The sequence below is a fragment of the Dermacentor albipictus genome, chromosome 5 (genome assembly GCF_038994185.2).
Source record: "Dermacentor albipictus isolate Rhodes 1998 colony chromosome 5, USDA_Dalb.pri_finalv2, whole genome shotgun sequence".
NCBI lineage: Eukaryota > Metazoa > Arthropoda > Arachnida > Ixodida > Ixodidae > Dermacentor > Dermacentor albipictus.
In genome coordinates, this window is record NC_091825.1 from 82,163,205 (window position 1) to 82,300,000 (window position 136,796).

Sequence of the window (136,796 nt, forward strand, 5' to 3'; positions counted from 1 at the left end):
CATATACGCGTGATATGGATTAGATAAGGTGGGAAATAAAATAATGTGAAAGAGCGTCCATCATGAAACCCTGCAATAACCCTTAAACCCATAAGCATGATGACTGTCGCCCGTTACCTCGTCTATTTTTCCCTAACTGTATAGCACTTTTCGTGCAAAATTGGCAACTGGAAACAAAAATCGCAAGGAGTTGAGAAATTAAGCGATCTACTAAGGGAGAGAGCCAAGGCAACAACCAAACTGCAAGCAAAAGCGAATAATAAAAAAAGGTAACCGTTGTTTCTGAGAATATTTATGGATCAACATCTTTTTATTTAAAAAGGAAGTAGAGAAAACGCCGCCGGAAGTGGAGAGCAATTACTTGTTTTGAATGACGCTTCTACAGTTATCGGTCGAACCGCCTCACGTAGCCACTTCTCTGCTCTGCTTATGTGGGTGTTTTTCTAACCTTCCGCGGTGAGCGCAGTACGTCTAGAATCGTAGAGTCCTGCGCTCTACGCGGTGTATGGGACTGGCGGCCGCACAGCGTTACGCAATTCGCGGAACTGTCAAAACTGATCAACAAGGACAAAATAACTGATATTCGAAACTATAACATGAGAAAGACTGAAGAAGCCGAAAAAATGAACGCAGCCTGAAATCAGTAAAAAAGAAACCTGGCATAGGACAAACCATGATGTATGCACTAAAAGATAAGAAGGATAATATCATCAGCAATCTCGAAGATATAGTAAAAGCAGTGGAAAAATTCTAAGCTGACCTGTATACGGTACCAAGAGGAGTCACGATACCTCACTAGAAACAGTAATGAACAGGATACAGAAACTCTCCTATAACTAGCGATGAGGTCAGAAGGGCGCTGCAAGACATGAAACGATGAAGAGCGGGAGAAGAAGGTGGAGTAACAGTCGATTTAATGAAAGATGGAGGAGACAAAATGCTTGGAAAACTGGCGGCTATTTATACGAAGTGTCTATCGACTGCAAGGGTCCCAGAAAACTGGAAGAATGCAGACATTATACTAATCCACAAGAAAGGAGACGTTAAAGAATTGAAAAATTATGGGACCATTAGCTTGCTCCCAGTATTATATAAAATATTTACCAAAATAATCTCCAATAGAATAAGGGCAACACTGGATTTTGTCAACCAAGGGAACAGGCTGGCTTCAGGAAGAGATACCTTACAATGGATCACATCCATGTCATCAATCAGGTGATCGCGAAATCTGGAGAGTACAATAAGCCTCTCTATGTGGCTTATATAGATCACGAAAAGGCATTTGATTCAGTAGAGATACCAGCAATCCTAGAGGCACCACGTAATCAAGGAGTACAGAACGCTCACGTAAAAAGCTTGGAAAATATTGCTACATGCGTGTGGTATTTGTTTGTTTGAACGAGGCACGTAGGCACCATCACTCCAGAAAAGAGAAGGAAGAACGAACTGGGCTCGCGCTGTGAATCTAACCGGTCAGCGCTGCAACCGTTGTTGTAAATATAATCTGTAAATAGTTTCTCGTCTTACTGACTCGTCCTTCGCGTAAGAATATCTACAGAGGTTCTACAGCTACCTTAATTCTACACAAGAAAAGGAGGGAGATACCTATAGAGAAAGGGGTCAGACAGGGAGACACAATTTCTCCAAAGCTATTCACTGCGTGCTTAGAAGAATTCAAGCTATTAAAATGTGAAGGCTTAGGAGTAAAGATCGACGGCAAATATCTCAGCAACCTTCGGTTTGCCAATGACATTGTTCTATTCAACAACAATGCCGACGAGTTACAACAAAGGATTGGAGACCTTAACAGAGAGAGTGTGAGAGTGGGGTTGAATATTAATATGCAGAAGATGAAGATAATGATAAATAGCCGGGCAACGGAACAAGAGATCAGGATCGCCAGACGGCCACTAGAGACTGTGAAGGAGTACGTTTACCTAGGTCAATTATTCACAGGGAACCCTGATCATGAGAAGGAAATTCACAGAATAATAAAAATAGGTTGGGTCGCATACAGTAGACCTTGCCAGCTCCTGACTGGAAGCTTACCATTATTATTGAAAAGTAAGGTGTTCAATCAGTGCATTTTTCCAGTGCAAAATTCCCAGTGCCAGTACATTTGCCAGTGCATTTCTCAGTCCATTTCGCCAGTGCATATGGGGCAGAGACTTGAGAGCAAGTTAAGGACCGCGCTAAGAGCGATCGAACGAAGATTGCTAGGCATAACGTTAAGAGAGAAAGAGAGCGGTTTGGATCTGAGAGCGAACGGGTATAGACGATATTCTAATTGACATCAAGAGGAAGAATTGCAGCTGGGCAGGTCATGTAATGGGCTGGTTAGATAACCGTTGGACCATTAGGGTTACTGAATGGGTACCAAGAGAAGGGAAACGCAATCGAGGACGACAAAACACTAGGTGGAGCGATGAAATTAGTAAATTCGCGGGCGCTAGTTGGAATCGATTGGCGCAGGACAGGGGTAATTGGAGATCGCAGGGAGGCCTTCGTCCTGCAGTGGACATAAAACAAGCTGATGATGATGATGATGATGATGATGATGGAGGTGGTGGGCCCCCCCGAAAAAAAATCCTGGGTACGTGCCTGAATAGTATACAAGCTTATACCACAGGGTTTAACGAAGTCAGGATCAAGGGCCCTAAGCAAGGACATTCAAATGACGCGCACAGCCACAAAACATAATTACTATGCTGTAGTAATGATCTACGATTTTCGTCACTTGCAAAAACTCTTCTAAGGTGCTGTCTGCGCACTTTTTCAGTTCAATTGTTGAGTATGATCCCGAGATTTTCCCCGATGAGAGTGGTCATTTGTTCAAAGTACATAATTTATCTCGTATTTTTTTTCCTATGTTGAGCATGAATGCCGCAATGTAACAAGAGTTGTTCGGTAGCTTGTTCTGATTCCGAGCAAGATCACACCGCATTTTCAACACGTTCTGTTCTCTATAATAAACACTGTGTGCGCGCAGTGCTTAGAAGTAATCTTTGTATTAGTGTTTAGAGAGAACGTGTAAACGTTACTGGAATAGCGAACTGCATTTTCGGGTCAATCTGAAATAAAACGGAGTTTCAACCATTGTTTTTGAAAACAGCTGCCTCTCGATAATCGGGCTGAAAGTTGACGTTGCGTTTTCAGTATGCGCCGCACATGCTAGATTGTTTGCTACTGTGCTTCCTGGAATGCCACAGTGACTAGAAATCCACTGATATAAAATTTCATATTGCAAGTGCATCGCATTTTCACATACATTTTCTAGTATATGTTAAAGCAGAGTCATTTTTGTTCGTGTTAGTGGAATTAATGCTCGGTAAAGATGCTTGAGAGTGGCTCAGCATGACCCATTTGAGTTGGTGAGGTCGTGACCAGATGAAGGGGAAGGCAGACATTCTGGCATAAAGATATTCTGTGGCAGAGGTAGGGACGCTTGATAATTTGAACGTTCTCTGTTCTGTCGTAAAAAGCAAGCAGAATGCAAACGTTGAGCTTTCAATGTGACACGAGCCATCTGTGTATACCTGAATGTAATCCCTGTAAAAATAGTAGATATGCCATGGTGTTAACTGATTCACTGCTATTTCCGGTGGGTCACATTTAAGAGATATCACAAATTAATCACATTTTGCTCATGAACCTTTCAACTAATTTAGAACACATATTGCAATTTAAAAACGGAATCCAGTGATTTCACAAGGCACATCCTCTTGGGTAGCATTTTGAAACCGGTGGCGTAGTAAAGGGGGAGAGGGGGGAGGCGAGGGCCCCGGGTGCCAGTTCGGGGAAGGGGGGTGTCATGTACGTCTGAAGACTCCCCCCCCCCCCCCTCTTTCTGCTGGCTTGACTGGACGTAAATGGTAAAGAATGCCCCGGCAGCCAGCAGCCCGATCTCATGTACCCGATGTATCAGGCGTGTAGTGCCGCACAATTGTCAACTGCACTTTTATCAACATCCTACGTAACAATTGCACGAATGTGGAGGCTAAAAAATTTAATTCGCTAAATGGTTTCTGCGTTTTCAGTATGTATGGAATGTTTCATTTATCAGTTTTTTATCCTTTGTATTATTTGTTTTATGAGTTTCGCGGTGTTCAATAAAAACACTGTGTCCTAGTCCTAGCTAACTATCTCTTTATCATTTTATTGTTGTGTGACTTCATGTCACAAATATGGCGTGTTGTTTCAACTGCACAGAATTTCATAAAGAAGTGAATTTTATGAGGTTATTTGCGATATTCGATATTGCCGCTAGAAGGAACTCGGTATAGTGCAAAATATGACATATAATTAAGAACGATATCTTAAACAACTGCTTAATTAGCAGTTATAGAGGAAACATGGCAATTCGTAGAATTGAGGACCCAAATTGATATTATTAGCTCAACAAAAACTTCTCCAAACAAAATTGTCTTGGGTGCTGCAACCTGCAGTACTTTGGCACTGTGGGCGGCCCAGTACGGCAATACCAAAAGAAATATGAAATAATGCATCAGTGATATCGATATCTCTGTACTCTATATTGCGAGTGCATACCAAGAGTAGGGCATGCTTCCGCTGGCACGGGCTTCATCGCGGTCTTCTCTTCTTTTGCGTGGTGACGCCAGTATAATAGACGCGTAGCGTTCTCTATTGCGTTCTCAATTTCGTGGCGGTACCGCAGCTGGGATAATCACGTTTGCCAATAGCAGAAAAAAAATAAAAAAAGGCTTTATGGTTCAGAATGAAGAGAGCTTGTAATTGTCATAGCATTGGCGCCCGCGCAGTAAGGAAGCGGTGGCGTTTTCTAATAGGTTGGGGAGATCAGCGTCACTGACATGCTATTTAATTTTAGTTCGGGTACAGGGCTGCTCACAGCCGAACTATTGCACGCCGTAGTATCTACGACAATTTTCGGGTAGTTGTTGTTGGGCAACACATGACTGTCGGGCTCCAATTTCGCAAATACAATATTGCCTCTAAAATTTCTAATTAAAACTTTATTAACACATTTTTGTTACATGTGAACTATATTTTCCACGATGCTGCATCTGTACTGGCTGCCAGACCTTACAGTCTGACAGCAGATGTGCAAATACGCTTATCACAAGTCATCAGTGCAGCACCCTGTGTTATTTGGGGCATAAAATAAAACAGCGTGTATACGTGCTACGTTCACGATCTCTGGGAACGAAAGCGAAAGAGGGGTCCCGGGGGACATGAGCGGTATCCAAGGCGGCTGTACTGGTGCTGAAACACCCTGCCCCCCCCCCCCCCCTCTCCAAAAATTTTCGATATGCTCGCCTTCCTGACTACACCCGAGCCGGGGGAGCGACAGAAAACCTATGGGCCCTTGGTGCCAAACGACCTAGGTACGCCACCGCTTGAAAGTACACCAGTTTAGAGATTAACACTCTCAAACTTGCTGAAAAAAGGGAGTGTTGTCCCCCTCACCTTTCTAACAAACAGTATTTTTATGCGTTGCAGTAATAAACAACTGTAACACCAATGCATCTCATAGCACACTTTGGGAACGGATATCTAAACACTAGCGCTATCCTCAGAATATGTTCCAAGTGGATATGACTTGCCAACTCACTAGTTATAATTTGTGAACTGAAACATGTGACAAAGTAATTACATCATGCGTTAACTAGCAAAATTGTCGTACTTGGTGGATTATGTTCAAGAACTAGAACTGAGCTACATGCCACCGACAATTTTAAAAGACTGAATTGTCTCGAAAGTTAGTGCAGTACGTTCGAAAAATTCATTTCAGAAGCTTTCAAAAGCATCATTGCAATCCACTCCAAAATACTCTCCCATAGCCAAATCACACTGGTTCCACCTCTTCTTCTATTGCTGGACGCAGCCTTGGAAGTCCTCTTCTGTTACGCGCTTCAGTAGCGGTGCTGTTTCCTTTTGAATTGTCGTCACATCCCCTAAATGTGGCCCCCGGAGCACCGGTTTGTCTTTGAATAATAATTTTTTAAAGAATAACTCGTCCAATGTGCTAAATCCACCGACTGAACTGCGTGTCAAAAACTCATGTACCATCAACGCAGAATGAGCAGGGTCATCATCGTGGTGCAGAATCCAACGCACCTCTTTCGATAAATTTTGTTCGTACGCGGCGCACGCGATCTCTCAGATGCTTCGCGACCTACACGTACAAAGCCGCATTGACAGTTGCACCTTCAGGCACAAATTAATGGTGCACATTTCCATGGAAGTCTTTAGAATAGTGAGCTGTTGAGCTATAGTTGGTATGACATGACTTTTGCAAAGGGGAGCGCTGAAGTACTGGAGAAGAAAGGGGACCTGGAAAGGAAAGCGTCTTTCCTGTCCAAGTCTCCTTTCTTCAGCAACCCTACTGCGCTCGCCTTTGTGAAAATCCATGGCAGTCAAAAACGCGATGAACATGGCTTTAATTTTTGTATTGTTCTCACGCGCTTTTTTTTTCTGGTCTTAGTTCATCTTCTTTTCCAACTCCTTGCTCTGCGACTTCAGCCCGATGTCGTATTGGTAAATTTAAGTTTCTTCGCCTGTGATGACCCCCTACAATATTTCATTGCTGTCGTCTGAAGTTTTCCATTCAATGCAACCTTCTTTTCGTCGCAACTTTGGCCTCAGCAGTTTAGGCACCATCTTCGTGCAAACCTTTTCCGCTTGCAAATTTTCAGTCAAAGTCCGGTGAACGGACGACTTCCCTAAACCAGTTGTGCTTCCCGAAACCAACGTCGCCGGCATCGCGCTTTTGAAGAGAATCCTGCCAGGAAATACTCGCTGTTGACGGTCGCCACTGAACGGTGACGGGACGGGGCGAACGTCCGATGTAGGGATTAGATAGAGTTACTGTATATGCTACCACAAGTACGCGAACGCCAAGGTCACCAAGGTCACGAACGCCACGAACGTCAAGGTCGGCCGGATTCACTTTGAATTTGACTGGCGATAACTTGTGTCAATCCAGTTCGCTGCAGCGGCGACGTCGGGAAATACAAAAATACGCCCGAGCATCTGCTTCTCCGCAATGCACGGTTGCTTGACTACCACGTGATGACGCTCTGTCAATAGAGGCGCTAGCGGCGTGATAAAACAGACGCGCAACTCTGCTACCTGTGGTAGCATATACAGTAACTCTAGGATTAGACCCCCTGCAGCGCCGCTTAAGTCACCACAATACGTTCGCACATAATACATGTCATTTTTTAACGCACTACGCTCCAATGACAAAGGCTAGCCGGCGGCGAGAACAAAACACGCAGACCAGCGTTGGATTATTCCCAATTCAGCTACACAAAACTGAAGCTGGAATGCTTTGTGAACACTTGCTCGAGAAAGTACAACTCTAAACACCGTTACTGCACTAATAATGTCGAGGCTTGACCGATGAAAGTAACTTACCGATGCCAGATGCCAGATGGGAGAGCTGCAGCATTCGAGAATGTTCTACGGTTCTTCCACGCCACCATGTTTCACTGGCACAGGGCCGTTTAATGGTCGCAGTCGAATTACGGCTCCTTTCAGTTAACCCGAAGAGCACCATACATGCCTTTGTTTCTTGCGTGCGTTTGTGCAAAACAAATCCATAAAACACGAGAATATAGACGACGTAACGCGTGAAATGACACCGCCTTCCAAACTGCGACTTGCTGAGACCTGCAAGCCTTCCCGGCATGCACTTCGACCATGTCTCGACCTCGTTCGAGGTTTATTCGCGATTCCAACTGAACCAACTATAAAGCCCCTGGATATTCTTAAAAAGTAGCAATAGGCTTTGATCTCGTGCCACGCGATTGGGCGATAACTTCTGCGCGCCTCCTGGTTCGGACCAGCAAGCTAGTCTGCGCTCGCCTGGCGCGCATCGTTCGATGCTCTCAAACGGAGCGCAAGCATGGATTTCACTTGATTCACCCTCGTCCCGCACCACGCCCACGTCATTGCGGTGTGCCGTTGCTGGCAGCTCGGCCAACACGTTGTCGACGCGGCGAGTGATAAGATCGGAACGGAATCAAAGAAGGGAACCAGACTCTATTCTGCTCGTTCACCCATATATAGTCACCTGTCTCGACATAGGGGAAGCTACAGAAGCTAAAGGCTGTGATGCGACGTTAACTATATAATGGATTGACCTGCTTAAAGCTCGCACGGCCGCATAGTGCAATGCGGCGAGATGAACGCGCGCATTTTGAACATGTTTCCCTTGGACCAAACCAGGAGGCGCTGCAGGCAGTTTGCGCAACCTTTAAAAGATCCAGGGGTTTTAGAGCCAGTATAAGGTGACCAGCCTCGGTGAAACGCCTTTATTCGACGCCAAAATCGTGAAACTTGAGCACAGCACAAGGCGAAATGTCTGCCGTGACTATGTATATCGTAGCCATATTTTTGTTCATTTTGACAGTATTGTCCGCACAAGTAACGCATTCTGGAGTTTCCAATAAGTTATACTGATGTTTCCACTTCGTCGTGTAAACGTAACACGATGCCGAATTAGAAGTCACTGCGTAAATGTAGCATTCGACCAAGCACCGATGTTACTCATATATTTCCTGTAACGTTGATTTCCCTCGCGTTACCCCTAAACATAACAAAAAAGAAACAATACAGTCAAACCATAACAATGTTGCCTCTACTCAAACCGATCAGTATCCCTGCGTCATTTAAGCTTGAAAAGTGCACTTCTACAGACGTTACCGTGTTTAACGTGAACGATTTATGAGGAAGACGTACAACCGTCTATTGTGCAACGTGCATATATAATTAACGTATTACTTAATATAAAGTTTCTTGATCGTGAGGGTATAAAACCGACCAAAGTTCCGCGGAGATTGACATCACAGTTCATCAAAGACTGTCAAGGGGACGTGAGCTTGCTTGGCACAACAAATTCATGAAAGCACGTCAGGAAGTTGAAACCTATAACCACATTCGTCGCCGACGATCAAGCATTGCGTAGCATAACATTCAAGTCATTTGTGGTCTTCTCGAGGGCGACCGACGTCTGAATGTTTCCGAAATTATTTCTAGCATAGGCATAAGTTATGGAACCAGTCATTTCAAAATCACAAAAGACGTAGGAGACCATGCAATATCGGCCCTATTGGTTCCACGTCTTCTGACTGCGCATAACACAACTTGGCATGTTTGCATGTGTTTGAGTTGTGTCATACGTTGTGTCGCTTTATTTATTCAGTGGTAAACGCATTACCGCCGACAATCATCGTGAGATGGGTTCTGCCGCAATTTATTTGATCGCATCGTTACCTGCGAGAAAACGTTGATACACCACTACACGTATGAGTCGAAACGAACAAGCATATAGAGTATCGAAAGAAAGGTGAGGCGGCCCCTGTCAAAGCCAAGACTCGGCTGTCAAGTCAACTGGCGAAGTGCCTGCAAATGTTTTTTGTTTGGAGGGGCCGGGGGAGGGGGGAGGGTAGCAACACGACGTATTGATTTTGCGCACATATTTTGCACACTTATTTCTTGCGCGATTATCTTCCCATCAACGCCGCATGTTAACGTGAGCTTTCGAGTGAGGTTAAAATTGCATACTTTCACAAATGGCGTAGCTGGCCAGTACGTAATGTGATTCTTGTCCATGACAACGCCAGAGTGCCCACTTCAGCTGTCAAACGTGCAAAATTGAGTGGTGGGCTGGAAACTACTGGAATACCCTACATATAGCTTTGGCTTGTCCTCCTGTGTCTTGTATCTTTTCGGGCTACTCAAGTAATCTCTGGGAGGGCGACAATTCGATGGCGACAACACACTGGAGGAGCATTTGTGAAACTGGCATGATGACGGGATGAAAACGTTACCAATCGGGCGAGGAAAATGAGCGTTTACGTCTGGAGATTATGTAGGAAAAGAATGTATATCCTTGGTTTATTTCCAATTAAACATTACAAAAGAAACATCTCGTTTATGATGTATATACTCTCCGATGACTCGAGTTGGCTTATGTCAAACCAGCTTATTTTCAATTGATGTCTGCATCGAACAGTAGAAATATTTCCTTGCAAATGCTATGCTAAAGGGCGCGAACGTTAATTGTGCACGTATTTGAGCTGCATCAGCCGTCCGGTCTGTGACTTGCGAGACATTAAAAAAATATTGAGTAAAGAAAAAAAGCTGCCTAGCGCCCCACCTGAATTCAAACTCCAGTCCTACAAATTGGCAGCCGGAATATTTTACCACCCGGGCAATTTTATTTTTATTTTATTTTTCTTCATTGCGCTCAGCCACTCCGCAGATGCCACAGCAGAGAGTCCACCACATATGGTGAGCTCGGTCGCGTTGCTAGCTGCTGTGTAGCGACGCATATTATCTATAAGCCAACACCAATGCCCCCTTCCCCCTTTCCTCAAGCAATTAATATCTAGTGAGGAGCAGTGGGAGGCTGCCTTGCGCAGCTCCAGGCCCGATCTTCAGGAGGCCATCCTGGAGTGGGCTGAGAGGTTAAAGGAGGCCTACTTCAAGTAGTTCCTCCCCCCACCCTCTATTCCATTGCCCCCTTCCCTTTAAAGAGGGATAAATAAAGTTTTTCATCATCATCAACACCAATGTAAAGTATAGCTGGGCAGGCGGCATCCTGGTACACAGAAATTTTGGGGCGGAGGGAGGGGGGAACGGCACGTGAAAATTGGGATGCATGCCACGCTCACCTATGGCTGCGATGGGGTTTTGCGCGAAATTAAAAAACAAACAGAAACGGGGCACTTTCGCCTAGCCTCTTACCGTAAAATTAACGAAAGCAGTGTTTTGATAGAGTGCTTTATCAGTAGAAACGGATTTTGTGTTTCAATTTAGCGAGCATTTAAGGTGAAGCAAACCGGCAGGTGACGATACACCGACGAGTATGTCCAAACTGCCACGCGCTGTTTGAGCAGCGGGGCAGGCTACGGAAAATTGCTTGCCAACTGCGCTTAGTTGTGTCGTGTGCACTTCGTGTCTCGCGTCACCGCAATCATCCTCGCGACACACACAATAAATATGTACACAAGAAAGAATGTCGCGCAATTGCGGCCTTTTGTTGCCCAGCTGCATAAGGAAGAGAAAATTGAGACAGGCACAGCAAGTCACGAAATTGCGTCCCGCTTAGAATATGTGTTATATATTGAGGAAGAGAGGTTCCTTTCGCGCAGACGCAGATTCGCGAAGGCGCAGATTCAGAAAAAAGAGGCGGCGAGCGTGATGAAAACATTTTAGGAGTAAAAAAGTAAGATGTTTTCACAACATTCGTCGATAAACACACACACACACACACACACACACACACACACACACACACACACATATACATATATATATATATATATATATATATATATATATATATATATATATATATATATATATATATAAATTATGATAATAATAATATATAATAAATATAAATATTATATTAAATGAACAAGAAGAAAAGGGCTTAACCGAGGGGCTCGACTTTCTAAAAATAGCCTAATAAGCCAACAAACAAAGACATCATGCACAACACAGAGGAAATTACTTGTATTTAATAATTGAAATAAAGAAATGATAAATTATTAGAAATGAAGGTGAATGAAAAACAACTTGCCGCAGGTGGGGCATATCCCACGTGTTCGCATTACGCGTGCGATGTTCTACCGATTGAGCTACCGCGGCGCCGTTTTCACATCCACTTTCTGGTGTATTTATGTGTTACTACGAGAACTAACCCTATGAGTGTTAGCCAGCGCCACCACTCACAAAACCTTGGCGGCGGATGACATCCTTTCTGTCGCCGGCGTCACGAGTACAGGTTCACCGTCGCACGAATCTGACTATTACCGAACATAGCTAAATGTAATTACTTGCATTCATTCATGGAAAGTACCATTTAGAAGTTCATGTATACTCGTGATGCCTGCGGCAGAAAGGATGTTCCACATCTGCCGCCAAAGTGTGCGCAGACGCGGGCCTCGTCTTCAAAGCGATCTGCGATGTTTGCAGAGTGCACGTAGTGCCGGTAGCTTCGTATGCGCTGTGCTTTCGACGTTTCGTACACCTTGAACCGACAAATGCACGGAAGTCAATTGGCTCGGGGCTGCTGCCGCGATTCCTAACTCCAGCGTTTTCACAGACAGTTTCCGCTGTTATCGCGCGAGATGTGTTCATGTTTAGCTGTGCGCGCGTGACACCGTGCTGGGTAATTTAGTTAAAACTCGTTGACGGGCTGGTTGATTTCAATTCATGATAGAATGTGTAAGCGCGACTGGATAAGGACATAGAAAGAAGCAGCCCCACAAAGACAGCGCTGTCTCTGTGTGTTTCTTTCTTTGTATACGTCCTCGTTGGGTTAAGCTTACACATTCTGTCATTGTTAATTTAGTTAGTAAGCGAATGTTTACGAGTGTATACGACCGATAAACCTATAATATTCTTACTTCGTACAGCTATCCACTAATTTGCTATCGCAATCGCTGCTTAGCCTTTCGGGCGGAACTACGAATTTTTTTGTTAGATTGTGAGCTGCAGCAGTTTATTGGTTTATTCCTTGATACGTTTTAATTGCATGTGTGAGCAGACTGCCCAAAATTCTAATCAGCCAACTGCACACGAATTCCACCTAACAGCCTGAGTGAGCTGATTCTTTAGTGAGTTCACCGACCTATGTGCACTTTACATGACATTAAAATTGTGACCTGTGAAGTGCATGAGCAAACAATGCGTAGGAGCCCGTGTTGCGCCAGATGAAAATAAGGACAAGTGTGCACCTTACGGTTAGTTTTGTATAGTTTAATTGACTGGTGCATGAAAACTTCACCTCATGTTAATTCCAACAAGCGCATTGGATCTGCATCATATTTTTCGCCGGTGGCTCGCTATCTTGGTCAATAAAGGGCGGCCACTTTTTGTACATTTCAGCACATAGCTAAATAAATTACTGTGCTGCAATATATTAAAGAAACGCTTACATCACTGCAAGTGCAGCAACCAGAACACACTACAAACACATAGGCACAATAAGATGCACACGAATGCTAAATACATGTACAGACGGAATCGCACTGCGGCCGAGTTAGCCGCCATCTTCAGCAAAACAAAGAAACAGCGCAGGCCGACTCTGCAATGAGACCACTATGGTCACGCCGCATGCCATGCCCATGGTCTATAGGAGGAACATATGTAGAACATAGCAGTTACCGCGAAGTAGCAGCTACAGACGCTGGCTCAGTTCGCAGCCAGGCACGATCGACCACTCTTGACAAATTTGTTCAGCCTGTGCTTGTCTTTAGGCACACCTTTACAGCCTATATCTGGAAGTCCTAAGGTGTTCTCAAAATTTTTACCATGTTTGGATTGAGAAACTTGCAGAGATAAGCAGTATTATTCCATTCTTCTTCGTGTAGTAAGCTTCATATATCAATACTTCGTATGCTTCATATGCGGTGCGCGCAGCGCCATCTTACCGCACTTGGACTTTATATGGAACCTCATGGCAATGCAGACACCAACTGCGGCGATGACGGCGAGAATTCGCCTATAGTGTCCACGTAATTTTCATCGCCACAAAAGATGCCAAATAACGTAAAATATTTTGAATGGAGGAGTCTATGGGGGCGCACTGCCCACTAGACAAAGGCTGGCTGATTGGGGCATAGTGCCTATAACGGAAAATGTCCGAAGAGCAATATCTTTGAAGCAATACCACATGCTATTTCACAATGCCCAGCCTCCAAAATTGAATGACGTCATGCCTGGAAGAACTTGTGCATAAACAGTGCATAAAAATAGAATGAAGAAACTAATCACAACAATAATAAAGATGTTCATATGAAAAAGGCAACACCTCGAAGAAGACAAGTTGAAAATGAGTTGGGATCTATATACAGTCTATATACAATCTATATCTATATAAGCTATATATATATATATATATATATATATATATATATATATATATATATATGTATATATGTGTGTGTGTGTGTGTGTGTGTGTGTGTGTGTGTGTGTTTGTGTGTGTGAAGGGCATAAAGAGTCTAAACACGAGCGCACGCGCGAACACGCCCACACAAATGCGGTCGCACACAATTATCTGAAGCCTTTTGTTAAACGGAGTTGCTGACTACTAGCGAGTACGACGGACGCCTTGAACGCATCGTGGTTTAAAAGGCAGCAGGCCCATACGTACGTAGGGCAATTCGAATTAATTCTACCCGCAAGAAGCGTTTACTTCCTCGTTACCGTGCTGCCGCGGATGCACGATGGCGAGCTTTCTGGTTCTTTCCGTTCGTTGCCCCGCACGGCCGGCGCCGCCGCTGCCGCGGATGCGCGGAGGCGAACGCCATCTGGTGATGGTGCGAAGGACCAAGCGGCGCGCGCGGTGCGCATACTCCGCTGTGATTGGTTGGCCAATTCGGCAAGAGGACATCCAGGTCGCGTAACCCACGGTCACGAAACCCGGCGAGTTTGCAAAGCTCGAAAAGCTTCTCTTTTAAAAACACTTGCGGCGGCTCACAACCAGCCATCGGAAGTCGGAGGCACATCACTCATCTTGACGCCTGGCCAGTACGCGAGTGCCTTCCAGCGGCGAACTTTGCTGGGTGAAGTTTTCCTGATTGATCTGCGTCGCCGGCGAGCGTGAAATATTTGGACGCCGAGGGTCGAGCGTTCGCCGCCGGGCGAAGTTCGTCGCTTTGAAGCTGGTTTTCCGATCCATGATGCCCGGCCTACACAAGGACAATCTGGAGCCCAAGTACACAAGAAAAGAAACAAAGCAAGGGATTAGAAACTACATTATAATGTAACGAGGTTGATCTGACGTGCAGGGAATGATGGGATAAGATAATACCATTTCATAATGAGGTGAATGTCAGGATTGGTATGTTATCAGGTGAATTACCTGTAAACAAGCTATGGGTTTCAATAAAGCTCTCCTCGTATAAGTGTTTCTTAATTTCCCATATTTCCCCTGTTGCAATATTATGATCAAGCATAGGTTCTGCGCAGGACTGCGAATCGATGTTTAAAAGTGAATATTTCCTTGCCCGCCCTTGTGACGTTTATATATCTTCTGCTTATTCCCTCCCCCGTTTCCATGTGGACAAAAGTATCTCTTACCACTCTAAGAGCACAAAATCTCCTGCCTTTCCTGCCTTCGGAGGGAAAACTCATGGACAATATTACAAGCGCGCAAGTTTACTTCCGATGCTTGAGCATGATTTTTGTCCTAGGTAACGGAGTATCCTGAAATATATTCTCACTTTCCAGTGGCACTTTTACTTTTGTGCCATTACGCCTTTCGCCGAATGTCACTTCTCATTCAACTCATTTCATTTTCGGCTTGTTTGACGTCATAAATGAGAAAGTGAGCTTTGTCTTAAAATTACTTTGTCTATCTTAAGCCCAGAAGTGTGCTTAGCACTTTGTCGGCTCGCTCAGCTTCAGCTGGCGGAATAAGTTCGTCCTTGCATGGCCGGTTACTTCTATCGCCAACCGTGCACTTCCCTGGCCGCTCAGTTCTTTCTCAGGTCCTTGAAGACGAAGACGTACCTAATGTCGTCGCGGAAAGGGCCCTCGCTTAAAGCGACAATGATTAGCGAGCTCAGAGTCATTAAGCAATTTTCACCCAGGGGAAGTTCCTCCGTCCAACACTCTCGGCCTCTTGACAGAAAGCGAAAGCCCACAAGCAACTATGTGAGCAAACAGCGATGCCTATCTTGAGCCACTTAGGAAAACGTTAGTGTTTCTTGCGCCAGGAGCTATTCTATCTCCGCAAAGATCGTTTTTTATTGTATGTTACTGAAAAAAATAACTAAGACAACGATATGCCCATATCTTGAGCCACTTAGAAAAAAGGTTATATTGTTGCTTACACCAGGAGTCATTTTCATTGTCTCCGGAAAGATCAGTTTCCTTTTTCCCTTGTTATGGGGCTGAAAATAACAAAGCAATGTTAATCACCATTAGGTAGTCGATGGCCGCGTCGAAAGTCTCATTCGACTGTAATCACCTATGTGAGCAGAAACGATTAGAGAGGTTCTTGGCTTTCGTCGAACACTCTTTCAGGATAAGCCCGTGAGGTAATAATGCTCGGCGGTCAATCCGGGACGCCTCCATTTTGGAGCGAACGTGCTTGATTTTCGCCCAAGGAAGTGTTCTCGCTTAACCCTCGAAATATGAACTCTTAACTGCTTGTCCAGCTGACCACTATTACCGAAGATGAGCTCTCATGGAACATATTTGTGAGCACACAAATAACGACACTATGTAAATGAACGCACATGTGTAATCTATGTGAATAGAATAATCTCTGTAGCGGCTAATTAATTGCTGTGCTATATGCGATGCTTGCAATTATCTCATTGTGATCCTTCGAAATGAGTAATCTCATGCAATGTTTACATTTATATGCAGCGCACAGGGTGCAACTTTAATGTTTTGCAATGTTTATGCACTGTACCGCTTACGAGCTATGTCGAAATGCAAGCAGCAGTTTATAGACGAGGCAACCTAAAGTTTGCCCGCGCGGCACCAGCGCCGAATGCTCCCCTAGCGGACCAATGGAAGTTTGGAGGGTCGTCGCTGCGCTGGCGCGCGCCCGTGTTCTGTACGGCGGGAGCGCTCGTGCGCGTGGTTTTTGCGATGCCGAGTGCGACCTCATCAGCCAGGAAAGGTGGCACGCAATACTGATGTGTTGTTGATTGCCACAGCAGCCTCGAAAACACGAAAGGTCCTACGCCGCCCGTGAAGTTCTACAGATTTCCTGGGAAGTGGGACGATAAGGACAGACGACAAGCATGGATAACTGCAGTGCGCGGCCGAGTCGAGTAAGTCTCATACTTTCGCATTCGCGTGTAATATCTTGAAAGCGGAATAGTCATATGCCTGTTTTTTAGTGCACGGCCGTTTGTTTAGTCGTGTCGCGTTGTTGAATTGTGGTGGCATCCGCCGTTTGTTAGCGGTAAATGCAGGCGTGTTGCGCCGCTAAGCTCTACGACGCGTGCTCGATTCCCAGCCACGGCGGCCGCATTTCGATAGGGGCAAAATGCAAGAACACCCTTGTTACCGTGTGCTTTGATTTTTGTGCACGTTAAAGAACCCCCAGAGCTTAAAATTATTCCTGAGACTCCCCATTACAGCGGGCTTCATATTGATTTCGTGGTTTTGGCACGGTTTTGGCACTTGGAACCTCCGAATTTATTTGATTGCACTGTGCCTTCCCTCGCGATTGGCATGGACGAGCTCAAGAGAGTTATTTCCTTTTTCCAAACGCTGCAACTTAAATTACTAGTTGTGCAGGTAACGAAAGGGGCCGCGCGCTACTTGTGTGTGGTATCAGACCGTATTTAATGCAAGCCGCGGTCGTCGCGTGCGTCGGGAAGCGGCAGATCGGATAGCAACCGCTCGAGACGTGCGCGTTATGTTTGTTGTTTCCCCATGCTTTCTAAGTATCTAAGTGTGCAAGTATCGTAACTTGTAGTGGTAGCACTCTTGTAGAATAATATATGCACACAATCACAGGAACGTTACCTTTGCAAACATATTATTGGGAGTAATTTAATCCCCACAACAAATAGGCACACATACTGTTTCACTCATATGCGATGCAGATGGAAGCGGCGCCAAACAGACCAATGGCAATCACAACAGTCTTCTCAGCAGTCAGCACCACTGGGACATGTGCTTTCCTACTGCAGCGACGCAGCTCTTGAGCAGCGGCAAGACACGTGTGAAACAGACTCCAGAACAAGCCTTTGTGAAGTGACGGAACCATCAAGAAGCAGCCCAATGGATCTGCAGTCACCGAGTAGTATGACAACAGAAGTTTCTGCTGCCAGTGTGACTTATGTTGTAATTGAAATAAAAGTGGCTAAATTTCTGAACATGGTGCGTACCTCTAACTCGACGTCGTCTACGATCTTGTCGGACACCTGTGACACGCACTTGGCTTTCACTATCACATCACCGTCCACAATTAGTTCAACGCCGTACACGTTCGGAAGCAGACGCTCCCCTATCGTGAGGTTGCCGCCACGAAAAAAAAGCTGTCGGCGTCGGCAGCCTTCTTGCAACCGCACGGCAATCTTTGCATGGCTGTTGCGCAAGCAGGCGATCTGCCGCCGTCGAAAACGGAGCGCCGTGAGCACGAGCAGCGAAGAAAAGCGCGGACAACACAATGTTAACAAAGCGGAGACTGCGCCACGGCGCGACCGCCCGACTTGACGCTTCCACATTGGGGGCGCTGTCAAGAGGCGCAGTAGCGCCGCCTGGCCATGGTTTTCTTGTCTATGCGCATGGACACTGAGACGTCAACGCACTGATGACACGTGGACGAGGGCGATGTTCGATGTTTGCCGAGAAAAGAATAGTGAAAGGTTGTGTACGCCGAGAGAAGTGCGACTCGAAAGACAAATGTGAGGTTGACTATCACACGTGCGTTTCATTCTTTCGTTCGTGACCTAATGGAAACTATCGCGCGCACTTCCTCTCGTGTGCACGTGGCGCACGCGTGCACGTGATGCACGCGTCTATTTGCCAAGGCAGCAGCAGCAGAAGCAGCCATAGTCAGCAAAGTCTGGGAGGGCTCCCAAAGAGAGCTTCGCTTTAAAAATTAAAAGCCCAGAGGGTATTAGGGCGACATCCAGGGCATTTTTGTTCAAAACGCAGCCGCCCCAGGCCAGATGCAACCCAAGACAGTAGCATAATGAAATTATTTATGAATTAATGAAATAATTAATTAATGAACATATTTACTGATAGGGCTAGCCCTTAGGCCTGGTATGGGAATGAGTAGCATATAGGGACGGTACTCTACACCTCCTGGTTTAGGCCAGTTTCCAAGTCGAAGGACCATTGCAACCCGAACGGGCCAGGAGCCGTCCAAGCAGGCGAGGCGATCCACTATTCCAGAGAGCGCACCGTACCAGCGTGACGCCGGCGTTCGTCTTTCAACCCGGGGCTGGACCAGAGCAAGTGTCAGACGTTGGGTATCGTTTCCGTGTTGCAGTGGTGGCATTCGGCGGCGCTTGAAGTAATATCCTCGCTGTTTCTGAGCCGGCGGCTCTGTGTCTGCCTCGCCATCAGCATATTACTCTCACTTACTTGCTTCTTTACCTATGTTAGCTATGTTAGATGGATGGATGGATGGCATGCGGGCTTTCGAAAATATTCGCTCGCTATCCGGTCGCAGTGAGTCGTACTTGCTCGATTTGTCGCGCGCGCCCATCGGCATGTTCTATAGGTGATAATTCGGCTGGCTGTAGATTGGCGTATAAAGGACGCAATAAGTGCCATTGTGATTGTCTGCACTACTGTGCTGTCGTTCCTTTGTCCCAAAGGCACGTGCGAGACCCCCACAAGATAGATGCCCCCAATAAGTAAGTGTAATACTACAATATATCTCTTGGTTCTTTCATTAAGACGTCCCCTGAAAAATTTTGCAGGTCTATTAATCCGAGTTCATGAGCTTACACTTCGTTTTCATTTGATGGCCACTTTCCGGGTGATGACTTAATAAATTAAATGAAAGACAATAATTGCCTCCCAATGTTCAATATGTCTTTACCCCTTAATATGCCGAATGGCAAAATTTCTGAGCACGGCATTTTCAACCTTCTGCTGAAACTAGATGTTAAAAAATATCCCCGCCCGGATGATATCCCAGACGCTTTTTTAACGAGATATGCATAATGGTTTGCGAACTACTTGTTTGTATTTTTTTTAATTAGTCTCTGAAAGATGGTGTATTGCCTGATGACTAGAGGACAGCCAGAATGAATTAAGCACTGCGCAAATCCGGTCACTAAAATAATCTAAAAAATTATCGACCCATTTCATTAAAAGGCATTGCCTTTTAATATATATGTACCATCTGTTTTTTAAGTAATTAACGCCTTTCTCTCTCTCTCTCATTAACGTCTACTTCTTGCAAATTTTTTGTGTGCGTAATTTATAAACATCTATAGAGTTGATTTTATTTTGTTGAACAGCACAAAGTACTAAGAAACGCTCAACACGACTTTAGGCGCGGCTATATACTCGACTAACACACAATTAATTAGAATTACGCGCGCTTTCGGAGCCGCAATAAACAAAGTAAAGAACAGACGTTATTTACATGGATTTTGGTAAGGCATTTGACAAATTCTCTCACAGTAAACTACTACATAAATTAGGTTTAGGCATAACAAATCAGAAACTGCTACCATGGGTTAAAGCTTACCTTTCGAATCGCAATCGGTATTTTTCCCTAAACGGCTCTCCCTTAAATCGCGTTGGCGTTGATTTTGATGTTCCTCAGGGGTCCGTGCTTGAGCCTCTGTTGTTTCTGAATTTTATACATAACATCATCATTGATATTAACGTTAATATTAAACTATATGCAGACGACCGCGTGATTTATGAAACAGCTAGTTCAATTGAAGATCAAGTCAGGTTAAACGACAATTCCCCCAAAATCATAACATGGTGTGAGAAGTGGCAGATGGCTATTAATTTTGAAAAAAAAATCAACATCTTTACGCACATAACTCATAGAAGAAACAGTTCCTTATTTTATTACGGAGCAAACATTATTATTTTCCTAGCGGTAACAGAATATAAATGTCTGGGCTTATGGATCACAAATAATCTGTCTTGGACAAAGCACATAGACGTGGTTACAAGTAGAGCGCTATGCAAATTGTTTTTATTGAGAACCTCTTTAAGATTATCCACTCCTGCTGTACGTCTCCTTGCGTATCAGTATATTATATGTCCTACGACTGAGTATGCAGTACCCATTTGGGACCCGTACACAAATACATGGATGGATGGATGGAAAAACTTTATTTTCGTCAGAACGCATGTGCGGACGATTCCGTGCTAGATGGCCATCAGCTCATGGCTGACGGCGACCTGGGTGGCCCACTCCACGGCCCTGGTATGGACGACCGGGTCTGAGCTGGCCAACACGGCCTCCCACTGCTCGAGAGAAGGATCACGCATAATATCCGCCGGTGGCGGCGCTATGCTACAGCTCCATAATATCTGATCATAGGTGGCCAGTTCCTGGCACCATTTGCATTCCGGCTGAACGTCCGGGTAGATTTTGTTTAACACGTATAGGTTATAGAAAGATCTCGTCTGCAATCTTTGCCAGACGCTTTATTGCGCCTTCACCAATTGCTTGTCCGGTGGAGGGTAAATTCTCCACTCAAGTTTGTAATGGTTAGTAATGTCGTGAAAGGACACCAGCCCATCTCTCGTGGACCTCCCTGGAACGTCCGGCTCACCTGCTCGGCTGACGAAACCTCAAGCATTCATGTGAGCCGCCTCGTTCCCAGGTTTCCCAGAGTGGGCCGGTACCCAGACAATTTCCACCTCCGTAGTCCCTCGCCCCGTGGCCCGATTTAGTAATCCTGCCGCTGTGACAGAGATTCTGCCCCTCGCCAAATTTCGGATGGCTGTTTTAGAGTCGCTGAAAATCAGGTCAGCTTCAGTATTACATATAGCTAGCGCTATCGCCGCCTCCTCTGCAGTTTCTGAGGAGCGGGTTTTGACTGATCCAGAGGTGACTAAGCGTCCCCGCCCATCCACCACCGCAACTGCAAATGCGTCCTTGTTCTTATACTCGGCGACATCTACGTAGACCGCCCCGTTGTACTTCCCGTACTTAGCATGTAAAGCTCTGGCCCGTGCCTTCCTACGGTTCTCGTGATGTATCGGATGCATATTTTTAGGTAAAGGTTTTATGTACAAGCCCTTGTGCATTTCTCGCTTCACCTGAATTTTCATGTCCCCAGCTGGAGGATCAACTCCAATGCCGATCCCTTCCAATATATCCCTCCCTACTATTGTTTTGGAAAGTCTACTGAGTTGCATCGCCAAGTGTGCCTCCCGCAGTTATTCCAATGTGTTGTGCACCCCTAATCCCAGCAGCCTTTCGGTGGAAGTATTGTTAGGCAACCCAAGGGCCGCCTTATACGCCTGTCTAATCATAGCCTCCACCTTGCCTTTCTCCGTCGCGTCCATCTTCATATAAGGCGTCGCATACACTATTCTACTGAGCACAAACGCCTGTACCAGCTTACACAAGTCCTTTTCCTTGACGCCTTGTTTACGATTGGCGATTCTCCTGATGAGTCTCACGGTAGCATTGACAGTATTTTTGAGCCTTTCCAAGGCCTCCCTATTCTTCCTGTTAGTCTGCAGATACAGCCCCAGGATCCTGATCGTTTGGACCTCAGCGACCGGTGCACCCCCCACTTTCACCTTCAGCGGCGGTGGCGGCACATAGTGCCTCGCAAGTATCCCTCTTGGTTTATCCCTAAGCACAAAAAGCTCGGACTTGGGCTGAGAGCACGAGAGTCCTGCCTCCCCCGCTAGCTCCTCCACAATATCCACTGCCTGTTGTAAAGTTTCCTCCAATTGTGCGTCGCTTCCCTTTGTTACCCATAGAGTAATGTCATCCGCATAAAATGTATGTTTAAGTCCCGATATCATTGCCAGCCTGGGCGGTATCTTGATCAAGGCGAGATTAAACAAGGACGGCGATAAAACCGACCCTTGTGGTGTCCCCCTGCCCCCCAACGGGAAAGGATCCGATTTAAATTCTCCGACTACAATCTCCGCAGTCCTATCCTCCAGAAATGATCTGATGTATCGGAAGGTTCTACCCCCCGGTCCTATGTCCGATAGGTTCCTTAATATTGCCTCATGGGAGTCATTGTCAAAGGCCTTTGTGAGGTCGAGCCCCAAGATAGCCTTCGTGCCCGTGCCGTACCCAGGATCAACCACGTCCTTTTTGAGCTGTATCATGACGTCCTGCGTTGATAAATTAGCCCTGAAGCCAATCATCATTTTAGGTATCAACTCCTTGTCCTCCACATAACCCTGAAGCCTGTTGAGGACCACATGCTCCATCAATTTGGCCAAGCAGGACGTCAGCGAGATGGGTCGAAGATTCTCAAGAAGTCCCAGTGCCACGAGAAGAAAGGTGAGCTGGCCCTAGGTGGCCTCCCAGAGTGAGACTGCTCGAGAGAAGGAGCTACAAAGGCAGGTGCAGCAGCAGGCTGAGACGATTAAAAAGATGGAAGTCAGGATGGCAGAGATGGAACGCGCGCTTAAAAGCGACAAAGGACAAAGGGTACAGACGCCGGTGGTCCAGGCCCCACTGAAAGCGGCACAGGCGACTGCTTCTCGCGAGAGCGAGAGCACAGCTATGGAGGTGGAGAATCGGGGGAAGCTTAAGAGGCCGCCATCGGCGGATGAGGGAGCTAATGCAAAAAGAGTGGCAGAAACTTCAACGGCGGACACGCCGCAGCCAGTCGTTAAAGTCACTAGTCTTAGGGGGGAAATGTCTGCCCTTGCTGACAGAATAGGAAAACTGGAGGAAAGACAGGATAGGTTGGAAGCTCGGGTCGACAGGATCGAAGCCAGACTAGACAAGATTGAGGAGCGTCTTGACGCCTTCACCAATGACATGCGGGCTTTCCAAACACAGGTTATGGGCATGTTTCAACAGCTCAATGCTACGCTACAGGCTAGATTGCCTCCCGTAGTCGGCCAAGCGCCGATGTTAGTAAACCTAGTGCCTAATCATGGCCCCTCGCCAGCAAATTGAGCTTTGGCAGCGGAACTGCAGGGGCTTCCGTCGCAAGCGGCGGAACCTGCAATTGCACATACAAAATCTGGACAGTAAGCCCGACATTATAGCTTTGCAAGAGGCTAGTGGCTGGGTGAAATTATCGGGATTTAAGGCATTTACACCGCCAGAGATTGATCGGGGGGGTGTATCGAGCGTCTTCACGGCCGTGCTAGTCCATCGCAACGCCACGGCGATTCAGCATACCATAGATAGCAGCAGAGAGGACTACGTCCTGCTAGAGCTTCTGCCCAAAAGAAAGGACGATAAGAGTCTCTTTGTACTTAATGTATATTCTTCTCCTAAAGATAAAGGGCTGGGCTTGCCAGACCTCTTGATAAAGACGCAACGGCTAGCGGCTAGGGCTCAACTCATCGTGGTTGGAGATTTCAACGCGCCTCATCCGGAGTGGGGCTACATCCGAGCCACTCCAAAGGTAAATAGGCTTTGGCGGGTAGCTCAGGACGTACAATGGACAACCTTGAACAACCCGCTAGATCATACGAGGATAGGCAACAGCGTTAGCACAGACACCTCTCCGGACCTCACATTTGTTAAAGGTATTAGGGATGCAAAGTGGGTAAACACGGGACAGCCACTGGGCAGTGATCACTATATCCTTTCCACGGTGTTTAGTGCTGCTAAGCACAAAGACAGGGTAAAAGGAACTAGAGTGACGGATTGGGACAGATTTCGGAAAGTCAGGAAAGACACAGTGAGGGGGGAAATCGAGGACTTGGGAGCCTGGGTTGAGGCGCTCAAGCAGGACGTGAAGGGTACCACAGCAGAGGTTCCGACGGTGGAGGAAGGTTTTACGGCGGACTCTAGACTGTTACACATGTGGGAAGCGCATGCGAGTCTCCTTCGGAGATGGAAGAAACAAAAGCATAATGGGGTCCTCCGTAGGAAGGTGGCCAAGCTAGAACGAGAAATCGAAACCTACACGTTGGACTTGCAGTGCAAACAATGGGGTCAGATTTGTGACAGGATGAATGGGCAATTCGGATGCAAAAAAACATGGCAGTTGTTGAGGCACCTTTTAGATCCGGCGGCAACCAAATCGGCGCAGAAGGGTCAAATGGCTAGGTTAATTCATCAGTATCAAGGCACGACTGGGGAGTTCATTCAAGAACTCCGAAGTCGTTACATAAACGGCGAGGCGGGCGGTTTCTTGCCGAATTACTCGGGAGAGGAAAACCTCGAATTAGATGCGGACTTTACGGTGGCGGAGGTGGAGTTTGCAATGGGGCAGCTTCGTACTACGTCGGCAGCGGGTCCAGATGGGGTTACTAATAAAATGCTGAGGAACCTGGATTTCAAGTCAGTGGGGGCGCTCACGGACTTGATGAACAAATATTGGGCGGCCGGGGAGATCCCGGCAGAGTGGAAGCATGCTAGGATTACATTTATTCCTACACAAATACAAATATCAACGAACTGGAAAGAACACAAAAGAAGGTAGTGCAGTATATTTGTATTTGTAACGGGCCCACTTCAGTTACTGAACTCATCAGACGAAGTGGATTACCTTCAGTTTTCAATAGAAATCGAATTTTTCGACTAAAGTTCTACCAGCTATAGTAAAAGGATATTATAACATATATACATCACATATTGCCACTTAATCCGAAGGGTATGCTATCAGACAACGACATTCTTTTACAATAACACATTTAGTTCCCCGAAATAACTGCTTAAGCACTGCTTTCTTCCCAGAAGAATTGATGAGTGGAGTACGCTTGCCGATGATGATGTGTCCCAAGATTCGCTGTCTTCATTTGAGAAATACAATCATTATTTTTAGCAGTCTTACTTATGTTAGCGTGCGCCTTTTTTTTCTGTTTGCTGATTAGGATTCGTTGCGCGTCCAGTGTTATCTGTCCTTGTTGCGGGTCTTCGGTCTTATTTGGGGTTTGCCGCCGTTTTGCCTCTAAACCTTTGTGTTATTCATCAATTTTCTGCTTTTAACATTTTCTTATATTCATTCACTATATATATTGTTTTTATTTTCGCGTGCTTGTGCCTTTTCATGTAAACAATTCTTGTATGTATTATCACACTTGCTGTAATCTATCTTCGAGATCGCAGTATAAATAAATAAATAAATGAATAAGAGGGTGAACCCGTACAAAAAAAATTCTTGAGAAGGCATTGAAATATTGTTGGTCAATGTTGAGTTTTTTATTGAGGAATTATTGAGAGTATGTTGGAGAATTGTTGGATTGAGTGTTGAGCACTCTTGAATATTGGCCACTGAAATCGAATTGAAACACCATTGGGTACCTCAATGTTGAATAATTGTTAAGTTACCATGGAAAGTCCATTGTGCTTAAACGGCCCGTTTTGTTCGTTTTGTTGAATGGTTGTTGAGTTACCATTGATACTGCATTGAACTAACGTTGTGGTAGTTCTGTTGACCTGTGGTTGAGTTATTATTGCCACAGCATTGAAAAGCATATCGTGCCACAGTTGAGATGCCATTGAGATTTCAGAAGTCGCCATTGAAATATGATTGAAGTTTCGTTGGGCTAGTGTATTTTTATTCATATATTGAAATTGCTTCGCTGTTCACACTTGCATGCCCCGGTGCCTGCTCATAACTTTCCCAAACACAAACAAAATCAAAGGAGAGACTGATCAACTTGAAGTACCTTTATTTACACTAAAGATGTGTGCACGTGAAACATTATTACAGTACATAAGGCACCACTACATCGAACCTGGAGACACAGGCTAGTACCTACAGCGCTCTAGCAGTGTAAATACATCTGAAAAAACCTATACATATGAATCCAATCTAAACGATCATTGTGCTCTTCACTTTCGACTTAAGTTTATGACTAGAAGGCAAAGCGACTCAAAAGGCAGGGCTTAAGCATACCCTTGCAACAACCAACTTTGAACACATGAACACTTGGAGCTGCTTGCATGTGAATACACAAAAGACATCTGAATATGTTACATTAAAATGTTGCGCACACTAACACATCACAGGAAGAGCTACGGCTGACTGTGAGAAGGCAAAATAACCAACTTGAAACGCATGACTTCGCGTAAATATATACAACCTTTAGCACACGTCTTTCACCGTGATTAAAATTTAATGAAGTACCAAAGTAGACTTGCCTGAGCTTTGTCTTCGAGATATATATATTTTCATGTTGCCCAATTATTTTATAAAATAACATCACTCAACTTAGCTATTATTTGACGAGACATCATTTAGAAAGTTGTCGGGCATGATGAACACCTGAATCGTGTTTCTGACAAGCCAGGATTGCTTTCTTCAGAAATAAACTTGTAAAGCTTTTGTGTAATGAAAGCAGCTTATCTCCCTGGTACAAGTCAAGAACAAACAGTACGCCATTTGATTGTTAATTTGGGGTACAGAGGAGTTCGTTTGTGGCATTTCCTCAATTTAGTGAGCTCATTTTCAGGTAATATTTCTGGACTTGCACAAAGCTAATTAAAGCACTTTTTGGGGCCTTTTTTCCTATACCCAGCAACTAAGTGCTACCTCAGTCAATAAAGAGATAAGGAAAGGCTAATACCTTGAACGATAAGAGAAAAAATAATTATTTAGCACAGAAAATTGGTAGTAACACATGGCTAACACAATTCCCAACAGCCAAATAAATGGTCACCTGCACTTTCAGTATCAAGCACCCCAGAAATAGTCTTACAGTATGAGAAAAGGTTCCAATGACTCGACAGCCCGATTGCTGAGACAGTGAAAAACGCAAATAAACCATATACGAAACACCAATTACCTCAATTTCACAGATAAAATGTTATTAAAATAGCACCAGAATTTTGCTGCATAAAATATATAAAGGTTGCATAAAAATTGGGACAAAGCAGTAACTGAAAGACAAAGGGAGCTACAGCGCACCCATGTTGAAAAAGATTACAAGGAAAATGATATATATGTATATTTAAGTTTACAATTTTCGCTCCAACAAATAGAAAAAGAACGCATGCACTTAGAGCATAAAAAGGTTCATGTGCCTGGAGAATGCAGCGCAGTAAAAAGAAGCGTCATGAGAACCGAAAAACAGATCTTACTACGAATGCTTGCAACCTACAATCAGGCATGTGCCATGTCATGCCTTGAATGGATGAAATTCATAAATCTTACACACAAAGGAAGTTACCATCACTCTTATTGGCTTCCTGAGGGGACTCCTTGAAATTGAACTAGAAAAATGTACTCAGTGTCAAAAACAAAGAAGATAAGACCCTATAGCGTTCTTCCTGAAATGAACAGCGCAAATAACTTCATGTATCAATTCTATGGACACTTTGCCAATTCGGTGTACATTTATATTTCACAACCACCCAAACAGAGACGAGAAGGATGAATTAAGGTAGGAACACACATGAACGCTGACTCAAGTAGAAGTTTATTCGTGAAGACGAAGATTTTAAACACACTGGCGAACTTCACTAAAAAAAAAGCCATGGATGCGCAGCATACACAGCCTGGCACAACAAAAAAGGACCGAAATACGTCCTGTAGAATAAACATGTGCGCTAAAAACTAACAAAAACATGAAAACTGAAAGGTTTCTCCTGTAAGCGATAGTAACGAGAAGTACTGTAGCAACTCTTTCCCACTAAGGGTCACAGAAATCTTGTTTATGAATATTTCTTCGTGATAAATAAATAATGCTTCCGTAGGTCCTTTTGTGTTCTGGTCTCTGTGATGAAAGAATCGTTCTTTCTGCTCTGTACCGCAACACCAGAGGAGTTCCAGAAGCAATATTTATTGATCACAAACGAAACAATTGCGTAACCAAGTTATCTGTTGCCCTTAGTGGGAAAAAGTTGTTCTCAAATGAGTATTTCCCGTTGGGTAGTATCACTTATCGGACAAATCTTTCGCTTTTTCAATAGATTTGACCGATAGTTCTCGTTTTTCACGCACGTTTATTCTACATGACATGGCTTTTTCATATTTTTTTCTTGTCGCACGTGGCTGTTTCTGCCACGCACGCACGGATTTTTACCTTTGCCAAGTTGACCAGTGTGTTTAATACCTTTGTCATCAAAAGCAAACATTTAGTAGAGCTTGCGCTCGTGTGTGCTCCTACCTATTTCGTCGTCCGCCTCTGTTCATGCTGCTGTTTACAGTACCCACGTATCACTTGGTTAGGATGGTGAACATTCTCACAAACAAAAGTAAATGCCTCCCCTCAAAAGGTAGCCCATCCTTTACTACTAAACGCCAGAGCAAATCGAAAGTAAGCCTTCACAGCGTCCATGCAGCAGCTGGTACACCACAGAGTAACACAAAAAATAGTTGAAAATCCCACTTGATGCGAGCTTGCTAGTGAATCAGCCACATATCAACGGGTGTCTCTTGCACGACGCCAAGGTGCTTTTGGCGTAGAACACTTTAGCATCTGGGAATTTACTGCATACGTAACCTGTGAGAAGGGAATGTGGACAAAAAATGAGATTGCGCGGATTAAGAATCTGCCACGCACTGCACATAACTACGCACAAAATAGAAGTACACACTATACTGACAAGTAAAAATTTGGGACTCTTTACGAGTGCCATCGAGAAAAGGAAGGAATGGGTTGCTACGGTAAATGTTAGCTAAAACACGCACAGCGATGTTTCACAGTGGGAAAAATATTCCCGGCTCTCTTGCAGAACCAAAGACCACGCGACAGTGCATAACCCATACCAAACAGATATCGAATCTTTTGGTAGAAGTCCAGTAGAAGGAATGACCTAAACATACGCCGAGAGCGATGCGAGCGTGAGCGTGCCTGTACGAGTGAGAACATGTACCGCTTCTTTGAAGCTAGCCGCGCTCCGGCGTGGCTCCGATCATCCCGCGCGATTTGTGTGCAGAACGTCGCGTACACGCCCTTGCGTTGCGCGGTAGCGTCCGCGCAGTGAGCTAGCTTCATGCACGCGTCATTCTTCACCGCGCAAACGGTGCTCGAGTGCGACGCTTAGCTCGAGGCGACAACGCGCCGATTGGCGCTCCTTTCGCTTCTGGAAACAACCCCTATTCGGATCGGTCCAACTCAAAGAGGCAGCAGAGAACGGTGGCATGTTTCGGTTATCGCTTATTAAAATTGTACAGTACGTCTTCAACAGCAAACCGCCGCGCTAGATAAAGATGCTTACTGCGGTAGTTTTGGCGGTGATAGACGATAAGGTGAGCCCGTCGGCGGCTGTGTTCTTTGACCACGTCACCACACCTCTGTTCATTTGCGCTGTGTATCCATGTACAGTCACCGCGCGGAAGCTGTGACTAATCGGTTGGCCGTTCTCCGAAAATCCCAGAGAGGCGAAATATATTTCGCGGTGCGCCGCATCATTAGACGCAACCTAAATCGAGGCGCGCTTAACCGCTACGGCACAAAAGGTGATCACACTAACCGTATGGTATACGATGAGCCACTACGGAAAAAAAATTCTGATGTTCCACGTGCCAAACCAACGATCTGATTATGAGGCACGTCGTAGTTGGGGGCTCCGTATGAATTTTGACTTCCTGGAAATTTTTACGTGCATACAATGCACAATGCACGAGCGTTTTTGCATTCCGCTCCTTTGGAATGCGGCCGCTGCAGGGATCGTATCCACGACCTCGATCCCCAAATTGCCACGGAGGCCGCCATAGTTACGAAATGCGTAAGCGTGAAGTGCAACACTGCCATCCGGTACGAGTGTGGTACAAGCGTAGCACAGCTGCACACCTGCTGCACGATTATTTGTCGCGGTTCTCCTAAACTCGTAGTGCCTGCCTAAATATCTTGAAAGGCAGCGCGCCTCTCACATATCGGAACGCGATAACAAGCGCTTAGGCGGCATACGTGAGCCCCCATGAAAAATGACGTGGCCACTGTACAAAACTATCACTGCGCAGAGAAGCCTATCCTTATGTTCCAATTGTGTTCTCTCATACAAATGAAGGAAACGTTATTAGACAGGAACAAATGAAGCAATGCAATTTTACGCACATGGGGCGCCGCTGCCTCTTCGCCTACCATTGTTTCTGTTTCAAACGAAGTGACGGCGGCAGCGAGAGTTAGTATCGCGCGCATTTGCTCCGGGGCATGCGGTTTGCTTCAAGAAAGTGAACGGTGTGCTTAACATGTCACGCTCGTCAATGTCAAAATAGAAAACAAGGCTACGTGACCAAGAAAACGAGATTACTTACCTATCTTCAGAAGTGCGGCTGCGACTGTTTCGGGGTGCCTTCTCTCCAACAGGCATCATGGCCTCTGCCGCGCAACTCATCAAAACCGTCAGGCTCGCACATCAGTAAAAGACTAGTTGTTGGGTGAGCCAACCACTTCACCGGATAAACGTCCCACTTATCGTCGTTAAAACATTCCACTAAAATGTGCGTCATGATGTCCGAAAAGAAAATACTTTCACCAAGAAGCACGAGGCGTGAACCACCGCACAACTGCAACCGAATAACTGAGTCCGAAAGCCGTTCGCAGCTTCACATGGTTTCACTATCGTACTCAGTTATAAAATCCTTTCAAACACAAAATAACGGCACTTAAGAACCACTAATTAACTAGCAATAATTCGTTATCAACTAACCTTCATAAATTATTAAGAACTACCTAATTTATAGCGTAAACAATAAATACTACGACCAAAAAATGCGACTACGAAACTAGCGGTAACCATGTGTACTGTTGCAAAAGTGTGCGAAAAACGAAGCTCAGTTGCGCCCGTTTGCGCGCACACATACACACCCAAACGCAACCTTAACGTTTGTCGCGCCACCTAGAAATAAATATTACTACTAGTTTTGCTAATTTTACCAAAATAAAGCTTTTAAAATAGTTTGTAGCGTTTTTGCAGATGACGAGGTGACAAGTAAGGTACAGTAAAAGTCTGTTACTTGTATTTCTTTCATTTCCCTTTGTTTTTTTTAACTGAACATACGAGACCTGCAGGCTTGGGAGAGGACGACCGTTCGGCGAGGCTCAAATAAATCGCGTGCTGCTTGCAAGGCGAGAAACGGGAGCAGCCGCAGATACAGCGATTAGCTGTGATACTGTTGCGGCCGTTGCTGAATCTGAAGCTCTTTGAAGTCAATGGTTATAGCGGCTGCGCGCTGCGATCTCAAAGCGCGTTCATTCTTTGACCTCTAGTACCACGGACATTGGACAAAAACTATATTTGCTTTACGGACAGAGGGTACGTCGCAGGCAATTCGAAGACCTCACCCGTGTATGTTTGTAGCGTGTACGCGCTTGCATCCTACGGTTCCCACAGTGCGTCCGATGCTCGAAGGTAGCGTCGTCGACTGTCGGCACCTGTCTTATCGCCGGCCGCGCTGCCGCCGTGTCTACTTTTGGGGAACTCCACATGCGCGTAGTCACCGTGTTGGCAAGTGAATTTCGCATTCTTCTGCTCCCCGAAACGTGCTCATTTCGGATCGTACCAATGGTTATGTCATCTAGTGTATGTTAAAACGACGATGGCATTTGTACACCGGCGAAGAAATAAATCGTTATGAACTTGGGCGGTCATGAATCTAGTCTAACGTTGCAGTTTTTACGTAGCGAAAATGGCTACGAAAGTGGGGCGGTCCCGGAGATAGGCGCTTCAAAGCGCCAGCTGTAGCGACAGCACCAGGAAGTGGCACGCGGCGCACACGCCAAGCATTTCAGAGCTCACTGGCTTTCGAATGAGAGGAGTATGCGCGCGCTCGTGGCCTATTGGTTAGAGTACCGGGCTCGACGGCCGACGTTCGATTCCACCCCATCGGTCACACATAGAGAGAGAGAGAGAGAATGAAGAGGAAAGGCAGGGAGGTTAACCAGATATGAGTCTCCGGTTTGCTACCCTACACTGGGGATGGGGGATAGGGGTTAGAAAGATGACAGAGAGAGAGAGAGAAAAAAAAAACGAACGCGCACACATGGAGACATACACACAAAAGGCGTTCCAGTTAAAGTCGTTCACACAGGCCGGTAGATCGCAAGAAGCGCAAAAGCGCTTGCACGGCCTTCTTCTGTGACGGTAGGTCCTTTCGATGTTGCAGAATTCTTTTTTCAGATAGCGGTTGGTCGTCCAGTTGGTCTAGTTCCTGGCTGAGGCATGCCCTCTGTGGACTGTACTCCGGGCAAGTGCACAAAATATGGCCAATTGATTCTTCATGGCCGCAGTGGTCACAGGTTGGGGTGTCGGTCATCCCTATGCGGAAGGCATAGGCTTTAGTAAAGGCAACGCCCAACCAAAGTCGATATAAAAGCGTGGCGTCTCTACGGCGAAGCTGTGATGGCGCTCGAAGACTTAATGTTGGATCAAGTGAGTGCAGTCGCGGATTTCTTAAATGTGGCTCATTCCATTGCGAGGCGGTGCACTGCCGAGCAAGTAGGCGGACCTTCCGTGCAGCGTCAGTTCTAGAAAGAGGAATGGGGACGTGGCGCTCCTCAGTATGGGCTGAGCGGGCAGCGTGATCCGCCCGTTCATTGCCCACAATCCCGCAGTGACTTGGAAGCCACTGAAAGGTTATGTCGTGGCCTGCATCACTGATATGGTGTAATGTCTCTGTAATATGGAATATTAGTTGTTCATGTGGTCCGCGTCGTAGAGGTGACAGTAGAGACTGCAGTGCCGCCTTCGAGTCACAGAATATAGTCCATTTGTGTGGCGGTTCATCACCAATGTGATGAAGAGCAGTAAAGAGCGCTGCGAGCTCTGCTGCTGTCGATGTTGTCGCGTGGGTCGTCTTAAATTTGATTGTTGTAGCTTGCGCTGGTATGACGATTGCCGCAGCGGAGCTGCTTGGAAGGACAGATCCATCAGTGTAAATATGCGTAGAGTCACGGTAGTTCTCGTACAAATATAGTAGCGTGAGCTGTCTAAGGGCTGGTGATGACAGATCAGCTTTTTTCGAGATACCAGGTATTGCGAGGTTGATTTTCGGCTGAGCGAGGCACCATGGAGGGATCGAAGGTCTCGCAGCCGGAGTGAAACAAGCTGGCAATGATTCATGATATGCAGTTATCGTTTGGCTGAAAGATGTGTGTGGCCTGTCCGCTGGTAGAGAGGCTAAATGGTGACCAGGAGTCCTGGCTAGATGCCTTATATGGGTCCTGAGTACTTCAATGTCAATGTGGGTCTTGACAAGGTGGTCTCTAGCGATTGCTATCGTAGCCACTGTTGAAGCACTCTGAGGCAGGCCTAGACAGATCCGGAGCACTTGACCCTGAAGACTTTGTATAGTGCGTAGATTCGTTTTGCCTGTGTTGATTATTGCTGGCAAGCTGTATCGCAGAAATCCCAGAAAAAGCACCCTGTACAGTTGTAACATGGCACTAGGCGACATTCCCCAGGTCTTGCCAGCGAAAAATTTGAACAGGTGGCATATGCCTGTCAACCGTTTTTTCACGTAAGATATGTGTGGGCTCCATGACAAGTCCCTGTCGATTATGACACCTAGAAACTTGTACGATCGGACCCGTCGTATTACTTGGCCATTTATCGTAACACTGTAGTTTGCCATGGGTTTGCGCGTAAATGGCACTAGTGCGCATTTCTCGGAGGAAATTTCCAGGCCTCGATTACGGAGGTAGACAGCAGTTTGTGTAGCGGCTTTCTGAATTCTCGCTCGCAGCTGTAGGCGTGTTACTGCAGATGTCCATATGCAGATGTCATCTGCGTACATTGATAGCCTGACTGTGGTTGGCACGTGCTCAAGGAGAGCAATTAGTGTTAGATTAAACAACACGGGGCTAAGTACACCGCCCTGGGGGACGCCGCGGTAGCTATAATGTAGAGAAGTATGGCCTTCCTCGGTGCTTACAAAGAAGGATCGCATGGATAGATAGCTCCGTATCCATTGAAACATCCGACCACCCACTCCTACCTCTGCGAGAGCAGAGAGGATGGCTTCATGCGTAACGTTGTCATACGCCCCTTTAACGTCGAGGAATAAGGATGCGCAGAGACGCTTACGGCGTTTCTCATGTTGAATGTAGGTGACCAGGTCGACGACGTTATCGATCGATGATCGACCGCGTCGGAAGCCCGCCATGGCATCTGGGTAGGTGTTGTGGTACTCCAAGTACCACTCCAGGCGTCCTAGGATCATCCTCTCCATTACTTTGCCCACACAGCTCGCCAAAGCGATCGGGCGATATGAGGAGAGCTCCAACGGCGACTTGCCAGGCTTCAGCAGTGGAACAAGGCGACTTGTCTTCCAGGTTGTTGGTAGCGTGCCATTTCTCCAAGATTCATTGTACACCTCAAGAAGAACCCCTCTCGCTCGCTCCCCCAGGTGACACAAAGCTCGGTAGGAAATTCCGTCAGGTCCTGGCGCTGATGTGCGGCTACACAAAGCTAATGCTGCCTTAAGTTCGTGGATCGAGAATGGTAGATCCAACCGGTGATCACGTGGTGGCGGACAGCTGCTCGAAGGTGATGGAATGTTGGTAGCTGTGAGTTGGCCGGATAATCTGGCGCAGAAATCCTCTGCCACGTCAATCTCCGATCTCTTTTGAGAGAGGGCAAGTGCCTTGAATGGGAATCGCTGTACGGGAAGTGTCCGCAGTCCGCGCACCGTTCTCCATAGTTGCGATAAAGGCTTGCGTGGATCTAGCGACTCACAGAAGGCAGCCCAACGTTGCGATTCGAGCTTGTCTAACCGGCGCTGTATCTTCTTTTGCGTGCGCCTGGCGGTCCGTAGATCGTCCATTGTTTTCGTACGTCGGTATCTTCGTTCAGCACGTCGTCGGATCGCTCGAAGTCGTTCTAGTTCCACATCATAATCATTAAGTTTCGAGGAGCATGTTAGAGTACGCATAGTGTCTTGCACCACGCTCTTGATTGCCTCTTCCAAGTCGAAAGATGGATTGGCGTCGCAGTGTTCTTCCATAATAGACTGAAATTTAGGCCAGTCCACTCTTTGGATCGTATCCCGTATTTTGGAAGCGGTCAATCCTCTGATCTTGATGTAGGTGGGGATATGGTCGCTTCCGTGCGTCTCTATGTCCGCAAACCACCCTGCACGCCTGACTAGGCTTCGTGAGACGAAAGCCAAGTCAAGACAGCTGCTGTACGTGGAGCCACGTAAGAACGTAGGACTTCCATCATTCAGCAGCCAAAGTTCATTACTGGAGGCGAAAGATACCAGAGCTCTGCCTCTTGCGTTGATGATCGGACTTCCCCAGAGTGTATGATGGGCGTTGAAATCTCCAGTGATGACCCAGGGATTGGAAGTTGAGGAAAGGATGTCTCGTAGTCTTATGTAATCAAATCGACTTGACGGAGATAGGTAGGCGCCTACAAAAGTGAAGGCCAGATTCTTTTTCCTTACGTTGAGGCATACATATTGATTACTGTCATTAGGTGGTACAGGCTGATGAGTGTAGGTGAGGTCACGGCGAATGAACACCAAAACCTTACTGTTTTCATAAACAGCTGACGACATAAATGATTCATATCCAGAAAGCCTGATTTTGTTCGATAAGTTCGGCTCGCAAATGACGATAATGAGAAACATATTGGCGAACACGAAGCGACGGAAATCCGAAAGGCGCGCTCTGAGTCCGCGGGCATTCCACTGAAAAATAGCTGCTTGTCGGACGTCTTCCCTAAAAGACCAAGGTCCGATCAAGGATCAAGGTCCGATCCATCGTTCCAACGAATGGTGCCACAATAACTGGAGTCATCTATGACATTGACAATGAAATATCTAATGCGGACCTCCCAATTCTCATAAAACCAGCAAGCGAACACAACGTGATTGTGCATGTTGGTCGCCTCGGCAACACACGTTGTGTGAAGATAACCTTCAAAGGCGACTGCCTTCCACCCTACGTGAAGGTCGGCCACTTTCGCCACCAGGTTCGACCATTTATTCCAAGACCAATGCAATGCTTCAATTGTCAGAAGATTGGACATGTGAAGGGTGTTTGCAGAAATTCGGCCGTGTGCCCTCGATGTGCCGAACCCCACTCAGAAGACAACTGCAGCGCAACCACGTTCAAGTGTCCGAACTGTCAAGGTGATCACTGCGCCTCTTCCAAAGACTGTCCCCAGATCAAGAAAGAGTTCACCATTCTTAAGCAAATGGTGAGAGACAACTCTACCCACAAAGAGGCCGCTGTGAAAGTACGGCGAAGACGACGTCACCGACAACGGTCTTCACGGCGGAAAACATCAAGCTTTCAGGAAAAGTCCCCTCGTCAAGCATCATCATCAGCGGACGTTTCCAGCACTCCGATCACCAATGTTGGAAGGGAGCAAACTGCCAGATCTCTCTCCACAAAGGAATGGCCGCCACTTCCACGTACACGACCGCCAGAAGAGCCGCAGAAGAAGCCGCCCCCAGTACAGCAAGGTGCTGTATCCGAGGAGTCGCGGAAAACAGATGAGCAAGTGATAGCACTTATTAGGCCTTTAATGAATGCCATTCGCGTGCTGCTAAGCAACATGCACACACCGTCTGCCAGAAGTGCGCTTCAAGTACTGGACGCTCTGAGTCCGGTGCTTGCAACCCTTGAGTAGATCATGGCTGCACAGCATCGGTCACACATAATTTTCTATTAATGAAAGCGAGGCGAAAGAAGAACCTACCTGCCGCAAAGTGACAGGAATGAGGTTGGAACGCATCGCAAAACATGTTTGGAATGTCTTCATATGCGAGTCCTAATTATTGTATACTGGACTCAACTGCTACACAACAAAAGAACAACTAGAAAAATCAACACAAATTACTCAATAAATTGTTTATTGAGAACACTCAACGGTAATATTGTTGTGCAAGGTTTGAGTGAACTCAATTGCTCTTGAAAATTTGTTGAAGTCAGTTGTTTCAACAATTCCCCAACAATATATCAATGGTTAATCAACACTCATTTTTGTACGGGAAGAACCCTAAAAATGCTCATATCCCATTACAGTTTTTTAGTGTTGTGCCTTACATTAACGGGCACAGTCAAAAATGGTTACGGCAGCCCAAACCGGGTCCGTGCGACCTGCTCCACAAATTTATTCGGCGCGTAGAGAGCGAATAGCGTCCTACCAGCGGCGATAAGATATATAAACACCTCGCCTAAGATTTAACTGTATCCGCGCAATCATTCGCGTGGCGAAGAAGGTACGAGACTTAGATAACGAAGCTGCACAACTCGTATCCACCCGCCCACTAGTTCGTGTGGCCGTAGTGGTCACGAGACAGCTAGTAGGTTACGAAACGAGGCCCGTTAAATAACAATAAAGCATCGAGACAATTCAGCCGCACCCACCGAATGATTGCTTGTGCGCCCGTACGGCTACAGCGAAATGGCCACTGTCCGTGACCGGTATACGATAGAATCGGCTCTCCCCACGTTCTGTTTAACGACCATTCTACGGTTAGCGTAAGTGACATCGTAAGCAGTGTCCCGATTCACGCGCTCTTTCTGCCCGATATGTGCGACTAATATGCGTCCCTCGATCGCCTCCTAACCAACCGAGGTAGCCTGCTCGGCGCCGTTTCGATGACGATGTGGGGCGAGGAGTTCGCTGCAGAATGGCCTCCTCACGGCGCCTGGCAACCGCAAAGCGAGGGAGCCGGCGTTTCTTCTTTTTTCCGAGCCGCGAACGTCTCTGGGTCTGGCTCGGCAGCCTTCCCGTACCAGGCATGGCGGAGTCCAAAGAGGCCGAGGTGCGGCCAGCCTCGCCTGCATGCAGAGGCAGTGGCGTAGCTTGGTCGTCTGGCACCCGGGGCCCATAGGTCTTCTGTCACCCCCCTCCCCGGGTGTAGCCGGCGGAAAGAGGGGTGTCTTCAGACGTATATGACACCCCCCCCCCCTCACTGGCCCCTTGCACCCGGGGCCCACGGCCCCCCGGCCCCCCCTGTTGCTACGCCACTGTGCAGAGGGCTGGTAGAGTGGCGATGTTGGGGGAGGCAGTGTTAAGCCGAATCGAAGGCAAAACTGTGCAGCGGCACTGCGGTGATCACGGCTACTAGTCTAACTAGTGTGCGCAGAACAGAGGTTCTGCAATGTTTAGATAACGCATGCGAAGTTGTCATTCGAAGCACATGCTCTTAGAATCACGACGTGTGTACATGAAGCGTCGTCGACTCGCCGTCCTCGAGCAGCGACGCCATGGCTGCCAATCTGATCGCCGCGGTTGGCAGCTCAGTGCACGAGAGAAAGACACAGCGCTGGCCCTTCTGTCGCGGGCGTCAGCTTAGGATACACGCTGCACCGTATTAGTGAAGCCGAAGAAGAGGTGGCGGCAAGGAGGGGGCTGTTCCGCGGTGTGGGGGAACCGGTTCCTCCGTCGGCACCGCCGTTGCCGAAGACTCGCCCAGCGCTCCGAAGACGGGCGCATCATCGGCCACGGTCCCAGACGGGGTGTCGTCTCCTCCGCCTCCTTTCTTCCTCGCTGCTTGTCTGCGTCCTAATCACTCCTTGACCGCCTCGGCTTCGAGGGCCGCGAAGGGCTGTAGCTGAAGCCTTGTTTCCTCCCGTCGCACGTTTCCTCATATTTTTTGCCGGCTGGTTACCACGTGTCGAGTGAGACGTGGAGGGGAGGGCGAGACAGCCTGGAGCCACCGACATGTGCTCCTCCGAAGATGCATTTGTTTGTTCATCTTTTTTGAAGTAAGCTCCGAAAGACCACTCGGCACGAAATCTAGAAGCGACGAGTTTACGGTATACTGAAAGACAGGCGTGCAGACGCTGACACAAGTCGAACGAAAAGACGAGAAGGACAACAAAAACAGTGACGCACATTTTCGTTCTGCTTCTGTTCGTGTTGGTATGCCTGTATTTCAGTATCACGAACCCTTAGCAACGTACTCGACGTTCAGAGCCTATATGCCACAGAATGTCATAGGCCATTGTAGCCGTTGAACATATATGCAACTCGCCTGTCTCGCAGTTTTGCTGTTTCACCTGATTGCTCTAGACGACTCAACCAGACTAGGCCAGCGACATTCAACTATATGTATACTGATGCCGGTGCCGGCAGAGTTTGCGCCACTTCCTCTTTGCAAAGCCGATAAGTATATGCGAACGAGCAAGCATGTGTTTGTGTTAATGTGCCTGCCGATTCCGCTGCTTCTCTTTGCTGCGCCTATACCTTTAGCTCCTGTCGGCGTGGTCGCATACAGCTAACGTCTCCTGGAAGATCGTAGCGATAATTACCCGCAGCTTGTTGATCATGCAGCGAGAAACGCGTGCTAATTTCCTAACAGTGATACGTAAATGTGACAACAGGCAGGCTTCGTCCAAAAAAGAGAAAAAAAAGAAAGACAAGTTAGAAGTTAGCCTCATGGCCTCTAAATATTGACGTAAAGGTGCACTGTGCTCCAACATGCATTCAATTACTGATGCTCTGACGGATGTTGACAGCACAATGACAAACAAAACCAGAAAAACGAAACAACAGAGCACAGGCACTTCTGCGTCCCTGTTCCGTCTGTGTTGCGCTTTGTAATTCAAAACGTTCATCGACCGACCCTTGATCGATTGATTTCGAGATGACGAAGCCGCAACGTAATTGTCCACAAGGAACACCACAGCGGAGTGTTCCTTAATTGATTTCGCGATTTAATCTCGCGTGCCTTTTTTACAAAAACCAAGGTCTCTGTAGACGGGAGTGCCTTGCGATTCCGTACACATTGGAATGCGGTCACCTGGGCGGCAACTATGCGTGTCCAGGAAAATGGCCATGCCTCAAATTGTCCAGATTCACCGCACAGGACTCCTCAACAAAGTTATGTTCTCTTTTGTAGACCGCGCGTGCTACGAATATCTTCTTCGTGCAGCGCCACGCCTTTCTTCAAGGCGTACACGCGAGCGAATATCAGTCGCCACATATATATATATATATATATATATATATATATATATATATATATATATATATACACACACTCTGAAAGGCCGTACTGCTGTTTCTACACTAACTATACGGAACCTCACCTTAGGAGTTCCCGTAGTTTCTACTGAGTTTATTTCAGCTGCGTTCTTGGCGCAGTTGAGCACGCTGAATTGCGCTACATATAGGAACTGTCCTGCGTCCCCGCAGTGACACCATGCTGACAAAAACGGCGCCGCTACAGAAACGCCATTCTGCGTAACACAGGGCGTCTTCGGCGGCGTTGTCTTGCTCATATTTGACGGTTATTCAAGCGGCATAGAAGCGTAGAAAATGGTTGACCGTTATTTTTTCATATTAGCGGAGATGCGGATTAAAAAAGAAAGCACACATTTCGGAAAAAAAAACTAATTATTCTTCGGATTTTCTTGCGTAGACATGATAATGGAACCCTCCCCGGACCATTTGGCATATTCATAGCGATGCAAGACCTTTTATAAGTCTGTTCTCATTGTCGCCTGGTTTCTAACGAACCTGAAAAATCAATTGTTTGATCAAATGGAACGGTTATATGCGTATAGCAGCACCTCCCGATAAGTGGACAAAGAGTCCATTTCCGCAGTTTGTTCAGATAGAAAAGTCTTTTGTGTGCTTTTGTGTGAGTGTTGTTACTTTCAAGTTTCATACTGAATGGCCTGAGAACAAGAGAATGAATAAATGCTTCATAAACGCCGCTTGCACCTTGCTTTATGTTGCGTCAGATTTTTTAATATAGTTTCGCTCTCATTAGCACATAGAATAAAAACCATTATCTGCAAGGCTGGACACTTGTGTTGAGGTGAATCATGCTACAATAAGAAGCACCAGAACAATGGTGTACATAGAAAAAAGTCAATGCGAAAAACGCACTCTATAAACAAGAATATACGCCAACAATTGATGATACAACAACGTCGAAGTGAGCTGACCGTCAGACTGTGTTTGGTGTCATTCAGTTGGAGAAAAAGAATTGATTGGTTGTGGTTATCAAGATTTTATTTCCCTTACGCCTCGTGGGCTTTGTCGTTGTTCTTGTCACGCTGCCTGAATTCAAGCCGATCGAATGTGGCCGTGAATTTACCAGGACATGTGGGCGGTACGTGGTACTTGCTTTTCGCAATTCATTTAAACTTTTATTATTGCTGACGCGAACTGCTTCGGATTATTCAGAGGTCCACCGGGAAGTCAACTTCTCCATGGGCGTAGGCCAGGAATAAAAAAAAAAAAAATGGAGCGCTCGATATAGCTGACGATTCGGAAGGTTACTTTGTCTGAAGATATGTGCCGCAGCGCACATTTATTCTAGGACGTAAGTTCGCTTTTCCACATTGCAGTTCAGTCGGAACTATTGCGGCGTTTGTGGTTGTTCAGACGAAGACGAGATAACAGCCACACGCGTCGTAATCGGGCAAACTGATTTCGGCAACGTCAACCACACAAAACACACTACCAGCACGCACGCGTGTTTGCTGGTCTAAAGACAGACTGCGTGGCCGCTATACGTTGGCATGAGTTGCTTCGCAGAAGGCCGGATTTAAATATTTCAAAAGGATCACGAGCATAACAAGTACGCCGTCCACGCAACGGGGTGCTCGCGCCTTGTCCCCACCGACCTCGCACCGCGCAGAGAACAAGCGACGCCGCTATTAAGACAGATGTAAATACACTTATTGCGCAGGCCCTCCGTCTAAGCGGCGTTGAGCGCACCGCGAGGTCAAGTGGTGCTTGTTTCCAGCGCCGCACTCAGGAACTTGTATCGCGCTCTTGGCAGTATTCTTTCTCCACTCTTCTTTCTCGTTGTTTACTGTCTGCGCTTCCAATGCGGACGTAAGCTTATATGCCCGATGGAGTCAGACATGGATTAACTGTAGCTGTAGCTAAAGGGACGCGGATAGCTGCGCTATCCGCGTCCCTTTATATATCCTCTTCCTTTCGTGCCTTCACTTGCCCTGTATCAGAAACCAAAAAGAAAGAGAGATAGATAGGAAGAAAGTATGCGCGCCGAGATGCACGGCCTAATGTTAACCTTCTTTCATCGTTTTCGTTTTCTTGTCTGCGTATTCCAGTTTGTCTCTTCTTTCGCTTGTGGCCTGTACGGCAGGCTCCGTCGTGTCCCGTTTCGTTCTCGGCAGGATGCGAATTAAGCACCACGCGCATTGCGTAGCTTCTCTCATCGCCTCGCCTCCACCGCTACGGTCTTATCTTCGTTCCAAATCAAAACCAATGCCACGGCCGCCGCTGCCCGTACAAACACGTCGAGGTGCGCGCCCGCCGATGAGACAGAACCGGTGTTGGCGCTCGCAGTCTTTGTCCCCTCTCTCCCGTCCGCAGCAGTGCAGGCGTATATACTGTTTATTCGGCGACGCCTGCTCGCAGCGCATTCCGCGGCGGAGAGGAAATGCCCTCGCCTAAAGTTAAACGCCGACCCGCCTCATTAAAGGGACCTGCTGGCGCTGCACTGCAAAGGTGTGCCAGCGGGGCAAAACTGGTTCCAGCGGCTTCGACGGCCGCACCGGAGCACTCATGTCGACGCTGTGCGGATCACGTGGACGAGCCGCGGTGCAGTGGCTCCCGCACTGCTGCGTGAGCCGGGAGCAACCAGCGGACTATAGGGGAGCTAAATATAACCGCCGCCCGAAGTGGGCTGTGGCCGTCGTAGAACCGGCCCTGATCTTGACCAGGTGGGCAGCGACGCCGATTCGCGAGTGAGGCATGGGCCGCACAGGCTGAGCATCTGCCTCAGTCACTGAGCTTTGGAACGCGGCAAGCAGAATGGAAGGCGGTCATACCGAAGTCTAGGGAAAAAGTGGGGAGGGAGGGAGCATCGACTCTATATCCGCTCTCTCCATATCTTGCCTTCAGGCTTCACAACTATACTGTCACTCTACGCGATTATTCGACCAAGTGTATACCTTCGCGGCCGGCGAGCGACCCCTTTTACTGCATTTGACTCCAACCCTATAATGTCCAATCTGTAGCGGCCAAGCACCTTCTAACGACCCTGCTGAGATGGGGCACAAGCGTTCTCGCATTGCGATATTTGTCATGGCGTTAATATTAGAATAAATATGCAGGCACAGAACGCGTGTCGTAATCCAAGTGAAGCGAAGCTTTAATCAAGTAGTACACAACTAACCGCAATGCTTAAAGTTGTATTTACTTCCATCGTATTCAGCGTGCAGCCTCGGGCAATGTTTATGTCTATCCACCACAATGATCACAACTTTGCCTCAAGGAATTGTTATGTTTATGCACTTCACTACTCGTAAGATATGTCGAAACGCAAGCACGAAATCAGGCGGATGTACAGCGTGAGACGTCTACGAGACATCACGATGGTTACTAAACGTCATGATATCTACGAGACGTCACGACGTCTGTGGGACGTCACGAGGACGATGTATGATGCTTGTCTAGGGAAGAATGACGATTTACAGAGAAGTAAGACATATATCTAGCCATGCGTTTGAGGATTCTGTACGCGTTGCGTCGCAGTGGAGCGTACACATTCTGCAAGAATGGCGAGCAATGGACGCACACCCGTGTAACATAGCGAATGGCTAAATCAAAGAAAAACAAGAAAATCAAGTAAACCGCTAAATTATAATGCGCTATTTTATAAACAGATCGGCGTACTTTAGAGGTATACTTACGAGCCGACATGATATGTTCATTATATGTTCAGGTTTTATGTTAAGAATTTATTTTTTATTACACAGAAAGAAAAGGTGCGCTCGCTAGCACGGCATTGTCGGTTAACACACGGTGTCTATATGAGCCCGTTGCTGGTACCTGCACTCGGCGCCCATGTGACCTTTGTGTGTGCGTATATATATATATATATATATATATATATATATATATATATATATATATATATATATATATATATATATATATATATATATGTATGTACCGACCCAGCCGCAGACAGCACGGGCCACGGTCACCAGCACTGGTCTGATCTAACAATCTAAATACATCCGAGGCCGTATTTTGTGGACATATATCTCACTTTATATTCTTCTCGCCCTACGTATTTATCTTAGGACGCGGGCATGCCACCGTTGTCGCCGCGATTGACCATGCACTCGTCGCGAAATATTCCGAGGAAGGAAAAATGGAAAATTAAATGAGAGGCTATACAATTTACGGCCCTAGATTTCCATGGATCCCTTCACTCTACAAAGCCCGTCAAATCGCCGGGCACGCTGAGTGCTCGTTCCCCTATATAGTACACGTGCATATATTCAGTTCATGCCACTCTGAGTATTTTCATGACAACTCATACTCGAGCGAGCCTCCGTCGCTACCTTGGCCGGCTATTTGCTCGATCACTTGCTTCGATAAACAGGAGGTTCGCCCCACCCCGTTTGCAGACGAGTAAGCGAGGGCTGGGAATGCCTGCGGTCAAGGTCGCTCTTCTGACGTCATTCCGCACGGCCAACACGTCGCCTCCGATTGTCTCGCACGGCATCGACTAGAGCGTTTTATAGCCGTCATAGTTTGATACCGCCCGCCCCCCCCCCCCCCACCTCCGTTCTGTGTCGTCATTTCTCCGTGTCTTGTTTTTCCCCCTCTTATATGAGAGACTCAGCATTAATGAATAGCTACCTGCAATGGCGTCACTGCAAGTACCAAGAAAAAGCACCGAACTTTAATACGGCCGGTGGTGTGATTATTTCACCTTCATACGGTATTCTTAAAGGGGGGTACGCCGACAGATGTATGTTGTCGTTTTCCCAAGATGTTTTCTATCTTTCTGTCGCCGAACTCTTAAACTTCGACTGCTGGTGCTTCGGCGACACCGCCACTGCGTCAGTCGCAGAAACGGCAGAACGTACGCCCTTGCACTGCTCCTGCATTTCTCTTTCCTTTTTTGTCGTTTCTATATTTAGTTGGCTGTCCCTGCGCGTTTGCGATATCTGCTTTAGTGCCGAAATACACCCCCCCCCCCCCACCCTATCAGCTCATGCCATCATCCTTTCCTCGTTCAGCAATTTATTACACGTTGAGAAGCGGGTGACGATACAAGTGAAGCACCTTTATAACGAAGCCCTATATAGCAACCTCCAAAAACTTTCCTTATACAGGTCACTTCATCGTAAGGATTGACCACCGTGCCGCTCGCTTAGAGCAGGCTACACACGTTTAGCACGAGAAAACCTTTGAAACGCATTCGAGACATACTTAGTGAAATGAGTCGTTAATTTAATTATCCGCTCTTCATCAAACGCCAAGTGCGAATGTAGCCGACCTTATAGGGCATCGAGGCTCACGGCACGCTCCTCGGCGAAACTCGATATAGTGATGCAAGGTACAAGTGTAAAGCGCCGAATGTTGCTGTACTGCCTCCGTTGTCAAAATTCTTTATTTCTCCGCAGGTTCTTCATCCCTGCCACCTCCGATGGCATTCGCCTCTGATGGTTTCGACGGTGCCGGTAATCATTTTCGAGCACATCCTCCCGTTTACGTGTGTATACTTGCGGATGGGGTGGGATTACACAATGGCTGCCTACTGTGGAGTTCGGACGCTCTCGCGAGATTTCCTCTGTGGTGTCGGCTGGCGCTCGCTATCAGCGCCACCATTCTGTGCGCAGCGTCGGACGTCAGTTGCGATATGCAGGGATGTATACGTCCGCTGGCAAACAGGTAAACCGCCGGAGGTGCCTAAATTCCTTCGTTGTACAGGCAAATTCGTCGTACTGGTCTTTGCCGTAAAGACGTTCAGAATACTTATCTATAGGAATCCAGCCTGGACATACGGAATCATCCATATCTACAGGTCATTTTTGTTGTAGAGGCGCGCAACTTAGTCGCCAACACGTAAAATTACATCGCAATATATCAGTCGATCGAGGCTGCCGAAAGACGCTTTGCAGTTGATACTAATTTGCTATGTATTTATTTATTTAGTTAGTTAGTTAGTTAGTTAGTTAGTTAGTTAGTTAGTTAGTTAGTTAGTTAGTTAGTTAGTTAGTTAGTTAGTTAGTTAGTTAGTTAGTTAGTTAGTTAGTTAGTTAGTTAGTTAGTTAGTTATGTCATGTTATGTAGCAATTCTCATTTTATTCTTCATTATTATTATTCATTTTACTTTTATTTTAAGCTAGCTTCGCTGTCAATTTGAGTTCTCGGAGGCAGGCGCCCTATGAGGTTTTTTCGCCTTTTCGCCGGTCCCCTGTAGGCAACTGAATACATATATCTTTTTCTAGTTGCCTAAAATAAACTTCAAACTCCGAACACTGCACTATAGAACGCATTGACGACGGGCAAACTCCTGTGACGAATGCACGATGCGGTTGGCAGACGCCCGGCTTGTCACGCCAGACCGATACACCAGCACTAATGGCGCCCGGAAGTCGTGGAAGGTCGGCACGGCTTTCAGGCGGACGGAGGCGACAAAACTACTTCGTATAAACCGTAGTCTGACGCGGCATGCACACTATGGATCGCACGCAACGTCCTGGGTTGACGTGCACTTCTATATGCGTGACATGGAGGCTGGGCTGCGCATACCAGCACAATGGCAAAGGAAGTAAACTACAATAACCCTCTAAACTTGGGCTGGTTGGTACATATTCTGAAGAAGACGAGTAACAGCGCTGGACAATGGGACGGGACTGACAGCACTTCGTCTAGTCGTCAGGCAAAGGAAGAGCACGGGCGGCATTGTCTTTAAATGGATGCCAAGGCCTGCATTCACGGAACACCGGCCGTGAAGGAAGGAAAAAGTGGAGAAGGAAAGGTAGGGAGGTTAACCAGTATGGCTTAACCGGTTTGCTACCCTACACATGGGAGAGGGATGGGGGAGATTAAAGATGGGGAAGGGGGAGAGGGAGAGAGAGCACATATCACAGCACACACACATGGTCCGTTGGAGTCCATCATTCTGGCATGGTACGCGACGTCACTCTCACAGCCGCTTGTCCAATCCCGTCTCTTTCAAAAACCGAAGTAGTGCCTTTGTCGCCTTCACCTGCGATATCTTCTGTCGGCGGCATGTGAAAATCGTGTCGAGCGACAATGGTCTACTGTCAAGGCGCGCTAGAACAGATGCCAGGGACTGTCGCTGAACGTTATAGTCAGGACAGTCGCACAGAACATGTTCCAGCGTCTCCTCGCAAAGGCAGGCATTACAGAGATCGTTGTCGGCCATTCCAATGCGGAAGGAGTAAGATTTGGTGAAAGCCACCCCCAGCCATAAGCGATAAAGCAGGGTCGCCTCTCTTCGACGCAGTCCAGTTGGCATATAGAGATGCATCAAAGAGGGCAGGTGGTATTGACGGTTGCTCTGGGTGGTCTGGCTGTTTGGTGTGCACCATAGAGATAGCGTGATCTCATGTGCAAGCACTCGAAGTCTGCTAGCTGCGTCGGATCGTGAAAGCGGTATGGCCTCTTCTTGTGCGTCCTCAAGAGCTGCCCGAGCGGCAGTATCGGCGTCTTCATTTCCAGTGACGCCGCAGTGACTTGGCAGCCACTGAAACGTCACATGGTGTCCTTTCTCCTGTGATGTATGGAGTAGGCATCTAATATCGAATACGAGCTGTTCGAATGGCCCGCGATGCAGAGCTGATAGTACAGATTGTAGGGCTGCCTTTGAATCGCTGAAGATTGACCATTGCCGAGGTGGCTCCCGATTGACGACACGAAGTGCAGCGCGAAGAGCAGCTAGTTCAGCAGATGTCGATGTTGTTGGGTGGTCAGTCCTAAAGCTGATGGTAATAGCTTTTGCTGGGACAACCACAGCACCGGACGAACACTGGATGTTTGTGGAACCATCGGTATAAATGTGTTCCCTGTCCGCGTACCTCTCGTGCAGAAGAAGCAGAGACAGTTGTTTGAGCACAGGCGACGACAGTTCAGACTTTTTTTCCGATTCCTGGTACACTGAGATGGACTGTAGGGCTGATAAGACACCAAGGGGGTATCGATGGTTTAGATGCAGCGGTGAAGCCCGATGGCAGTTTGTCGTTGTATTTGATGATAGTTTTAGCGAATGATGATTGGTGCCTGTCCGAAGGTAGTGCTGCAAGGTGGTGATAGGTGGCACGTGCAAAATGTCTGATGTGCGTTCTCAGGGCTTCCACCGTAATGTGAGTTCGCATTGGATGGTCCCGAGCAATCGCAATAGTTGCCTCTGTTGAGGTGCATCTGGGCAAACCAAGGCAGACTCTGAGTGCTTGAGCTTGTGCTGCCTGCAGAACACGAATATTTGTCTTGCAGGTGTTGGTCAATACAGGTAGACTATATCTTAGAAAACCGAGAAAGAGAGCTCTGTAGAGTTTAAGCATTGCGTCTACTGACATCCCCCACGTCTTTCCTGCCAAGTATTGAAACAACTGGGAAGTTGCTGTCAGGCGCCGTTTCATGTAGGCCACGTGCGGGCTCCAACAGAGGTCTCGGTCAATTATTACGCCAAGGAATCTGTGGGTTCGGACATAGGAAATAGTCCGCCCATTGATTGAGATGATATAAGGCGTCATCGGTTTGCGAGTAAATGCTACTAGTGCGCATTTTTCTGGTGATATGCTGAGTCCCTGTTTACACAAGTAGTTCGCTGTCAAAGTGGCCGCTCTTTGAAGTCGCGCACGTATCTGAGGACGTGTGACTGCCGAAGTCCAGACACAGATGTCGTCAGTGTATATTGAAATTTTGATGGTAGTTGGCAAGTACTCAGCAAGTCCAACAAGAGCGAGGTTGAATAGCGTCGGGCTGAGAGCACCGCCTTGAGGAACGCCCCTGCTGGTATAGCGTCGCGTAGTTGGGCCATCGTCAGTTAACACAAAGAATGATCTTGCAGATAGGTAGCTTGCAATCCACAAAAAAACTCGACCACCTAGGCCAACCGTCGCAAGGGCGTCGAGAATGGCCTCATGTAATACGTTATCGTATGCCCCTTTCACATCTAGGAATAAAGCTGCAGATAAACGCTTACGGGACTTTTCGTGCTGGACATAGGAAACGAGATCAACTACATTGTCGATAGAAGAGCGGTCACGTCGGAAACCAGCCATGGAAATCGGATAAATCTTGTAGTATTCAAGGTACCATTCCAGGCGGCCAAGGATCATCCGTTCCATTATCTTTCCTACACAGCTGGCCAGCGCTATTGGGCGGTAAGAGGTGAGCTCTAATGGGGATTTGCCCTGCTTTAAGAGTGGCACCAGGCGGCTTACTTTCCATTCGTCAGGAACATTTCCCTCCTGCCATGAGGAGTTGTAAAGGCTCAACAACTCTATCCGTGCGGACTCTCCGAGATAGCACAAGGCCCGGTATGATATACCATCCGGACCCGGAGATGATGAGCGCCTGCAGAGAGCTAGAGCCGCTTCGAGCTCCTCCATTGTAAAAGGAAGGTCCATGCGGCCATCACGTGAATTGGGGACGTCAGCTCGGGCTGGAGGATCTGGACGAGGATCCGGCCGTGAAAGTGATCGAAGAGGTAACAAGGTGATCATCGCTTCGATTCTCATTCGGGACAAGCATTTACGGAAGAGTTTTATTTTTTTTAATATACCGAGCCCGTATTAAAAGAAGAATAAGAAAGTTCTTACTCGGTCAGTGCACGAGGAAATGGCGATCGCGATCGCCACTTCTTCCGCTGTGTCTGCTGGGTCCCTTGCGGTGACCGTGGCGGCAGCTTGTTCCTTGCCTTGGGCGTCTACGGCATTCAGGGCGAAGGCTGAGCGTTCCGGATATTTTGCCGCATCCATGTAGCGGGTGTCGGGGTTCTTCGAGTAGTTTTTGTGCAGAACGAGGGTTCTCGGTTGTCTTCGCTCTTTGTGGTGGATAGAGTACATATTGCAGAGAACGGGCGCCTCCGCAATACCGTCCCGTAAATGATTTGGGATTCGCAGTTCTACTTCAATTTTCTTCTCCCGGCGCCCTTTAACCAAGACGGTGCAGTAAAAGGGTTTGGCCCGTCTGGATCAGTTTCAGTCTTCTGGGCTTCTTGCAGTTCTTCCCTTGTGTAATGGAGTGCCAGTTTATTTAGGTGGGCCGTCGAAGTTTTCTCAGAAACACCAATGGCGATCTAGGTTGCTTCTTTGAGGATGTTTAGTTTCTCTATTTGGGCTTTTCTTTAGGTCGAGGTAGGGAGTACCATACTTTATTCCAGGTTACGAGTGCCTGCACAGTTCGGAGCGCGTCTTGCTCTTTGAGGCCGTGCCCCCTGTAAGTGACCGGTTTGATGAGGTATAACTTGTATAAGTTATGCCTGCAGTTTGGGAAGCGTGACGGCCGTCTTTCGGAACGAATAGACCAAGAACACGTAGTGACTCCACTTTCGGTATGTCTGCCTTATTCAGGGTGATACTGGGGTCCCGTGCTGTTCATGCGCAGTTGGTCTGCCTGGTGGGCTCGCTTTGAGAACCAGCAACTCCGGCTTTCCAGCAGCGCACTGCAAGCCGCACATTTTGAAGTAGCTTTCGGTTCGATCGACTGCTTCTTGCAGTGCGTCCTGTTGGTTGCCAGTCGTAATAACCAGCGGCTCGCAAGCGGCCTGTCGCAATTACCAAAAAGGAAAAAAAATATCGAAGAAAGCCCTGAGAATCCTTACCGAAACCTCTAACCGAACAGGAGGAAATATTCCAGAGACCTACGTCATTTGGACCCCGGCACACGAATCCCTGGCGTGGAACGAAGCGGCCGACACCGCAGCCCGAGAGCATGCAAGCCGGGATTTTCTGCCAAACGGGACCAGAATGGTGACGAGACAGGAAGACATCTTTAAGAAATATTGCAATATTCTACAGCACCGTACACTCGAATGAAGAATGCGTCAACAACCTCACCTGAAACTCAACAGAGAAGACAGTTATTTTAAGAAGACTGCAAATGAACTCGCATGTTAACGGTAACATACTGCATGGGATATATCCAACGCAATTCCGGTATCTCTGCAAGTTTTGCGGAGTCCCAGGCACTCTACGCCACATGGTAATATGAGTGCTCGGGGCACGGGGACCCCGTTATAACCGAATACGGCCGACGAAAAAGCAGCCAAAGAAGAGAAGACAGAAGAGGCCAGTGATGAACTGTGGGAGGTCACGCTGTCTTACCCAGGGGTGGATGACCAGCGAAAGTTATAATGTGGACCGGGCCAGGGTTGCAGCTATAGCTCGTGGATGCCTGGAATGAGGAAGCCGCCCACTTGAGGGCCAAGACGGATCTCTATCTCTGTCTCTCTCTCTCTCTCTCTCGGTCACTATCTCAGAAATAAACGTTTATCTAGTTCTCGTTTATCTAGTTAAGAGGAAATGCCGGCCAACCCCGTCGTCTAACATATTGTCGGTGAATGTGGCTGATTAACGACGCAAAGTATTATTTATGCCATAACGAAAAGCCTTGCGAATTGCACGAATCATTTTGTTCAAACAGTCTGCGAATTCGGCCCCGCAATGTAGGTTGCAATTGCTCTTTCTCATTGGTTGATCATATTCGGTAATATGTGCAGCACGACGATTGGGTGGCATTTAACTCTTAGGAATATATTTAACGTAAGCACTTTCTTGTGAGTATACGGGCACGGATTTAACCACCGCGGTGGCCTAGTATGTCGAAAACTCGCGGACTCGATTCCGACCGCGGCAGCTGCATTTTTATCCGAGGTGAAATGTAAAAATGCTCGTGAGCTTCAGTTTAGGTGCACGTTAAGAACCCTAGGTGGTCAAAATTATTCCAGAGTATCTCCCTATATCATGCCTCATATTGAGATCCTTGTTCTGTCATGTTAAACCCTACAGCTTAACTTTACTTAACGGGCCCAGATTTCCTTGTCGGTGCACTATAACACTAAATGATGCGCGTGTTGTATTGAAGCGGCGGCATTAAAGACCCCGTGTCGCAGAAAATTTGGTGTCGGTGTCGGCGGAGTTGTACGTGAGCGAAAATTGCCGTATAAACTTAGGTATACGCACATGCCACGCCTTGCTTCTTGACATGCTATATATGCGGGTTATATTACCACACCAGTTATATATCACTAGAGGTGCGCATACCTTGTCTTACATTCTTGACAAAGTTATTCCTCGGAATTGAGAACGAGGGCCCATAACAGATGTCATGAAACCAAACACCGATAGCGTATGCCAGTTATGTTAAGTATTCTCAGATTTAAATATTGAAAGTGCGAACTGTGCACTATCTCCTCTATCGTCCCTTCTCGCCTTCGTGCATAGCCTTCGCCGCCAGCGTTTCCCGGCAAACATTACGGTTACATACGCTCAAGTTGCCGGGAAGCGTGATAAGCAGTCATGGATCTTTTACTGCTATGGCGTTTCGCTCTTAAAGGCGAAGCTTAAGCATCCAAGTTTTTTAGCACATCAGTGGGCGCGTTTTACACCCGCAAGCCATGAACCGATGCTCTGTAAGACGCTGGCTTAAATCAGCTAAGGATATTGGTGAGTGTACCGACGTATGTAGGTATATGTATCGTAATGCACAATTTGTCCAGGCTCGAAAGATAGTAATGAATCCAAAATCAGCCCTCTGACACGTAGTTCGATGTCCTAAGGCGCATTTCCGCGCAAAAGGAATGAAAAATATTTCTTTAGAATCGTCTGTTGTCACTAAGTGGATCGATATCACAGCTGTGACTTCGGTGTTGACCTTCGTCATGGACCGCACCACGGAGTATTCTGCTTGCTTCAGGGTTGTCGTTGACGATTCTCCCCGTGATGTTGTAGAATATCATTTTACCGCCAGCTAAATTGCTTAGCGCGGCTTAAATCTTGGGCACGCGTCGTGAATCACGGAGCTAGCGTGGCGACTGGCAAGAGCTCAACCGTCGAGACTCGATGGAGATGGCTAAGCCCTACTAAACACTTAGAACACGACGTATAACTTTGACTATGAAGGGCTTATCGGAGGTGTGCAAGCACACGATGTCAGATACTTTTGCACGTAAGAATGACCTCATGATGATCGCAATTCGCAAAGCACTGACATTGTTAGTCATCTTGGTTTCGCATGGATTCAAAATAAATGTGTTCTCTGGGTGCAATCAAAGTGTGTAAACTCCTGGTTAATTCCCCATCTTTCATCCCCCCATCCCGCTCCCAAGTGTAGGGTAGCAAACCGGTTAAGCTAAACTGGTTAACCTCCCTGCCTTTCCCTCTCCACTTTTTCCCTCCTTCCTTCCTTCCTTGGTTAATTCCAGAAACATCATATAATTTGCGCTCACGCCCTTTCAAGACAGAAGGCGCTATTTGGACGGGAGGTCTTGTCGTCTATACACGGCTAGCGTGACCACAAAAACCGACGAACTATCGGCCGTGTACGCTATATCTGCCGAATCCGCAGACGCACCGTCAGCTGGAGTCGGTGTATAATGTGGCACAAACACCTAAAGCCTCGAAACAACGCAGATTCCATGGCACAATTTTGGCGAACTGGGAGATATTTTGGCCGCTAACGTCTCTTGTCAGAATCGCTATAGAAATTGCAAGCGTAAAAAGAGAAATTGCCTCAGTATGTTCTCCAAAGCGCTCATTTCCAACCATTAGAAACGTGTTCGGCTCAGTATGGGTAGCTGATTTCATGATCCGGTGAGCATAACGTCCCAGAGAAGCCGCTGGACGGTATAAGAGACTACATATGAGGGCGCCGTATATGAGGAAGGACTCCGGACTAAATCTGAACACACGGAGTTATCTCTGACGTACACTAATCAATGGTTCTTGCATCAAAATGAAACTTCCGCGGCTGAAAATCGAACCCGCGACCTCCTACTCGGTATGCCAATGCTAACGGCGCCACGGCGCGAACCCCCCTCCCCCCCCCCTCCCTCCCAAATCCCGAGGCTGCCATTTTATCTATGCACGTATCGGATGTTACGCGTAGATGACGTGCCGATGTCCCAGACACTACGGTTCGACCTTCGACAGTTAGTCTGTCAGTCCGTCAGTGAAACCATGCTTTCGCTTTGACGGAAGGTGACGTGCTGCACAGGCCCGTCGGACAGCGCCGCCGCGGTGACAAGCGAACAGAGCACCGGCGATTGTCAAGCGGTGCTTCGGCCGCGCGCTCGTTCCGCAGCAACGGGAAGTGACAGCGTCCGCTCATGCGCGAAGTCGTCGCTGAGCTTTCATTTGCTGCGCCGAGAAGTCCATTTGCGTTCGCCGCAAGGCCGCGGGCAGGCGCGCGCTCGCTCCCATGCAACCAACGACTTTCCATTGAGGAGGACGGCCGAAGGACGCATGTCTCGCGCTGCAGGCGTTGACTGACGAGAAGGAAGGCGGCCGCCGGTCGCCGATCATGCGTGCCGTCAGTCTGTCGCTCAGCGGGGAGTTGGGGGGGGGGACAATCGTCGCGCAGTCGGGAACCGAGGCAACGAACGCACGGTGGGCCGCTATTAGGTGTGTGTATCATTTCGAATGGCACTCGCTCGCGACGGTCGCGTCGCTCGTCCGAGAAAGATCAGCCACGCGCGCACCTGAATAACTCGATTGCGAAATAATTGCACAGCGCCAGCCGAAGGGAATCCGTAAGTGCCACCCGGAACAGAGCTAGCCGACCTGGCTTTACCTACCTGGCTTTTCGATGACGATGACGATGGCGACGACGGCACAAAGGACTACGAGCCACGGTATTACACGCCAGACGAAGGCGACGTGACCACGGAACGACGGCTTTTACGCGTCGAGGTGGAGGATCTGGAATGGAATTCAGTAGGAAACGTCGGGTCAGGAGAAATCGTAACGGCTGTGGCTGGTAAATACTTATTGTAGTTCTTTACAGCCACTGATGTCGGCTATACTCGCCGTCTACCTTGTCGCCTGCGTCAATAATTAATTTTGGTCAGGCCAATTGCCGTGCGAAAAAACGTATCTGCAGGCGTACGGTATATGCAGAAGTTTCCGTCTCACCAGATTCGGGAAGGGTGCTACGATTTTCTACCATTGTGCCTCCCCGTTATTCACGATACTAATACGACAACACGACAGGCTCGAAGGTCGCTAACAACAAGGAGCCCAATTTCCAAAGCTTTTTGGTAAAAAGCTATTTGCAATTCACCAGTGCCTTCGCTAATAAATGTCCCAAGTGACGATTGGCTACGACTTGTTTTATAGTTGCACAGCACAAGAACTTCTTTGTGAACACAGGCTACGTTTTCTTTCCTGTACGAAGTAACTGAAGCCTAATGTTGCTTTTGTTTTAATATGTTTTACCCTAGAACAGAGAGCTTTATCAGAGCGGATACGTTCATTCATTAATTAATTCATTCATTCATTCATTCATTCATTCATTCATTCATTCATTCATTCATTCATTCATTCATTCATTCATTCTACAGTAGAGAAATGGGAAGGCAGGCTTATCCCTATGGACGCGCATACGGGCATACCAATGCAGTCATCAGGCTAGTTTTTCAAAAAGTCTTTATGAGCACTTGTGGCTTATCAATTTACAACGAGCGTCACACCGGCTTCCAGAGAGCCAATTCCCCTCGCGCAAGGTGGATGCAAGAAGACTCGTGGCCGCCTCATCATCTCAGATATTACCAATGTGGTGAAGAGGAAGACGAAGAAGGCGCTCGTGTGTCGGCTATGCGCGTGATCAGCGTTCGTCTACTGCCAGTGCTACTAGACTGGGCCTAGTGCCTCATAATAAATCATCTTATTACATTTGGTGGAGGTGCTGCACTCCGCGACCTCACCCTGGAATTTCGCAGCCGAACTTTAACATCTACTCTAGCCGCTACTATGAACGACGCTCCCAACAATCCGCTTGGCGCTTCTGCCGCTCCTGTCACGTGCGGCGCCGTGCAACGGCAGCGGGACCCTCCTGTTTTTAGCGGATCAGGTGAGACTGACGTAGAAGACTGGCTCTCTACCTACGAGCGCGTCAGTGAACACAACAAGTGGGATGACCCGACGAAGCTCCGTAGCGTCAACTTCTATCTTGCTGACGTTGCGGCTTATCCGCTTATCATCACAGGCTTATCAGACCGGCTTATCATCAGCAGCCCCAAATCAGCTTAAACTGTTTCTCTTACATTGAACGCATCTTAACCGAGTCCGTAGATAGTTACATCTATATGGTTCTCTAACGTACGCAAGTGCTACAGGCGCCGTCGCCTATGACGTGTGTCGCTCCCTTGATTTTAAACACATCTAGAAACGTAACACTTGACGACATCCGCTGGATCGCAACTTGCTGCCCTCCGTACCGCGCTGTTATTACTCCGAAAAGAGACCACCACAAAAATACGCAGTTCTGCGATTCCAAGCTATAGGTCGCCCCTGAAGTTCCGCAAGCAGCCTTGCGCCATCAAAACGTTGATGTCGATGCATAAGATAACTGCGGATTTGACGCTTTGAAAATATATACGACATTATTTTTCGATGGCTGCCCGATCACTGCGCAATTGTCTGAAATCATCTCGCCGACGAAGCTGTGCGACGTACCCATGAGAGCGCGCATAGACTTATGACCTTCAAGAGCGGACGGTGCATGGAAGATTCGCCTGCTTGCTTCACCTTTTCTCATTGGAACACCCTAAAACTATGCCATGGTCGTTTACGCAGCCTAAATGGTTCATCAGTGATGTCATTTATTACTTCTCTCACGCTGCATTATAAAACTGTGCGCCTATACTGGCATAGCAGCCCTCACAATTTCAAACTCCTCGCTCCCTCTAATGGCTGGCTTCCCCGGCCATGTACCACCATTGCAAGTGTTTGTGACGTCGGAGAAGGAAAAACAGAGAGGCAAGAAAAAAAATTTAGTAGAATATCGCTCAAAGCAAAGGCTCGAGTGTCACCCAAAAGAGTCGCAGCCGACTGGATCCCGACGATGCCACTACATGCGCTCTTGGGCTATTCGGACTGCGTGCATGTACAGGTAATATCGGGCAACCCACATAGAAGCTATACCGCAACCCTCCAGCGCATTGTAGCACACTACGGCGACATCCAACTTGCTGCGCCATTACGACAAGATCGTGCATATGATACCGGCGACGTGTGCCATCGTCATCCTCATCGTAGTCATCATCATCATCAAGAGCAACCACAACATTTTGGCTTGGAGAGAGAGAAGAGGGGAGGTGATGGAGCCAACTTGGCTTATAAAAACCGTCGTTCTTTACTTCCTGTCGTGATGGACGACTTGCACCTAAGTTGCTTCGAAACAACCGACATGCTCGCATTCCGGTCACCGGAACCAATGGATGCCAATCGAGGCCTCGGTAGACGTGCAATAACGTTACAATACCCTGTCGTTGACCGTATGAAGCAAACAGACTACGATGCCGGAGAAAGCACATGGGAAATTCATCAAAACTGAGAGCTTGGCGAATTGGTGTGGTTGGTGTGGTTAAGATGGAACAGGGGAAATTAACTGTTGGGGCACTCAAATCTCTCATCTCATTCCCCATTCATGCCAACTTGCAGCACGTAGGCATCTATATACACACGTCGGCAGAAGCGTATGGCTTCCATGTAAGAGCTATCGCTCTCCATGTGCTTTACTGAAGTGCAGAAATAATGAGGGTACGGGAAATGAAAGTGGACCAAAAGACAACACCCCGCAGGGGGGGAGTCATACCCACATCCTAACCGTCGTGACGTATGAGTAACACGCCAGGGAAAACGCGCTCGGTGTACGTTTATGGGCAGCAATGTAGAACAAACCTTCGAAGAAAGCGCAACCAGTCACCGGGGGTTTTCTCCTCTTCCTGGTATTTGTCTCCGATGAATTCGCGTTGCGCAGTCACGTCCGACTCGAGGGGCGGTAAGCGAGTCCCCTAACGATGGCCAGGGCTTGAAGGACGCGTCGTTGCGACAGCATCGGTTATCGCTCGTAACCACTGCGCGGCCAAACGGATGTGACAGAAATTGCAGGGCACACGGCGCGCTCAAAGGGGAAATTCGCAATCGTCTCGGCTAAAACGCGCGGACCGCCAGGAAACCAGAAAGGCGCAAGTTAAAGAAAATGAAAGACGGGCTAATGACTTGCCCCGCTAACTAATATTGGCGGCGAGGAGTTACAGAGTCGCCATCTATCGGAAGCGCCTCGCTGGCGTAGTATGAGGGATCACGTGGCGCGCTCCTCATAGGTTTTGCTATCGGCGCTCACTGAAAACGCCACGCGCGAGCTCTCCCGGACCTTTGTGCAAGCACTTTTGAAACGAGAGAAGTTGTTTACTGTCTAAATGATAGTCTTGGGCAAACTGAAAGCACAAAATCGCTTATACTGACGCTATCTCGTTACCGAATACGTACAGTCAGCGCCACTGCGCGTGGTCGCCGCGATGTAGTCTCCCGAACCGGCTTCTTGCGTGAAAGGTAGGTAAACACTGTGAGCAAACTATGTGAAATATGTTCTTATAGTGTTTGTATAACTAAATGGAGCCTAATAGAACGAAGCCTCAATGCAGCGATCGCACAGATTCGCAGCGACCGACTGCGCGTCCGCATGCTTGTCCGCGCACTGTTTCGCTTTCGCCGCGCGCGCGTTTTCGCACCGTGCCATGAGCTTCAGGCCGCAGAATATGAGCATTTGACAGTATACAAGCAACCATTGTTGCGTGGGCGCTATCAGAGCTGTTCAAAAACAATTGCATTGTAGAGACTTCGACGCCTACAGGGACTGTACGTGATGTGCCGTCGCGACGATTCAATATTTTTTTTTTCTAAATTCTTTAAACTTTCAATATTATTTCTCGAGTTGTGTCGCACTGTATGTTTATCGGTGTTCTCAGCATGCAATTTCCCGCTGCTCCTTTATTATAATCCAGTGCATTAATTCATAACATAAACATGACCTTATGCCATGCTTTTTTTAAATGTGCTTCTTACCGCTGCCTTTCCACTCCACTGAACTTGCCAGTATCTATAGCATCGACAAGTTCATAGACCAAACCATCATGACATTCAGCGGACTGGGCCGAGCGTCTCAGCGCGCGTTTTCAGAACATCGCAGACCGGGCGCCGTAGCAGAAATCTTCCTCGCGTCTGTGCTTGCTGCATACCTGAATTAATAAGTCAATTGTAGCCGATGACTGTTTGCCGGTTTTATGTTTCGCGAGCCAAGCTTCACGCAGCTTCTTGTCCTGCGGCTACGTGTGAATAAGGCTGACACCGGCCTCCGTTACGTGCGTCCGGCCCTGCGGCACCGAGCAGTAGCCTACCATGTTGCGCGCGCCTTCAAAGGCAGCCACTACCTATTGTAGTGCTTTCAAGCGTTGTAAAGGAGACACTCGAAGGGGGGAAATTTTGCGAGGACCGCAGCGTACGAGGGAATTTAAACTCGTTTTCAGCTCGCTTCGGAGATCCCGAAGCAGCCGACGCGGCCGCTATGTCCACGTGATCCCTCCTAGCACGTCATACCGACGGTGGCGCCAGCTTTTCCAGTGGTGGAGCTCGAGGCCAGCGGAACCGGACCTGTGAAAAGCGCCATCAAAAAGATGCATGCTCTCTCTCTCTCTCTTTTTTTTTCTTTCTTCTTCCGGGCCGAGCCTTCAGCAATCAGTAAATAGACTGCGTGGCAGGTGCCTACAAAGCAGTAGTGTACTCAGAAACTTTAATGAAAGGAATGCCAATGCTTGTAGTGCCGTTGTATTTAACCTGACAAACTGTAAAAAAAAAATGAAGTTCGGCGATTATAATGTGTATGAAGCATTTTCTAGAGCTCGCCAAGGGTGACAACGTCCCGAAGATAACCAAACAGGAATTTAAAAGCCCGATGCTGCCTAGAAGTACAAACCCTGGGGCCTAAAGTGCTTGGCACAGCGTTAGTGGTGCCTCACGAATCGCGTCTGTTGGACTTTGAAAAAATGTTTATTCCTCTCTGGATTTTTTCGTCTTCTCTTCTTTTCTTCTTCTCTTTTTCAGCGTTCTCACTCTCTCTCTTATGGCCTCTCAATCCATAATCCCTCCCCCCCCCATGCAGAGTAACACACGTTATGCGCATGTCGGCAGAAATTCACGTTTTCTTAATAAGCTGTGTCTCTCTCTTTTTATTATAATGTCCTCATAGTGATGCATTTTATACTGGGTGTCCCAGTTAACATTAGTCATTCTACTGTTTGTTCAATTTGTTTATTTCTTATTTTTTATAATCTGCCAAATATTTAATGCACGAAAAGTTCACAGTTTCAACCGAAAGGCGAAGCATCGATTGCGATAGAAAATTAGTTGACAGCTATACGAATTAAGGATAGTGGTCTTATCGCCCGTATAGCCTTGTAAGCATTCACTCACTAATTAAATTAACAAGCATGGTGTGACGCGCACACAAGCAGACATGACCAGACCTCACTCGATGACCGCGGAAACTCGCTCTCAAAACGCTGGAGTGATGAAGCGCGTAAGCAGCAGCGAACAAATTGGCCTTCCTGCTGCCTCTCGCTTCAACGCGAACTAAGCGCGCAAAAGACAGTGCACATGAAGCTATCAGCACTCGGCGAACTCTGTCCCCATAGACGAGAAAACCATGGCCAGGCGGCGCTACTGCGCCTCCCCCAATGTGGAAACGCCAAGCAGCGCGGTCGCGTCGTGGCGTAGTCCCCGCTTTGTTTACATTGTGCCGTCCGCGCTTTTCTTCGGTGCTCGTTCTCACGGCGCTCCGTTTTCGACGGCGGCAGATCGCCTGCTTGCGCAACAGCGATGCAAAGATTGACGTGTGGTTTCAAGAAGGTTGCCGACGCCGACAGCTTTTTTTCGTGGCATCAACCTCACGATAGGGGAGTGTCTGCTTCCGAACGTGTACGGCGTTGAACAAATTGTGGACGGTGATGCGAGAGTGAAAGCCAAGTGCGTGTCACAGGTGTCCGACAAGATCGTATATGACGTCGAGTTAGAGGTACGCACCATGTTCGGAAATTTAGCCACTTTTATTTCAATTACAACATAAGTCACACTGGCAGCAGGAACTTCTGTTGTCATACTACTCGATGACTGCAGATCCATTCGGCTGCTTCTTGACGGTTCCGTCACTTCACAAAGGCATCTTCTGGAGTCTGTTTCACACGTGTCTTGCTGCTGCTCAAGAGCTGTGTCGCTGCAGTACGAAAGCACATGTCCCGGTGGTGCTGACTGCTGAGAAGACTGTTGTGATTGCCATTGGTCTGTTTGGCGCCGCTTCCATCTGCATCGCATATGAATGAAACAGTATGTGTGCCTATTTGTTGTGGGGATTAAATTACTCCCAATAATATGTTTGCAAAGGTAACGTTCCTGTGATTCTGTGCACATATTATTCTACAAGAGTGGTAACACTACAAGTTATGATGCTTGCACACTTAGATACTTAGAAAGCATGGGCAAACAACAAACAACGCGCACGTCTCGAGCGGCTGCTTTCCGATCTGCCGCTTCCCGACGACGCGGCCGACGACCGCGGCTTGAATTAAATACGGTCTGCTACCACACAAAAGTAGCGCGCGGCCCCTATCGTTACCTGCACAACTAGTAATTTAAGTTGCAGCGTTTGGAAAAGGAAAATAATTATCTTGAGCTGGTCCATGCCGATCGCGAGGGAAGGCACAGTGCAATCAAATAAACTCGGGGGTTCTAAGTGCCAAAACCATGCCAGAACCACGAAATCATTATGAGGCCCGCTGTAATGGGGAGTCTCAGGAATAATTTTAACCTCTGGGGGTTCTTTAACATGCACAAAAATCAAAGCACACGGTAACAAGGGTGTTCTTGCATTTTGCCCTTATCGAAATGCGGCCGCCGTGGCTGGGAATCGAGCACGCGTCGTAGAGCTTAGCGGCGCAACACGCATGAATTTACCGCTAACAAACGGCGGATGCCACCACAATTCAACAACGCGACTCGACTAAACAAATGGTCGTGCACTAAAAACAGGCATATGACTATTCCGCTTTCAAGATATTACACGCGAATGCGAAAGTATGAGACTTACTTGACTCGGCCGCGCACTGCAGTTATCCACGCTTGTCGTCTGTCCTTCTCGTACCACTTCCCAGGAAATCAGTAGAACTTTACGGGTGGCGTAGGACCTTTCGTGTTTTCGAGGCTGCTGTGGCAATCGACAACACATAAGTATTGCGTGCCGCCTTTCCTTCCTGATGAGGTCGCACTCGGCATCGCAAAAACCACGCGCACGAGCGCTCCCGCCGTTCAGAACACGAGCGCGCGCAAGCGCAGCGACGACCCTCGAAAATTCCATCGGTCCGCTAGGGGAGCATTCGGCGCTGGTGCCGCGCGGGCAAACTTTAGGTTGCCTCGCCTATACAGGGCCACCGCGGCCGCCGAAGTAGAACGCCCCCCCCCCCTCTCCCTCCCACTGCTTCTCCCGGTGCTCTGCGCATAACGGCAGACCGCGCGCTTCCTCTCCGCTTTCTCCTTGCGCGCGCGAGATTCAGCCGGATCACCCTCGCATGCTTTCACTCACACGGCGCGCGGCGATGTTATTGCCCTTGGACTTAGCACTGACCATCACGGCGACGGCGACGGCAGAAATGCGCCTGGGGTGTCCAGTAATTACTATCGCAATAAAATGATATTGGTGGCGAAAGAGGATAGATGACCGAACGCATTAGGTCTCATTGCCGTCTATTGTACCAGTTTTTTTTAAGCGTACAGCTCGGCTAACGTAGCTGGGACACCCTATACATTGACACCACTGTAGTGTAATTTCGCTATTTACTTTCTTCTCGTAAAAAACTATGGAACGAATACGGTTATCAAGACTGGTCTAACGTAAGTAACATCATAATGAACAGACCTTCCAGACGACGCGCGCTACTCTGGCGCCATCTCGCAGTCATCGTCGCCGCAATACGCTTTTCTTCTCCCGCTTTAGCTCTACCTCTCCCCCTCCGCTGTCCTCCTCGTGTCTTTCATCTCCCGCTGCGCTCCGCGTTCGCTCTTTCACCCTTTGCTGTGCTCGTTGGCTCGGTGACGCCGACGGCGGCGCTCGCCGCAGGAACGGGCTAAGGTCCCTGAATAAAACTAAGAGGTAGTGGTATACTTGTATCTTGCAGCCGCCGCTGCTGCGGGGAATATCCGAGGAGCCAGTAGAGAAGGTCCGCGTCTCCCGATTGATTGAGCGCCGTCACATGGTATTTTGCGCGCCCCTTTCTCCATTTTTTTTCTTCTTTTCGCGTCTCGGCACACATGCCACCATGGCAGAGGCTTTCGCAAGGGATTTCGGATGTTTCGGCTAAGTTTCGTGGCTAGCCGCCTCAATGAAGAACCCAGTTTTTGTTTTATGTTAGGGATTGATTGTAAGAGTACCTGAGGTGCAAACGTGTACGAACGGAGCTTTTTTCTTTGTTGACGAGTGGCAAAGCTCAGACATGGGTAAGCTTATGCACGGGTGCTATTCTCGGTGCTCGTTCAGATTCGTTTCGCAATCGCGCTATCGTCAACAGGTGTATGAAGCTATGGAGTGCGTAGGCAGTGTTCTGTCATATATCGTGCTACAAACGTAACACGTGTTAGTCTTCTAGTACTGAGAGTGCGCAGCTTTGTCAGTCCATATTTTGTTAGGCGCTGCAAATATATATTTCGAGAACAAGCTGTTCACTACCAGTGGACATGATCTTGACTATTGTGAGTAGGCTTTCTCCGTTTCGCCGTCTCGGCAGCATAAAGTGATGCACGAGTTTGTTGGCTCACGTTGACTTGTAACTGCACAAAGGGGAAAATGCTCATTGATGGAAACCATTTCTCTGTGTAACTTTCGTCCTTGCATACGCTTTGTTTACAAATGAAGTACAGGTTCCACTGTGATGTTTGCGCTTGAGCTCCAACGCCACTAGTTTGTCATAAAAGCGCAGGACCAATTTTACAGCATAAAGAGATGCCATGGCGTCTTGAAAAAACGACAAGAATAGCTAGATGCTCCGCGTTGATTGCGCACATTTCTGCATGACACTCGCGTTATTCAGGCGAATATGTCACGCGCCTTGCGTTCGGTGATCATGGCACTAAGATTATTAAATTATGAAGCTGCACAAGCTGGACACACAGCAGTCGATTGGGTACAGGCAAGTACACACGTACGCACTACGAAGCAGCCCAAACGCATCTGAGTTGGTGAATCGGCAGCTACAAAGTGCTGCACACACGCAAACGCATCGCCTTTGGCGTGTGCCGACGAAACCTTCATCGCAGCCCTTTCTCGCCGGGCAAGTGTCTTTAGAAGCCAAGTAAGGAATCTGATCAATGCAATAGAAATAACTCGCGAAGCGGGTTGATCTGTGCAGCCACGACAGTGTTTTTGTCTACGAGTACAATGCATGGCCGTAGACGACATAACACTCGAACAAACCTCTGGCATGTATATAAAGATTGTGTACATTACGTATAAGTTATGGGTGAGGCAATGAATTTCGATTTTTGTGCTAGTACTCGACAATAAAAGGAATTTGTCCGTCAAACTAGCCTCAAAAGCCTTCTTCTAACTGGAAGCAGGCAACCAACACGAAGCCACAAAACAAGCGCGCAGTTTTGCGCCAAAAAAGCACAAAAAACATCCACTTCTGCCAGTTTCATAGTATTCCATCATCGCTCCTAGCACAGCACACAGTAATCAAGTCTTAAATACAATAAAAATTCATGCGCAAACATCCAATGACAATTTTTAATGCGTCACCTCGTGTAACTTTATGGGCGGCTTCCGAGCGAACGACCAAACTGCGAGGGCAAGCTACGAGAGAGCGCTAGCTGCGAGAAGGCCAAGAGAAGGAGAGGCCGAGCGAAGAGGAATGTCGCTATCTTACTGTGCATTCAGGCACCTTAGAACGGGCGTCTAAGAACTGCGTTCGAATGCAAGAACTGATCCATCTCTTGTTCTTTTTTTGCAGGTTGTTATAGCTTTTATAATTGAGAGATGGGAGAGGGAGTGGAGGGCAGGAAAAATGAAGGGTTAATTAGACTATGTACACTTTACTGCCCGACACACGTGGGGCGGAGGGGGGTGGGTGAAAGAGAGAAAGGGAGCGGGAAGAAGACTATAGTTGAGATAAATCACGTGCATTATTCCATCTCTGGGCAGCCCTTACCCCTGCTACCGAGATGTGACATGACGAAGAAAATGCTCACATTATGCGACCCCTCAACCCATTAAGCTAAAGCTTGTTTTAATAAAGATAAGTCAAATTCTAGTGAATGCTCAATGCAGATTTTTGTTTTACGTCGCTTTTTCTTTTAAGAGTATTGATAAAAACGCGATAAAGAAATTAAGAATCAAGTTCTAAAGACATTAACTGACCAATGAAAACTGATATCACAGAACTTTCCGCTAACTGCGCAAGAGAGGCCTGATAACAAAAACGGTAGATATGAAAATTATGGAACGGCAAGAAAGTCGGCCTGAGGTAAATCCTCGTATCTTGCTGTACTCAGAGCCGGGGTCGAAGGAAGGGAAGAGAAGGAAGGCTATCACCACCACCGTCGATCCTCATTGGCCACCTTATCACGAAACAGCAGTAACCTCAGGCCACGTGCTGTATTAACTATTGCTTTTCCACAAGCAGTAATCAGGCATCTTTCCCTTGTTTTGTTCAAATGTTGTTTAAAGCTTGGAAGTGCCATGTATATTGCCACGAGTAAAATTTTTCACGTAATGTGCGAGACCTGTAATGCATCACAACACACGGGATGTAACAATTGTTGCTTTTGGTAAAGGAATGGTTACTTTGCCTACCCTCCGGGTTTGGTGTGGCTGCTGCTGTTTGCCGTATGTTACCGGGTCGATCGTATCCTGGCAAATATATTGGTGGATACGAAGGTTAGATTTGCGCCATGTGCAAGCACCGGCAAACGGTCTTCTATAATCCCCGTATACGCTGATCGACAAAGTAATGCCAATAAGCGCGCCTTTTAAGAGCAAAACTTTTCTTTGCGAACCTCGCCGGGTTTCGTGACCGTGGGCAGTGCTGCCTGGCGGTTCCCTCGCCAAATAGGTCAACCAATCACTGCGGAGTACGCGCGCCGCGCACGCCGCTAGGTTCCTTGCACCACTACCAGATGGCGCTCGTCTACGCGCATCCGCGTCGGCGGCGCCGCCAGCCGTGCGGGGGAGCGAAATGAATGAACCAGAAAGCTCGCCTTCGCGCATCCGCGGCTGCACGGTAATGAGGAAGTAAACGCTCCTTGTGGATAGAATAGATTCAAATTGCGCTACGTACGTATATGTGCATGCTGCCTCAGAAACCATGATGCGTTCAAGAGGTCAGCCGTACTCGCTACTCGCTAGTAGTGAGTAACGCCGCTTAACAAAAGGCTCGGTATAGTTTTTGGCCTCACGCGCTTGTGCTTGTCTCAGTGTCTGTGTGTATGTGAATGTGCTTGAATGCGTGCGATCGTGTTTCGATTCTTACCGACTCACACATCTTCGCTGAATATGGATTCCAACTCGTTGGATCTGCTGCTCTAATAAAGAGTGCCGTTTCGCTGTCTAAAGCAAACCGGCTCCTTTATAGAATAGCGCAATACATTCAACGGATTCTTCGGTTTAGCATTTCGATATCCGCGATTACCGGCCAATCCTCCCGAAAGCGTGTGTGCCACAGTGACACGACAGGTACAGCATGTTTAAATGAAGCTAGGTACGCGCACACCCGTCATCTGCATCCTCCCATCGACAAGCACCTTACATCGCCTTCGTCCTCGTGAAGTGGCTGCGTAGACGTCTCGCACTGTGTATCTCCCTGATTTTGTGTTTGAACCTCGGCATAGCTTGTGAGCGCCGTAGTGAAATATATCAAAGCTGTACGTATAACGGAGCGGTGTAGATAAGCTATTTTTTCGGCGACGCCTTTTTTCGTGCCGACAGGCATAACAGTTGAGCGGCAATCCTTAAAGAACTGTTTGAAAGCAGATGTTGTAATTGTGGCATCCAAGCTGGATTGTGCTCGAGGCAAATTTATTTAGTGTAGAATGATCAGACAACCGCCAGCTTCGAGATTATGTCCTGTAAATATGCCACAAAATGCATTGGCGTACCTCACAATTCTGTACAGCGTAGTGTGAGTAAGGTTTTGTGGGAAAGTTCACGTCCGTCCGTGTGTTAGCGGACTGATATCTCTGAGTCTCGGGATATATAAGTGGTCAAGAAGAAGAGGAAGAAAAGGAGAATTTTATTCGAAATAAAAGTAGTATGCGTAAGATCGCTCTAAGTTTTTGAACAATGACTGGCTTGAATTCTGCTGTTTCGACATGTTCCCTAAATTATGAAATTAATTATAAATTTTAAGTAAAGAATTATTTAGTGACTGATGGAAAATATTCTCTTTGCCGGCTCTTGTCGCGCAAACGAAGGAGCATTCTGTTATCTAATGCGCTGTTTTTTTTAATTAACATTTCATTTTCTCGATCCGCTGAAGCACTCTGTAGTTGTCAACGAGGTACTGTTTCGTTTTTCTAATTAGTATAAATATATTCTTACCCCAATCTGACGTCGTTTTCGCATATTCGGCCGTACTTATGAGGCTTACTAGGTAATGAATTTTGAATCGCACTCTAAATGTTTGTGGCGAAATTGTTTCTGTTAAGTTGTCATCCCCCACTGCAGCACGGCCGAAATAATTTAAACATTCTATACTAATCGCTTCCTTCCGCGATTCGCAAGTGGACCGAGCGACGCTGCTATCGCCAGGATGCAATGGTCGTAATCGATTGATGATACGATGATAAAAAGGAATAGAATCAAGCTTAACGAATACTTGCATTATAACAGACCCTGTTTACGTGGGGCAGTCTGCCAAATCCGTGACCCCTACTTTCACCACCCCTGCCCCCTCTCCCACTATGTAATTTACAGACTTAATGATAATTCAAACAAGGCGCCAAACACAGTTCTCTTTATCGGCGTAATATCCTTTTGCCATCTGGCGAGCGCATTCAAAATCTCCGGTGTCAAAGTCAGCGCCACCTTTTGCCAATAAGGAGAGTTTGCTTCTGGGTAATCTGCTGCCTCCATGACGGACGGCGAAACTTGTCCTTGGAGGCCCGCTGGAGGCGCGTAACGCTTGCGTCACTTGTCCCGGCGTGGGTGTCGCCATCTTTTCCTCATGCGGCAAACTAGCCTTGGCGCGGCCTATTTAAAACATACCTTTCGTGCCCTACCAGAAGCTTGATCTCATTACTGTAAATAAAGTTCGCTCAGTGATTTAAAACATCTTTCGGTCTCTTTCTGTTGCGATTCCAAGGTACGCCTTAGTATAAAAACATTAACAGTTGATAGAAAGAAGTCGATAAAAATAATCTCAGCGAAAGCGAAGCAATACTTGTCGGTCTCCCATAGGTGCAGCAACGGAGGCATGAGTAAACGGAATGCAGAAGCAGCTTAATTTTAGTGGATCACCATTCACCGCTACTTGTCGGTTTCTAATGAAAGTTTGGTCTCAAGTGACTTTCGTGGCGTTTTCTCCTGCTGGTGTTGACTGACTCTGATGTGCAAGCTTATTATCACTTCCCGCTCCAAGTGAACAGGCGTTCCCGACTTCTCTGTCTGTAAATGGCTAGCACCGCGGCAAGGTCATTATCAGAGGCGCTTGTAAAGACCTTGATTGATCCGCCTACTCCATTAGTCGCAGGCCTGCCACTATTGCTTCGTTTTTTATGGCCGTTTTCAGATGCATTCGATCATCGGCGCATGACATTTGCTGTGCGTATATGTTCTTGCAGATTTTGTTGCCTCTTGTTATAGCGTTGTGAGTACTTCTCGCGGAAAAATCGAAGCAGCGCCATTATGTTTAAAGTTGTCATTGTTTGTTAACTGATTGTCAATAACAATAGACCACATAAAATAGCACCCAAGTTCACATAAACATGCACAAATTATCTGGGGCTTTGCTCTACACATATGTTTTCCTAAAAGGTCGTCCGTCCTTTGCATTTATTGCTGTTGTGTGTGAAAATGTCTTTGCCAACGAAAATTCTTTGACTGGTTAGGGGGCCTCTAGAGAGTTATTTGACAGGTTTCATTAAAAGCTGCTTTTTTTTTCTTTTTTGAGCACCTCGTTGTATGCATGTTTACCATAGTAACAAATGGTGTTTGCACACTTGCTATCAAAGTTGGTCTAGTTGGTATCATTATTGAGAAACTAGAACCTATACGCAGGAACGACGCGATACGAAGATGACGCAGCGTGCTTGTTTGCGGATCCTCTAAGTGTCTCGTCCTTCTTGCGCTTTAGTTTCCCATTCGCTTGCATGTTTTGTTATGGCTTCAGTTGTGGAATTTTATGTTCATGGTTTCTGTAAGTTTGTAAAGCTAATGGAAATGAGCTTAATTTCCAGCTCAGACGTGTATGTATGTATGTATGTATGTATGTATGTATGTATGTATGTATGTATGTATGTATGTATGTATGTATGTATGTATGTATGTATGTATGTATGTATGTATGTATGTATGTATTTTAACTACATTGGGATCGAAATAATTTGTAATCTCGGTGACGTAAACTACCAAAGTGCAGAAAGGTGCATTTTAGTGCACCTGACGACGTAATTCTCACTCTACCCGCTGTGGCGACTCAGTTCCTGGTTTAATTGCGTCGATGCAGATAATTGCTATAATTGCTATAAGCGAACGCGTACTTAAGTACTCGTTCGCTACCTAGGGTCACGTGTAATACGAAGCGCGTAGAAATTTTCACCAGTATGCTCAGCGAACTGAATGTGGGAACTGTAGTTTATATTTGGTAGGCGTAGGAGGCAGGTTATGGGACGATGTGCAGGCAAAGTTTTAAGTTTATGTGTTAATTACAGCCTGTGCAGTGAATTGCTTATGTAAGCGCTCCATGAGCATAATAAGTGCATCTTACGAAACCACTACCCTGGGAGAACTGTAACCACCAACATGCAATTTCAACTTTGGTGAGAAAGGCAGGGGAGGGGAGTGGGAGCATGTTATGGCTGATAAAGTGCAAACTTGAATGTGTCTTGGCTTACAGTAAGTTAGTAATACGCGTGCTCGAAAGTATTTTACAGCCACTATGTACTATGTTTATATGTTCGTATAAAAGGAAGTGAAGGTGGCACCGAGGTCACATTCGGCGAAAATGCGGGGTCAACGCTATGGCTGATGTGCACGCAAAGTTTAAAGCGTGAGGAATGAATGCAGCTTTTGCAGTAAATTGCCCATTCAAGTGCTCGGAAGAGTCGGAAGCGAGTGTTTCCGATAGGTAATATTTTTAATACCCGGCGTGCGAAGAATTGAGACACGAAGCAGGTGGTTGCTTCCGAGTGTGTTGCTAACGCATTTGTCCGCATTTAATTGGCGTAAAATGTCGAAAGCGAATATTCGTAATTTGTCGAAAATGGACTTCGCAGTATCACTTTGCTGTGGAAGTTTTATGGCACGCTAAGTGTGGCTTCTGTACGCATCGACTAGGCTGGAGATGAGTCGTGATAATTCATTCCCAAAACGCGATGCAATAAAACACAGAACAATTAATAACAGAATCCGTTGAACGATCGTTTCAAAATTCCATGCCCGCCGAAATAGCATAACATCTAGATGTTAGGTTGGAGCAAAGAATTCCTAGATGGCTGTGAAAGATGGCATCGATATGAGAATATGATTCAGTGTGTTGAAGAGGATATTGATTAATGGACATAGAGTGCGACTGTTGAAAGCTTCAGATCAGGAATGAAAAATTGTCCATTTGTTTTGTTGTTTTTTAATGTTTAAATGTCCGATGTTCTTTTAATTTCTATGTGTACTCTTCCTTCTATCTTTTCGACGCTACTACCAACAATTATTATTGAAGCGTCATCAGCATACATGAGTAAATCAGCAAACGTTGGAATCTGGAATATGTCATTTAGTAAAATGTAAAGTGCAAAGGTTTACAAACGCGGATAATGTTTCTGCCCTGTCCTGGGAACAGCGGCACAACTTTCATATTAAGTGGAAATGCGGATGGGGAAAAGGAATGCTGTGTCTGAGGTTCAAGGAAAATATAAAGTCTGTAGTTTAACTAAACCTTTGTATTAAATAACATATTTTACTGATGAAAAGCGCTATACGAACACTATCCGAGATTTCCTGTTACCGCTGGAGAACGAAATGTAACACACCGTTTAATTTTACGGGAAGTGGACGCCATGCTATGAGTCGTATGCGGGCAGAGCTTTAAAATGCGCAGTTTAATAACGGATATTAAAATTGACTAATACAACGGAATTGCTCAAAAGAAACTATTTCACTTTAGGTTGTGACTCTACAAGGTTGCACAGGGCCGCTATACTTATATCTTATTCCGTCTCTCTATATGAAGACGTATTGAATATTGTGTGCGGTATTCAGCTCATTGTGTCAGGTCTTACGCACAATACGGTTAATACTTAAAGAGAACACCTAGCTGTTAATAAGGCCAATATAACTGAAACCCTCTAACTTTCATCATCATCAGCCTGGTTACGCCCACTGCAAGGCAAAGGCCTCTCCCATATTTCTCCAAATACCCCGGTCATGTACTAATTGTGGCCATGTCATCCCTGCAAACTTCTTAATTTCATCCGCCCACCTAACTTTCCGCCGCCCCCTGCTACGCTTCCCTTCCCTTGGAATCCAGTCCGTAACCCTTAATGACCATCGGTTATCTTCCCTCCTCATTACATGTCCTGCCCATGCCCATTTCTTTTTCTTGATTTCAACTTAGATGTCATTAACTCGTGTTTGTTCCCTCGCCCAATCTGCTCATTTCTTATCCCTTAACGTTACACCCATCATTCTTCTTTTCATAGCTCGTTTCGTCGTCCTCAATTTAAATAGAACCCTTTTCGTAGGCCTCCAGGTTTCTGCCCCGTAGGTGAGTACTGGTAAGACACAGCTATTATACGCTTTTCTCTTGAGGGATAATGGCAACCTGCTGTTCATGATCTGAAAATACCTGCCAAACGCACCCCAGCCCATTCTTATTCTTCTGATTATTTCCGTCTCATGATCCGGATCCGCGGTCACTATACCTGCCCTAAGTAGATGTATTCCCTTACCACTTCCAGTGCCTCGCTACCTATCGTAAACTGCTGTTCTCTTGCGAGACTGTTAAACATTACTTTAGTTTTCTGCAGATTAATTTTTAGACCCACTCTTCTGCTTTGCCTCTCCAGGTTAGTGAGCACGCATTGCAATTGGTCCCCTGAGTTACTAAGCAAGGCAATATATTCAGCGAATCGCAAGTTACTAAGGTATTCACCATTAACTCTTATCCTCAATTCTTCCCAATCTAGGTCTCTGAATACCTCCTGTAAACACGCTGTGGATAGCATTGGAGAGATCGTATCTCCCTGCCCGACGCCTTTCTTTATTGGGATTTTGTTGCTTTCTTTATGGAGGACTATATACGGTGGCTGTGGAGCCGCTATACATATCTTTCAGTATTTTACCATACGGCTCGTCTACACCCTTATTCCGTAATGCCTCCATGACTGCTGAGGTTTCGACTGAATCAAACGCTTTCTCGTAATCAATGAAAGCTATATATAAGGGTTGGTTATATTCCGCACATTTCTCTATCACCTGATTGATAGTGTGAATATGATCTATTGTTGAGTAGCCTTTACGGAATCCTGCCTGGTCCTTTGCTTGACAGAAGTCTAAGGTGTTCCTGATTCTATTTGCGATTACCTTAGTAAATAGTTTGTATATAGGCAACGGACAGTAAGCTGATCGGTCTATAATTTTTCAAGTCTTTGGCGTCCCCTTTCTTATGGATTAGGATTATGTTAGCGTTCTTCCAAGATTCCGGTACGCTCGAGGTCATGAGGCATTGCGTATACAGGGTGGCCAGTTTCTCTAGAACAATCTGTCCACCATCCTTCAACAAATCTGCTATTACCTGATCCTCCCCAGCTGCCTTCCCCCTTTGCATATCTCCCAAGGCTTTCTTTACTTCCTCCGGCGTTACCTTTGGGATTTCGAATTCCTCTAGACTATTTTCTCTTCCATTATCGTCTTGGGTGGCACTGGTACTGTATAAATCTCTGTAGAACTCCTCAGCCACTTGAACTATCTCATCCATATTAGTAATGATATTGCCGGCTTTGTCTGTTAGCGCATACATCTGATTCTTGCCGATTCCTAGTTTCTTCTTCACTGCTTTTAGGCTTCCTCCGTTCCTGAGAGCATGTTCAATTCTATCCATATTATACTTCCTTATGTCAGCTGTCTTACGCTTGTTGATTAACTTCGAAAGTTCGGCCAGTTCTATTCTAGCTGTAGGGTTAGAGGCTTTCACACATTGGCGTTTCTCGGATTATGGAAATAGGCGATAGTTTTTCTTCCAATGCATATACGATGGCAGTCGCATTGGCAGGCTGTCTGCACTTTCTCCTGGTAACCAAATTCTTCTTGATCATACGCGTGATCAGACTCAATCCTCTCGTATGCAAAACCAATGACGCATCCGGCATCAGCATTGCTTACGGAAATGTGCTCAGGGGGCCTCCTAGACCAGCAACAAGGGATCGTCACCAGCACTGCCCTTCCCTCGCGGCCCTTGCGCCTTCGTCGGCACTGCGCCGCAAGTGGCTCAATTGGTTCTTTATTTTATGGCTGAGTCAGCGAAGCCTTTCCTGGAACAAAAACTGCCTTCCCCCTTTGCATATCTCCCAAGGCTTTCTTTACTTCCTCCGGCGTTACCTTTGGGATTTCGAATTCCTCTAGACTATTTTCTCTTCCATTATCGTCTTGGGTGGCACTGGTACTGTATAAATCTCTGTAGAACTCCTCAGCCACTTGAACTATCTCATCCATATTAGTAATGATATTGCCGGCTTTGTCTGTTAGCGCATACATCTGATTCTTGCCGATTCCTAGTTTCTTCTTCACTGCTTTTAGGCTTCCTCCGTTCCTGAGAGCATGTTCAATTCTATCCATATTATACTTCCTTATGTCAGCTGTCTTACGCTTGTTGATTAACTTCGAAAGTTCGGCCAGTTCTATTCTAGCTGTAGGGTTAGAGGCTTTCATACATTGGCGTTTCTCGGATTATGGAAATAGGCGATAGTTTTTCTTCCAATGCATATACGATGGCAGTCGCATTGGCAGGCTGTCTGCACTTTCTCCTGGTAACCAAATTCTTCTTGATCATACGCGTGATCAGACTCAATCCTCTCGTATGCAAAACCAATGACGCATCCGGCATCAGCATTGCTTACGGAAATGTGCTCAGGGGGCCTCCTAGACCAGCAACAAGGGATCGTCACCAGCACTGCCCTTCCCTCGCGGCCCTTGCGCCTTCGTCGGCACTGCGCCGCAAGTGGCTCAATTGGTTCTTTATTTTATGGCTGAGTCAGCGAAGCCTTTCCTGGAACAAAAACGGACGACTTAGAAACAAAAGGCGGACGGACAGGACGGGGCGGTGTTAAACGGCACTTATTCGACGCTGTGGTAATGGATACGCTATGGTGGCGCAGAGACAAAGAAGCGCCGAGGTAACGCGCCGAAGCGACGACGATGGCTCGTGAGCAGGCAAGCGCTCGTTCCCACGCAACAGCCTTCGCCGGCGCGCGCAGGTACGAGGCTCGACGCCGGTGAGCCACGTACGACCTTCGCGGAAAGCTGCCGCAACACAAAAGCCTCACGCAAAGGCGTGCGGATAGCAAGGTCAACGACACCACGACGCTCGCACAGAGATGTGTGTGTGTGGGGGGGGGGGGGGGGGCGAGGGTTAGTGCTTGCGGGGAGGGGGGGCGTGCTGATGATCTCTTCGAAGCAGCCTTGGAAGGGCTTGTCACCGATGCGCCACCATAAGCGCCAACAATTAAAGTTTTGTAATCACCATCACCTTGGGCTTGTCGAACTTGTCTCTTTCGTCCAAAATGCAAGCGGAAGAAAGAAAGAGCCAGAACCTCCGGATGTGTCGCTGAGCCGTCGACGCACTGGTGCCGTCTTCACCGCGTATGTACTACACCTCGTACGTAGCGTTGCTCCGAGAGCTGTTCTCGCGCGGTTCATTATGCACCGGTTCCTGGTCTCGTCTATTCCATAGCCATTCTCGTCTATTCGCATTCGTGTAAGTACCATTGATTTGTCCGTGAAAGATTATTAGTATCTCGTCCCTTGTCCTGTCCTGTCATCGCTGTCAACCGTGTATGTGTCTGCTTTCGTGTTATTCACTATTTAGTGCAGCTCCTGCGACAAGGGTGCCAATGAATCACGTGCTTGAGAGTGTCCAAAAGAAGAGGCCGCGTTTTTTGACTCGCAACACCTGAAAGAGTTCCTCCCTGGCGCTCACCAAGCATTGTCTGGCTCAGCATTGTTCATGCACTGGTCATCAGCAGGGTGGAGTACCTCTCGCTAGTCATAGTCATGTAATAAGTATCTCGAAAGTTTGATATTTAACTGCGTGGATTATTCATTGAGGCACAAACAGTACAGCTTTTTATCCTTTTTAGCTTTATATATATATATATATATATAAGATGGCGCCTTGTTTTCAGGCACTTGAACTTGGCTTGGAAGACACTGTGATGAAGAAGGGTTTCTCGAGCATAGCTGCGCCTCGACACATAATTCAACAGCGACCTCCCTCAAGATGCAATAACAACTAAAGCCTGAGGCACGCCATCATAAGTTCAAACCGCGCTCAAGGGAGGGAGTGTTTACCCGCCTTATACGGGCGATCATGAAATCGTTCCAACAAGTTTACCAACGGGCAGGCACTCGTCTTGTCTGTGCTAGATAAAATTGTTTTTCCAGGCGTGAAAGAAGCCCGCAAATGCACGCGAAATTGCCGCATGATAGGCCGCTCTAGGCACTTTGCGTGTATTCGCGGGCTTCTCTCACGCTTGGAAAAAGACTTTTATGTAGCATGTAACCATCAACAGAAACTTATATCGGGAGATTCTCGTGTTGCGCCACAATTTTCTCATTCACACTATTCATATAATTAATGTATTTGAGAAGTTGAGTAATTAATTTAGAATCATGTAGTTAGCAGAATGCAAAAAATAATTTGAGTATCTCCAAGTGACGGCAAACAACGTTACCTTCGTTCTGTCCAGCTACGTGGCATTTGCATATATGTAAACTCTGGCTAAAGTTAGCTGGGACATCCTGTATATGCGAATAAGTAAAGAAACATTCACCGACGATTACGATGCTTCCTAATGGGAAATTTGAGCGCCGGTTTATACGTGCTTTCATATCGCGCTGTGAAAGTCGGTACACAGTTTGAAAGCCCGGTTTTAGAGTTTTTCAACCAAGGTGACAACGACCGTTCGCTCACAGTGATAGAGAATTTAAGTAATAATTATTAAATCTTGCTTTCTTTCTTTGAAAAGTGACCAGCTAGCGACCAGGGAAAAATTTAGCAAGCTCACAATTTATGCTCTGGTAATCAGCCCTGTCGTAAACGGTGACAGATTTCGTGAGTGTTGCCCGGCGAGGGAACAAACGTTGAAACAACCCATAGATAGCAGAGGGATTGCTTATGGCAGCTAAGTGGACGCGCGGAGATAGAAAAGCTGATAAAGCTGATAGAAAAGCTGAGAGGTCAGTCTTAAGATATGAATGTCTTACCATGATAAAAAATTCTTAATATGATAGACATTTCAGTCGAGAGGTGAGTTTTAATCAAAGTTATCGCCTACTACTCACCAGGAAGGAAAATGAGTAGGAGTAGAAAGAGAAAGAAAGAAGAGCGAAGTTGTGCAGGGGTGCATTTATCTTGGACACGTAGACACAGGGGATGGCTTTAACGCGAAGAAAAAATTTCAGACTTTTAATATGGGTTGTATAGGGCTTACAGCAGCCATTCCAAAAGTCATGAACGGCATACCTATCATTGGTAATATATGATCAGTACTAGCAGTACTAACCTAAGAGTCTGATACATTGCGGATAAGGAAGAAAGTTAATTAAAAAGCTATAACGACTGAGCTACAAGCGGTGGAACGAAATACATATAGCGGGCGGAACGTTGTAAGACAGGAATAGGGCAGTGTGAATTAGCAAACGCGTGGCTGTTTTCCCAGCGAATACTAAGAGAAAGGAATGGAGTGAAGCTGTTCGTATGGAGTATATAGAGTTGATAACCAGTGATCTATCACTAATGAGCACCACAATGGGGGCCAGTTTAAGCAAAACGCAATCGAGAGAATGAGAGTGAGAATGGGAGATTCTCCGCTGGCGCGAACAACCTGCCTCGTGCACGACGGCCTCGCTAATGGGGAGATCGCGAGAGGAAGCGCGAGGGTGACGCGTGGACGCGATTCACAGCCGCCGCCGCCGCAGAAAACCGCCGCTCATGCAGCGCTTTGTTTCCATACAGACGACGCGCGCGACGCTGGCGCCATCTCATAGCCATCGCCGTTAAGTCTCTCGTGCGCGGCACCAAGCTCTTCTTCTCTCGCTTTCCGCCTCATGGTTCCACTGCACCCTCCTCCTCGCGCTCTCTTCGCTCTCGCCGCTTTTTTCATCCGCCGCTGCGCTTCGCGTTCGCTCTCGTCTTTCTTTGTGCTCGTTCGGTCGGTTACGCCGACGCTCGCCGCAGTAACGCTAAGAGCTGCGCTCTAAAATGATACCGCAGGAAGACAAGGACAACAACAAGATGCACAGGGCAGGCGTGCAGGACAGCGCGTGTCCTGTGCACTGTGTCTGCGTTATGAACCAACTAAATCAGGAAAGCTTTTCCCCAAGACAACATATAGTGGTGTCCTTCTGCGCGTCGCGATTAGGTGCAGGTGAGCCACGTCACGCTGTGTCCGCGGACCCAATCGCTCGTTTATTTCACGGACCGAGCGGGATCTTGGCTTTGGGACACCGAATTGTGGCGCATATATAAGAGTGTAAGAGCGCCGGTCGAGTCTTTGAAACAATTCCGAGGTGGGGAAAGGAAGCAGAATTGTTGAGATCATTTTATAGCGGAAGCTTCTGGATTACATGTACGGCATAAAATTCTCTCAATGCATCATTTTCCCGCTCTGCTTGTGGCTTCAGACGACCCGTACAGAATTGGTGCTGCTTATTGCATTTCCTCCTGCCCCTACGAAGTGGATATCGCCCGTAGGTTAACCATCGTGGCTGCTTGAGCACATGCCGTTGCTCCAGCCATCGGCTGCGCACGTTTTTATGTAGAAAGAATGATCGCAACCAAACGCGATGATGAAACCACGAATTGAACTTGACTTGGGGATACCATGCTGCTTTTATTCCTCACTTCTTCTTCTTTTTTTGATGCACAAGCTTGAGGAGACACAGTCCCTCATTTCAATTTGTCTGTCTATCAATTTGTGATTGCAACACTGACACGGCAACTAGCATGCCACCGGAACTTTTTGTTGTGTAGCTGGATGCATAGTCCAATGTCCTCAAGCAACTACATATACTCTCATGCCACGAGCTGAGCAACGTGTGCTGCTTGACAGTGGCTGTTCGAAAGCATAGTTTTTCACCCAGTGCACTATACTTTCTTGAAGTTGCCAATAAAAAAAAGATGGAAGCGTCTTTGGGCAATGATCGTGTTGCGGATTGCTCCATCGTGGATTGCTGACTTAAGGGTTGCAGCCCGTAACAGAAAAACACTAATCCATAGCGCTTCCGCATTTCGCTAGCGTTGCTGCGGTCCTTGCTATATGGACATAAGCAGCGCGTACTATTTATAAGTAATGCCTGCGCAGTCGACTTCTGACAAAGACGGCAACTGTAAGCGATAACGCAAGCTAACGGGTTATGTACCGGTGTGTCAGTCGAGTTTCTTTATTCGAGAGCTTTAAGCCTGAGTGTTTCGTTAGAGGTTTGGCACTGCTGTGTTCTCGTATTATCAGTATGTAGGCAAAGCGGCAAACCTTTGCTGTGGCCATGTCGTACATTTATGCTCCGCCTGCACGCACTGCCCCAGGCGAAAAGCCTTACTGCGTTTCCGCGCCGTCAACGAGCATTAGGCTATTCATGGCATTTTCGGCAATACTGGGAGCGTAACATTGTCCCTGCAACACGAATGCATATATTCACGGTTTCTGAACTCGCGCTGGCTGCTCAGTGTGAATTCGCACTACCATCGATAATGCTGATGACCGAGTCTGATGCACTATCTGGACATATTCCTAGGGGTGGGTAGCGCAACCCGAACGAAGGATAAAAGGAAGTGGACGACATGAGCGCACTAGCCTGCATTACCACCGCGGAGTACAACGTTGGTGAAACTGAAGTGTAACACTTGCGCGCAGAAGCACTGGCTTCGTGGTAATATTAGCGGAGTCCTAGAGGCTAGATCGTCCTAGTCCTAGGCTAGATCGGAAATAAAAGCCATGCTAGTCCTAGTCCTAGGCTAGATCGGAAATAAAAGCCATGCTTACTGAACTACAAAGTGCAATCGGCACTCTGTCTTCCGCCATATCCGGCCTCACAACCAGGGTGGTCAAGCTCGAAGAATGTGCGATGTGGGCACCGTCTCTGTCGCAATCACCACAGCCAAACATGGGAACTCATAATATAAATCCCGTAATCTCAGATGTTCCCATGGTGGCACCGCCCCCCGTGCACCGCTCCAGTTTTTCAACAGCTTCTTCTTCAAGACTCCAGGATGGCCAGACACGATAAAGAGTTATTGGTCTGGCAGTGGAACTGCAGAGGTATAGCCGGGAAAAAACCTGTCCTACAACAATACGTAAGAAACATCCAACCCAAACCCGATGTGATAATGCTTCAAGAAACCGTGGGCGCGTCGGCCAACATCCCGGGCTACCACGCCCTCGTCCCTAAATTCCAAAACGATAGGGGCATTGCCACACTAATCAGAAAGGGTCTAGTACCCATTGAACATGAGATTACAGGCCCGCAGGCCGAGCATATAATGATAGAAATTATTCCTAACAGAACGCAAAAGAATAGCATCTTCATATTGAACATATACAGTAGCCCATCCAAAAGACGGCAGCGTTTTCTCTCCCTGCTCAAAAAGGCAGCCGAGCTCGCCGGCCTGAACCCGTTAATAGTGGGTGGGGATTTCAACGCGCCGTGCCATGCCTGGGGATACGGCCACACCACAACCAAGGGCAAACAGTTATGGCAGGACTCGCAAGACTTGGGATACACGATCATCACGGATTCCAGCGCCCCAACGCGTATGGGCAATTCGGTTGCAAGAGATACCACACCGGACTTAACAATGGTCAAAAACATCGAGAGGGCTACCTGGAGAAACACCCTAGAAGACCTAGGTAGCGACCACATGATCATCGAGATCACGATCCCCCGAGCGGGAACCACCCTCCCAGTCAAAAGCTTCAAATGGACAGACTGGGACAAGTTTCGCAAGCACCGGGATATCAGGCAAGACGACGAGCCAATCGGTGACATTGACAGATGGATCGCAGACTTGACCAGGGATGTCGGGGAGGCCACGCAAACCATCACTCCCGATTTCCTGACGGAGAAGATGGACAGTCGCCTCGCCCACCTCTGGGAAGCCAAGAAATCCATAAAAACCCGATGGCAAGGCCAGCGGTTCAATCGAAAGCTGAGAAAAAAGATAGCCGACTTAAACAAACAAATCGAAGAGCACTGCAACACCTTGAGCAAGCAACAGTGGGACGAAGTCTGCAATGCCGCGGATGGCCAACTCCACAACGGAAATACGTGGCGACTGCTGAGGCACCTACTGGGCGAAACCCAGTGCAAATCCAAGCAAAGAGCCGACATGCAGAGACTTCTGCACAAAGAAAAAGGGGCGGCGAGCGAGAAGCAAATCGTCATGAAACTCTGCGACAAATACCTCCCGCAACGACCGACGGTCGAGCACGGCCGGTACACTGGCAGTCGTTGTCCCAAGTTAGATGAAGACTTCAGTGAGGCGGAAATCAGAACGGCACTCCAAGGACTCAACAGCAAGTCAGCCCCAGGACCGGACAGGGTTAACAACAAAACGCTCAAAAACCTGGACGACAAATCTGTTACCAAACTCACGGGCTATATGAACAAGTGCTGGAGAGAAGGCCGCATCCCGGAGCAGTGGAAGAGGTCCAAGGCTATCCTCATACCCAAGCACGGAAAGCCGTTGAGTTTGGAGAACCTACGCCCAATCTCTCTCACGTCGTGCGTGGGTAAGGTCTTGGAACACGCCTTCCTGAACCGTATCAACAGCCATCTAGAAGAGACGGAAGCCTACCCCCACACCATGATAGGCTTCCGATCCCGCCTGTCCACGCAGGACGTCATGTTACAACTAAAGAACCGGATCCTCGACGACAACACAAGAAACACCAGAGCCATCCTAGGACTAGACCTGGAGAAAGCATTCGACAACGTCGCTCACGAGTCGATCCTTAAACAAGTGTCTAATCTGAACCTGGGGGAAAGGTCCTACAACTACGTGAGGGACTTTCTGAACGATCGCAAAGCCACCCTCACGGTTGGCGACCTCGAGTCCGAAGAACGAGCCCAGGGAAGTGCAGGTACCCCCCAGGGCTCAGTTATATCTCCGCTCCTTTTCAACTTAGTCATGCTGGGTCTCCCCAGCAAACTACGCGAAATCGAAGGAATCCACCACGCTATATATGCAGACGATATAACGATATGGGCAGACCGCGGCAGTGATGGGCAAATTGAACACGCACTACAAACGGCCATTAACAAAGTGGAAGAGTACCTCCAAGGAACGGGCCTCAAATGCTCCCCGAGCAAGTCCGAACTACTCCTTTACCGGCCCACGCGCAGAGGCATGCCACCAAAGAGCTACACAGGACCCCGGGAGTACGAGGAAATCCGCCTGTACACCCAAGACGGAAACGCAATCCCCAAAGTGAACAAGATCAAAATCCTCGGAATGATCATTGAGGCCAACGGAGCTAACGGCGAAACCGTGAGGAAGATCGCAGGCAAAGTCATCAGCGCCACGAGACTCATAAAGAGAATAACCAATAGACACGCGGGCATGAAGGAAGACAACGTCATTCGGCTGATCCACTCATTCGTTGTCAGCCACATCGCCTATGTAGCCGCCTACCACAACTGGTACGTCGCGGAAAAGAACAAGATTAACACGCTCATAAGGAAAACGTACAAGATAGCCCTGGGCCTACCGGAATCGACGAGCACCGAGCTCCTGACTCAGCTGGGCATATACAACACCATAGAAGAAATAGCCGAAGCACAACGCATCTCGCAGCTCGAACGCCTGTCGACCACCACGACGGGAAGACACATTATGAACACGCTCGGCATAACGTACCACAACCAGCACGGCCAGAAAATGCAAATCCCCAACAAAATCAGAGAGACCATTACGGTGGCAACCATCCCAAGAAACGTGCACCCCGATTACAACCGAGGTAGACGAAAGGCAAGAGCCGAGGCTCTGCTCCGTTCATTCGGCAGGGACAGAAACGCGCGCTTTGTTGACGCAGCCGAATATGCGAACGGCCAAACATACGCCGCCGTAGCCATAGACGCAGAATCAAAAATCAGAACCACATGTAGTGTATACACCAAACACTCAGAAATAGCGGAGGAAGTAGCGATTGCGCTAGCCCTCACAGAACAGGAATGTGAAGTCGTACTAAGTGACTCACAAACGGCAGTAAAGAATTATGCCAAAGGTCGAATTTCCAAGGAAGCCATGTCCATTCTGGCCAAAGCGGGCAGATCCAAAACCGCGAGCTCGAGGATCATATGGTTCCCCGCGCACGTCACCACGGAAGGCGACGCGCTCCCGAACCTAAACGAGACGGCGCACCGGACGGCGCGAGACATGACCCGCCGCGCCGAACAGGGCAACGCCTCTCGTACGATAGCGAACGCTTCTCGAGCAGAACGGGACAGGCTCACAAGATACAACGACATCACCAGTGCATATTTGAACGCCAGAAGGATATACCCCCCGCCGAGTCCCAAATTGAACAGGAAGCAGGCCGTCGCCTGGCGACAACTCCAGACAAACACGTTCCCTAATCCATTCCGTCTCAAACGCATCTTCCCAGATAAGCATCAGGACGACACGTGCAAATTGTGCCAGGAAGGACCAGCAACACTCAAACACATGCTGTGGGAGTGCAATGTAGTTATAGGAGGGATGGCAGTTACTCCGGAGACCCTGTCGTCGAGGTGGGCCGCCGCTCTGCGCAGCTCAGACCTCGGAATCCAGACGTGGGCAGTCCAGCAAGCCCGTGAGGCGGCGTTGAGGCAGGGCCTTGACGTTCCTCCATGGGAGACCTGAGCCCGGGTCGCGTTAAACCTTGCCGGACGTACAAGAAAGTTGTATCCATCTATCCATCCATAGAGTATTTTTATTGGCAACCACCACCTAAAGGAACATCATCATCGGTAGTCATTGTCATCGTCATATTTCATGTCAACTTGCCGGTCTGAGACACTTAGCGATACCAGATACCTCTGACTTCAGTCAGCGGTCGCTATCTTACGCGTGCGAATTTCCTAATACCATCACACCCTTTCATTATTTACTGTTCCCCATTGCGTTTTGCTTAAATTGGCCCCATTGGGGTACTCATTAGTAATACATCACCGGTTATCAACTCTATGTACTCTACACGAACAGCTTCACTCCATTCCTTTCTCTTAGTATTCGCTGGGAAATCAGCTACACGCATTTGCTAATTGACACTGCCCTCTTCCTATCTTACAACGTTACGCCTGCTATATATATTTCATTCCACCGCTTGTCGCTCACTCGTTATAGCTTTTTAATTAACTTTCTCCCTTATCCGCAAAGTATCAGACTCTTAGGTTAGTAGTGCTAGTACTGATCATATATTACCAATGATAGGTATGTCGCCGTTCATGACTTTTAATTGGCTGTTGTACACGCTCCGCAACCCATTTTTAAACGTCTGAACATTTTCTTCGCGTTAAAGCCATCCCCTGTGTTTACGTGGCCAAGATAAACGCACCCCTGCACAGCTTCGATCTTCTTTCTTTCTCTTTCTACTCCTACTCCTCTTCCTTCCTGGTGAGTAGTAGGCGATAACCTTGATTAAGAGTCACCTCCCAGCTTAAATGTCTATCATAAGACTTCTTTTTTATCATGGTAAAACATTTATATCTTAGAGCTGACCTCTGAGCTTTTCTATCAGCTTTTCTATCTCCGCTCGTCCACTTACCTGCCATAAGCAATCCCTCTGCTATCTATGGGTTGTTCCAACGTTCCTTCCCTCGCCGGGTTACACTCACGAAATTTATCACCCTTTACGATAGGTCTGATTATCAGTGCATAAACTGTTCGCTTTCTAAATTTTTCACTGGGCGCTAACTGGTCACTTTTCAAGGAAATAAAGCAAAATTTAAAAAATACTTAATTTCTCAATATCACTGTGAGCGAACGGTCATTGTCACCTTAGTTCAAAAACTCTAAAACTCCTTAATAATAAAAACACAGACTTTTTCGCACGGCTAGAGAGAGAGAGAGAAGAATACAGGAAGGCAGGGATGTTAACCAGTCAATAGTCTGGTTGGCTACCCTACACTGGGGGAAGGGAGAAGGGGAAGAGAAAGAAGGGAGAGAGAAGGTGTAGGTACGCGTACGGACAGCACTTCAGTTAAAGTCGCTCGAGCAAACCAGAAGTTCTGAGAAAACACAAAAGTGCCTTCACTGCCTTCTGAGCCGATGATCGGTCGGGACGGTGCTCTAATATTGTCTGTTCACTCAGAGGACGATCGTCTAGTTTCCTCAATGTGTCGGACAAATACTGTCTTTGGGCTTGAAATTGAGGACAATGGCACAATATGTGGTCAATGTTCTCCTCGCATGCGCAAACATCACATGCAGGACTATCAGCCATTCCAATTAGTGCTGAGTAGGCATTCGTGAAGGCCACTCCAAGCCATAGCCGACACAGAAGAGACGCTTCACGCCGGTGCACACCGGCTGGAGGTCTGAGTTGAAGTGATGGGTTTAGTCGGTGCAGTCTTGTGCGTCTTGTATGTACATTATTCCACTCTGCTAAGGAGATCGTGCGTGCCAGAATGCCAAGTTGTCTCGCGGCGTCGGTCCTTGAGAGCGGAATGGGGACGCAGCGGTCTTCTTGGTTTGACGTCCGAGCTGCTTTATCGGCGTCTTCATTACCAATGATACCGCAATGACCTGGTATCCACTGAAAAGAGATATCATGGCCTTTTTCTCACACGGCTTTTTCGCACGGCTAAACTTTCAGAAAGCGTGCATGGTGGAAAAACTATTTTACGGCTGAAATTGAGTCCCTTACAACTAAATCTAAGCGGTCTTCCTTTTCTTCTACATTCCCTGCTATGCTCAACATTAACCCCAAGTGATTTTGTAAACCACTAAACTCCAATTCTAATGCATGCTTATAGAAAGGGAGAACGAGAGAGAGGGAGAGAGAGAGAGAAGGCAGGGGCGATATGTGTCCGGTCGGCTACCTTAAACTGAGGAAAGGGAAAAGGAGAATATAAAGAAGACAGACAGAAGAATGCGATGAATGTGCGTGTGTGCGTTGATAACACCTAACATCCAAAAGCGCTCGCACAAGCCAGTCGTTTTGAGGAAGCACAAATGTCCCTTCAGTTCCTCCTGGCCCAATGGTCGGGGATGGTGTTCCAGTAGTGTCTGTTCGCTCAGGGGTCGATCACCCAGTCGCCTCAATGCATTGGGCGTAGATTGCCTTTATGTTTCAAATTGAGGACAGTGGCACAATATGTGGTCATTTGTTCTCCTCGCAGCCACAGACATCACATGCGGGACTGTCAGCCATTTAGATTAGTGCTGAGCAAGTTTTCGTGAATGCCACTTTCCCAACCACAAACGACACAGAAGAGACGCTTCGCGTCGGTGCAGACCGGCCGGATGTCCCTAGTTGCAGCGAAGGTTTTATTGCGTGCAGCCAGGTGCGCCTAATGTGCGCAGTGTTTCAGTCAGCTAACGAGAGTGTGCGTGACAGAAGCCGAAGCTGTCTAGCAGCGTCTGTCGGAGAGAGTGAAATCGGGACGCAGCTGCCTCCTTCGTGTGATGTCCGAGCAGCCCTACCTGCGTCATCATCCCCAGTGATACTGCGATGGGTGGTTACCCATTGAAAAGAAATATCGTTGCCTTTTTCTCTCAAGCGGTGGTTAAGTTCCACCATTTCCTACGTTAGTTGGTCGTGAGTTCCATGTCGGATGAACGACTGCATAGATTGTCACGCCTGCATGGAATAGCCGAAGACATCCCATTTTCCAGTACTCTCTGCATTGATCATGTGAAATGAACCGAGGGGAGCTCCTAGCTCTGCAGCTGTGGACGCATACTGACATGGGAAGTCTTGAATCGTTGGGTTATTCATGTTATTCCCCTTGTGAGTATAACTACAGCGCCGCCGGAACTGGGCCATGTAGTTTAGCCGTCAGCGTAGACGTGTGTGCAGTCGCTGTATTTCTCATACAAGAAGCGCAAACGAAGTTGCCTGAGTGCATATGACGGTAAGCCCCACTTTTCCTACGTTTGCACGGACAGCGCGACTATTTCAGCGGTTCAGTGGCTAGAATCTTTGAGACCGATCAGAACAAAGTGATCGGCACCAAGGACCTCTTCGGCTTCGACGAAGTACCTCGATTCGACGCCACAGTCGAAACACTTGAGCACAGAACCAAGGAAAGGTGTCGCAGTGACTCTTAATATCGTAGCCATCTTCGTTTATCTGAACAATGTTGACAGCACAAGTAACAGATTACGGAGTTGCGAACAGCTTTTCTAACACGGGTACGTCCGAAGTTGGAGTGCGCAAGTGTAATATGCGATTCACATCTAAATAACCTGTCTGAAGCCCTTGAACCTATTCAAAACCGCGCAGTTGGGTTTATTTACACAGATTTTTCCGTTCAGAGTAGTGTAACGAAACTTAAATCTCGTGCTAATCTTGTCAGCTGGAAAACTAAGAGTCTTACCTGTCGGCTTTGCAGTTCTGCGCGAGCTCGCAAGGTGGAGGAAAGTATATGAAAGTAGCATGAATTGTAGCAAGAAGCTGCGAAGGAAACCCATACGGGTTCCTCAAAAATGAATCCTTGCAGTTGAAGTAAAAAAAATCCGGACCAGGATTTCATCATCGCCACACAGTCGTCGTCATACTGCCGTCGTAATGATGTCGCCGCCACGCTGTCGTTTAACGATCGTCATCACTTCAGTAACGTTATCCCATTGTCGCGATGTCATTGTCGCCATATCGCCTTTGTCCCCCCACTGACGTCGAACTTTCTTCGTCATTCAATTGTAATTATTCTGCTGTCTATCAATCGTGATTATGCCACCACTGTCAGACCGTCACTACCATGACATCCAGTGTTGTGCCTGACGATGACTCAGAACAAAGGATGCCTCACCGGCAGACATGCGGCTGTCACGGGTGCAGATCGCGCCTCATCGTTCGCTCAAGGCAGCTCAAGCAGCGTCACCTGAGTCGTATGGACAGGCAGTCAGGTTCCAGATCTTCGGCTTTTCGAGCGCCCAGAAAAAAATTAATAAATTAAATTATGGGGTTTTACGTGCCAAAGCCACTTTCTGATTATGAGGCACGCCGTAGTGGGGAACTCCGGAAATTTTGACCGCCTGGGGTTCTTTAAAGGGGTGGAGACGTCAAAATTTTCGTTCATGTGTTTGTTGATTCAAACGTTGCGTTATGCTTCAGGGAGCACGATACACACAGCGGGATTCATATATATCCGATAAATATTTTAATAATAGCATTATTATACCGAGCGATTTCGGTTTCGGTTTCTGGGCTCCGGGGGATGCTATGACGTCACAGAGGAGGAAACGCAACATGGCTTGGTCACGTGGGCCACAAAAAATAGTGACGTAAAACTATGCAGCGTCGTCTGCTCGCGCATACGCGCGCTTTGCCAGCAGAGGTCAACAACTGGCGATTCGAAGTGCATGTCGCGATTATTATAATTATTGCGAAGAGCGACAACAACGGTTAGAAAATATTGCGGCTTGTGAGAGTCGGTGATTCATTCCGAAGCGCCGTAAGCGAGAGACCGCTTTTTTTAGCTTTGAAGTGAACCGGAAAAGGCCTAGCGACGACATCGGCGGCGCCGAACGATCAGAGGCAGTGAAGCTGCCGTCGGTGCCAGAGTGACCACTCCTCGGTCGCTGATTGGCCGCTTCGCCGTACGGCTGCCGCACATATGGGTCCCGGGCCCGTCCTTCCTACGGCAAGGAAATCTCGCCGTTCGCGAGCAAAACCGGCGTCGCACGGGGGCCCGCGAACGGCAAACGGCGTGCGGCGAGTTTCCGTGCCGGTAACGTGGACGGCCCCTCACATTGAGAAAGGCCAAGCGAACGAGAGACCGCTGCGAGCTGCCGAACTATGCGACCATGCGAGGAGAGAAGCGGACAACACGAACGCCGCATATCCTGGTCCCTTTTGGACGTGTGGCCCGTCCGCACGGCAAAGCCGCACGCAGTTTGCCGTTCGCGGGCCGCCGTGCGGCGTTCGTGTTGTCCACGTCTCTCCTCTTGTGTCCGTGTCTGCGCGCCTTACCCCTTCTTTGTATTAAGAAAGGATTTCTATATGCCCGTAGCTCGGTCATAGTGGAGGCTATGCTCGGTCGCTCGGCTCAGCAGGCTCCGTAATCGGCATTTCATCGCTACTCATCATACGTCACGGTTTTGTGCTAGTGTGCTATGACGTCAATATTTTCGTTCCTCCTCTGTGACGTAGTAACTGCCGCGCTAGCGATGGGTCTCGACTACGAGAAGGAGTTTTTTATGACTTTTTGGAGCTGAATTAAAATTATTTTGAAATGTTTGCAGCGTCCAATACCTCGTTCTGGGTGTCCTTGCATACGGAGGCAGCTTACAACATGCTTTTTGTAGCCTCAAAATTTGGTGTCCCAACCCCTTTAACGTGCCCCTAAATCTAAGTACACGGGTGTTTTCGCATTTCGCCCCCATCGAAATGCGGCCGCCGTGGCCGGGATTCGATCCCGCGACCTCGTGCTCAGCAGCCTAACACCACAGCCACTGAGCAACCACGGCGGGTAGCGCCCAGAAAGGACAGCTCGTTTCAAGACAACAACGTCGCCCCTCCTGACCGTCACGAAGAGGCCACTCTTTGATGACAGGGTCACTGTCGAAAATTCCTGGGAAAAGTCGTCGGCGGCCGGTTCACAATTTACCACGTGGTTGTCTCGTATTGTGCAACGTTGGAGACAGACGGGACGTTGGGTAGCGGGAGGTTGGGAACGATTCGGCGTTTGTGATCGGCCAGCGAATTCCCTCGACGAGGGAAAGAGGGAAATAAACGGCATGAAAAGCGGATTCGGACGGCTGTGAGATGGACGCTTGGACATGCAAAGACTCTAGCATGTGGTGTGCTCCAAGAGTTGGAGCCAATCTTGTCAAAACTTGATCATGTACCTTTTTTTGATAAAATCCTTTTTCGGTTCTCTTAACCGTCGCTCGGTACCCTTCTTCCTCCCGGCACCTGGCACGGCACCGTACGTGGAACCCTCGTGGCCGCACGGACCCCCGGCTTCACAACAGTAGTCAGACCGTAGCTTTCATGCCATTGTGGACGTGCCACTGTAATCACTCCAGCATCGTCATCAGACTCTCGTCACTCTGTTGTCATACACGCTGCATAATACGTTCGTCGTCATCCCGTTGCCCTCGTACCGTTTAGATGCCGTCTCGCAATACAGTAATCACGATGCCGTCGCAGTAGGTCACTCGTCGTTATTCTACCTTTCACATCCGAGTCTCATCATGCGCCAGCGTAGTCAATCAGTAATCATGCCATTCTCGTCCCGCCATCTTCATCCCGTTGTCGTTTTACCATCGCCATCACTTCAGTAATGACATTTCATTGTCATCGTATACCTTCGTCGCCATACCGCCTTCGTCGATCCATCGACGTCGTTCCTTGTTCATCATTCTATTATGATCAAGCTGTCGTAATTCGATCGTGATTAATTACGCCACCGCGTTGTCATACCACTGTCGTCATTGCGCCGTCGTAAGGATGTCGCTATCATGGATCCTTCGTGACACCGTAATCGTCATGCCGTCGCGACTGTGCCGTTAACGTCATTCCAGCTTCGTCGTCCGGTTGTTTTCTTATACCGTCATCGTCACGTCATCGTAACGTCATCGTCGTCACACACTCGTCGTCATCTCCTTGTCCTCATCTCGTCGTCACGCTGTCGCCGTTATACCACCGTCAACATTTAAGAACCGATCGACATTTCATTGCCGTCACAAACCATCATCGTTATAGCGCCTTTGTTGTGCCATCGACGCCATTCCTTCTTCACCATTCCGTCGCCGTCACTGCGTTGGCGTCACGCAGTCGGGATCTTTTTATGTTTAGAACGACAGAAGGCTGAGCTAGTTGGTAAGGATTCATAATGCACAAAAGAGGTGAGGCGTGCAGACAGGACACAAGAGTAGAGAAGTGGACAACACGCGTGTTGTCCACTTCTCTACTCTTGTGTCCTGTCTGCACGCCTCACCTCTTTTTTGCATTGCGAATCTTTTTGTGCCCACGTTTATTTATTCGCACGTAAATACATGCGATTATTTACGTAAGGCTTAAATATACTTATGCATCGTGGATGACACATGAGTATGCGAAAAAACATTTAATCATTTAATCATTTATTAACGCAGTATCAAATGGTACGTTTGCTTGTGCCAGTTGGATGTGAAAAGCGATATTGACATCAAAGACGTGCGTATGGCACAAATGTGCTTCAGAGCACACAGTTCTTGCGCCCTAAGTATGTGTGTTAGGAAATTCAATGTGTTTGGTGGTCACAAGATGCTGCCACTTCATAAATTAAAGAAATACTCACCCGATGGTTTAGTTTGCGAATTCCCCAATAGACTCGTTCTTAATAGCCCTGATTAATGCAAATCACGTCACTTCTACAAGATTCGCTTCACAGTATAGCTTATTATTGCCTAAGCCAAGAACTAATTAGGCAATATTGGCAACCAGTTTCGCCTCAGCTTCCTTATGCAATGTCTTATCCTGGTTCTCCACTAACCTTAAGGAATATTCTACCATTAGTTCACTTACACTCGATTTGCGCGCTTGCTTGCAGTATCTGTTTGAATTAGTATACGTGTGTCCCAGCTAACGTGGGCCAAGCTGGTTAAAACGAAGGGCTATAAGGTACTACGACGTTGTTTCGTATATTTATAATCGCTTGCATAACTCACTAAGCTAGACTGTCAAATTGTGCGTCGCACTCGAAAACATGATATTCAACACTTCCCAGCTGTCCGCGTTTTCTCCAGTTACTTCAACCGCGTTTTAAAGTTGCGGCTCAAAACGCGAAGAAGAATGCGAAGGCCGGCCGGGCCCGCTCGTCTCGCCCACGGACAGCAGCAATCTCTTGATGGGTTTCAGCAAATCAACGCTACCCAATGGCTGACTCGGCGACCACGAAAAAGCCATGACGCGGCATGATACAGCATTACGCGGCTGCTGCTACGAGCAAGCTGCTGCGTCACGCTGTTTGCTATAGAGCGCTGCACAACGTCTTCGCGCGGCGACAAGAAATACGACTGAAGCGAAGTGAACGAAAGAAAGAAGAAAAAAAAACGCCCACGAACTGTTTGCTATAGTAGCAGCTAGCAGCCCTCAAGCAGCTTAGCAAGTGCATTCGATAAAGGCGGAACCATCGATTGTATATATTTCTTGATTTCAAGAAAGCTTTTGACGTTGTGCAGCGTGATTCCTTAATAGAAAAGTTGTAAATGTGTGGTATTTTTATACGCATACCTCACAGGCTCCGACTGGCGTATTGTGTGAGGGGCGTAAGAGAAACAACATGTAGCGAAAACAGGAGCAAGAACATAGCTAACATGGAAAACACAGGTAACAACAAATCAAACAATTGAAAAAAAAATGAATCGAAGGACGCCGAACATCAAGCAAACGAAAAACAACAACAACACTCTGGACGATCAGAAACGCGCATGGCTTATCGAACTCCTGCAAAGAACTGCAAACGCATGTATATTTATAAACTGCTTGCAAGGATAGAGAATGACAGTCAAGTCGCATGGTGCAAATGAAACGTGTGCGCATAACTACGGAATCCATTTTTTTAATATTTCTATAAACGTGCCCAGACTATCAATTTCAACAATACGGCTTGGAAGATCGTTCCAAGCTGCTATTGCCAGAGGCAATGCAGATTTGCAAAATGCATTTGTGTGGCCAAAAACACGTGTGAAACTGTGTGCGTTATATAAGCGGCGAGATGTGCGAAATGGGCGGGAAAGGGGTAATGTAGTTGCGTGTTGACTGTGAGTGATTTTGTGCAGTAAGCAAAGCAGAGCTATCGTTCTTCTAGATTCAAGAGATGGGAGTGATAGTGATTTCTTTATAGAAGTTACGCTGGAATGTCTACGGTAATCTTTCGCGATGAAACGCGCGGCACGGTTTTGAACAGATTCGAGATAATTTCTTAAATATTTAGTAGTGTGATATTGACGCTACTGTAACTGGATAAAAAATTATCCGCAGTTTGACATTTGAGCGGTGTTAACTTGTTATTAAAGGGGAGAAATTTGGTGGGGCTGATGTGACGTCATGAGTACGACAAGGGTCGCTGCTTGGCCCTGCACTGCTCTTTTTGATTTATGTGAATGACATTGGTGATAATGTTAACTCTTCTTCATGCGCATGTTCGCAGACGACTGTGTGTTGTACAGGGTATGAACTAAATGATTAAGTAACATTTCAAAGTGTCATCTGCAGGACAGTGGTGCGCAACATGGAATACGAACCTTCACGTAAAAAAGAAAGAAAAAAGACGTGCACATGTGCTTTAGAAAAAAGAAATAATTTCAGTCTAAGTATAATATTAATGGTTGCAACTGCTGCCTATATCTGAATTTAAACATTGGGGAGTGTATTTCATCACTGATTTATATTGGGCATCGATCACATTACTGCCAAAGACTCTCGTGTTATAGGTTTCATGAAAAGAAACGCAAAACAATTTCAAATCAAAACAAGGACTCCACTCTATCTTTCCAGTGCACGGTCAGTACTTGAATATTTATCTATTTATGCGAATACCTGCAGAGCCACAAGGGCATTGTAGCAGGGGGGCACTACACAGAGTCATTCATACAGAAATGACTGACTCCGGAAAGAAAATACACATATACATGTAATATGCCAGCACGGTTAGGGATTGTTGAAGCCGAACTAACATAGACAAACTGGAAAGAATATAGAGTTGGGCTGTGGGGCTTGTACTTGGAAGTTACAGAAGAAATTTTTGTGTAACAGAGGCCAAAAATAAATTTGTGTGGTCCATGCTGCAAAACGACGTGTAATTCTTAGGTTATAGCTGTTCCACGATATTCTTTATTCAAGAACAGGTATCGATCGCGTGTCGCGTTTAGATATGCCTGACTACGGCGTCTAAGAGAGTTGACCACGAGCTCAAAGGGAAAGAAACTTTATGTAAAACTAACATGTTTAGCAAGTCTTTTTTCCCCAGTACAACTCGAGGCTGGAATCGGTTAGCAAGTGATATTGTCAAAATAACTTCAAATGACATGTTCGTACAGTCGCTTCATTATGTAATAGTATACGCATGATTATGCTGTGGTGGTTTATTCTGTGTTGCCTGTATTATGTTTGTTCTTTTTTCCCTTTCATGCACGCGAATGCCTATAAATATCACGGTAAATGAGTTCGTACTTTTCTTCAAAATTTCGTGTCGCCTCTGGATCCTGTGGTAAACAGCGTCGCTGGTCATCCTCCTTCACAGTGTAGAATGGCTCATGATTTTTGTTTGTTTGTTTGTTTGTTTTTTAAAGCAGGTTGGCCCGCGTCAGCTGGGACGCGCTGTATATATCCTTATGAAGTATTCTTATGTGCTGCATGCTCTCAATTCATTACCTGTAAGTCCTGAGTAAGCATCATGGCTCACCCGCAGAATTCTATTCGCACTGAAGTCAAGAAGGCTGGGGTTTCCTCTAACCATATACTGCCACGTACTGCAACGTACTGCTGATGACCAGTGGCTCCTTGGTCTTCGCAGGCGACTTTAACCTGCATCACCAGCTACGGGGAAGCACCAAGATTGGCTTCAGACAGCAGAATGACGGCAGCCCGATATATCGGCGGAACACTTGCTTGGACTCAACTGATTTCAAGGCGCTTTGCTGCGTGCATACACAGTGTTCCCTCTATCCCGCGTTCCTCTTTCTGTTCCCCCTTTCCCTTCCCCCATTGTAGGGTAGCAAACCGGATGGTCGTCTGGTTGACCTCCCTGCCTTTCCTCTCTTTGCTATCTCTCTCTCTATTTTCATAGTTGTATTTTATTGCTTATTTATCTATTTACGCTGACATTTGTATAATGTATGTATAACGCTTTGCTCTCCACAACATTTGGTTTTCCTGTTTGTAAGCATTAACAGTAGGTCTCACACTTAGTCTTCAATGATATATGAGACCTCCCTCTGCATACATTTGATACCCAAATGCACTTAAACTATACGTAATAAATAAATAAATAAATAAATAATCACGTCAGTTGAATATGCTATTACTATTCCCCACTCAGGATGGCATTACGCGCGAACGTGATTCACACGCCGTTAGTCAAACGCATGAAGGGGAAGTCGATGCATAACGGGTCGCATGGTTACGCAACTTATGCATGACCTTTCACGTACAAACATTGCTAATGCTAACTGCTCGCAAAGGTAAGCGTATAGTAGCGCGAATGATCGCGTGATTTGGCTATTGCAAAAGCAACAGGTTGTGACTGTGTGATACTTTCTACTGTATCAGGCTGCATGTCTCGGTGTGTGACGCTATGTCGTTGCGTGTGGCAGTGCTCACACCTATACCGGGGTGCGGAAACTCCCTATACGTCCCTTGGGACACTCTGTCCAATGCCGAAGCGCGGCGGCAGCGCCGCTTCCACCACTGGCGGAAATAATCCAACTGAAAATCCTACTGTAAATAATTGACAAACAAAACAATTACTCTAAGACGTCACTGATGAGTCCAGAATGTAGAGGGAGGGAGGGCGCCGTTGGGAGGAGGAGGCTTGCTGCGAAGCCCTCCTTTCCCACCTCGCATGCAAGCGGGCTGTGTGTGTGCTCGTGCTCTTTTGCAGGTCCGCTGGCCGCGCAGCGACATTGGCCAAATCACGGAGCAGAACCCGCTAAAGTGTGCCATGTTTACGAAGTGCCTTTTTTTTTTGCCGCGTTTACCTTGGAAGCTTCCATTATTTTTTTAAAGCACTGGGACAGCGCTCGTACACACCAGTGCCAACAATTACAATGAAAAAGATTTGCATAGAAAACCGTCGTTAACTACCAATATTCGCAGGCAATATATTACAGTTCGTCATTTTGTGAAAGTAGTCGCTTCGAAATTCCTAACTTGTGATTAAGTTTAGGGCTACAGTTAAACTAGTCCACAGCCATAGTGGAGTGTAGCACAAAGAAAACTTCCTGGCACCATCAATCTTTAATTTTGTCCGTGTGATGTGAAGCGGATCAATTAAAACTGGGCGATTTCTCAGTCAGCCAGAACTGAACACATGTAAACGTTGAACGTTTTTGTTTTTATTCACACATTCCGTGCTGGAAAAAGACTGATTTCCACGCCGTGCGAAAGTCGCAATCTGCAGAAGCAATTTTCATTGACAACTGAAATTTGTACATAATTAGTGAACATTGATTCCATATGATCCGAACCAATGCGAAAATTAACCATCACGGTTTGGTCACACGGAACTTGTCTATCACGTATGTTATGACGGCAACACATTTTGTGGCTTACAGAAAGAAGGTAGAATAGAGTACCTGTATTTCATTGACATTATGAGAAGTAAGGACCCACAGAATTTTAAACTGGTTACATGCACCTGGCATGAACAGGATGTAGCTTGTAATTGCCCTCATTATTTGAACGACGTGCAGAATGAGAGAGCATATTTCTATAACGCTTACAAGCGCATATAATGTGCCGGTCGTCATACTTTGCTCATATGCATATACACAAAAAAGTACAGCGAGTATTATAGGACACTATTTTGGCACGATAGCAACGCAAGAAACCGGCCATTCAAAAACACCTTAATAGCACTCTTCATCGCAAGGGGAATTACCAGTTCGCGCTTAATTATCATTAAATAGTCTATACTTGTATTACTGGTATTAATAAGTAAATTTTGCCGGCAAAACAAATAACATTGCGCCTCGTCTACAGTACAGGTGCTCAAAAACTTGCACACACCGAATCTGAGCCTAAAGCAAGGTAGCGGGGCAATAAAAACAGACACGCACTCAATCCCTTCAGTACAAGTATTTCGACGACAACAGATGGGCTGCCGTCATGACGAAAGGGTTGAGCGACACTGCTCCTTTGTCAGTCCACTGAGGCTTTCACAGAAGTGGTTTACTCATGCAAAATTTACTCAGAAAATAAAATGAAATACTTGTGCTTACCTGCTGTCGATAGGAAACTTGAAAAAGTTCGCAGAACTGGAATTCCCGGTGTTAGAACATCACAGAGCCGCGCGACACATACGATGCCCCGTTTTAGCCATCTTCGTCTATTGCTAGGCTGACCTGGTTTCCTGCGTCTTCCGTTCGTTGCACGCCCGATCGAGCTTTTCTTTCTTATCTTTCCCATCTTGATGCTTGGGACGACAACCGAAACAGATGACCAAGCGCGATCCGACTTGTGACATCGCTGAGGGAGTGGCAAGGGTGAGCTAAGATAAGCTCGACGGACGCGCGAAGACAACCACTTACCGTGCTTCGCCCGATTTAAAATTCGCAAAAAGGGAAATAAAAAATAAGTTAGGATGTCTGGCAACCGCTTGGGGTGCCCATGCTCCTTGAAACCGAAACTCGCACTCGCCTTGCGGGGGTTGCCTATGGTTTCAGGTTATGCTTTGTTTGCTCTTATTCTTTGCTATCACCATTTGTACTATTTTTTCATTTCCCAGCCCAGGGTGGTCAATTCGTTTTCTCGTTAACCTTTATGAATCCCCTCCCCCCCCCCCCCCATTTTTCATTTTATATCCCTCCCTTTTGCGCAAATGGATGCGTACGTGCGACAGTATAGCTTCGTGGAGACGAAGTCCATCGTATTGTTGATGAAGGGCCGCTACAAGGCTGTGAAGCACAGTTAACAGAAGTCTTGAGAGATTCGCCCGCAGCTTCCCATCCAGAATTTTACTGCACCTTTTGCCCAAGTGCGTGAGCACCTGAACGGCTGGTGAAGAAGGATGCGACCGCCGACACGCCACTTCCTAATTATGATGGCTGTTTTCTTCTCCTAAGATCGTTTACTCTGGGAGAATAAGCGCCTCGCGTCATCTCACGCTTGCGAAACGATTCCGGAAAATCTGAACTCGCGCGGCATTCGTCCCTACATCGAGGAAACTGCGCCGAGGCGCACACACGCCTTGGCGCGCATTGTCGACAAAGCTTTCGCGCGCTTTTGCCCTGTGCACCGTCCTTGCGGTTCATTTGGCGACCGTGAACTTCCTACTCATCGAGACCAATTGAAAGAAATTCTTTCCAATCTGGCTTCCGCTTCGAACAACCTTCGGAGGCAAGCACTTGGTGCACAGGCACGAGCCGCTTTTCAGCTGCGCGCGTGTCCGCAGTCACGCAGGAGAGAGACCGGTCTCGTGGGCGCCGCCGGTCACGTGACCGTCTGGGTCCGTGAGTGATGGGTCTCCCCTGCAGTCGGCGACGGCTGCTGGGCTCTGGCACGCCGGTGCGTCGGGGCGCTTCGGCGCAACCTCGACGATCGGGTCACCCGAGGTCGGGCTCTTCCCAGGAGGCGGCATCTGATATACATGCGGGGAGGTGTACGGGGCGCCGCAGCTCTGCTGCCAGTCGAAGACCCCACCGCGCTGCCGAACGAGGCTGACTGCAACGGGGACGCCGGAAGTTGAAAGCACATGCATGGCATCTGGCACAAGCTGCCCTTTAATCAGAGTTTGGCAAATGAGTTGTACGACAGGCTGCCGATTAATGCGATCTCTCAGACTATCTGGGCGGCACCAAAGCCAAAGGTTTGGCCGAAGTGACTTTCTTGCAAATGCACCGAGGCTGAAAAGCGGCGTAGTCCTTAACGTGTACGTACGACAACTTGTGAATGGATGAATAGGCTTACCATGCACGCCAGGATAACTTACTTCTAATTATAAAAATTAAAAAAGAACTATGCGGTTTTACGTGCCAAAACCACTTTCTCATTATGAGGCACGCCGTAGTAGGGGACTCCGGAAATTTGGACCACCTGAGGTTCTTTAACGTGCACCTAAATCGAAGTACACGGGTGTCTTCGCAATTCGTACACATAGAAATGCGGCCGCCGTGGTCGGGATTCGATCCTGCGACCTCGTGCATAGCAGCCCAACACCATAGCCACTAAGCAACCACGGCGCGCACTTTTAATTATAGCCTAATAATCTCCAACACCCCCCCTCCCCAAACCGTTCTATAACCACTGGATTCTCGGTCATTCGTACTTAGTGGGCAAGCTCCATCATACGAACAAACAAGCAAGCAGACAACAGTGAAGTTTACACTGGGACAGTATTGTGCTATCGCAGCAAGCGAATTCAGGGACTGAATGCTGAAATGCTGAGGAGAAATGCTGAAGTCTGCTGCTTGCTTGCTTGCTTGCTTGCTTGCTTGCTTGCTTGCTTGCTTGCTTACTTGCTTGCTTGCTTACTTGCTTGCTTGCTTCAGGCGAGAGATTTCATTGACCAAAACGTCGTCCATTGTGCTTCGTTGAGCACTGGTTGTAAACCCTTTCGTCGCTCTCGGCACTCTAGGCAGGCCCATAGTAACAGCTGACACCGTCAGCAAACTGATTTCGCCTCGACACCTGCACTTCGAAAGCGTCGCAGAAGCGGACTAAACCGGTGTGATAATGTTTGTTTCCGTTCAGCGAACGAACGAAAAACAAAATGCATCGTAAAGTGGAACGCCCTTGCGGGCTGCTGTCAACGTTCGACGGCTATCCCATTGTTCGCTAAAAGGCAGCCTTCAGTCTCGTACCACTTCTCTGTTTCCGTGCCAACACAGGCGCGTTTACGCCGGAATATATGGCGTCCCACTTCTTCACGAGCGTCATATACGCTTCCGCAAGATGGCACGGCTCCGCGCTGTACTAGCGAGTTTTGACAGAACAACGTAGTATTGCGCAGCATTACGCTTGCGGTCGTGCGTCATGCTTCGCTCTCTTTCGTAAATTCTGCCACTTTTCCAGCGAGCGTGTGTACAGCCGGCTGCAAAAGTTTACGGGATGCGGAAAGACAGATATGAATTTCTGCACTTTTAAGGCTTGGTGCTCCCAATTTAACGGATCACTGTTTAGGTCACTAGAACTAGTCCACAAACTGAAACTTTGAAATCGAAGCTGCATGCTCTCGCCTCGTTTTCGTAAATTATCTGTCTCATTGACTTCTGTGGCTGACTGCCCTTGCTCGTGTTTATTTTGTGGAAGTATTATTGGGTGTGCGAATATTCGTAATTACGAATACGTGTCGAATATCCTTCGCTATTCGATTTGGACTCGATTCGAGAACTAGCGATTCGTAGTTGTTGAATATTCGTTTCTATTCGAGTACTATAAGGGACAACAACAGCTGTCGCAGTCTACGGGCAGAAGGACCGATACAAGTGGATATTCTTCCGAATAATTAGGTTGCAGAAAAACTGCGGTTGCGCAGACACCCCAGTTCGTAAGCAAACACATGAAGGAGTCGTGGATTCATGGTTACGAAAATTCAGCGCGATGGCAAGGGACAAAGAAGGAGTTGCACAACACGGGCGCTGTCTCACAAGGGAAGTTTTATTGGGACCTTTGCAGATGAGCGGTATCGAGATTTTCTTTTATAGAAAGGACTCCATTATATTAAAGGTTAAAAGCAATCCCAGGATGGCAGCGGTTGTGAGTTTATCTTGCATATGAAGTGACCGAATGTGCAAAAGTACCCTGACATATGCCCGCCGTCACCATTACGTCATAGGCGCAGCGCTGTGCCAACCCTACCTACAATCCCTCTTCCCTCCGATCCATGACATCATGCCCAAAATTTCCATCGCTAAGGGTGGCGTGACGAAAGCGGCGGCGTCAAAATCACCATGGCCTATCGGGGGCATCCCCATTAGATTCTATGGATCGGAGTGAACAGGCCTCGTGTAACCCAGGTGGTGTTGGCTGTGCGTGCTCAAATCAAACAAACATGTATTTAAAGAAAGAAACGCTTGTTGTACTTTTCCTTTGCAAATAAGCGATCGTTTTGAACCTAATAAGCGCACATTAATAAAGTGATCTGATACTCAAAATAGGGAAGGTAAGGGGAGTTAGGAGTGAGAAGAAGGGGGATGGGTTGATGGTCAACGTAAAGCTGATGCCAGGATACCGTTAATGTATATTCGGTACGGGTGTACGAATAGTAGAATTTCCGAATTGAATTGTATGCGAATATCCTAAAAAAAAATTACCCGCAACTATCGAATCCAATATGGAATATTTTCTCATTTATATAAACAAAGTGAAATATGACGTTTGCACGGAGTCCGTCCGGTAAAAATAACGAGGCCTATCTGCGTTACTTGATACGTTCGCAGCCAGACATCCGGTTATATTAAGAGCTTGGAAATGAGGAGCAACTGCTTTCATTTATTTGGGGTACCATGGCAACGAGTAACGAGACAAGCAAGTAGCACTTCATCTGATGCATGTACAGTATCGTGTACGTTGAAGGGGAGATCTATGTGATACTGCAGCATCGTACATTGTTGAAAGGGATGCAAACATGTTGGGACTGGCCAAATAATAATTGAATTGAATTCTGGGGTTTCACGTGCCAAAACCGCGATTTGGTTACGAGGCACGCCGTAGTGGTGGACTCCGGATTAATTGTGACCACCAGGGGATCCTTAACGTGCCCCCAATGCACAGGACACGGCCGTTTTTGCATTCCGCCCCCTTCGAAATGCGGCCGCGCGGCTGGGATTTGATCCCGCGACCTCGTGCTTAGCAGCACACCACCACAGCCGCTAAGCCACCGCGGCGGGTCAGAAAATAAGACAGCAAATTGGAATATAAGCTGCCTAAAGGTGAGCCATTCTCTTAGAATGACTGAAGTATTTAGCAGAAATAGAGAGTACTGTGCTATCACTCAGCAACCAGTACCTCTTGCGCAGCAACCACTGTTATCTCTCCGTAAAATCATTCGCAACCGTCCTCACTTCAATCGTTCCCTCTCCCTGGAGACTCCAATAGTGTTAGTTGTCTCTTATACATTCGAAAGAAACGAATGGTCGACAATACCTCATAGTGCATTCTCGAATCAAACACGAATCGAATATAAGGGACTGTTCGATTATTGTTCTAAATTTCGAATATTCGCACACTGACCAGATTTTTCAGCATTTGTACTTGTTGTGCATGCAGCTTGAAACACAATTCGTTGTTGAAAAAAATAAAGTGTGCATACACAATGCACATGTTGGTGTCTACGTGAAACGAAGATTTTGTGAAGCCGCGTTAATGAAATGCTATAAAACTGTTCGCCTTCTGCAGCACATTTTGCATTATGGCGATCATGTGTCTGCCCGGCAGGACGCCAAGACTATGCAACCCACTACACTGCGGATTACACTGCCTCCGGGATCGGCCCAATTTATTTCTGTGTTTTCTCCGGGATCGGCCCACGTACTTTTCTTGGCGATAAGCCGAACGAGCAGACGTGCCATAAGCCGGGGAAAGAAGGCGTATAGAAAGATTCGCTTAAATAAAGAAATTGCGCGCTTGAACGCGTATATTATTAGTGCATTGAGGACGTTTAGGTACCCGCTGTTGTTTCACTGCACAATTCTGAGAGAACGGAATCGGTTAACCGGCACATATGTTGGGACAGAACTGATGGCTATGTATAAGCCGATTCGTTATGTGTCAGCCACGGTTAGCAAAGTCCGGGAAGGTTCACAAGGAAAGCCTTGCTTTAGAATCACACTGTGATAGCAGCTACATCGATCATTTGCCACGCCGGTGAAATGCTCGTCCCACTGGTATAGCTCTCGTCGATGCACGTACGTACCACCAAAGAAGTGCATTCAGTGCCTTTTTTTCGCGCGATCCATGCTCTGTAAGCTTTCCACGGAGACTGTACCTAGCGTTGAGGTTCCGGTGCGAAAATTAAACCATGAATGGAAAGTTGGCGTAGGTTCTCTTACGGTAATAATAGACCTTCCTCGGTCGCAAAAATGGATATATATATATATATATATATATATATATATATATATATATATATATATATATATATATATATATATATATATATATATACTGTTTGTATATGCAGGACCACTGGAGGCTTGGGCCTCGTCCAACGATAGAGATGAAGATTCTGCTTACATGCCTACTGGTGGATGTCATTTAAACATGTGGCTCGAACCTTGTCACGTGAAAATGTGACTTGATTGCACACACTAAATCAAGATTTCATTATTTTGCCATTATTATGACTCGATAGAAAATGCACTCGGGATCATCCTATCCGCCTGAATTTCTTGTGAAGCTCTTTTGAATAAAATTGTGTAACCTTGGGGCGCTATAACGTAAAGCTATTCCAAACTTTTCTATGCAAGTGCACTCTACAGACAACGGCACTGAACTATGGGCCGTGCAGCAGGCCCGGGATGCACTCGAAAAACACAAGCCTCACGACCCACCATAAACGGGCCGAACAAGGGTAGTGCAGGGTAGGGCATATAACCCTGTGTCGACGCTTGGCCAACGTCACGACGCGTTAAACCGTCGGTTGCCGGCATTTTAATAAAGTTATTCCTATCCTATCCTATCCTATCCTATCCTATCCTATCCTATCCTATCCTATCCTATATATTTCAATTCTGCAATCAGCCCTCCCCGATTGGTCAAAAACTTTTCTGGACCATCGCCACTTCGCCGGTCTGTCACGCGATAGCTCCCCATCTGATAGCTCCCCATCTGATATGACGTGTACACACTGATTATGTATGATTTGACCGAACAAAAGAAACATAGTTATTTCTGATTTGACGCCTTTTCGCCATTAGCCCTCTACTATTGGTCAAAAGTTTTCCGGCTGCAGCCACTTCACCTGCCCGTCAAACGACGTCACAAAACCGCGAAAACCCACCGCGTCAAAGCGACGTGTACGAGTTAAAGATGCATTAATATGCCGAACAAAACTGAATTAATTTCTGAATAGCCACAGGCTGCCCCGTTGGAACAGTTTAACGTTATTGGAATAGCTCAACGTTATAGGGCTCTTTGATGCATTTATCAACAGTACATCGTGATTGCTGAATGGAAAGGATAAATAATATGTTACCGATAATGTATTTTTCTCCCGCACTATACTTAAGTATTACCGGAAGTCCCCGCTAAAGCACTCAATGCGTGCACTACCGACAGATTAAGTTACGCTGTTTCTCGCATCAATGCGGTGAGAGTGTGACACGCCCGATCTCTGCTAAGCCTTTATGTGACGACCGGTCCTGGGAACGACACTGCTACAGTTACCGGAGCGTGTCGCCTTGTCGCATGAGCAGCAACGCGTGCGAGAAAAAAACAAAAACAAATGGAGAACTTTGAGAGCGGAAGGAATCAAACGTTTCCTTTATTGAATGCCGGGACGTTCTTTGTCTATCGAGGCTCCGCGGCATTTAGAGCGACGTTGACGAGAAATAGTATTTTTTATTGCGTTAGTTTGCCTTGCGGCATGAAAACAAAGTCTTACACGGAAGTGTGCACACACGGCTCAGATGGCGTCGACGAGCCGATCGCAGACCAGGGCATGTCCATAGCAAGTGATGTAGGTCTGCCTCCCGTACTGGAGCAGGGCAGTGTGGACATATAGAGGAGGGGACGATATAGCCCTATATACTGCACCCGGATGGACGGTGTGACAGCCGCACTCACGCCAACTCTTCGGAGCGATACCTCATGTTGACGGGCGGGGCCACCCGGGAGGTCAGAAACACACAGAGGTATAAGAGCTCGCGTGGTGCGCTGAAGAATTTCTTTCTGAATGTCTATTGTTTCAGAATGCGGGAGCATGAGCAGAGGCAACGGGTGCACAACCGTCAAGGGATGGCATGCGCGTGTGCCGCGGTTTGAGCGGGAACACTTGATTGACGAATTCAACAGACTCGAACCGAGTGGACGAGTCGTCGCACAGCGGTGAGAGTCCATCGCTGCACCAGCTCAACGATCGACGCGACTGAGTGAGCGCACCGCTCGCGTCGAATCGGCGTAGAGGATCACGCTTCTTGGGCTTTGCACCTTGGTGATTGGCCAAGGTGCAAGGTGCGATTGGCCAAGAAAAGTATATAACAGCTGTGTCTTACCAGTACTCACGTACGGGGCAGAAACCTGGAGGCTTACGAAAAGGGTTCTACTCAAATTGAGGACGACGCAACGAGCTATGGAAACAAGAATGATAGGTGTAACGTTAAGGGATAAGAAAAGAGCAGATTGGGTGAGGGAACAAACGCGAGTTAATGACATCTTAGTTGAAATCAAGAAAAAGAAATGGGCATGGGCAGGACATGTAATGAGGAGGGAAGATAACCGATGGTCATTAAGGGTTACGGACTGGATTCCAAGGGAAGGGAAGCGTAGCAGGGTGCGGCAGAAAGTTAGGTGGGCGGATCAGATTAAGAAGTTTGCAGAGAAAACATGGCCGCAATTAGTACCTGACCGGGGTAGTTGGACAAGTATGGGAGAGGCCTTTGCCCTGCAGTGGGCGTAATCAGGATGATGATGATGATGATGATGATTGGCCACAGAGCGGTCAGGCCATCGCGGAGTGCAACTATAGCTCCGCCAGTACCGAGTGTAAGATGTGGGGTCGGGCATGAAATAAGTGGTAGCTGGCTCATGCGGTCGTCCGACTCATCCACGCTGAGGACGTTGTTGAAGGAAGTGACTTGTTCTCATCGAGAACGAGGAATATGAGATTTATTTACGATATCTGCATGAAGGGTGGAGAACGTTACATTTCATCAGTCCAGCATGACTGAGTGAGCATGCACACCGAAGAGCCGACAACGGCTGCTTAAAAACAATGTCTTCCCTAGATCCCTAGGTGAGAGAAAACTGCCGTTCAGCCTTTGACCAATGGGAGCGTCCAAAGTCATCGTAATCGACCCGCCTTTGAGGGGGAGGGTTCACACACTTACTTCCGCACTTTGGTTTCACTGAACACACCGAGGTGAGAGAGTTCTCGTAGACAGAGGTCTTGACCCGAGCAGGCGCCTCTTGATCCCAGAGCTGACCCCGCAGTCAGTAGCCGCCGCGTCTGTCCATTGACTGTGACGACTTCTGGGGCCCGTGACGGCTTCTGGGGCCCGTGAAAAAGCACCGCAAAACATCCTCTTCCAGGAGTTCTCTCGTTCCAAGCAAACCGTGAAGGCGTCAGCGAATCAACTAACAATACTCGGCCCGCCGAACGTGGCTAGACATGCCGGCGCCGTTGGGCTGTTGAGGCGGCACATTGTTGTTTTTACAAAGCGAGTCGTCGTAGCGGGCTGGGAAGGGTTCGGAGGTCGCGTCTCCAAAGATCGCCAACCCCCACAGGCCGATCGTAACAAGGGGTAGCATGCGACGTGACACCGTAGAGGCGTGGGAGCGAGTTAGCCTTCTGGAGAAGCAAAGCCCAGACCACCCAGACAGAAAGTTTGCGAATGCGCTGGTTGAGCGCACCAATTTTTTCTGTCAAGCCTCGACACGACAGCAAGCTGAGCTAGAATTGGTAAGGATTCATTATGCCTCGACAGTTCCATTGAATGACACCTGGAAGCGACATGCTGGTGATGAGGCAAGCTATATTCGAACGTTAGCGGCTAGAGCAGCCGACAAATTCTGCCGCTGCTGAGCTACAAAATGAAGGAGTCCTGTTGTAAACAGAGCACCACAAGAGGCAGGCACAGATTCAGATGATGGAGATCCCTATTCATGCATATTCATGCTTGATCGAGTGACTAGTTGGCGTATTAGGGCTCGACGCTGCATTAGGCGACGTAGTTCTTGCATCGATGCTAGGCGTTGATCTAGCTCAGCTAACGTGGACTCCGTGTGAAGTTCGTTCATCGGCGTTGGAGAAGGCACGTCAGATCTGTCTTTTCAGCTACATCACTATAAGTCGGCTTGCTAAGAGTCGGAATGATGGCTTCTACTTGCTTAACGTCAGTATGTCTTCTTCAAGTAGTACGAAGCGATTGGATGTGTGAACCCCACCAGTCGGTGTCAATGAGTTCGCCACTTTGTTGTTTCTCCGGTGACTCTTAAGCTTAGCCTTATTGGCGTGTCACTTCGTGGGGTAGGCCTTGTCAGTGATTCCATGGTCATTCGATTTACATAGGCCACACTTGCACGTGCTGGCTTCTTCAGGTGCCATGCTGGAGTATGATACATGTGGACAAAAGGTGCGCTTGTGTCCCAGTCGGAAACATTTGTAGCAATGGACCACTGCTGGCCGATAAGGGCGCAACTGTTCAAGACAGCTGTAGTAAACAATGCGCTCATAAGGCTTTGTAGGACCCAGAGAGGTGGCTATGCATGTGCGTCCTTGTCCCATGTAACGGGCACAGCCACCTGATGCGAGGAGCAAATCAAATCATTCACCAAGCTCCCTGGGTTTTCAACAGGGTCCACACCGGCCACAACATAGCGCCGAAGGTCCGAACCAGATGTCAGGTAAGCTTGGATTGGTACTGAGGATGTTTCAGAAGTGGCCACAGACTGCAGCGTCCGGGTACGCTCCACGTCCTGGAGAGAGCGCACCCAAACAGATACAGTGTTCGTACCTCTGTGGGTGGTAAAGCCTTGAAAGTTAATAGACTTGAGGCAGGAATTCAGGGCATGTCGGAGCGCCCGGTTAGAGAACAACGTAACGTCAAAGCAAGCCAGGTGCTAGATGGCCACTTTGTAGAGCGGCTCCGACAAACGTAACGAGGGGAACGCTTCTGGAGCACTAATACATCCCCGCTTAGACCTCAGGGGTGCCATCGATGTGGCTGATGCAGGAGACGACGCGTCTATTCGGCGTTTACCAGCACTGGTAGAACATCGTACATCCTCCGTCGGCACAGAAATGTCCATGTTTGTAGGTGTTGCAGAACAGTCATGAGACACTGTCAGCGTTGCATTCACGGCAGCCATAAGCGGCGACGCTGTCGGGTACAATTGGAGAATCGCTGACACGCACGAAGTCAACGCACCTTGTCGACTGCGGGACCGAGCGACGCTGCTGGGAGCCAGGCATAACTTCTGAAGAGCGGCCGGAGCTCCCCCTTAGGCCTTGATCCGCGCTGATGACCACTCGAAGAGGTGCCAAGCGGTGTCTGGATGCCGCACAATTCCTCGGTATTGTTTTTTATGCGAAGCATATTACGAGAGCTCAACCCAGCTCCTCAGGCGCGGCGGTGTCGCCTTCAATACCACGTGACACCGTGACGTCACGACAGAGGAGAAGTGGCTTTGGCTCAACTCTTGCAAGATGGGCTGGGTGGGAATCGAACCAGGGTCTCCGGAGTGCGAGACGGAGACGCTACCACTGAGCCACGAGTACGATGCTTCAAAGCGGTACAAAAGCGCCTCTAGTGAATGCGGTGTTGCCTTAGAAACGAGCTGTTTATAAGGCTCAGGCGTGCGTCGCTTGCTCAGGCGCACATTTCGTTGCCGCGCCGAACGCTGCGTTGCTCGACGCTCACCGCGTCCAATGCGGGGCGCGTAGTCGCTGCGCCGTACCTCATTGTCCTACACCCCTTGGCGGGTCGACGGGAACGCTGTCGCGTTCCACTCTTGAAGGCGAAGCAGAGTAACGCATGAGTTGTTTCTTCGTCTAGCCGAACCAAATATAGCCAATCAACAGCAGTTCACCAGGCTAAACAGTGGTTCAACAACTAAAATAAAGGCTAGTATGCTTCGCATCCTGGGCTTAACCTTACCTAAGCCACAGCCATTTTTTTTTTTACTGCAACGAAATTCCCAGTGGTAGAACATTGCGCATCGAAGCGAACGAGACACCTCTGCGATATTAAAAGGACTCGAAAAAAGGACGATGAAGGTAAGTTGGATTCGTAAACTATATACTAATTCAATGCTGAGAACGTCAGTCTTAAACATTAGCAGAATCTACCGCATATGCTCAAAATCTGTTTTGCAGTGGCGTGAAAGCTACGTGGCGCGTCAGGCAACCAGAGGAACCAATTTGCGGATGATGACAATCGGCGACGTATCAATCCACGCCTCTTCCACGCCGCTGTCACTATTATTCAAAAAAGGAACGTATTATAGAGGCAATTATTTAGGATGTTTGAAATTAAACAAACATTCACGCATGCGTTTGGCTGTGCTATGTATCTGCAATATAACTGTCGCCCGAAGCACGGAACTACTGAACACTTCCAACAGTCTACTTTCAAGGGCTGCGCAGTATCACAGGGAAGAAAAAAAATCACGGTTATAGGCCCTGCTACGCCTCGCACCATCTCAACCCTGAAGAAGGAGCCGGTCAAGCTACGAAAAGTCGGGTTTTACAGTAAGTTTTCGTTGAAGTTTCTTTATTATTTCATTCGCATGTTACCAGCTGCGGGCAGGGGGGAGGGCACAGATTTCTGCCGAAAGTTTACCTTTGATTCTATTGCGTGCAACAGGCTGATGGTGAGGCGTAGATAGTTAAACAATGAACAAGAACTAACTTGCATTCTGAAGTACGAAATTCCGGAAAGAAAACATTCCTCTTCATTTCCTGCGCTTGTAAACCATACCTTTTCTTCCTAATAAATTAAAATCAAGTAGCCAAAGAATGTGCCCCTTGACTAAACCGATTTAGTGCTGTATCCCGCAGCTTGCAGCAAGTGACGTAGTTCGCGCTCCGTTCTCACGCAGACGCGAACTGCGGTCTTGAGGGAAACCTTTGATTGTACAGTAACAGCTATAGCCGTGTAAGCCGGAACCGTCTCTGAGTGGTTGAAGGCCAAAGGAACCTGTCTTATCCTTAACGCTCAACTTCGGCAAAAGTTTGTTTCAATGCTCCCCTCCAATGCATTCAGCTATCCCGCGTGTTATGGAAGGTTAAGTGGTTCTTCGAATGAGCTCACCATTGCGATGGCCCTGCCGATCTCTTGTTCAAAAGCAAACTGTTTCCTTCTGGAGGCATGGTGACCGCGACGCCAGACGTTGAAGTAATTGATTGATTGATTTGTAGAGTTTATTGGCACAAGGGCCAGATGTGGCCAAAGAGCGCCAAGTCGATGATCTGTGCTTGTCAATGATATGTGGGTGTTGATTGTGGGGAGTATATGATACATGGCTGCATAGTGAAGTAATGCACGTTGAAGTAATGCAGGGGCTACGGCACCAGGAGAGCCTGAATGACCCACTCGCGAGCTCGAATCTGCTCGTTTAGGACTAACTGCGACTGCGCAGAGACGCGGACGACAGGGCTACATGCGTACGCAGGAGTCAATTTTCTTGAAGCTGCAATACAGATCTGTTTGCGTTTAAAAGGACACCGAAACCTATTAGGCCAAGCTGAAGGGCCAGGTAATCGATTTCAGGTGCGCAAACCGTCGTTTTTCTTAGAAGGAGCTTACACACTCAAGAACGACGTTCTAAATATAGGGCACGTTTCGTGCCGCCACTGTGATGTCAGCTACCATAACGTACATTTTCGCGTTCGTAAATGTCGAATTGCAGTCAACCACTGGGCAACAACCACCACACGCCGTGGAATACGTAGGGCACATTTACCAAGACGCGGTGGAAGGTGGCCTCATGGCCACTATTACCTCCGGGTCCATAATTTCTTGAACGGGCCCTGTCGCAGTAGCATGGTTCGCTTGTGTTCCCTACAGTGTGGCGTTTCTTTTATTGGGATAACAATTATGAGGACACTCCGAATGAATGTTTGCCTTCCTTGTCGCCGTCGTTGTGACGTTCCTTCAGCATAATTTCCAAGTGCAATAAGATTCCATTACACTTTCGCGCCGTATGCTGTGAGTGCGAGGATGAGCCGAGGGTGATGGCGCGCTACATGTAGAAGGCGCGCTAGAAGGGAGGCAGGAGAGCACGCGCGTATCCTGGTCTAGCCAACACCACCTAGATAGCACAAGGCCTGTTTACTCCGATCCATGACGTCCCGCTACCTGGGCCGAAATTTCCACAGAGAAGGCTGGCGTGATGAAAGCAGTGACGTCAAAATCACCGTTGCCTACTCGGGAGCATCCCCATTAGATTCTATGGCAGTCGGACCAGGTAACATGACGTCATGGATAGGAGTGAAAAGGCCTTGCGCTTCTAGGTAATGTTGGTATAGCCCGGCCGTGGGAGCGCATGGCGCGGCTGAGCGCATACGCAGCCGGCGCGCCCTAGCTTGGAGGTAGTCTGCAGCGGGTGCAAAGATGGGCGAGCCGAGATGTCTGGTGGCTACATGTGTGCCATATTCCCGGGAGCCTACTGTTAGGTGTCTCAAGTTTCGGAGACGCTTTTTTGAATGTTAGCAGTCATCGAGTGAAATCTGTTCACGTTGGCCTCTGCGCGCGTGACACCATGCTTGGTAATTAGCAAATGTTTACTGCAATCCGTAAGACCGATGAAACTACGAAACTTTTTTAAATGTACATGTGCAATGTTTTGCTGTCGCTATTAATGCTCCGCCTTTCAGACGCAAGTGTGGCTTTTCTTGCTTTGGCAGCAAATTTTTATTATAATTGATTCCTTGTACTTTCTCGCGTTACTATGAGCTTTACACAATGGGAAAGCTATCATGCTTAGCCTTCTTACGCACCCTCACACAACTGTCACAGTAGCTCTGTACAGCTGTATTTTTTGAGCATCTGCGATAAGCATGCAATACATTGAGCAGTAATATAAGCTATCTTTCATAGTGGTGTCTTGTAACCAAATCTGTTAATTGCTGCCACTGCAAGTCATCTGCAACTGCACCAATGAGAAGCATAATGCCCAGTCACACTGTGCCCTAGAGACACTAATACATTCGAAGCAGCCAAATCTCATTGCCTACACTCCAGCCTGTTAGAGTAACTTGGCTCCTGTGATATGTGTAGATTATAAGCTTCCAGGGGGCATCACATGCTACAACAATGGCCATATTTTTTTCTTTATTACTAAGAAAAAACATCCATCATTGAGGAGAACACGAGTCACGCAGAGCTATAAGGCACTGCATGACAGTACAGGTCTCATATAGAAAACCATGTGTGATCCAAAACCATGTACAAGTTCACAATACACAACCACAGCGCTCAACATTTTTTCCATTCTTAATATCATACCAACGTGAACAGCTCATGCATACCGGTGACCACAAGACATATTGCAGGTATTTACTTGTACCAATTACTTGGACATGCCAAGCATCAAGATGGATATGTAATGAAGAAAAAATGGTCCCCCTTATACACAAGTAAACAATGAAAAGCTTCCACAGATGAAATCAAATATGAACTAGCCCCAGACAATCATTAATGACACATCAAAAAATTTGTTCTAAGCTTGACGTAAAAATAACAAATGAGGGAACTTGAAAATGAAGAACAGAAACCAGATGAACAGTTCTGTATTGGCTCAGGACTGTTGCATTCATTTCTTGTGTCACAAAATCTACAGATTCAATGGAAGACTACATTGTTCGCTTCGCTCTAGCTGGTCAGAGGAAATGAGTATGTGTGCATATTGAAAAAAGAAAGATAAAAACAATAAACATATACTGGATGCTACTTGTCACCTGAATAAATAGAACCACAGTGAACATGAAACACAGAAACCTTACCACAAAAAGTGACCATTCCCATAGCTTGGTTGGCTGAGAAAAACAGCTTGTTATTTGTCGTGCCACAGGCTTACAAGAATGGTTAATTTTGCGACTTTGCAAGTTATAAGAAAATAAGAAAAAATGACAGAGGAAACAAGTGTGCTCACCAACACTCGGCAATGTGGACATATGATATCTGTGTAGTTTCACATTCATGGCTACACATAAATGTCAGGAAATTGTCACAAAACATTTTTCAAAAGATGCATCACCCTGTCTGTGAGATATGATTAGCATGCAACTGGGGCAGCAGCCAGCCACTTATCATCCTGCATCATTGGATATTAATACTCTCATGACCACCCCTTATAGCTGCTACTAAACACCCATTGAGATTTCTCATGCAGTCATGTACAAACTGCTTTCTACTCTTGAGCACTGGCAGGTTAGCTTTTGTATATAAGGCAAAGAAGACATGTCTCTTCACATGTTTAAAAATTTCTCAAAATACACTAAGTGTCATATTCACAGAATTGTCCGTGGTGTCAGAGAATTGTCCGTGGTAACATGGAAATTGTCCCATGTCAAACAGGCAAATTTAGTGACATTTCAAGTACATGCCCTTTGCCTCGCTGAGTGTCGTTTCGGAGGTGTGGTGCTCAACAGCAAAATGAAATGTCATTTGGGATTGATGAGAACGAAGACTTAAAATTGTACAGCTTGATATAACTTAGCATTTTAATTTTTAGAAGCAGTTACTCTTTTATTACAAAAATAAATGCTTATTTAGAATAAATCTTGCAATAAAAATAAAGATATCATAATGTTGTTAACGCACCTATTTGCTTTGAGTCAATACATGCACGGAACATATAGAAAATCCAAAGAGTCAAAATGGCGGAATCCGCCTGGAATGAGTGTTTCAAGCTTATTCTGGCTTCATTAATGCCACAGATATGTTCACAAGCTCTGAAATTATGAAAAAGTGGTTTCAGAATTAGTGCCGATTCTGTGGTGAGCATTTATTTAATATTACTGATGCACTGTTACCAAGGCTACACACTTCAGCACAATGAAGTGAGTTCATTGGATGCAATTCCTGGCAAGTGCACTCCACAGCAAGTGTTATAAGACATTGCTATCTGACAGCCTGGGAGTGACACTAAAGGCAAAGTGCATTCGCTTGAAGTGTCACTAAATTTGCCTGTCTGGGGTATAAGGTGCACCTTAATGAAATGAAATGGGACTCACCAACAAACAAACCGTAGTAACAACATGGACAACTACACACATATGTCACAACAAGAACTTCACTGCTTTATGATATCAATTACTCAATTGTAGTTCTACTGTCAGCATCTGTATAGCATTACAGTTTAAGAAACTCAGCACTGGACTGTAATATGCTGTGTACAGTATAATGGCCAGGGCTTCTTTAGAAAGCTGTGTTGGGAATGTTCAGATATTGGTCACATGTCATAGAGGTTGAAAATTTGCATAAAAACTGCAGCACAGCAAAAACTTAACTCTAGTGCCTACACAACAGGCACTGCCTGGTCCTTGATTATTGCTTACATACACGAATGAGAATGAGTTCATGAAAGTAACCAAACTTGCCACATACCATGAACAATTCCCACGGACAGCTCTCGCCAGTGTGAGAGCATTGGAAACAGCACACATCATAACAGCTCCACTCACGCAACATACACACTGAGAACTAAAGCAAACATTTCCACCAAACTTCAAACCTTCACTTAATTGCATGGTGCATCCACTACATGATAAACAAAACACGAACTGAGCATTGCACCCACTTTTTGGTATTGCAGATGCTGAGAATTTGATAATATATACACTAAAAAGGCATCGAGAATGATAACATCTATATTAAGCTGCATTCCACTCACTCTGTGTTTCAAGCATGAAGTATCACACTATCTGCAACATGGCTGAACTTTGGGAAAAGTGGCAGTGTTCACAGAAGGCTACAATGCCCTGAAGTTACAAGGTTGACGATGGGAGTGCTGTAAACATCTTTCGACAGTGATATGATTCAGGTCTCCAGAAATGGCCAAAGATGGCAAAAGCTACACATTCAACAGCTACTTCAGAGCCTGCTGAAGTCACAGTACACTCAATCATACAATGCATGAAAATTTCAAAAACAAACATAGATTGTCTCCACTTGCATTACTGATATAGCAACCTGCTGAAACTATTCCCCACTCCACAGTGTCACTGCTTGCAGGGAAGAGGGCATTCGCTTTGCAGCCTCAGAATTCTCAGCGTTTAAACCAAATGAAAAAATAACTTGGCTGCATTGCATTAGTTTATACAGAAAAAAACAAAACTTTGAATGGTAACAGTGCTAAGTTGCTAGAATTAAACATAAACATGATAAGTAAAGAAGCACCTAAGTGCTCTAATGGTATTTTGACTGCACATGGCAGCAAGATAAATGGCCAAAAAGTGCAGTGATATTAGTATCCCTATCTTAAGTTACAGCACAATATAGCCAAAGCTTGGAAAATGAACCTTCTTTCGGACTCGTGTCATCCTTATTTTTTTCTCTTCACACTTCATTGCTCTCCAACTGCACTTGATGTTCGAAAACTACAAGTACACTCACTCACTCACTCCCTTTTCAAAAAATTGTGAATGCACAACTAAAGTTGCCTAAAACATTCTATAGGATATGACTTCTGACTTTGAATTAACTGTGACAACCTCTGCACAGACAAATTTATCTTGAGCTCATGCAGTGATTCAGTAAGAGTACAATATACACTTGGACACAATGTTAGCTGGCCTGTTCGCATTTCATCAGTTAGTTGTGTTTTGTATTTTGAAAGGTTCTTGCACTACCCTGGATAAGAATTCGGCACTATAATAACCCATCATGCATTACACAATGGCTGCTTCAATGCCAGCAACTGGAATATCTCAGCAAATTATGTAATCAGTGGTAGGTCCAAACCAGCAGTTCTAATGTGAATGTTTATATGGCAATGTAGCAGATGCTGAGCAATCAAAGAAATCGCCAGTTGCGCATCTCTGAATACCTCACAGCACTACATTTGACACCTTACAGCTTTGTTCTTACAAGCATACAAGGTTGATCAAATGTAACTCCAAAGAAACTCCTCAACTGGCTGCTTTCTAGATAGTCCTGTGACCTTAGCACACCCATTGCATCTATACCACTTGGGAAGTGTTGCAAGTACAGACTGTTTCATGAGAGGAATGTGTTCCTGCCCAATCACTTTGGAGCATGAACTACCTACTATCATAGGTCACACTGCGAGTAAGTGCTTATGACCATTTGTTGAAAGTCATTGCTGAAATATCATTTTCAGTGCCTGTTATCGATGGTGCTTTTTTTTTTTCACTCTCGCATGTTTCCATTTCCACTCCACAAAGAAAGAGCATGCCGAAAAAGGGTACAGTGTGGTGTGTCTCAAATTGCAGTAGAGAAGCGATTGAAAAGTTCTCCAACATAGCAAAACGAATGTGTTGCTTTTGTTGTCTTCACACATGCCACTAACTTCCGTAACGACGTTGAAAAGAAAAGTTCATTTTCTGGCACATTAATTAATGCATTGGCTGCACTAATAAAGGCCGGTACTCGAATCAGCATTTTCCAGTTTCGTGCCGATCGTTTACCAGATTCTCAGTACCTGCGCCAAGACATCTCGCCGCCACCTCACACCGCGTATCATTTCCTAGAGTCATCGCCAGCCAGCTACTACGCCACAGGTGGAGAAACCCATTCCTGCGGCCGGATACCAGTTTCAACGCCCACTGAATTTTCCGTGCACTAAATTCTAGTCGCGTGCGCTGGCCCCGGCGAGTGTAGGCTGTCGTCTCCTCTCTCGAGACAAGCGGTGGGCATGGACGGAGTCGCAGCCAGGATAACGTGGGCGCGTCCGTTGCGAGTCAGAAGCAGAGCCACGTCGCGCGTGACACCGCACGCTACGCACGATTCGCCGGGGGCCGCGAGCTGCCGGCCACCTTGAGCGCAAAAAATCCTTGGCGCGATTGCGTCATCCGCAAAGCGTCATGCGCCGCGAGGCCCTCGCTTCCGCGTAGCGAGCGAGCGTGGCCGATGTCGCTTCCTCTCTCTCCGCGCACGTTGGCGTAGGCACGGCGCGGTAACGCCGAAGCTGATTGCGATCTCGCTTTCGGATTCATTAAACGCCACCGAACAGGGGAAACTGCGGCGGATCGGGCGGATGCCGCCTGCTTGCTTTTTAGGCCTGGCGCGCGTCGCTCTTGGCATCCTGTCCGCGTTGAGGACAATGAGCGTGATGGGGACCCTGCAGGATGCGGGGGATGGGATGGCGATGGGAAGAGAGACCCCAGGTGCGACAAGAAAAGGGCTTCCTTCTTTCAATACCCCTTCTTCTCTTTTTTATCTTTAGCTCTTTAAATGCCTCGCATTGAACACGGTCCTCGGTGCCTGTCCCCCTATAGCAGTGCGCGAGTCGGGGTCTGCGACGACGGAGGAACGACAAGCAAGCACACAAAATGGCGACTGACAGAACAGATGGAAACCTGCACGAAGAGGGGAGAAAAGAAAAGCAAAACGAAGTCACGCCGCGTCCCACATGGCTGGTAAGCTGCGTGGCGCGTGAACTGAACCCGACCAAGGGCGCGTCACGCAAGTGGGGGGCCTACAAAGGGACGGCGACGCAGGAACAAAACACAGAAACGAATAACGCGTCTTTGTGTTGCCAGCGCAAAACTCTGTTTTGGCACGGAGCAATGACTGCTAAATCACGAAGCGGCGGTCTACGTTTTTTCGGTCAGTGTGTAGGTGAAATCCTTGGTCCCCTCCACATTCCTGCGTTGTTCCTTGTTTTGAGGAAAGGTCGCAGGCTATGAATTTAAAAAAAAAAAGACAAACAGCGTGAGAAAGAAGGCGACCTAAAATAACAACACATTTGGGGTCGACACAAATAACTGCCCGGCATTCGCTAATGGAGGAGGTACAGGCAAATATTTTCGCGACTTTAACGTGATCTTCAGGGCGCTCATCGGGAGGTTGAAGCTGCAACTATTGGGAGAGCCCTACGAAGGCTCAATGTGAAAGTAGAATGTACCTGCTCACAACAGTGCTGTTCAATTTCCTTTCTTTTTTTTTAATCGAAAGGGCAGCCGTGCAAGCAGCTGCTTCTCTGCATGACGTCGCCACTGGCAGATTATACCGTTTGGCATTTCGTTTTGCGGCGCCCATCAGGAAAACAATATTGGGCAACCACAATGCATGGCCCGCACACGGAGAGTAGAAAACAAAGACGCAACCAACAAAGAAAAGGAACGCTACACCGGAATAATGTACATTGGTCGAACGTCGCTACATGGGGATCATTACTTACCGCAAATAACTATTTTCGGCAACAGTAGCCTCAGCAATCTATACTTCGAGTGTACGTGGTCAGTCAGTCCAATGAGGCCGCCGTAGTACTTGTCTACGTGGGTCAAACACACACGAGATATTCGAGTGCTCGAGTAGCGCGTGCGAAAAAACGACTAGCGCAATACATTTGCGAACCTACCCACATGGTGAGGCGAACTCTGTGTTCACCATTTTCTTTTCCGATAGAAAATGTCTCCGGGCGCTAAACGAATAGCGTTCTGGTGGACGCTGCAACGAACGCAAGCTCGTATTCCAAAAGCGACGCGGCGGAGGCGAGACGTTTCGGCGCCATGGAAAGCGGAGCCCGCGGCGCCGAGCACCGTCGTTGCCTCGTATATCGATCTCCGCCTGGCAGTGTGACAGGTGAGCCACCAATGGCGACGACGGGATGCAGCCCGAGAGCGCGGTCGGCTATACGGTATCGCGTTGCCGCCCTGTCAACGAGGCCAGGGTGAGCGAATGCATAAGGCACTGGAAAGAGCGACGTGACACTAGTGCATGCGTGTGCACACTCCCAACTTGCGGCCCGCTACTTATTTCCCTGTGAGCAAGGTCGAGCTTCAACTGAGGCGGAACAACCATCCTCCCCCTCCTAGTTGCGACACGCTAACCTCCAAAGCTTCGCTTCCGCAAAAGCTCGTTTACGCTATCGACCGCTGTCGTAGCTCAAATTGAACGTTCCACCAAATGCCTTCAAGTGCTTCGATCGGAAACGTTGCCGGCGCTTAATCCGCGTGTTGGAGTTATCCCTTCTGCATTTCTTTAGGCACGGTTCCAAGTAAAATGAGCGGTGCGAAAATTTCTCGGAGCATGACTGCTCAAAATCGAAAACTGCACAGGCTACCGCGATATCGTACAAAAACCGCTTGATATGAATGCAGGAAGTCCGCGGACACTAGAAGACATCGCAACGAAGGAAAAAGAGTGGGTAATCAGACGAGCTCAAGGCTCTTGCCTTCCAAGTGCTTCTCCAGGTCTGAGATAAGGTCCCTGTAGTGGACGGGGTCGAGGTTCTTGGCGAGCAAGTCGAGCAGGAACCACTCGCCCACTTTGCAGCGATCCAGCACGCGTTCCAGGTAGGTGACGTTCGCCAGACGCGCCCGGGATTTGAGCACGTGAAACCTGGCCGGAGCCCAGATGAACAGCACCGAGCGGTACACAAGCACGAGACCGGAGAGCACTGCGAGGATGACGAACCAGAACCAGAGGAAGACGTAGATCTTCTCGTTGATGATGTTTATGGGCAGGATGCACATGGCGTCGTGCTTCTGCACATCGCCGGACGAACCGTACATGTGGAATGTGCACTTCGTTAGTCTCGGGAAGACCTTGATCATGGGATCGAAGCGCACCGACCAATCCCAATCGGTGAACTCAAGGACCTTGGTGCCGTAGGTCGAGAACTCGCCGCCCAAGAAGTCGTCCATGAGGTAGATCTGGCCGATTACGTTGACGAAGTTGAGGATCTCGCAGAGGAAATAGTAGAAAGTGTACATCTTGTGGTGACCGATGTTGTTCATGAAGTACTCAACCAGAAGCTTGCGGCTGCTCTTCCGCTTGTCGTCGCACAGGATGGGAGAGTTGAGGTCAAGCACGAGCGTGGTGATCTTGTTGCCCTCGCAGGCGAGCCACAAGTAGCGGGGCACGTAGAACAACACCGCTTGCAAGAACAGCACGAAGCACACCCACTGATAATAGCCGTGGTACACTCGCTGCTCGCCCGGTGTGTACTTGTCCACGCCGGGGTAAGGTACTTGGACGCCAACCTTCTTGTTCCAGGCATCCTTGACGCTGAACGTCGAGTGGATCCAACAGAAGGTGTCCAACACTCTCGTGGGCACGCTGTCCTTGCTAATGCAGTCGATGGGGTCGCCGATATACTGCCGACTCGTGACCAGGATGCTAAAGGCGATGAGGAGCGCGCACGTCACCTTGTAGTGCAACCTAAACACATGGTTGTCGGTGACGATCGTCTCGATCTTGATGAGACTCTTGAGTCCTCCGAATATTTTATCCATGGCGGAAACAGCTTCGTTTTCGGCAGCGACCGGTTAAAAAAATACACGGTTGTTTCGTTCGTTGCTAAAGCGGCGCGGCGACGCACACAAAGTACGCTCGCCGCCGGCAGCCAGACAAAAAGGCGGCACGACGCTCTCTCTTCCGCGCACTACGCAGACCGCTGTACGCCGCAGCGACGCAGCTGTCAAAAGAGAACGGCCTCGCCGCCGAGCAGCGAAGTTGGAACGTCGGCGGCGCGCAGCGTACCCTGCACGCAACCAACCGTAACGCTTGCAGCCAGACCACGTGACTTGCGACGACCAATCGGGTTGGGGCGAGAAGCGCGCCTCGTTTTGAACTATTGTGCGTCCCAAGCGCGTTGCCCGCTTCCTCCTCTCTCGTGAGAACATACGGAAAGGCTGTTGTCGAGAGGAGGATAGCTCGAGAGACGGACGGAACCTTTCTTGTCAGCGGGGTTCCCCCGACCCTCACGAGGAGGGCAAATGTGGGAGGCTTTTGGGGGGTGGGGGGAGTTTGCTCGGAGGATGCCACGATAATCTGGTGCACTCTCTCTCTCACCTCTTCCGAGGAAATGGCGTCGCCTCCGACTCTGCTGCTGAGCCATGCCACCATAGCTCGGCGGCGGGGAGGGCGGGCGAAGCGGAGGGGTCGTCCACCAACTTGCCAGCGGTTTCCCCGCGCTTGGGGCCTTGCTTGCCGATGGCGCGTTGCTGCCCGCTCGTTGTGTGGCCGCCGGTACCAAAAAGCGCGGGTCGATTTCGTCACTTGGAGACGGCCGGGCAAAACGCGACCAGAGACTCGGTTGCACGTGTGACGACAGCGTGCGTTGGCTTGTCGGTGCGGCAACTCGTCGTCATCGTGGCATCGTCTCGGCGCCGTTCGTTAAAAGAATGCGCCGCGTCTCCGAGTCAAGCGAGGTCGAACCGAAGGAAAGCAGTCGCAGAAATTCCGGGCGGCTGTCACTGCGTTGTCTATTAAGGGCGGGACCGCTCTGGGCGTCGTTTGTTTTGGTATTGCTGCCGCTGTCACGCTGCCCTATTTTGTCAGAATCTTTGATAAGCCCAACTCTGATAAGGCATGTGTGGGTGGCTTAGTGAGAACATTGGTAACTGGCAACACAAGAAATTCGGACGCGCATCTTCGTTTTGCGTAAACTGATGTGTCAGAACAGTAAATGAAGAAACTACGCCTGTCAGCGCACTAATTTATTTTCTTTCATGTTGCGGAACATCCTTTCTGCCACAGGCGTCACTGACGTTATACGTGAGCATTTTGGATGAAGGCTACTGGTCAATCAACCCACACATGCTACCCGAAGACACCAAAGCTGCCGGATTAGAGACCCCTGCTATGTAATGAAGGAGAAGAGAGGAAACCGAGGGATATTTAATTGAATGAAATAAATGATAAATAAACGGAAATGAAACTTTCTTTCATGTTTCTTCCTTGTTTCCAAGCTGTCGAATAAGTTTGCCGAAAAGCGCTTTGATACCTGTTGCAATGGGGCTCATGATTTCACCATCTGTTCGTTCGCATGTGAACCTATACGTGGTGCAGTATGTAGGCGCGTAGTAACTGTGAGGAATGTTCGGCAGGACGTATCGAAAATTTATTTCGAGTGTTTTCGAAAACGAAAGCTCTAATCTCGATTCTGTAATAAGTGCACTGAAGCGTCTCTTTCTTCTTTCCTTTGCCTATGCATGGAGAATGTTTAGTTTCATCAGTGAGACAAAGCTATTAGGAAAGCAACAGCGGTTTGAACCAGCGTACCCAAGAGGGTCTTTGTTGAACGCAGCTGACGTTACAATGACGCTGAAGTGTTACAATGACGTACGACGCGAAAGCAGCTGAAAACTCAAACGAGAGCCCACGCGCCCTTCTCGGAGACGCCACTCTTCTGGGCAGCAGAGACGACGTCACAGGCAGCCGCCTCTGCGTCACACGCACCGCTTGCAGTGCGCGAATAGCCAAGAGCAAATTAGTTTCGGTTTTGCTTCCTCGTCACTTTTGTGAAGCAGTGAACGACCCGGACCTCGGGAAGGAACTGACAGAATTGTCAGCCTATATGCCAATTCAGCAACGTGCACGTGCATATCCCATGCAATCGCACGAGACAGGTCGCAATAGCTTCTATCGTAACAAGAAGTGACATTGTGCAGATTTCGTCAGATGGGACGTGTCAGACAAGAAGTGCTGGCAGGAGATGAAGAAACGATGTCGGCATGCGTAGAGGTTGTGACGGCTCTCTGGTTTCGTTATATACGCTCTCCTCGTAGTTTTTTACCTCACAGTGAGCTAATTAGCTAAGCTGAGCGCGACACGTAACGCTGCACGACAGGTTATTGTGCACTGACCGACTCCACTGCGACCTGTTTTCTTCAAAACCCTCGCAGCACTGTTGCCAAGTCTTTATCTGCCTCTTCTCGCCTTCGTCGTGCCCTGGCAAATTTACGACGGATGGCTGAAACAGCGTTTCTTCGTCCTCGAGCTTCTTTTTGCAGCGCAGCTAAGCTGGGAAACTCAGCCGCTCACAGCCAGAGACACATACAAAACTGGTGAAGACATGAACACCTTTCAGCACCGCCATATTCCTGACGTCTTTAGAACGTCGTAAGACAGAGAGCAAGAGGTCATTCCACTGCTCAGGAGAAGGCTACAGGTTCGCTTCTGGGCCGCGGCGGCTGCCATACGAAGATGGCTGAGTGAAAAAGAACGGAAGATAAAAAAAAGGGGGGATACTGAAGAAACTCCGCTGGCTAAGATTTCTGAGCATGTGGCAGGATCTCTCGCTCATCGCCTCGGAAACTTATGTAACTTGTTGAAAACTTGCGTAGTGTCATTACGCAAGTTAGCAGATTACACAAGAGAACCTATATAAATGAAGTGGCACTTAACACCGATTTCCGACTCAAACATACACATATATATAGTTTAAATAGAAGAGTGAGCCCATTACATTCGCTCAGTTCATTGATGTCACGTTTGAGGAGAGCAAGTACTTTAAGTATCGGCGTCTGTCGGGAACTATATTTCGGAGTGCGGAGGCAAAAAAGTAGGAGCACTTCCGTTGTGTGGGCGGAGCTTGCAGCCTATTCTCAGGGTATCACGTATAGTCAGTCGTGCGGCGAACCACACAGTATTAGAATTGCAGAAAGATCAGCGAGTTGGTAAGGGTTCATAGTTTGAAAGGTTAGGCGTAGAAGACACAAAACATAAGAGGAACAAAAATGGTAACATGGAGTCCGGTGTAGTATGTTTTCAATGCGCAGCCTTTCAATCTAAGAATCGCATAGTGTCCACACTGCCATGAATAGCGTTCGTGATGCCTTTTTCGATTATCAGGTCCAAAGTTGTTTTCTTGAAGCTCAACATTCCTGTTGAGCTTCCATTCCAAGTTCGCCCTTCTCTCGAAACGGTGAACTGCAGGTTCCGGGACACGCCACATATCTCAGTGTACAGGGTGTCCCAACTATCATGCTCCAAGATCTGAAACTATGCAAATGACACGCAGCTGGACAGAACAATGGCAATGTTGTTTGTCGACGCTTGGAGGTACTCAGCTTTTCCTTCTTTTTTGCATTCCGCCTAATTACATAATTAGTATGAATTAATCAACTTCTCCAATATTTCAATAAATGAAAAGTATCAATGAGAAAATTGTACAGCAAGACGAAAAACTCCCGCTACAGCTTACTGTTGCTCAATACGGGGCTACATAAAAGAGTTTTTCCGTGCGTGAAAGGAGCCCCCGATACACGCAAAATTGCCGCGCGACTGGTCGCTCGAGGGACTTCGCCTGTATTCGCGGGCTTCTTTCACAATCGGAAAAACATGTTGATGCAGCCCACATTGAGCAACAGTAAGCTGTAGCGGGAGTTTTTCATGTCGCTCTACAATGTTCTCATTTACACTTTTCATCTAACTGTAATATTTGAGAAGGTGATTAAGTAAGACTAATTATGTAATTAGGCGGAATGCAAGAAATAATCTGAGTAGCTCCAAGCGACGGCAAACAACATTACCTAGGCTCTGTCCAGCTACGTGGCATTTGCATACTTTTAAATCTTGGTGCATGATTGTTGGGACGTATAGAAGACCAACGAAGCACTTTGCACCGAACAAAAGAGATCACGACAACAGACAGAAATTCCATCCAGCTGTTCGTTGTGCTGCAACCCGACCAGTGCAGATACCTTAACAAATAAAGAAAGCATTTAAAAAGGATGGAGGCAGGCGTACTTCCGTATGCGGGCTTTTCTCACTTGAATATGTTGACAGCATCACGCGGTGCCAGCTGCAGCTTTTCCATTCGCTGTACATAAGACAGCGGGACATTGGGTATCGCATTTTGCGCACACGTCCATGTCGGGCGTTATAAACTGGGAGAGATAGACAGAAATGGCGGGAAACATATAACGCTCCGGTTTAGAGCTCGCTTCGCGGGCAGCGTAGCCGTGCAAAGTGGTTACGCCAGTGGTTAGGCCAAGTTACGTCACCACAATTCTCTCCCTTTCTCTTTGCCTACATTTCTCCAATAGTTTATTTCAGGCTGATTGCTCCGGATACGCGTACCTACATTCCTTTGTTGCCTAGCGCGGAATCGCCTGTCCGCTTCTGTCCGGCCGTCCAATTTCGTTTTGTTCAGCTTGAGCGGGCGAGCGTTTTCCTGGCGATCACTGTTCGACGCGCGGAACGAGGAACATCGGCAAGCATGCGTCATGACGTCACCACTTCGGCTGCGGCAGAACCGCGAGCCTTTCGCAGGGTATACCTGGAAAGCAAGGTGACTAACACGCTGGCGCAACCCGCTCGGAAAGCTTGTGATGGAGCGACAGTGTGTGCGCAGCTTTGAACGCAATACGTGTATTACATGTAGGGCCACTTGCATGTGTCCAAGCATGTGCATCCAGGGAGACAGGCAAGAGAGAGAAGACAAAAAAAAAGGAATCTTGCTCAGATTTGTCCACTGTCAGTAGCCATGCATTAAGAAGAGCGTCAGTTGAGAGCGACACCATTGAGGCTGGAAAATATTTCCGAATGATACTAAGCAGACGATTGAGTGTCTTGACTGCACTAAAGTGTGCACTAAGGATGCACTAAAGTGCGCAGATGTTTGCAGATGTGTAGATGTGTGCAGAGCTATCCGTAAGCGTCCGTATTCTATGTTTCGTGTTCAGGGCCCGCGTGCTTTAGAGAGAGGGAATACCGCATGATTACCTTGCTTTGCGCTCCTTTGGAAAACTTTCGCTCCTTACGTTGCCGCGCTTCTCTGCGTGAGTCACATGACCAGACTCGCTTCCAGAGTCTCTTTAGCATATATGCCTGAGAGGGACACACTTGCTACACCTTTCACTGGTACTTCTTTAAAGCCGTTCCTAAGGCAATGCATAGTCGTGGCAAAAAGGACTCGTATAGGGTATACTGTGCTAACAAGCCAACTCTCATCGTGATAATATGTAGGTAGTTAGGGTTAATTGGGGTCTAACTGGAAAAGCTGTAACCAGTACGCCTCCGGCTACTCCTTCTCAAGTCAGCGCACGCACGAAAAATAAACACACAATCTAGCTTTAAGCTAAAGAAAAATTATAATGGACAATTTAGCACGCGCAAACTCTCACGAAAATAAGTGTGAAAAAAAAAGGACAACACATAAATAATGAGAGGACAGTAACTCTATGAAATCGTCCTTATAGCATTTCGAATCTGTGGGCAATTTGTATTATAGCAGGTTCCGTCACGATCAGCCTATTATGTTCGCTGCTAGACGAAGGACTGTCCCGTGTGATCTCAACATACCCCTGTATACCGTCAGCTGACTGGATCCGATACGTGCAAGTTTTCTAATCTCATCATACAACGTAAATTGTCTGCCCTTCCTCGAGTGTGTTTACGCATATGGGACTCATTCTGTTGCTGTGATATACGACCGCTTCTATGTTCTATAGGCCTCTGCATGATGTGCCCAACTCTATGTTTCTTTTGACTTCAACTAGGATGTCGGTTACAGCCATATGCTCTTGTATGCATATCGCCGTCTTTCTGCCTACATATCTCTTGGCGCTGCCCCTGTGATTTGGGTCGCTTTAGTCGAGCGATATCGCTTAAAGTAGGACCCTTCTTACACAGCGTATGTTGTTGCGAGTGCAGGGAACATTTATATCGGCAGCGAAGGTGAGCTGAAGAGCGGCAAGAGATGTTGGCCTGGAGTCATACTATTTCTCTCTCCTTCCGGGACCACAACCAATCGTCGTATTTTTGATTCATAAATGCAAAACAATATAAAGGTCGCGTAATGTCGGTTCTGTGTAGGCATCTTCGACGACCAGTCGAAGACGATTGCAGTATTTCGGCTGTGGCCTAAACTTCGTGACCAGCCGTGGTAGAACGGCGGTTGTGGTCACTCGTTACTATAAGCACGTGGTCGAGTGTTCGATCCCCAACAACGTCGGCCTCACACTCGCCGCATTCGCTAAAATTAATCGTTTGCACTAAAGTGCGGCGTCTCTTATGGGTCTCTGTGCAGCTTTGGGACATCAGGATCAATGGGTCAAAAATCAATCACTCGAATAAATAGATAAGTAAACCGGACAATTAACTAGCCTTACCTCGTGGTTTCGCATTGCTTCTTTTGAAAACCCTCTGCGAACTTTCGAATGGCCGCGATAACGAAACTATACGTCACCTCGTGCACGCAGCCGAACCAAACAGGAAGGTTCAAGGAAAGAAGGACTTTCTTAACCACGGACAAATTCCTCTGTCTGCGGTGGTGGCACAGCGCAATATTGTGCCAACACTTGTGCCGCCACTCCGTAAACATGATCTTCCTTGGCTGCGCCCTCCGATTGACTTCTTGTTGTTGAGCGAAGCCGCGCAAAATAGCAGCACCTGAGAAAGGGACCGACAGCGGCTCTGTTATTTTGCGCTGTTTCTGCTCAAGTCAGGAACCAACCATCACAAACGTGTACGCTTCTGTTGTTGTTTTATCGTCGTCTTCGGCGTATTGCAGCTACTTGTGGGTTCGACTCCCGGCTGCGACGGACGCGTCCCGCTCTCAACGAAACGAAAAAAAAAGCTCCCGTTTACTTGAGGTTTCAGCGTATACTGATAAACGAACACTGAAGTGCGGAATCAATCCGTCTTACCACAAAGTCGGTGTGAAGGCTTGCGTCGGCAAACTCGATCAATAGGTCGGTCACGCTTTTGTCTTCTTGTTAGCCTTTGTGCGTGTTATTACTTCGTCAATGCTAAATTAAAACGTCAAACGGATGTCGCGAGGTCTGGAGCGCGGAAAGCAGCGCGTATCAACAGGATGAGTCAACTGAATGACAGCATGTCATGTGTGTACAGCGACGTGCACCTCTTCGTTCGTGTTCGCGAAAATGAGAAAAAGAGCCACGATTTATGAAGGAACATGCGCTCATTTTGTGATTTTTAAAGTTCGCGAAGGGCTCGCATTGCACTCACACGTGACCTCCGGGCACTCCAGATGAAGTCGTAGATACAGGTTGCACACCAGAACTTTACGCAACATGGCAACCCAAACGAAACAACAAAACTGGGGGGGGGGGGGGGGGGGCGTAGCACGCGCAGCTGCGAAAGCGGAATAAGTGTACGATGTACGACTAACAGAGTTCTACATGCACACGAATGTGTGTATGACATGCAATTAAAGTTCTTTGTCGTGGCTTGCGCAACTGAGTTGTGTTTCGGAAGAGAAGGCGCGCAATACCGCTAAGCCTACATGTGACGATTTCAAAGGGCTTGCGATACAGCGCTTCGCGGTACCGTCGTCGTCATCGTCTTCCCGATGACGAACAGCCGTCAGTGCCTCCGTATACACAGCCGCCGGTCGTTGCACCGCCGATCCAAGAAGCCTTCTCTCAAACCGCTCCGTTGTGCCGAGGCGTTCTCGAGCGCAGCTCGAGACAAATTTCACGTCAGCGTCACGCAAGAGTTAACCGTAGGCTGTTGTTTAGGTAACGTTTGTTGGAGCATACTCTAAAAGGACTGGTCAAAATACTCTTCTTGTATATTCCTATTCCTCGCAATAATATACATATATGTATATATATATTGCCAGGAATAGGAATAATAGGAATATACAAGAAAAGAACAGTATTTACCAGTCCTTTCCCATCTAGAGTATGCTCCAACAAACGTTACCTAAACAACAGCCTATATATATATATATATATATATATATATATATATATATATATATATATATATATATATATATATATATATATTGCAATACACGGAGAGCAAGACGTAGTGAATAAACAGAGTAAGCGAGTACAGACAGGTATACTGATAACGAAAGCAGTAAATGAAAAATACTGCAGAAATATGGGGCATATATGAAGCAGCTAATGCAGTGCAAAGGCTTTATAACAAATGGAATAGAATGTAGCTGAAATGTGATGGCTAGTGTCGACGCTACAATGTTGTAAGGAGACAGAGCATAATTATGCCTCGCCATATATCGAGAAGGAACATCGAAAGCTGTGGGGTCGGTGCTGCAATACAGCCGATTGCAGCTCAGAGTTACAGAAGGAATGTGCCGACTTTATTCATAAGAGGAGCTGTTATAACAGCCGGGCCATGGTATCAGTTCTGTGAGGGCTTTTTTTTTCTCTTTTTTTTTTTAAAGCGGGCGCTTAGTATTGTTACAGGTCGTCCGGAAACCATGCAAATATACCGGTGATGTCTTTCACTCCTGGATTTGGAGAGTATTTCTTGCTGTGCAGTAGATTGGACTGACGGTTTGTGCCAGCACCGACGACTTGGACAACGATCCGTTTGTAAATAAAGTTAATAGAGACTTTTAGAATAGAGGCCTCAAATGTGTTGGGGCCCCAAAGAAATAGCATTGAAGCCACTGCGCATTGGGGAGACGCAAACTGCGTTTGGGTTTTGCGTTTCGAACGCTATTTCACCGATTTAGCGGGAGCCCCAAAAGTTGCCCCAAAAGATTTGCGTAAACAAACATGGCGGCACCCATCGAAGCGACGGCTCTAACCTAGCACCAAACTGGGTTCGATTCGTGGTAACGCGTGAAGTTCGCAAGCTAAGAGAAGTGACTGCGGTTATCTTTTTTCTCTCAACTAGCGCGTGCTATGAAGATTGATTCATTAGACTCCACTAATTCCGGATTCGATTGTGGATTTTATGGCTCGTAGGCCTAACACGGCTTAGCTTGACTGGTGAAGGCACGTAAAGTTGGTTACTCAAAACTAAGCGCAACTGATTGTTTGCGGCGTACATAATAACCTCTAAATTGTAATTAAACGCGAATACACAAATGTCAAAATTACTATTCTTATCATAAAATGGTATATTTTATTTAATAATTTCGAATAGCTTTTCTTTGACGCCGTAGTGGCTCTGTCAGCGCAAGACGCTATCCGCAAATGCAAAGCCCTATTCTAAACTATTCACTCCTGCATGCCCCTACGCTAACACCCGCAAAGCTCTTTGGGGCCGCAAACTATTGGGGCACCTATTCTAAAACTCTCTCTCTCTCTCTCGATGCGCAGAGCCATTTCTTCGCCTCCCGTCTTCTCGAGCTTAAATTGCAGAGTTCAAGTTACATGATTCAGAGCGTAGCAGAATATTTATTATCTAAACTCCGAATCTGCTATAAATTGCACAATCTGACAGGTGCTGTTCGGGAAGAGGTGGGGGATAAGGGGGAGGGGTGGGGCCCAGACGGGTGTATAAGTAACCAAGCTTCTCTGGTATTCAGTTCACGTCTAAGAGACGTACGCACGCACGTGCACTAACGAATAACAACAAAAGGGAACCATAAGCTGACCTCCGAGTTATCCCGGCAACTTGCTGCTCCAGCTTCAGGATTTCCCCTGAACCCCTCTCCCCCTCACATTTAACCACCCCTCCCTCCTCTTGGAAGTTAATTATCAGCTCGTAGAACCGGTTGAATAATCGACCTGGCGGGCGCCTCTTCGGACGAGACCCCTGTACATTTAAAGGGGCCTGTAAACAGGTTTCGCTTGCAAACAAACAAAATGGCTGCCGGCCGGTTTTTGTTACTTCCTTTGTAACGCCATTCTTATCAGCGTCTCCGGCTAGTTGTTACGCGGCGAATGCCCAGCATGGCGTCGGGCCGGAGGATGACCCCAAAACCAGCTCAAAGCTTTCTAGGTATCCGCGTGGGCCAGGTGAATACACAGACGGGAATGGCCCGCAGTCTTTATACGCACGAAGCTTTTCCCAGCAGTTGGTTGTTATGTACATCTTAGTGCGGTATATCCGCGCTATAGCAAAACTGTGACTTTAAATGTTATTTTCTATTCACTCTCGGTCAGTGGCGTAGCTAGGTCGCGTGGCACCCGGGGCCCTTAGGTCTTCTGTCACGCCCCCCCCCCCCCCCCGCTGGGTGTAGCCGGCGGAAAGAGGGGTGCCTTCAGACGTATATGACACCCCCCCCCCCTCACTGGCCCCTTGCACCCGGGGCCCACGGCCCCCCGGCCCCCCCTGTTGCTACGCCACTGCTCTCGGTAGCCCACGCGCGTGGCTATGATCGGAGCTGCCGGCGTGCGTCCATCAGTGACCAGTGGCCGGTTCACGCTGGTATTTCTGAAGAAATACGGTACACTTTCTGCTGGCATAAGCTTCTACACCGCGCAACATTTTCTACTACCTGTAAACTCTTCCCCGCTGTCGTATAGGGTCGTTATTAGCACGCTACTCCTCCAAGCCCTCAGTTACGAAGGAACACGGCTTGCGTGCACAGGTATAGGCCAATAACGATCGCGCAGACCCTCTGTATATAGAACACCGACTCATTAAAAAATACTCGACAGTGCACTAGCCCCTTACCACAACTGGGTTATCGCCGACAGTCGAACTAATTTTGTTTGGAGTTAGCTGGCGTCTATAGGAACTTGTCTGCTCTAAAGTCTGTGGGGCGCCCGTGCCCCTGTACGAGGCTTCCTCTCGGCAGGACGTCTCAGGGCTGGAATATAGTAAGACGCCGGGAGCGTTATCGATCTCGTGGTCACAGCGAAATATAAGAGACTAAGCTACACGTAACATTTACCCGCTCACTGGCCTCTTCTCTCTCGTTCATTCGTTTTCTTTCTTTTCGCTCTCCTTTACTCGTTTTACTTATCCCGATTTGCCTGACCTTGTCGGGCCGGCGTAGTTTCGTTGTATACCTTTATAGTTTAGTATACCTTTATAGTTTAGTTATACCTTTATAGCAAAGTGAGTAGATCACAGGCCTGAAACTGCGATGTACCGGTAGAGCGGCCTAAAATACTGCTATAGGCGCTCCATATAGCAGCGGAGGCCAGCGGACGACGTCGACAGACAAGACTATAGGCTATATACTTATAGTGTGCCGTCAGCCTCTGACTGCACCCGAGTGACAGCACTCCGAGCGAATTCACTTCGTAAAAAGGACACGTAGACACGTTCCTTTTTTTTTTTTGCTTCACAATTCCCTTTCTTGCATCCAGTCGTTAAGGATTCACTTTTTTGAAGCGGCTGAATTTTAAAGGACACGGGAGAAAGAGAAGTGCAAATTAAATGTAACCGGGTGCAACGGGTGCAGTATATGCTGCACACCTATGAAACCCGACTGCTGGATGCAGTCTGACGGGCGCTTTGGCAACTAAGCCGTGGGAAAATATAAACACTGTAAAACTTCGGACCTAACGGAATCAGGACACGTATTCAGAAACACACACAAAGCAGTTTATTACGCTAGGGTTGTTCGCCAGAGCAAATCCTAGCCAATCCTGATGCTGGACGTATTATATCGAAGGCGGCCGGCTAAGAGCACTTGCGAAAGAAAACCTTTGGGAATTCGATGCAGCGACGCAGCCGGGACTTCGTGAAGTCACCCGACTTAACAAAGCTTGGAGGGGCCGGGATGAATGATGGTAAATCATGGGAAAAAACATTGGCATGCCGGCTTTCAGTTCAGGTGACAGAGGGCACTGACAGGTTAAAATGGTTTGCCGCTCCTGAAGGAACATAATAAACGCTCAACGGGATCCATGTCTATAGGGTAAATGCGTACGCAGAAAAATGACTGCATATTTATACTTGCTGCTAAATAATTATAAAATTATATTCACATGAGTGTCCCAAGTGCTTTAGATTTTACGAGATTTTCGAATTCACGACACGTTTCTCGGGTGCCGTCGAGTTAATTAACTCGAGATTTACCTGCATTGATGTTTTTTTTCTCGCTCTCATTGCTGAACCACGTAAATTTCACACGCAGTTCTTCAGTGAGGGACGACGGCGGTTTACGCGCGTGATTTCAGCAACGTAATTACCGTTTAAAAATGTTAGGCACACGGTCGAACGTGACGTATAGGCATGCATGAACGGAGTCTGCAGTAAAATAGAGATATAGGCGAAGAAATGGCATGTTCGTGGTAGGGTGAATAAGTACACGTTTGGGAAGGGGCATACTGAGTTTGTACTCGCTTCGGTACCGGCAGCCATAGAGTTTCCTATACAAAAACTATAGCAGAGGTAATTGAAATGGGTCGGGTAGATCACAATTTTTTTTTTATCTTCGCGCTTAATTGTAGCTTCCGGCATTCTTGTGAATTTATCCATTACGCTTCGTCTTTATAAGTTTTCAAGAAATCATATCTTTCGAAACACGCGAAGGCAATGTATCTCCGCGTACATGCATCACTGTTGCGAACTATGCTGCCTTTTACAACGCAATGATTTCCTTCGAAATGTATCAATTTGCTTGCCTATTGGGCACCGATTTGAGACAATTGTATTTTCGCCGTTGACCCCTATAGGCTTCTCAGAAGCGATACTGTCGCACCACATTATAGCCTCTTATCTCCCTCTCAAGAAGCGCACGCTTCGAACCCAAGAGCGTGACTGTTTGAACAACTTGACAGAAGTGCTCTTGTTCAGGGCGATAACTATCGACTGGTTTTCGTTTCCGGCAGCTTCCGCCGCATCTAGCTGGCCCCACTTATAGTTCCGCAGAAGCGCTTATAACGACTCTCACGCTGAAGTGCGGGCCAGTTAGTGCGCAGTTCGCCGCTTCTTTCCGAGCTTGCCTCGTCTCATCTCCGGCCTTTGAAAGTCGATCTCTCCTTGTGCGGATGGCAAATAAAGAGGGGGGGGGGGGGGGCAGGCAGCTATACAAATGAAAAATGCACACAACATAGCCTCCGACGTCGTGCAGCGACAAGGCCGGGTCGTTGCACGCGTTCAGCTCTCTCCGCAGTGTCTCTGAGCGCGCGAGCTTCGAGGGATGGAAAAGCGGGCTGCGGAAACGCCACATCTGGGAAATAAGATAGGACACCCTCGCCGAACCCACGGCCGGAAAGGGGGACGACGCGCGAGCTCGTGCTGCTGCTGCTGCTGCTGCTGTTGCTGCCGCCGACAGAAGCGGAGCTCCACACGGGCCGCCAACCCTGCAGCGGCCAACTTTTCGTGCGTTTCGCCGTTGCTGCCCCTCTCCTTGCGCTGTTTACCACGCGCCGTGATGGAGCCCGAAAATGCAACCGCTGCAGAAGGGAGAGCAAGAATGGGGGCTAGTCGAAGTGCATTCGCGGATGCGTTCGGTGCGTACCGCGACACACTACACGAGCCCCGAGGAGCAGAGAAGTGACAGGACACAAGCTTTTCCGAGACTGCAAGAATGATGATGATGCTGATGCTGGTGATGATGATGCTGATGCTGATGATGATGATTATGACGACGACGACGACGACGACGACTACGTTTATTGGCATTCCCCTTGAAACGGTGCGAGACAAATAGTCCTCTAACCTACTTGATTTGATCAGGTCATCCGCCGTCATCAAGCCGTTTGCCTATGGGATCTCGACCTTTCGTATTTAGAACCCCCCCTATCACTGCATTGTATTCCGTTACCTACGCTTGCAATGACTCCGATTCTGGAAATCCCTTCCCTGTTTTGTTCTTGTCCGCCAATGCTCTAAATGTATCTTACTTAGCTCGACTGCTGACCAGTTATTCTTTCCATCTTCTTTGAACCCCAAAGCTTTTGGTAGATATACATTGGCGTCGATGGGTGCATATCTTAGCATACCATTACAATGTGCCAAGTAGTTCCCGCGCATTTTTTTTTTTCAGCACATGCATATCTCATCCTGTGGTGCATATTTGCTTCGGTATACATTTGTCCTCAGCAGCCAGCCTCGGGCTTCGTTATAGCAATGCCCTTTGTGATATCAGTAATAACGAAGAAGTAGTGCCACTACTACACACCAGTTCGTCCTTATTTGTGCTCGTATTGTGCTGCTGAAAACAGTTATTTCACCTCTTCGAAAAAAACAAAACAAGAAAAGAAACTTAGCAGGACGATAGAGAATAAGAGTGCCTCTCCACTCTTTTCCGCAGGAAGGAATCTCCTGTTGTACCTGAGAAAATTCAATCCAAACATTTTTTTTTATTTCCTACTACAACCACTATCGCAACTAACACATGTCTGACGTAACAAATTTTAAGGTAACTTTGAGTGTTGTAATTAACGCTTCTTGTGCATTAAAAGCTGCAATCGTTCTGTGATTTCCGGGAGAAATGTCGTCAATTATTACCTGATTGCGCATTTGTCAAACATCGCTGCACTCTACGACGTCTCCGAGATGTGTGACCGATATATTAAGTTAGTGCTCTACAATTGAACACATTAACTGGACCGCACTGAACGAAATAATTTGTGCGCTGTAGTCGAATAAAAGAGTATAAGCCAGCAATTTACTTTAGTATAGAGAAACGTCTTTCGAGTCCCACCCAACGTATACGCTCATCGTAGGACTCACGGTAGAACGACATACAATGGCAGTCCTCTCTAAGTTTTGTTTTGCACTCTGTGTTTTCTCCTTCCAAGGTGCCGCCGGAGCTCCTCGGAGAACTTCAAACTGCGCCGGCGTGCCCTCGCGTGAACGCCTAATCACGGCCGATTTCGCTATTTCGTAAAAGCGATGTTTACCGCTTGAAAGGCGGAATTTCTGACCCACGATATATACGCCCGGCAAGTACCAGCAGAGATGCTGCGCTGTGCTAGCTACTCTCGTATACACTCTTAAGAGAAAGAAAGAAAGAAAGAAAGAAAGAAAGAAAGAAAGAAAGAAAGAAAGAAAGAAAGAAAGAAAGAAAGAAAGAAAGAAAGAAAAATCGCAGCACTTACTACCTAGTTGTCACATCATTAATGAATTGGTATAACTGCAGTTGGTATACCGGCAGAGTCAGCAACCTTACTGACTAAACAATGTGTAGTCACTGTTACAGTAATGGGTCTACCAATTCCGAACTCAGTTAACACCACAGGATACAAAGTTTCCAGCCTATTACGCATTTATCGGGTCAATTGCAGGATACGCCAGTAAGGGCCCCGATAAATGCGTCAAGCACACGGGGCTACTTCAAGTGCTTTATGCGCATCTAAGGAAATCGTTGAGCTTGGTTTGACAGCGAAGCAATGGTCGAACTAGCAAAACGTTCGTCGTTGTGCTTCGCCGTCAACGAAGCTTTTCGCGAAACGGCAGAATTTCGAAGCCTTTTGTGCAATGCACGCCGTGAGGCGCCGCGTAAATAGCTGTTCAGTACGCGCAACATTTAACGCGTTTACGTAAGCTTGGACGAACGCTTGAAGAAGCCGTCATATCTGCCTGAAATTCGCGCTTTGCATATAAAGCTACATAGTTCCCTATGTGTTGCCCAAACCCCACGGGTCCCACTAAATGTAGCTATGTGTATTGTAACTGTAATATCTGTGTAATAGCTATAATGTATCTATGCAACTATTTTTATATCCTTACATACGAGTACGCGAAGACATGTTTGCGGAACCGTATTTCCCTCCACGCCAATACTCCTATAGAACTGTCTACAGAAAGCAAAAACTGCAAAAATAAGCCTTATCGCTCGGCAACGCATTAGACTATACCCGGAGACTTGTGTATTTATCTTCTCTGCTATTCTATTACTTTTCTTTTTTTCTAGCGACTGGGCATTGTCTGCCATCGCGCGGGGTCTGCATTTCTGATGACGGCGCACGGTGCACAATATACAGGCGGCGCCTCTTGGTGGGAACGTACGGTTCCTTCTTTTGGCATCGGCCGATATGGGTGTCTCGCCGTGCCGCATCTCCAGGTATAGGCGGCGACTGGTTCCCACGGGAAGGCGTGCACCCTTGTTGTGCCGCCAAAGTGGAAACTGATCGTGTATACGCTGCAGGCGGACACACGAGCTAGGGAGCCAGAGAGAGAAAAGAGAGGACGACCATATAGCGCGTATCATTGCTCGTCATCGCCGACTTCCGGGAACAAAATGCGTAAGCGGCCTACCATTATTGTTGTATTGCCGCTGGAGTGCAGTACGCGCATTTGTTTGCTTTAATATTTGCCACGTACAACGTGAGACAGCATGTGTGACTCTTTTTCCTGACTTTTCATCTCAATTTCCTGCGATGTGAGGCCTCACTCAGGCCTCACTCACTTAAAGAATATGCAAGGCGTAAATTGCTGACTCTGGCCCTTCATTGTGGAAACCAGACACGTCTTGAAAGCCATCTTGCCTGACGCACCCTTAAATGGACGTTATAAAGAGAAACAATTAATCAATTTAGGCTGATACAGTATTACGCAAAACTCGGATTTCATTAGCTTCGCGTAGAAGGTTGACTATCAGAAGGGAAAGTGAAGTTCGAAGTTTCACTTTATGAATTTCGCGCCGAAACGCCGCTGCCAGACGGCACGTCAGTGTGACGTCACAGATTTCAATTTATTTTTCGGGACGACTGTGTGGCTCGGTAATTGTTCTTGAAACTGTCTAAGTTTAGTCTTGAGCTCTTCTAGAATACAATGCAGTCAATCTATGCAGAAAAAGATTAACAACAACAGCAACAACAACAACAAAACTAGGCATGAGCAGACGCTGTCAAAAGGCATGACGTCACGGGGAGCTGGCGCAGAAATTTCAAAGCGGCGTCACAACCGGTTTTCAGTTTGTCCATCGTTTCTAGTTTACCAAGCATCTTCCCACAGTGAGAGTGACTTTTTCGGTATTGTTAGAGGCCAAACCTCACTAGTACAGCGGAAATAATTTTCTCTCTTTACTGTCCCTTTAATGCGGGCTGCTGGTTCTTGAACGTATACAGTGCTGAACACTGCAACTGGTCCAGGACTTTTTCCTTGCATCGGAACGAGTGTTATATCCCTCAGACTCCAC

The 136,796-nt window shown here is 47.4% G+C and overlaps 1 protein-coding gene and 4 long non-coding RNA genes across 5 annotated transcripts in view; 2 read left to right on the forward strand and 3 right to left on the reverse strand.

Moving 5' to 3' along the window:
- The window catches only part of LOC139060510 (uncharacterized), an 83,710-nt gene extending 76,023 nt beyond the window's left edge, over positions 1-7,687 (reverse strand). The window contains exon 1 of the long non-coding RNA XR_011514880.1: positions 7,399-7,687. This is a non-coding gene — a long non-coding RNA (uncharacterized lncRNA). The remainder of the gene's footprint in view (positions 1-7,398) is intronic.
- Positions 7,688-14,364: 6,677 nt separating this feature from the next.
- On the reverse strand, positions 14,365-73,889 carry LOC139060511 (uncharacterized). The gene is made up of 4 exons (XR_011514882.1): positions 73,813-73,889; positions 54,977-55,100; positions 15,839-15,898; positions 14,365-14,707 (listed from the first exon to the last, which is right to left on the reverse strand). It is a non-coding gene; the product is annotated as an uncharacterized lncRNA (long non-coding RNA).
- LOC139060508 (uncharacterized) lies at positions 16,475-17,848 on the forward strand. Its single transcript, XR_011514878.1, has 2 exons — positions 16,475-16,792; positions 17,576-17,848. It is a non-coding gene; the product is annotated as an uncharacterized lncRNA (long non-coding RNA).
- Positions 41,348-94,813, forward strand: LOC139060509 (uncharacterized). The gene is made up of 3 exons (XR_011514879.1): positions 41,348-41,542; positions 45,831-45,887; positions 94,354-94,813. It is a non-coding gene; the product is annotated as an uncharacterized lncRNA (long non-coding RNA).
- A 16,660-nt stretch (positions 94,814-111,473) lies between these two features.
- LOC135910784 (innexin inx2-like) lies at positions 111,474-120,494 on the reverse strand. The gene has a single exon (XM_065442880.2). It carries the CDS (start codon positions 119,581-119,583, stop codon positions 118,498-118,500), a length of 1,086 nt encoding a protein of 361 aa, XP_065298952.1. The 5' UTR covers positions 119,584-120,494; the 3' UTR covers positions 111,474-118,497.
- Between the last annotated feature and the right edge of the window lie 16,302 nt (positions 120,495-136,796).

Bases quoted from the DNA above. Each gene is read 5' to 3' on its own strand.
- LOC135910784 (XM_065442880.2), bottom strand. From the start codon at position 119,583: ATGGATAAAATATTCGGAGGACTCAAGAGTCTCATCAAGATCGAGACG.